The sequence below is a fragment of the Ranitomeya imitator genome, chromosome 6 (genome assembly GCF_032444005.1).
Source record: "Ranitomeya imitator isolate aRanImi1 chromosome 6, aRanImi1.pri, whole genome shotgun sequence".
NCBI classification, from domain to species: Eukaryota; Metazoa; Chordata; class Amphibia; order Anura; family Dendrobatidae; genus Ranitomeya; species Ranitomeya imitator.
The window spans coordinates 446287477-446431655 of NC_091287.1; the positions used below are offsets into that span (position 1 = coordinate 446287477).

The 144179-nt window shown below is 44.8% G+C and overlaps 1 protein-coding gene across 3 annotated transcripts; it reads left to right on the forward strand.

The window, feature by feature from the left end:
- The first annotated feature begins 2921 nt into the window (after nt 1–2921).
- On the forward strand, nt 2922–115069 carry LOC138642859 (protein kinase C delta type-like). Of its 3 annotated transcripts, XR_011314107.1 has the most exons (10): nt 2922–3183; nt 39038–39210; nt 99440–99714; nt 100681–100772; nt 101276–101338; nt 101929–102067; nt 103681–103824; nt 104161–104286; nt 107788–108298; nt 114519–115069. XR_011314107.1 is itself a non-coding variant. In XM_069731411.1 (9 exons), the coding sequence occupies exons 3-9, from the start codon at nt 99547–99549 to the stop codon at nt 107851–107853; spliced, it is 798 nt and encodes a 265-aa protein (XP_069587512.1). In that variant the 5' UTR covers nt 2922–3183; nt 39038–39210; nt 99440–99546; the 3' UTR covers nt 107854–108455. The 3 variants fall into 3 exon arrangements, 2 of the variants coding, with proteins under 2 accessions (XP_069587512.1, XP_069587514.1); XM_069731411.1 differs by lacking the exon at nt 114519–115069 and having other exon boundaries at nt 107788–108455; XM_069731413.1 differs by lacking the exons at nt 39038–39210; nt 114519–115069 and having other exon boundaries at nt 107788–108455.
- The last annotated feature ends 29110 nt before the right edge of the window (nt 115070–144179 follow it).

The following is a 144179-nucleotide window of genomic DNA, read 5'->3' on the forward strand; positions in this document are numbered from 1 at the left end:
GTATGTCTTCCATTTTCTAATTATTGCTCCCACTGTTGATTTCTTCACTCCAAGCTGGTTGGCTATTGCAGATTCAGTCTTCCCAGCCTGGTGCAGAGCTACAATTTTGTTTCTGGTGTCCTTTGACAGCTCTTTGGTCTTCACCATAGTGGAGTTTGGAGTCAGACTGTTTGAGGGTGTGCACAGGTGTCTTTTTATACTGATAACAAGTTTAAACAGGTGCCATTACTACAGGTAATGAGTGGAGGAAAGAGGAGACTCTTAAAGAAGAAGTTACAGGTCTGTGAGAGCCAGAAATCTTGATTGTTTGTTTCTGACCAAATACTTATTTTCCACCATAATATGCAAAAAAAATGATAAAAAAAACAGACAATGTGATTTTCTGGATTTTTTTTTCTCAGTTTGTCTCCCATAGTTGAGGTCTACCTATTGTTACGCCCACAGGGTGTGACAAGGTAAAGTGGACTCACTAGACCACTGATGGTGCAGTGGCGGCTGTATACCCGATACTCAAAAGACAGGAGAGTAGATCTCAAACCAAAAGATATTTATTAACAAAAAGGAAACAGGTGTCAGAGGGAGAGAACCTCTGGATCACAGCACTGTACCACGTAGTGGAACACCGGGCAAGGTGTACCCCTATACAGGGATTCCCCCGTCACAACACCAGGTGGCCTGAATGCTACGAATCCAGGACCAGAGGACGACCCATACTGACAAACTAGCAACACAGTAGAATACTTGAGCCAGCTGGTGGGGACAATCCCAGAAGCTCCATGAAATCCAGCAAGGTAGTTTCCACTGGTAGCAGGATCTGGAGGATTCCGTGAGGAGAGGCAAGACAACCTGGAGTGAGAACCGGAGAGACCAGAGAAGTCCAGAATGGGATTCACCAGAAGAGGACTCTGTGAAAATAGAGATATAAGTAAAGTGCAGAGCATGGCCTGAAGCTGCGGCAACAATCCAAAGAATGAACACATAGCCCAGGCACCTCCCTAAAGGGGAGGGTGCTTTTTATGCACAGAGCATCATAACACAGACCGCCCTAATAGCGAACAGGTGTCCTGCTGTTTCAAGTATGTGCAGGAAGCGGGGCGCGGCTCCTAAGAGCATTTCCAGGAGACCTGCCAAGAGGATGCAGGTTCTTAGCAGAGAAAGAAGCCGCAGATCGTCTGGAGCCACGGACAGGGTGAGTAAGGCTGTGTGATAGGTGCCGGTCTCCCTGCACAGTGGAGACCGAACCTGCGGCTGAGGGCATGACACCTATGATGTAAATTACAGACGCCTCTCATCTTTTTAAGTGGTGGAACTTGCACTATTGCTGACTGACTAAATACTTTTTTGTCCCACTGTATTTACGTCATATGTGGTGTCCCTGACTTTGATGCTGAGCTAGCATCTTTCCCAGCACATGACGGCTGATTTATTCTGCTGTCATGTGCTTTTAACAGCTGAGGTTGGATAGGAGCTCCACCCATGGTTGTTAACCAGATTTTTATATCTTTAAGGCCGGGGTCACACACAATGTATAAAAAATCTGTCCGATTTTGTCTGCTGGGAATCGCACAAATGTTCTCCATATGGTGATCCGTATCTCATCCGTATGCAATGCCAGGATGCGTTTTTTTCTCAAAAAAGTATCCATGTGTCATCCGTATGGTGAGATTTTCTTACACACTTGCAAAATGAGCAAATAATGGCTGAACCAATATCCTGTCACCTGCCAATGCCCGAGAATTTCTCGCAAGTCACACTGATGGTCCGTGTGCTGTGCAATTTTTTTTCACACCCACAGACTTGCATTGGCGTTTCTCAGCTGAGATACGCGGACAATCGCAGCATGCTGCGATTTCACTCGCAAGTGTAATACGGATGAGAAAAAAGTGGAAGATGTGAGCTGTCCCATAGAGAAATACTGGTCAGGGTGCTATGCGATTTTTTTATCGCATAGCACTCGTCCGTATTACAGACTAGTGTGACCCCGGCCTAATAGGAAGAGTTGCCAGTTTATTTTGCGAGTTTTGCTCCCAACTAGGCAGGTGTGCTGTGTTTCTGTAGATAGATAGATAGATAGATAGATAGATAGATAGATAGATAGATAGATAGATAGATAGATAGATAGATATTTTAACAGTTTCTTCTCTCTGGTAGCCGATTGAATACACACAGGCACAGGGTGTATATATCAAAACAGAGTAAAGTGTATTGTCCTTTACAAATTAAAAACAACCTTTTTTCAGCACAAATGAATAACAAATGGTCCTTTCTTCAGCACAAATGAGTAGCAAAATATTATTTTTTCTGGGTAAGGCATGGTAAATCAAAATAGTCTCACCATCTTGGTGTTAGAGGCACTTCTCAGTCTCTATCATAGACTGTCCACCACGAGCGGTCTTTCTCCATCTCCAACACAACACCCTCTGCTCAGTTTACCCAGCAGCCAGTTATTATGGCTGAAAGCACCAGAGCTGGGGTATGGGAGCAATATTTCTCACTAAGCTCTTTTGGTTGTTCCCAAGTCCCCGACCCAAACTGTAGTCAAATAAAAACCTTCTTAGTAACCTAGTGCTACTGGTACAGACTTTATATTTCAAATACCAGCCGCCTTGATGACACCTACCTACCATCCAGGACCTTAGTATAAAGATGTGAATAGAAAAAAAAGACTACACATTTTCAAAGTAATAGTATTTTATTAGACAAAATCACCTTCCATTTCTATGCTTTTAATACATCTATCAAAAAAATAATTCCAATCCTTTCTTATCCTTTTCTGCAAACTACGACTTAACAGCTTCGATTACCATCTCATTTATCATCATTTTTTGTTCTTTCACTGATTCACCTCATGGGCTGATGCCCTCAGATCTAGGGTGACACGGCTGAGGGAACACCCAAGCGCAGATAGTCTGAACAGGGAGGACGCTGAGGAACCGTATGATATGGTCCGTCCCAGGCATGTGCTGTGTGACAAGGAGGAGAGTACAGGGAAAGAGGAAGAAATGTGTAATATGGAATCTGTTGTTGACACTGCGATAAAAATGGATGTGCTGTGAGAAAATGAAAGGAAAGTTTTGCTTTTGACGTTTGAAAGGGACTCTGTGTCTTTAAATGGAACAGCAGCAGCAGTGAAACTTCATCCAGCCCGAGGGAGCCCCGATGGTACAGAAGGTGAAGTGCAAGGTAGGCTGCAGTGGGGGACACTATCTTCATGTGAAGGGAGACCAGGGCGCTTTTGATTGTGAATAATGCCTCTCCACCGGGGAGAATTTGGTGCACCTACTTTTGAGCTTTTGTAGCTTGGTAATCTTAATATAGGATACAGGTGTATTGTTACTAATGAATCCATAACAATAGGTCTCTTGTATAACTTGCTCTACCAGTTGTTAAACCTATGAGTAGACTTCCCTATCAGGTGTCAAAATAAACAAATATATCTATTTTACCATTTTTCCTCTGTCCAGTGTATATTTGAATGATATATAATTGTTATAGCATTGTGGGTCCATAGGGCAGAACCCACTTTTTGTGGATATTTTCTGGTTTAAAATGTTTTTAAAGAAATTTGGCTTTTTTGGACAGTTGAATAAAGCATTTAATTATTTACATTCTTGGTGATCTCCATTATAGCGTGTTCTTTTCTTTTTGTTCAATGGCTTCCCTCTTAACATTACGTCGTCACTGTGCAGTTCCGGGCATTGAGCACTTCGGTACTATCTGGGTACTCAGGCCCTCCTGAGCTGTTCAGCTCCCAAGGTCTCACTCAACTACAAGCAGGAAGCTCTTTGTCTTATCCCACAGTGGCCCCTCCTATATTAACTATTTACTATGTAGAACTCCCATGCCATAATATGTACACTAAATATTCCCCATCTTTCCCTAGTAATACTGCATAAATAACAGAGCAAACATATTAAAACAATTATACATTCAAGGCATAGATAAAAACATGAGAGAAAGGAGCGAAACCTCACCTGGTCCCGGTAAACCCCTTACATCATCACTGAAGTCAATACCGGACAATAGGAGCAGCACCAGAGACTCAAGTTAACCCGGGATGGTGCGCAAAAAGTCATTTGCTATTTTATACCAAACTGCAGCCAGGTATGACATTTTTCTGAAAAGAGAAACTTCTCTAGTGTATGCGCACACAGGATCTTTTTCAGGTGGATTCTGCTTGGAATATGCCTGAAACGCTATGGCAAAATTGTCCCATAAAATAAAAATAATGCATAACAATGTCAATGATTATTGCTGTGCCATGTTCCATCTTATGTCACTTCTTTTAGCTGCTTCGGGGTTTGGAAACCCTGAAGCAGTTGAAAGAAGTTATATGCTCAGTGTCCTGGAAGTCCCATCTCTACATACAAAGTGTAGAGCGAAAGCCACCACTGGCAAAGCTGCCACATGAACAACGGCAAAGTCGCCTCAGGAAAACGACCACCAGAGTTGTCCTGCAGCAGCTTCACCTGGGAAGACTCTACAACTGTGTCGGCTTATAAATGGCACCGCGTGGGCACATGCCCTTCTGTAAACCTTAATTGGGATAGACCAACATGTTTGAAGTGTTCCAGCTATCTTTCTTAAGTGTTCGGAAGTGATGACTTTCCGTCAATGAGAGCGTGAGCACTCCATGAAAAGACTGACTTCTGCAGTGACTGTAGCCTGATTGGCATGGAAACCAAGTCCAGTAGTTGACCGAGCAGTGGTCTCAGCTGTCACACTCCAGCTGTGCTATTGCCAGCCCATGTTTGGTTGTAATGGTCACTTGCACATGGTTCGAAAGTCATTATTTCTGGACAATGCAGAACCACCCATGGAACTACCAGAGAGGCAGCACTGCTTTGAGGAGTAAGTGAGTACTGTATTTTGCTGTATTATAAGACGCACCCCAAATTCTGAGAAGAAAAATAGGAAAAAAAGCTTTTTTTAATAAAATGGTGGTGCTTCTTATAATCCATGCATTTTATTGCTTACTGGGCGTGGTGGCTGCTGTGAAGTGGGGCCCCAGGGTCTCCCGCTGGATGAGGCTGGAGTGGAGCGTTGCTGCAGGCAGCAAGCTGGGATGAGGGGGTGTTCGGATGTGTGGTGCGGCACACAGCTGTGCATGTCTGGTCCTGCAGGTGTCTGGCGCTGCAGGTGTCTGGTGCTGGGGGTGTCCTGTGCTGCGAGGGCTCTGCCGACAACTTGTGAAAGCCCAGAGCCCTCGCAGTGACATGGTTTCCTATGCAGTGGACTGGACTCCAGTAAAACGGTTGCTGGCCAGGGGCGGTGCATGCACAGATGGAGATCTCAGCACCAAGATCTCAGGAGTTGAGATCTCAGCGCTGCCACAACCCGATCGACTCTGCTACATAGAGGCGATGTTCAGATCGCCTCTATACAGCAGAATTGCTCAACTGCTATGAGCAGGCTCGGACTGGCCCACCGGGAGATCGGAGAATCCTCCGGTGGGCCCGCCTCCCAGTGGGCCCTCCCCCTCACCAGCAGCAGGCTCCTGCCTCATTCAATTCATTATTAGTACCTGCATCCAGTGGTGAGTTCATTATTCCATACCCGGTGCCAGCCATCTGCACTGCTCAGTAACAAGTGATGTGAGAGCTTTCTCATCATTTGCTGCGGCTTCTGCTGATTTTCGTGGCACTCACCGCTCTATCAGCTGTGGTGTGCTGAATGAGATCAATAGAAGCGGCAGCAGCAGGTGATGAGAAAGCGCTCACCTCACATCACTTGTTGCTGAGCAGTTCAGACGGCCGGCACTGGGTGTGGAATAACAGACCACGCACAGCACAGAGCCACAGGCTGTGAGACTGCACTGTACAGCACACAGCCTCTAGAGCGGAGTTGAAGATTTTTTTTAGAACCTGAGGGCAATGGCATGATGTCACCGGAAGGGGCGGGGCCTCCATCAGACCAGTGACCAGGAAGCAGCGTTGTTCTGAGGCTCAGGCTGCTGGAGAGGAATGAAATGAGAGGCTGCACCATGGAGCCCCGTGAGGAGAGGACCAAGGGGCTGCGCAATGAACCCTTGAACAAATAGGAATGAAGACCCAGGATTTAGTGAGTGGTGAGAGGATGTTTTTTGGAAAGGGTTGATGTAACTAGAGTGGGGCTTGTATAGGGAAGATGATGAGAGGCTGTGTGGAGAAGTGGAGATGATAATGACGGGCTGCATGAAAAAAGGGTCATGATGAGGGGCTGTGTGAAAAGGGGGAGGAGGGATGATGAGGGTCTGTGTGGAAAAGGTGGGGTAATGAGGTGACTGTGTGGAGAAGGGGGGTGATGAGGAGCTGTGTGGAGAAGGAGCGATGATGAGGCTGTGTGGAGAAGGAGGGATGATGAGGCTGTGTGGAGAAGGAGGGATGATGAGGCTGTGTGGAGAAGGAGGGATGATGAGGGGCTGTGTGGAGAAGGAGGGATGATGAGGGGCTGTGTGGAGAAGGAGGGATGATGAGGGGCTGTGTGGAAAAGGGGGGGTGATGAGGGGACTGTGTGGAGAAGGGGGGTGATGAGGAGCTGTGTGGAGAAGGAGGGATGATGAGGGGCTGTGTGGAAAAGGGGGGGTGATGAGGGGACTGTGGAGAAGGAGGGATGACGAGGCTGTGTGGAGAAGGAGGGATGACGAGGCTGTGTGGAGAAGCAGGGATGACGAGGCTGTGTGGAGAAGGAGGGATGACGAGGCTGTGTGGAGAAGGAGGGATGACGAGGCTGTGTGGAGAAGGAGGGATGACGAGGCTGTGTGGAGAAGGAGGGATGACGAGGCTGTGTGGAGAAGCAGGGATGACGAGGCTGTGTGGAGAAGGAGGGATGACGAGGCTGTGTGGAGAAGGAGGGATGACGAGGCTGTGTGGAGGAGGGATGATGAGGGGCTGTATGGAGAAGGAGAGATGATGAGGGGCTGTGTGGTGAAGGGTGGATGATGAGGCTGTGTGGAGAAGGACGGGTGATGAGGGCCACTGCAGTTCAGGGGCCCAGCTGGGAACACAGCCTCAGTGACCTGCCATAACCTCGATGAGGTTAGCCGACACCAGTAACCGGAGGTAAACTATACCTCCGATAACAGCTGTAGGTTCAGATCATTTGACAGCGTGTGGACCTCAGCTGTCTGACTGGCGGGGATGATTTTACCGCCGATCAGAAGCAGTGTTTGCCACTCTGTCTTGCAACTCACAGAGTGGTAAACACTGGTAGTTCGGGCCCCCCATTCAAGTGAATGGGGTCCGGGTACTGTTCTGTGCCCAAACCTGGACTTTTTTTGTAACTGTTCGGCTGGACCTGAACATCCAAGGGTCTGCTCATCTTTAATCCTGTGTCTAGTGTGTGACTGGTGTTTGTATGCTGTGTAAGTGTGTCATGTGTCTAGCGTGTGACTGGTGTGTGTCACGTGTTAGTATCCTGTGTCTAGTGTGTGACTGGTGTGTGTCATGTGTATGTACCCTGTGTTTAGTGTGTGACTGGTGTGTGTCACGTGTATGTATCCTGTGTTTAGTGTGTGACTGGTGTGTGTCACGTGTATGTATCCTGTGTTTAGTGTGTGACTGGTGTGTGTCACGTGTATGTATCCTATGTTTAGTGTGTGACTGGTGTGTGTCACGTGTATGTATCCTGTGTTTAGTGTGTGACTGGTGTGTATCACGTGTATGTATCCTGTGTCTAGTGTGTGACTGGTGTGTGTCACGTGTATGTATCCTATGTTTAGTGTGTGACTGGTGTGTGTCACGTGCATGTATCCTGTGTTTAGTGTGTGACTGGTGTGTATCACGTGTATGTATCCTGTGTCTAGCGTGTGACTCGTGTGTATCACGTGTATGTATCCTGTGTCTAGGATGTGACTTGTGCGTATGTGTCATGTCTAGTGTGTGTATGTGGCACATGTCTAAATAATAAAATCTTTGTTCTTATAGAATATCATTGTGTTCGGCAGCACTTGTCTTGTTTACCCATAATTATCTGCTGCAGATAAGGGTGCTTGACTAGATGGAAGCTAAGGGAAGACTCTGCAGCTAGTACCCCTTAAGGTACCGTCACACATAACGATATCGTTAACGATATCGTTGCTTTTTGTGACGTAGCAACGATATCGTTAACAAAATCGTTATGTGTGACAGCGACCAACGATCAGGCCCCTGTTGGGAGATCGTTGGTCGCTGGGGAAAGTCCAGCACTTTATTTTGTCGCTGGATCTCCCGCTGACATCGCTGAATCGGCGTGTGTGACACCGATTCAGCGATGTCTTCACTGGTAACCAGGGTAAATATCGGGTTACTATGCGCAGGGCCGCGCTTAGTAACCCGATGTTTACCCTGGTTACCGTTGTGAATGTAAAAAAAAAAACACTACATACTTACATTCCCGGTGTCTAGTCATGTCCCTCGCCTTCAGCTTCCCGCACTGACTGGTGAGCGCCGGCCGGCCGTAAAGTACAGCACAGCGGTGACGTCACCGCTGTACTTTACGGCCGGTGCTCAGTCAGTGCGGGAAGCTGACGGCGAGGGACATGACCAGACACCGGGAATGTAAGTATGTAGTGTTTGTTTTTTTACATTTACAACGGTAACCAGGGTAAACATCGGGTTACTAAGCGCGATATTTACCCTGGTTACCCGGGGACTTCGGGATCATTGGTCGCTGGAGAACTGTCTGTGTGACAGCTCTCCAGCCACCACACAGCGACGCTGCAGCGATCGACATGGTTGTCGGTATCGCTGCAGCGTCGCTTAGTGTGACCGTACCTTTAAGCATGGTGGGCCCTTAGAATGATGTTCTCTGGTGGGCCCAAGCTACTCCAGTCTGACGCTGGCTATGAGCGCCGACCACTGGGTGGCACTCACAGCAGGCAGGTACTGACAACCATAGATGTCTCCAGGAGACCTCGGGTTGTCATGCCAACACACCTGTGACCCGCAATCACATACCAGTGTGTGCATTTTCAGCCCGATGGCCGGAAGCGCAATTTAAATGCTGTTGTCAGAGTTTGACATTAACTGGTTAATAGCAGCTGGTGGATAGCGATTCCACCTGCGGCTATTGCGGGCACATGTCAACTGTTCAAAACAGCTAACATGTCCCCGGAAAGATGTGGGCTCACCGACGGAGCCCACATCAAAGGGAGGGACCCCGACATCGGTGTAAATGTAAACACCAACATGTGAATGAGGCCTAATACTGTACCAGATGGTATTTATAAGGAAAGTATTTTAATTTGGATTACTATTAAAAATCTATTAGGTTAATTTAAAACTGCGTACATTCCAGCAGTACATGCAATGGTTATTCTGGCAAATGCATGTTTTTACGTCCAATGTATAATAATAATATTACGCAGACTGCCAATCCTATCTCACTGTCACTACTGGTACGTATAATAAAATCGGTAGTAAAAATCCGCATGCCCAACCTCTGTTTCAGCTGAGTCTTCTTATGTGTAATTGGTCTTTAATGGGAAGTGACTGGACTATTAGTTGTATTTGGATTTTCCCATAACCAGTGCCACTGACAGGACTGTCACGCACCATGGTTTCCAATGTATCACCATAATTGCAGTGCTCTGATTGTAGCCACTATCAGGACACTAAAGAAGCAGGTGACATACTGGTTAAGAAATTCACTTTAAATCATTTCACAATACCCGGTGGATTTCAGTTTCTTTGGCAGGCAGTGGTGAATTATATGAAGGATGTGAGTGGCACAAAAAAAAGAAAACCAACATCTGACTGTAAATCATGTTGTATACACTAGTTAGAGGATAGTTCCACTGCCTTACAGAGAGGTAGCATTAAAGAATATGATAACACACCTAGACAGTGGACATTTAAGTTTCCTAATAAAATAATATATTTTAAAATATTTTATTATCCTTTAAAACTGGGAACGGGACTTCAAGTAATACAGGGCTCTGACTCCCAGAAGGATGTAAGTTGCATTCCCAAGATAGAGTGCTATGCTGGGGGCCTGTCTAATGTTTATAGGCCCTGATTACACAAATGATCGGTTATTCTTAAAAAAAATCTCCAGAATCTGACCTTTTCTCACCTCTTATTCATTCTCATCTGGACTACTGCAACTCTCTTCTGATCGGTCTCCCTCTTTCCAAACTTTCTCCTCTCCAATCCATCTTGAATGCGGCAACCAGGGTCATATTTCTGTCCAGCCGCTTCACCGATGCCTCATCTTGTGCCAGTCATTACACTGGCTACTCATTCACTACAGGGTCCAGTATAAACTCATCTCTCTCACCCACAAAGCTCTCCACAGTTCTGCACCGCCTTATGTCTCCTCTCTCATCTCCGTCTATCCCTACAGGTGCCCTCCGTTCTACAAACGACCTAAGACTAACATCCCCCATAATCCGAACCTCGCACTTCCGTCTTCAAGACTTCTCTCGTGCTGCGCCAGCTCTCTGGAATGCACTTCTCCAGACTATCAGACTGATACCTAGCCCCGACCTATTCAAGCGTGCTTTAAAAACCCATCTTTTCAAACAAGCCTACCACATCAACTACTCAGTAAACTAACTTTGTCCTGTTCCCTCCTTCCAAATATTATCTGCATGTGAATCTGCACCCTACTATTCATCTGTCTCCACACCCTCCATGCACATGATAACTGCACTTGATACTTGACTATTGCACTTAAACACACGGGCTGATGACGGGATCATGCAGCTTTATATGAAAATCCCTATTTATTATAATTGACAGACCTGAAATAACAAGCACTTTTCACCTATTGTGTCCCCCAATTGCCTTGTAGATTGTAAGCTTGCGAGCAGGGACCTCACTTCTAATGTCACTGTTTAAATTGTCTTAACTTATACTGAATTTATTGTCTGTACATGTCCCCGCTTAACTGTAAAGTGCTGCGGAATATGTTGGTGCTATACAAATAAAAATTATTATTATAATTATTATTCCTTTTCACCAATGACATTTCCAACATGTTATACAGGTGCTTCTCACAAAATTAGAATATCATCAAAAAGTTAATTTATTTTAGTTCTTCAATACAAAAAGTGAACCTCATATATTATAGTCATTACAAACAGAGTGATCCATTTCAAGTGTTTATTTCTGTTTATGTTGATGATTATGGCTTACAGCCAATGAAACCCCAAATGTCATTATCTCAGCAAATTAGAATACTTTATAACACCAGCTTGAAAAAATATTTAAAAATCTGAAATGTTGGCCTACTGAAATGTATGTTCAGTAAATGCACTCAATACTTGGTCGGGGCTCCTTTTGCATCAATTACTGCATCAATGTGGCGTGGCATGGAGGAGATCAGACTCTGCACTGCTGAGGTGTTTTGGAAGCCCATAGATTCTCTTTTAGGTTAAGGTCAAGCGAGTTTGCTGGCCAATCAAGCACAGTGATACTATTGTTTTTAAACCAGGTATTGGAACTTTTGACAGTGTGGACAGGTGCCAAGTCCTGCTGGAGAATGAAATTTTCATCTGCAAAAAGCTTGTCGGCAGAGGGAAGCATGAAGTGCTCTAAAATTTCATGGCAGACGGCTGAGCTGACTTTGGTCTTGATAAAACACAGTGGACCTACACCAGAGGACGACGTGGCTCCCCAAACCATCACTGATTGAGTAAACTTCACACTAGACCTCAAGCAGCTTGGATTGTGGCCTCTCCACTCTTTGTCCAGACTGTGGGACCTTGATCTCCAAATGAAATGCAAAATTTACTATCCTTGTGGAGTGTGTCAATGACTGACTTCTGGACATCTAACATAGTTATTAATATAGTTATTAACATAGTTATTAAGGTTGAAGACTAGTGTTGAGCACTCCGATACTGCAAGTATCAGGTATCGGCCGATATTTGCTGTATCGGAATTCTGATACCGAGTTCCGATATTTTTGTCATATCGGAAATCGGTATCGGAGTGTGCGGTGCGTATGGTTCCAAGGGTCTGGAGGACAGGAAACTCTCCTTCAGGCCCTGGGATCCATATTAATGTAAAAAATAAAGAATAAAAATAAAAAATATGGCTATACTCACCCCTCCGAAGGACCCTGGCTGTCACCGCTGCTAGCGTCCACCTCCGTTCCTGAGAATGTAGTGAGTGAAGGACCTTCGATGACGTCGCGGTCAGGTGAGCGGTCACGTAAGCGGTCAAGAAAGGCATCCAGTTCCCTCTTAAATGTAAGTAATGAATCACTCATTACAACATCATACGGCAGAGAGTTCCATAGTCTCACTGCTCTTACAGTAAAGAACCCGAGTCTGTTGTTATGCTTAAACCTTCTTTCCTCCAGATGTAGAAGATGCCCCCTTGTCACTGTCTCAGGTCTATGATTAAAAAGATCATCAGCAAGGTTTTTGTACTGTCCCCTCATATATTTATACATTAACATAAGATCACCCCTTAGCCTTCGTTTTTCCAAACTAAATAGCCCCAAGTGTAATAACCTATCTTGGTATTGCAGACCCCCCAGTCCTCTAATAACCTTGGTCGCTCTTCTCTGTACCCGCTCTAGTTCAGCTATGTCTTTCTTATACACCGGAGACCAGAACTGTGCACAGTATTCTAAGTGTGGTCGAACTAGTGACTTGTATAGAGGTAAAATTATGTTCTCCTCAGGAGCATCTATGCCTCTTTTAATGCATCTCATTATTTTATTTGCCTTTGTAGTAGCTGCCTGACACTGGCCACTAAATGTGAGTGTGTCATCCACCCATACACCCAGGTCTTTTTCATTGACGGTTTTGCCCAGAGTTTTAGAATTAAGCACATAGTTATACATCTTATTACTTCTACCCAAGTGCATGACCTTACATTTATCCCCATTAAAGCTCATTTGCCATTTGTCAGCCCAAGCTTCTAGTTTGCATAAATCATCCTGTAATATAAAATTGTCCTCCTCTGTATTGATTACCCTGCAGAGTTTAGTGTCATCTGCAAATATTGAAATTCTGCTCTGTATGCCCCCTACAAGGTCATTAAATAATGTTAAAAAGAAGAGGGCCCAATACTGACCCCTGTGGTACCCCACTGCTAACCGCGACCCAGTCTGAGTGTGTTCCATTAATAACCACCCTTTGTTTCCTATCCCTGAGCCAGCTCTTAACCCACTTACACATATTTTCCCCTATTCCCATTATTCTCATTTTATGTATCAACCTTTTGTGTGGTACCGTATCAAAAGCTTTTGAAAGTCCCTCCTATATAATCTTTTCCAGGAGAGCCAGACCCCAACACATGACTTCCCAACGTTTTTCTCAAGATGGGAGAGTGACTTGGGGATTTCATTGTCCCAGGAGGAAAGAGATAAGATTTTTCTGTTCACCTTTAGGACTTCGCTGTCGGCTGTGTCACAGGAGAGGAGTTACAAGGTTCTGTCGAGGTGGTATAGATGCCCCTGCCAGGTTCATGCTATGTTCCCGGTGATCCCGGATATTTGTTGGAGATGCACATCAGAAAAAGGGACTTATGTCCATATCTGGTGGGAATGTCCACCCATAAAGAAATTCTGGATGTTAGTTTTTGATCTCCATAACAAATTATCCTTTCGCAAAATACAACCCACAGTGGAACTAGCCCTCTTGTCTCTGTGTGACATGTCGATATCTGGTTTTAAGAGGAGTCTTCTCAGACATTTTCTCACGGCTGCCAGGAATTTGATTCCTAGATACTGGAAGCAAGATCGTTACCCCTCAGGCTCCGATTTTGTTGCGGAGCTTAACAACATTTACAGAATGGAACAATTGATAAGTGAATCCATGGGGGATTCGACGAAATTTTTTAACACTTGGGCTTCATGGATTGTATTCAGGGAGACCCCAGAGTTGGACGTATGGTTGTCCAGGTCCTAATTCATATCTGGAGCCGATATGGGATCGTTCGCGTAATGGTTGTAGCCCCTGTCCTCTGGCCTGCCGTCGTGGCTTAAAGCCAATATTGGTGACTCAATGATCTTCTCTCCACTACATGAGGCCTGGGGTCAGCCCGGAAGGAGTGCCGCATTCCTCATACATAGTGTACCCTCTTACCTTCGCCCGCTTTCCTTTCCCCTCCCTCCCTCCCCCTCCTTTCCTCCACCCCCCCCCCCCCCTTTTTTTTCTCTTTCTCTTTCTTTCTTTTTCTTTTCTTTCTTTCCTTCTCTTTCCGTTTCTTTAATTCTTTCTACTTCTGCTTACTTCTTATATCTAACGACATTCTATACTAATATAAATGATTAAATATAGCTAGTAATGCTTGATTGCCTTTGATGCTGTTTATATGTTTCAACTATGAAAAATATCATTGTTAACTTGAAAGTGTTATCGTTGGCAGTGGCCAACTACATTTAATATTTGCTGAGACTTTCTCTTTTTGTATGATCTACGGGTTGTACCCCGTTGAGTTTAACAATTGTCTCAGCACTGTACCATTGTTTGTATTGTTTATTTGCTTCAATAAACCTGATTTATACAAAAAAAGCTTTTGAAAGTCCATACAGTATACACTACGTCCACTGCATTCCCTTGGTCCAGTCCGAAACTTACCTCTTCATAGAAATTGATCAGATTAGTCTGACATGAACGGTCCCTAATAAAACCCGTGCTGATACTGGGTCATGAGGTTATTCCTCAGTATAGAATCCTTTAGAATGCCCTCCAGGATTTTACCCACAGTAGAGGTTAAGCTTACTGGCCTATAAATTCCAAGTTCAGCTTTTGTCCCGTTTTTGAATATTGGCACCACATTTGCTATACGCCAGTCCTGTGGCACAGACCCTCTTATTATGGAGTCTTTAAAGATTAAAAATAATGGTCTATCAATGACTGTACTTAATTCCTGCAGTACTCGAGGGTGTATCCCATCCGGGCCCGGAGATTTGTCAATTTTAGTGATTTTTAGATGCCCCCGTACTTCCTGCTGGGTTAAGAAGGTGACATTTAATGGAGAATTTTTGTTATCACTGATCATATTGTCTGCCATGGAATTTTCTTGTGTAAATACTGATGAAAAAAGTCATTTAGCATATTGGCTTTTTCCCCATCCTCATCCACCATTTCACCCAGACTATTTTTAAGGGGGCCAACACTATCATTTTTTAGTTTTTTACTATTTACGTAGTTAAAGAATATTTTGGGATTATTTTTACTCTCTCTGGCAATGAGTCTCTCTGTCTCAATTTTTGCTGCCTTGATTTGCTTTTTACAGAATTTATTTAATTTTCTGTATTTATTTAATGCCTCATCACTACCTACTTCCTTTAATTCTCTAAATGCTTTCTTTTTGTCCCTTATTGCGCCCCTTACAGCTCTATTTAGCCATATTGGTTTCCTCCTAATTCTAGTATGTTTATTCCCATATATACTGTGCACAGGTCCTATCCAGGATGCTAATAAACGTCTCCCATTTTCTTTGTGTATTTTTATGTCTCAGGATATCGTCCCAGTTAATTGCACCAAGATCCTCTCTCATCCGTTGGAAATTTGCCCTCCTGAAGTTTAGTGTAACCCCTCTACTACACACCTTATTGAAGGATACATGAAAACTTATTATTTTGTGATGATCACTATTCCCCAAGTGACCCCCAACCCTTATATTTCATATGCGGTGTGGCCTGTTGGTTAATATTAGGTCTAGCAGTGCCCCCTTTTTGTTGGATCCTGAACCAGTTGTGAAAGGTAATTGTCTCTCATAGTTGTCAAAAACCGATTACCTTTGCTGGAACTGCAGGTTTCTGTTCCCCAATCTATTTCAGGGTAGTTGAAGTCCCCCACAATAATGACTTCTCCTTGAGTCGCAGCTTCATCTATTTGCTTTATGAGGATATTCTCCGTTGCTTCCATTATTTTTGGAGACTTATAACAAACCCCTATCAGTAATTTATTATTTTTCCCCCTCCCTTTATCTCCACCCACAGGGACTCTACATTTTCATTAGATTTACCTATATTATCACGCCGGTTGGTTTTAAGGACGATTTTACATATAGACACACACCTCACCCTCGCTTATCCATTCGGTCATTTCTGAACAGACTATAGCCCTGCAAGTTACCAGCCCAGTCATGGCTCTCATCCAGCCATGTTTCAGATATCCCCACCATGTCATAATTATGCTCCAACAACATTAATTCTAATTTGTCCATTTTGTTGGCGAGGCTTCTGGCATTAGTATACATGCACATTATGTATCTCTCTGTACCTCTATTCTTTAAATTATTAATTGTTCGAACCCCTCCCCCCATGCCACCGCCACCCCCAACTTCCTTATTTGTGCCCAGGTCTCTACCTGCATCTCCATCTTCCCCGCCTATAATATGAATACCCTCCCCCCATTCCCTAGTTTAAACACTCCTCCAACCTTCTAGCCATTTTCTCCCCCAGCACAGCTGCACCTTCCCTAGCGTAGAACCTGTAGCCAACTGAGAAGTAGGCCCAGTTCTGTAGGAACCCAAACCCCTCTTTCCTACACCAATTCTTGAGCCACTTATTAACCTCCCTAATATCCCGTTGCCTCTCTGGTGTGGCACGTGGTACAGGCAGTATTTCAGAAAATACCATGTTGGAGGTCCTTGCTTTCAGCTTGCAGCCTAATTCCCTGAAATCGTTTTTAAGGACCTTCCACCTACCTCTATCTTTATCATTTGTGCCAATGTGCAGCATGACCGCTGGGTCCTCACCTGCCCTCCCAGTAATCTGTCAACCCAGTCAGCAATTTGTCGGACTCGAGCGCCAGGTAGGCAGCACACCATTCGACGATCCCTGTCTTTGTGACAGATTGCCCTATCTGTTCCCCTAATAATTGAGTCCCCCACTACCAACACCTGTCTGGCCTGCCCTGCTCTCCTATTTCCCTCCTTACTGTAGCAGTCACTCCTCTGGCTTTCAGAGGACATGCCTGGCTGCAGCAGTGCTACCCTTGTACTGGCACCCCCCTCATCTGCCAACTTAGTAAACTTATTGGGGTGTGCCAGATCAGGACTAGCCTTCCTGGCACTCTTCCCTCTTCCCGTCCTTCTGTCACCCAGCTTGCTGCTCCACTGTCCTGCAGCTCCATCCTACCATGCCCCCCCTCATCTATCCGATTGAGCGTCAAGTCAGCAGTCTTCCCCATGATTGTGAAGCCTACTGAAGCAGACTAAGTGACCCTTTTCAATGCTAAGGAAGCCTTTGCAGGTGTTTCTTTTAATTTTTCTAATTCAATGAGATAATAACTTTTTGGTTTTCATTGGCTGTAAGCCATAGTCATCAACATAAACAGAAAAAAACGCTTGAAATAGATCACTTTGTAATGACTCTATATAATATACAGTGGGGAAAAAAGTATTTAGTCAGCCACCAATTGTCCAAGTTCTCCCACTTAAAAAGAAGAGAGAAGCCTGTAATTGACATCATGGGTAGACCACAACCATGAGAGTCAAAATGAGAAAACAAATCCAGAAAATCAACTTGTCTGATTTGGCAAGATATGTTTTGCAAATTATGGTGGAAAATAAGTATTAGGTTACCTAAAAACATTCAAGATTTCTGGCTCTCACAGACCTTTAAGAGGCTCCTCTGTCCTCCACTCATTACCTGTAGTAACGGCACTTGTTTGAACTTGTTATCAGTATAAAGGACACCTGTCCACAACCTCAAACACTCACACTCCAAACTCCACTATGGCGAAAACTGTATGAGTTTCACTTTTTGTATTGAAGAAACTGAAATAAATTAACTTTTGGATGATATTCCAATTTTGTGAGAAGCACCTGTATTTTTAAAGACCTTTCACCAATTGTTTCATACTGAATTGAACACATAGTTTTTTTCACCTAGAATATGGATACCTTTTAATGATTGGCAGAGCTGGCAGCACTATGAGAGGAGAACAACAAGAAGTGTTTGTAATGAGACTCAACTCTACAGCACTGCACATCCCCCCACACTGACTGCCAGAGACAAGAGCTGAAAGCTGTTAGATAATCACACTGAGGTCATCACTCTGCAATGAGAAGATCAAATTTTTTCATTACTAGTCTCACACTGAACATGTCCTAATCTATTGTGGGATTGTGTTCATCTTTCCTCAGTGTGTTACTTTCTGTTTATGATTGGTCAGAATCAGAAAACAGAAGAAATACACGCCCGCAGTGAAAACTCTCTGGTAACACCCACTTGGATTTAAAAAAAAAAACTGCAAAAATGCCCAAATACTTTGATTGTTAATATCTTTGCAACATAAAGGGGAAATAAAATATATATATATATATATATATATATATATATATATATATATATATATATATATCTGCAGTACCTATTACATTTTGTATCCAGCTCAAGATGAAAAATGTAGTAAAAGGTCCTCTTTAAATTGTTATCCCTTACAACCTGTGTAACATTACCTTTTAAAGACATCCAGGTGGTAATATTCCACCCATGTGTTTAGTATTATTAGGATGCGTTCTTGCTGAGATTTAGAGTTTAGAGACTCTCTCTTAGCAAAAAAAACTCAGTGTGAACATACTCTTAAGATATGAGCACACTCTGTCCTATAGACAACGGCATACCAGCTGAATTTTTGCTTACGGCCACGTCCACATGTTCAGTATTTTATATCAGTATTTATAATAGCAGGAAGCTGAAAAGAGGGAGAGAAAACAAGAGAGCGCTACCTAAGTGCAGTAAAAAAACTTTAAAATGACAAGGATGCTACGTTTGTATATGCTCACCTGTAAGGGTTATGCAGACTAGGCACAACTCTATGAATGACTTTGTTAAACATTGGATTCCAACTTCGTGGCTTGCTGCCATCCGAATAGGGTGGAGAAGTGTTAGTCCTGTTCCATTCACTGCTCTACTAACAGCATAAAAAAGTTTTTTTTTCAAACTTTTAAAAAACATGAGTTTTTCAAACACGTTTTTTATGTTGGTAGTGCATGAGCACGTAAAAATATATTTTTAGAATAAATTGAATTTTAAACACGCAAGTGTAATACTGTTATTCTGGAATACCACTTGGAGGTTGTTCCAGAATCAAGGTCTTTTTGGGACTCCAGCTACAAGAGGGAAGCACCTCCAAAATATTTTTTTCCCACTATATTTACATCAGTATTTGTAAGCCAAAACCAGGAGTGGGTGAAAAATGCAAAAGTGGTACATACGATTTTATTATAGTTAATCTCTGATTGTTCCACTCTTAATTTTAGCTTAGAAATACTGATGTCAAATCCTGACCAAATACTGAATATGCCAATGTGGCCTAAAGAAGACACTTCAGGAAACACCAGTGATGTTTTTATTGACTTCTTTGTTGTCAAATTTTTTGTTGTATTGAGAGCTTTTCAGGGGATAAAAATGCCATGGGCACATACCCTTAGAGCAATTGTCTCAAACACAAGGTCCACGGGCCACAGGCAGCCCCTGTGACTCCGTTGTGCAGCCCCCCGGCCCTTTAGACAATTGAGTTCGGCGAGCCAGGGGTCCACCGATGTCATCACTTCTCTTCAATTGAATGTTCGTCCATTATTACAGGACAGGGGACATTGTTACCGGATTGGAGACATTATTAAAGGATGGGGCCAGAATTACTATATGGGACTAATTGTAAAACTTCATTACTGTATGGGGCTGATTGAGGGGGGGATTTCTAAAAAATATATATATAAAATAAAGAATGAAAAAATAATGGGATAATATATGGCCACTAAAAAACAGTTTTTAAAAACTGAATAAAAAAGAGAAGACACGTACCATAACACCTATGTTACTTAAACACCATTAAAAAGAATAAAAAAGAATTAAAAACATGCCAAAAAAGATGATGGTCAAAAGTCATAAAGAAAAATAATGGTATCCCTGAAAGCGTAATCTTCTCCCGCAAAGAACGTGTCCCTTCATATTCAGATTTTTTTTCTATGTTTGTTTCATTTATCTGGCTGAGTTTGGGACCCCAGCCTTAGAAGATCTTCTTATTCCTCTATGAGAATTCTGTGGAAGATTCTCTTTGAAGGGAGCATTCAACTTTTCTACAAAAAAAAAAAAAATTAAAAACATTGTTTTCAAACAGTTTGATATTTCAAAAACGTGTTAAAAGTTTGAACACCCCTTTAAAAGCCACATTGGTAATTTGTGGCTAATTTCCGTGAAGCAAGTGAATAGAGACTTTTAGCTTGTGCATTGTACGATAATAACATTACCAGATTGTGTTTTGCATGACGTTTTTTTTTTAGAAAGTTAATTTTTCCTGCAGTTAAAAGTTTGTCATGAAGTTTGCACTGTACCAATTCCCACTTCTCGCAGCTGCCTGTCGAGAGTTTTGTGTGTATCAATATTGTACGCTGCTGCCAATTTATAGAGTGACCGATTGATCTTGTAAAACCATTACAAATTAAACATATCTTCCATCTGTTTTAGAGCAGTTACAAGCATGAACAGCAGGAGGGAATCTTGTCTCTAAATCTCCTGATAATTAATTATTGGATCAAACACATAGGAACGTTTATGAGCAGTGCGCTTATTTGCTCTGCTTGTATTATGTGACCTTTTTTGGAAAAAAACATATTGTACACTAAATGGAGATATTCCATAAATTAGAGTTGTTTAAGTGCCAATACATTACAGATAATGATAACCCGTAATGCATTGTGTAATAAGAGCAAGATAAACCTGAACCAGTGTAAGGCCTGAAGACCTGAGTGCATGGAGTCTACATGGCAATGCACAGAGGCTATACATTGCCCTACTATAGTGCCATATGGCATCCGTGCGCTGCCATAAGGCCTCCGACGCACGTTCAGCATCCAAAGGAGCATACCACCATATGCCTTCATATAAAACTGGAGGCATATGGAGGCAAAGCAAAGGTCCTGTGCACTAAAAGGAATGCTTTATTATGGCTGCGTAACAAATAGAGCTGTCATATGGGCCTGCGAATGGGACTTTGTTCATTAAATAATCAGACCGGATCAGAAATGTGTGGTTGAATACAGCATAATATAATTTAAGATAAACTCTCATGGATATGTGTGACTGTGTGACCCCATAACAAAGTACTGCATAATAGCACCGTTTTCATTACAGAATAAGTATTGCATCATTTGGGGAAGCTTACTATTGGTTCCAAAAGAATGTTTATTAAAATGAGAGGCATTTTCTTGCAGCAAATAAATGACCAGACTTGACTAGATGTTCAAATTTATTGTCCTTTTCACATATGCAGAGTAGAGTCCCACTATGCTGCAGTCACGGGCAAGAGTCAAGCTCACATGCAATGGAGGGCACCACTTTATGGTAACATGGAGATATTATCAGCAAACTTAGGCTACTTTCACACATCAGGTTTTCAGTGTCAGGCTAAATCCGGCGAATGTTGGAAAAACTGGATCCGGCGCAGATTGTGAAAAACTGATGCAACGGATCCGTTTTTTTTTTTACAGATCCGGCTAGCCTATCTATATTATTGGATTAAAAACCAATTTGGCTCATGCTCAGCTTAAAAAACCGGATCAGCCGCCGGCTCCCATAGGCTTCCATTCTAGCAAAAAGCCTGAAGCGCCGGATCCGACCCTTCAGGCTTTTTCGCTGGAGACAAAAAACGTTGCAGTGGACGTTTTTTCAAGATGCCAGAAGCGGCAGATTTGCCGGATCCGGCGAAAACCAGACGAAACGCAATGTCATCCGGTGCAATCCGGCACTAATAAAAGTCTATGGGGAAAAAACCTGATCCGGCGGCAACATTCGTCTGATTCGTTTTTTTTTTTAAATTTAGCCGGATTTAGCCTGACGGGGAAAACCTGATGTGTGAAAGTAGCCTTATACTCTCTCTTGCCAGCAGACTACACAGTGCATCAGTGACAAGCTGGCTGTCAGACAGTGCCAGGTTGTGGTTACAGCTGCTGCTCTCTTTTCCCTGCAGTAAAGCAGCTACCTCTTGTGCAATCCCTTCAGCACGGCTCTTCTTTATTTCCTAGCGGGCACTTGAGACTCTCCATTGTGCTATGACTCTGAATGACTTTTGGTGTTAGTGGGAGTTCCAGCGTTCAGACCCCCCATGATCAAGTTATCCCCTGTCCTATTTATAGGAGATAAACTATTAACTTAATGCAACCCCTTTAAGTATACTACAAAGAGCATGTATGTAGTTGCCTAACTACTAATTTAGGTACAATTAACTAGAACTTTCTTTTTCTGGACAACCCCTTTAAATGATAACTTTTACAATACAAGTCTTTATCTACACTGACCATGTGGCAGCCAGTTTCCTAGATGACCTCTGTGAGAATGTTACATTCTTTATATAGAAACTAATACATTGTGATGTTAAACTAGATCCAGCGTCCAAAATAACTAATTAAAACTGATGCGCTTATTTAGTTTCCAATTCATCACAGGTGGGCTCCTGTTAATGTGGAAATGAGAGCTAATTTCCACATTTTGGCAGACTCACTACATGCCATTCACTTTATTACCTGCTGGTTTCACGCTGTATTGTATAGCCAATTCACACACTAAGTCAAAACTTACATCTCCCTGAAAATTATTAATATTGTATTTGTACACTATACATTTCTTTTGTGTTTGCATTGTCTGTTTTCACCTTGTTTTTAGCTGAAATGTCACATATAACACAAGGGAATCATTGGCATCATTGGCCAAATCTTGACTTTCTGCAGAATGCTCATTTTATTTCATAATTAGTGACATATTTTCAGATCAAGGGAGAGTGATTCCCTGGGTTTAGCTGTCAGTTAATTCAATGCAACAAGGACAGAACATGCCATGGTGAAAATATGCTTGTCAATATCATAGCAAGTTAAGTTTTGTGAGATAGTGAAAAAACAAAAGAAAATGTGTGAAAAAAAACAAGAAAAAAACAACTATTGTGGTTTAGAACTCAATATTTTAGATTTTAATAAATACAGTATATAAGTTTGAGTACCATGTAAAAGTTTTAGAGAAATGTGAAAAAATGTTGTAAAGTAGGAATGCTTTCAAAAATAGAAGAGTTCATAATTTATTTTTATCAATCAAAAAATAAAAGGTGAATGGACAAATGAGAAATTGAAATCAATATTTGGTGTGACGGCCCTTTGCTTTCAGAACAGCATCAATTCTGGGTATACCTACACAGTGTTTGAAGTAACTTGGCAGGGAGGTCGGTCCAAACATGTAGGAGAACTAACCACAGATCTTCCATAGATGTAGGCTTGCAAAAATCCTATTGTTTCTTCATGTACTCCCACACAGACTTGATGATGAGAGATCGGGGCTCTGTAGTGACTATATAAATCAGTTCCAGAACTCCTTGTTCTTCTTTACCATGAAGATAGTTATTAGTGACATTGGCTGAATGTTTTAGGTCATTGTGCGAATGCAGAATAGATTTGAAACCAATTAGATATCTCCCTGTTGGTATTACATGGTGAGTAAGTATTTTCCTGTTTTTCACAGCATTGATGACACTAAAAGGCTATGTGCACACGCTGCGGATTTTGCTGCGGATCTGCAGCAGTTTTCCATGAGTTTACAGTACCATGTAAACCTATGGAATAAAAAATCCACAATGCACATGCTGCGGAAAAAAAACGCGCAGAAATGCAACGGTTTATATTACGCAGCATGTCAATTCTTTGTGCGGATTCCACAGCGGTTTACACCTGCTCCTTTATAGGAATCGGCAGGTGTAAAACCGCAGGTGGAATCTGCACAAAAACCATGGGAAAACCGCGGTAAATCCGTGGTAATTCCACGGTAAATCCACAGTGCGGTTTACCTGCGGATTTACCAAAATAAGTGCGGAAAAATCCACACACCATTCCACAGCGTGTGCACATACTCTCAGTCCTACCAAATTCACAACTCAAATTGATCAATTTCAACCCTTAACTTGCAAGGAACTGCCACTATGCTTCACTGCTGCCTACAGACATGTGTTATTGTACCACTCTCCAAGAGTGTATATCGGGGGGGCAAGGTGGTAGTCATGTCCAAGCATCGCTTCTTTGACACCCCGGCCCACTACAGGAAATTGTGTACTGTGGGGTTTCATGTGTCACAATGCTTTGAGATCGGAGATCTCCACAATCCCCATTAACGCACTCTGTGCAGAACCGTCCCATTAACCCTCTCAGTCAAGAAGCCAAACCAGCTTTTATAAACAGTGTTCTTTTTATGCACAGTCAAACAGGTGAACAGGGAGTAACAGATTATGCATTCTTCATCACTTCCCACACAGTACACCGACTCCATTCTCAGAGTTACAGTTTGCAATTTGTTTCTGGCAACAGGTATGGCACAATAATGAGGAGAGATCTTTAATGCCTGCATTTTTCTTAGGGGTAGGGTCAAACGGGTCCACGTGTGTTGCAATCCCTTGATACCATGTGACCGTGCTTATATCAGTCCCAGGGGACGCTCGTACAAACATGCTCCCTGTTTCAGTACCCACAGCAGGGCGATACCTTGCCACAAGATCCCTTTCTCACTGGACAGTACCTTCAGTACCCTCAGCAGGGCACTTCCTGATCCTAAGGCCCTCCTCTCACTGGACAGTAGACTTCCTGGACTTCAAAGTCTCTCTCTTGCAGGGTTCCTCACTTGCCTGTGTCATACTGCTGCCTCTGTAACTAGATCCTTTTTCTCATGAGCCTTGTAGTTCCACACTACCAAAAACCTGTCTTGTCTCTTTGTCTTACTCTTCTTGACTGACTAAAATGGAGTCCCCTCTCCTATGAATCCACAGAATTCCCTCCCACTATGGGCCGTACTTCAAGTTAACCCTCACACTGTCTTTGTGCATGTTGTCTGTGTTACAGATTTCACCTTTTACCTACATTCTATACAAAAGTGAAAAAGAAGACTGAAATCTTGTGGCCGTTGGTTAGTACTGCAGCCAACAGATAAATTAACAGTTGTTATCTCAAGAAAACCTATCAGGAACAAAACATTATTCACAATCTATACCACAGTAGCATTGATGTCTTCAGGGGGGAAATTTGTCCTCACAAGCGGACATTGACAGAAGAGGGATCCTGTGCAAGGGTCCTTTGCTCATCCAAGTGCACAATTCCACCTGCTTTGGAGTCGGAATTTGGCTACCTCCTGTGCCTCTGGCAAGTTCTTCTATTAAGAAGTGGTTGCTGCAAGTTCTGAGCTGATCACACCGGTTCACATCTTCTGATTTTCAAGGGAAGTATGCATTAAGTGCCTTTTGCCTGCTTCACTAAGTTTCCTTGGCTGATCATGGTGTCTTTAGTTCTCATTGTTGCCTGTATCATGATGCTTGTACAAAAGAGCTTGAACAGCACATCTTGAAGCCTCATGCTGCCATGAAATTTTTGCCATAGAGATACTTTGGTGATACAATGTAAGTACCATGTGTGACCATGGTGACCATGGTGCAGGACCTGTGACCAGGGATGAGCGGACCCGTAGATGTTTGCCTTCGCAAGGTTCAACCAAACTTTAGTTCAAAGTTCAGTTTCAGACATCAAAACTTGACCTGAACTTGACACCAAACCCAAACCCAATAGAACTCAATGGTGATCAAAAATTTTGATGCTTTAACCCCTTCATAACCCAGCCTATTTTGACCTTAATGACCTGGCCGTTTTTTGCAATTCTGACCAGTGTCCCTTTATGAGGTAATAACTCAGGAACGCTTCAACGGATCCTAGCGGTTCTGAGACTGTTTTTTCGTGACATATTGGGCTTCATGTTAGTGGTAAATTTAGGTCAATAAATTCTGCATTTATTTGTGATAAAAATGTAAATTTGGCGAAAATTTTGAAAATTTCACAATTTTCACATTTTGAATTTTTATTCTGTTAAACCAGAAAGTTATGTGACACAAAATAGTTAATAAATAACATTTCCCACATGTATACTTTACATCAGCACAATTTTGGAAACAAAATTTTTTTTGCTAGGAAGTTATAAGGGTTAAAATTTGACCAGCGATTTCTCATTTTTACAACGAAATTTACAAAACCATTTTTTTGAGGGACCACCTCACATTTGAAGTCAGTTTGAGGGGTCTATATGGCTGAAAATACCCAAAAGTGACACCATTCTAAAAAATGCACCCCTCAAGGTGCTCAAAACCACATTCAAGAAGTTTATTAACCCTTCAGGTGCTTCACAGCAGCAGAAGCAACATGGAAGGAAAAAATGAACATTTAACTTTTTAGTCACAAAAATTATCTTTTAGCAACAATTTTTTTATTTTGCCAATGGTAAAAGGAGAAACTGAACCACGAAAGTTGTTGTCCAATTTGTCCTGAGTACGCTGATACCTCATATGTGGGGGTAAACCACTGTTTGGGCGCATGGCATTGCTTGGAAGGGAAGGAGCGCCATTTGACTTTTTGAATGAAAAATTGGCTCCACTCTTTAGCGGACACCATGTCACGTTTGGAGAGCCCCCGTGTGCCTAAAAATTGGAGCTCCCCCACAAGTGACCCCATTTTGGAAACTAGACGCCCCAAGGAACTTATTTAGATGCATAGTGAGCACTTTGAACCCCCAGATGCTTCACAAATTGATCCGTAAAAATGAAAAAGTACTTTTTTTTCACAAAAAATTTTTTTAGCCTCAATTTTTTCATTTTCACATGGGCAACAGGATAAAATGGATCCTAAAATTTGTTGGGCAATTTCTCGTGAGTACACCGATACCTCACATGTTGGGGTAAACCACTGTTTGGGCACATGGTAAGGCTCGGAAGGGAAGGAGCGCCATTTGACTTTTTGAATGAAAAATCATCTCCATCGTTAGCGGACACCATGTCGCGTTTGGAGAGCCCCTGTGTGCCTAAACATTGGAGCTCCCCCACAAGTGACCCCATTTTGGAAACTAGACCCCCCAAGAAACTTATCTAGATGCATATTGAGCACTTTAAACCCCCAGGTGCTTCACAGAAGTTTATAACGCAGAGCCATGAAAATAAAAAATAATTTTTCTTTCCTCAAAAATGATTTTTTAGCCTGGAATTTCCTATTTTGCCAAGGGTAGTAGGAGAAATTGGACCCCAAATGTTGTTGTCCAGTTTGTCCTGAGTACGCTGATACCCCATATGTGGGGGTAAACCACTGTTTGGGCGCACGGCAGGGCTTGGAAGGGAAGGCACGCCATTTGGCTTTTTAAATGGAAAATTAGCTCCAATCATTAGCGGACACCATGTCACGTTTGGAGAGCCCCTGTGTGCCTAAACATTGGAGATCCCCCACAAATGACCCCATTTTGGAAACTAGACCCCCAAAGGAACTAATCTAGATGTGTGGTGAGGACTTTGAACCCCCAAGTGCTTCACAGAAGTTTATAACGCAGAGCCATGAAAATAAAAAAATAAAAATTATTTTCTCAAAAATGATCTTTTAGCCTGCAATTTTTTATTTTCCCAAAGGTAACAGGAGAAATTTGACCCCAAAAGTTGTTGTCCAGTTAACATAGAAGAGGATTCTTTACTGTTAGGGCAGTGAGAATCTGGAATTGCTTGCCTGAGGAGGTGGTGATGGCGAACTCAGTCGAGGGGTTCAAGAGAGGCCTGGATGTCTTCCTGGAGCAGAACAATATTGTATCATACAATTAGGTTCTGTAGAAGGACGTAGATCTGGGGATTTATTATGATGGAATATAGGCTGAACTGGATGGACAAATGTCTTTTTTCGGCCTTACTAACTATGTTACTATGTTACTATGTTACTATTTAGCCCAGAATTTTTTATTTTCCCAAGAGTTACAGGAGAAATTGGACACCAAAAGTTGTTGTCCAGTTTCTCCTGAGTACGCTGATACCCCATGTGTGGGGGTAAACCACTGTTTGGGCACACGTCGGGGCTCAGAAGGGAAGTAGTGACTTTTGAAATGCACTTTGATGGAATGGTCTGCGGGCGTCACGTTGCGTTTACAGAGCCCCTGGTGTGCCTAAACAGTAGAAACCCTCACAAGTGACCCCATTTTAGAAACTAGACCCCCCAAGGAACTTATCTAGATATGTGGTGAGCACTTTGAACCCCCAAGTGCTTCACAGACATTTACAACGCAGAGCCGTGAAAATAAAAAATCATTTTTCTTTCCTCAAAAATGATGTTTTAGCAAGCAATTTTTTATTTTCACAAGGGTAACAGGAGAAATTGGACCCCAATAATTGTTGCGCAGTTTGTCCTGAGTATGCTGGTACCCCATATGTGGGGGTAAACCACTGTTCGGGCGCACGTTGGGGCTCGGAAGTGAGGGAGCACCATTTGACTTTTTGAATACAAGATTGGCTGGAATCAATGGTGGCGCCATGTTGCGTTTGGAGACCCCTGATGTGCCTAAACAGTGGAAACCCCTCAATTCTACCTCCAACACTAACCCCAACACACCCCCAACCCTTATCCCAACTGTAGCCATAACCCTAATCACAACCCTAACCCCAACACACCCCTAACCACAACCCTAACCCCAACACACCCCTAACCCTAACCACAACCCTAATTCCAACCCTAACCCTAAGGCTATGTGCCCACGTTGCGGATTCGTGTGAGATTTTTCAGCACCATTTTTGAAAAATCCGCGGGTAAAAGGCACTGCGTTTTACCTGCGGATTTACCGCAGATTGCCAGTGTTTTTTGTGCGGATTTCACCTGCAGATTCCTATTGAGGAACAGGTGTAAAACGCTGTGGAATCCGCACAAAGAATTGACATGCTGCGGAAAATACAACGCAGCGTTTCCGCGCTGTATTTTCCGCACCATGGGCACAGCGGATTTGGTTTTACATAGGTTTACTTGGTACTGTAAACCTGATGGAACACTGCTGCGAATCCTCAGCGGCCAATCCGCTGCGGATCCGCAGCCAAATCCGCACCATGTGCACATAGCCTAATTCTAAAGGTATGTGCACACGCTGCGGAAAATGTTGCGGATCCGCAGCAGTTTCCCATGAGTTTACAGTTCAATGTAAACCTATGGGAAACAAAAATCGCTGTACACATGCTGCAGAAAAACTGCACGGAAACGCAGCGGTTTACATTCCGCAGAATGTCACTTCTTTCTGCAAATTCCGCAGCGGTTTTACAACTGCTCCAATAGGAAATCGCAGTTGTAAAACTGCAGTGAAATGTGCAGAAAAACTGCGGTAAATCCGCCATAAATCCGCAGCGGTTTAGCACTGCGGATTTATGAAATCCGCAGTGGAAAAATCCGCAGAGGACCAGAATACGTGTGCACATACCGTACCCTAACCCTAACCCTATTCTAACCTTAGTGGAAAAAAAAAAAAATCTTTATTATTTTATTGTCCCTACCTATGGGGGTGACAAATGGGGGGGGGGTCATTTACTATTTTTTTTATTTTGATCACTGTGATAGATGATATCTCAGTGATCAAAATGCACTTTGGAACGAATCTGCCGGCAGGCAGATTCGGCGGGCGCACTGCGCATGCGCCCGCCATTTTGGAAGATGGCGGCGCCCAGGGAGAAGACGGACGGACCCCGGGAGGATCGGTAAGTATGATGGGGTGGGGTAGAGCACGGGGGGGGGGGATCGGAGCACAGGGGGGGTGGATCGGAGCGCGGGGGGTGGATCGGAGCGCAGGGGGGTGGATCGCAGCAGGGGGGGTGGATCGGAGCACGGGGGGTGGATTGGAGCGCGGGGGGTTGGATCAGAGCACGGGGGGGTGATTGGAGCATGGGGGAGCGGACAAGACCATGGGGGGAGCGTAGCACAGGACGGAGGGGAGCCGAAGCAGTGTACCGGACAGATCGGTGGCTTGGGGGGGCGATCGGTTGGGTGGGGTGGGGGCACATTAGTGTTTCAAGCCATGGCCGATGATATTGCAGCCATGGCTGGATTGTAATATTCACCAGTTTTAATAGGTGAAATATTACATATCGCTCTGGTTGGCAGTTTCAGTTTCAACAGCCAATCAGAGCGATCGTAGCCACGGGGGGGGGGTGAAGCCACCCCCCCTGGGCTAAACTACCACTCCCCCTGTCCCTGCAGATCGGGTGAAATTGGAGTTAACCCTTTCACCGGATCTGCAGGGACGCGATCTTACCATGACGCCACATAGGCGTCATGGGTCGGATTGGCACCGACTTTCATGACGCCTGCGTGGCGTCAAAGGCCGGGAAGGGGTTAAAAATGACTTTAGAATGGTCATAGTAAGGACTAAGGGGCTGCAAAAGAAAGCAAAATAGGGTTAAGAGCAGGAGAATTGCCCTGCAAACAAATGTGGATAGGAAAATGACTTAAAATAACAGAATAAAAAAATAAAAATGTTAATCATGAACCAGGAGGTGGAGGTCCATGTGGAATAGGAGGTGGAGGGGGACGTGGTGGTGTAGGTGGAAGAGGAGGAGGAGGAAGTAACAAACACAGTTTTTGTGTTTGTCTTTTTTTATTTATTTTTTTGGAGGGACTCTGAAAACAGGCTCTGTGGGGGGACTCTGCATACAGGCAGTGTAATAATCTGCTGGCCACTCTCTCTGTAATCAGGCAGTATAATAGTCTGCACTTTTTAGGGTGCAAAGAATGAGAAGAGTTTTAAATTGGGTATGTGCCCTGTTATGACCTGGTGATTAGGAGCACCCGACTTGATAGTTAAACTCATACAGGACGAGCTCTGGGATGTGGGAGCTCTGCTGACCGCAAGCCCTAATCCTATCACACACACTAGAAATAGCCGTGGAGCGCTCCTGATGCTCACTAGGCGCCTCGTCACAGCCTCAGAGCTAGCTAGCCCTAGAGATAAAAAATAAAGCCTACCTTGCCTCAGAGAAATTCCACAAAGGAATAGGCAGCCCCCCACATATAATGACTGTGAGTAAAGATGAAAGTCACAAACGCAGAAATGAAATAGGTTACAGCAAAGGGAGGCCAGACTTACTAAATAGACAGAGGATAGGAAAGGAATCTTTGCGGTCAGCACAAAAACCTACAAAAGACCACGCAGAGTGTGCAAAAGGGTCCTCCGCACCGACTCACGGTGCGGGGGGTGCCACTCTGCATCCCAGACCTTCCAGCTAGCAAGACAAAATCAGGATAACCAGCTGGACAAAGAAACAATGAGCAAAAATAACAATAAGGAACTTAGCTTCTGCAGGAGAAGACAGGTCACCAGGCAGATCCAGGAGCGAACTGAACCAATGCTAAAACATTGACAGCTGGCATGGAGTAACGATCTGAGTGGAGTTAAATAGAGAAGCCAACCAAAGGATAAACCACGTCACCTGTGTAAGGAACCTCAGAAGCAGCAGCTTCACTCATAGCCACCAGAGGAAGCCCATAGACAGAACTCACCGAAGTACCATTCACGACCACAGGAGGGAGTTCGACAACAGAATTCACAACAGTGCCCGTGTTGCTGCTGGTGGTGTAGTTGCTGCAAGGAGAAAGAGGACGTGGTCAATCTGTGCCTGCTATGCACCCAAATGAAACACCTTGCTCTGGTGCACATAGGCCAGGAGGAAGAAACATGGAGGATGAGAAGGAGGAACCATGTTCACATCAGAGTGGCACTCAAAGCAGCTCACAGGTGTCACAGGAACGTGGTAGGGGTCATACAGAGGACACAAACAATACACCTCTCACCGAGGACAGCTTGCCGTTGCCTTTGGCAGCCTAACACACATGAGCCAATAAATGCTGCTGTGCTTGCACAATGACCGCTGAGTTGCCCAGATAGTAATCAGCACTTGTACAGAGTGGCCCCCCTGCTGAATCCACCCTACAAGCGCACCATGCCTTCCTTACTTCTGTCACTAGAGCGTGATCAGAAAATGTGGAATTACAAGCGCACGCTGGTAGAGGCACCACTGACGGCATCCTGGTTCCTGACCTGAAAGCGGGGGCTTATTGGAAGCACAAGGCAGAGGAGGAGTACGAAGTCACCAACACAACTGGGACACTGGTACTACCTCGGAAGGGAGGGTTAGCATGGCCAAAATGGGGAAAACCTTACTCAACACGTCACAACATCCAGCACCACCGTCTGGTACTGTCTGTATTAGCAGGAGGCAGCATTTCTGTTATTCCTGTGTTGCAACTCACTCAGGATTTCTAGATAAAATATTAAAAAAAAACAATTGACTCTCCCAGGTCTAGGAACGTACTAGATATCCTGACACCGCAGTCTCTATTGATGTCTGCGGGTAGAGATAGCCCTAACCACAGAACTAGGAGATGGCAACTCTGATTTAAGTTGCCTAAATGGCCGTGGAGTTGCTTCACGTTCCTTCTAAAGAACTGGAGGGGAGAGCAAAATGGGAATTAACTACAAGAGGAGAAATGTGCTGAACAAAGGAAAGAATTCAGAGTGAGTAAAGAAAATAATGAAATGCCAAACAGAATAAAGCAAGTACTGTAAACAAATATACTGCCTCCTTACTAAAGATAAACAGCGTGTCAGAAAATCCAAATGAATCTATTACCTGCAGGAAACGCCAGCTGTAGGGCAGAAAATAAAGCTGCACCCTAAAGGTGATAGATGGACAAATGAAAACACCTGTGTTAAAGGGACTTATGTCACACAACATGGTTAATAAGTAACATTTTCCACATGCCTACTTTACATCAGCACAATTTTTGAAACAATTTTTTTTGTTATGAAGTTATAAGGGTTAAAAGTTGACCAGTGAGTGACTTCTCATTTTTCCAACAAAACTTACAAAACCATTTTTTAGGGACCACATCACATTTGAAGTGACTTTGACGGGCCTATATAACAGAAAACACCTTTCTAAAACTGCACCCTCAAGGTGCTCAAAACCACATTCAAGAAGTTTATTAACCCTTCAGTTGCTTCACAGGAATTTTTGCAATGTGAAAGGAAAAAATAGACGTTTTACTTTTTTTCACAAAGATTTAAATTTAGACCCACATTTCTTTATTTTCAGAATGGACTCCAAAATTTGTTGTGCAATTTCTCCTGAGCATGACAATATCATACTCCATATGTGGGGGGGAAATTATTGTTTGAGTGCACAGCAGGACTCGGGAGGGGAGGAGCACCGTTTGGGTTTTAAACTAAAATTTAGCTGTAATCTAGAGCGGATGCCATACTGCATTTGGAGAGCCCTTGATGTGCCTAAACAGTGGAAACCCCCAACAAGTGACCCCATTTTGGAAACTAGACTCCTTATGGAATGTATCTAGATGTGTGATGAGCACCAGAAACCCCAAGGTGCTTCACAGAAGTTTATAACATTGAGTTGTGAAAATAAATATCACATTTTTCTAACAAAATTATTACCTAGGCCAACATTTTTTTATTTTCACAAAGATAGCATTAGAAAATGGACCCCAAAATTTGTTGTGCAATTTCTCCTGAGTACACTGATACCCCTTATAAGGTCAAAAACTACTTTTGAGGCACAGTAAAATACTCAGAAAAGAAGAAGCGCCATATTGGAGTTCAGATTTTGCTGGAATGGTTTGAGGGTACCATGTCACATTGGCAAAGCCTCTGAGGTGCCAGAAAAGCAGAAGATCCCCAAATGAGACCTTATTTTACAAACTACAGCCCCAATGAATTCATCTACAGTGTCAGGGATCATATTGACACCACATGTGCCTCACAGAAATTTATACCATTGAGACGTGAAAAAAGAATATTTGAATTTTTACCACTAAAATGTTGTTTTAGCTCCAAGCTTTTAATTTTTCTAAGGTCTAATAGGAAAAAAAAACACTCAGTTTGTTGTAAAAATTTCTCCTGAGTGCGCCAATACCATCGGTGTAATAAAAAAAATGCTTTTCAGGCACTGTGTAAAACTCAGAAGGAAAAGAGCGCCATATTATAGTGCAGATTTTACTGTTATGGTTTGTGGGTGCCATGACCCACTAGGGAGCCCCTCAGGTTACAGAACAGCAGAACTCCCCATAAGTGACCCCATTTTAAAAACTACACCTCTCAATGAATTCATCTAGAGGTGCAGAGATCATATTGAAACCACAGGTATGTCACATAATTTTATACCATTGGGCAGTGAAGAAAAAATAGTTACATTTTTACCACAAAAATGTAGTTTTAGCCCCAGATTTTACATTTTCACACTGTGAAGTGGGCAAATATGGCACCAAGATTTGTCCCACAATTTCTGCTGAACATGGAAATACCCCACAGTGCTGCTTAGCCATACAGTGAGACTCAGGAGGGACGGAGTGTTATTTGCCTACTGTAGAGCAGATTTTCCTATAATAGTTTGCTGACTCCATATACAGAGCCCCTAAGTGCTAGAAGAGTCAAATCAGGTGACCCCATTTTGAAGATTATACTCCTTTGGGAATTTATTTACAGGTGTAGTGACGATTTTGACTCTATGGGTGTTTTCCAGAAACAAGCAGCAGTGGATGCTGCTGAGTGAAACTTTCAATCTGCTGTACCAGTACATTGCAGTCCCCAGTACATTGTAGTGACCACCAGTATGTTGTAGTGACCAGTATGTTGTAGTGACCAGTACGTTGTAGTGACCAGTATGTTGTAGTGACCAGTATGTTGTAGTGACCAGCTCATGCTTCTGGAGACATGCACCCATAAACTAAACGACACTTTTTCAGAAACTAGTTTTTGCATCACCATATTTTGATATCTATAATTTTTCATGTTTCTACCGACAGAGTCATGTGAGGGCTTGTTTTTTGAGGGAAGAGTTGATGTTTTTATTGGTATCATTTTTGGGTACATATCATTTTTTGGTCATTTTGTATTCCAATTTTTAGGAGGCAGAATAAACAAAAACGAGCAATTCGAGAATTAGTTATTGTGGGGAGTTTTGATGCCGTTACGCATGTGATAACGTTATTCCTCAGGTCTGTACAATTGCCATATCACATTTATATTTACACAATAAAAACTACTTTATCGAAAAACAATATTTTGCAATGCTTTGTTCTGAGAGCTATAACTTTTGTATTTTTTTGCTGATGGAGCGCTATGGCAGCTTGTTTTTTGGGGTTTTTTTGCGGGACAAAATGATGTTTACAGCCATAGCACTTTTATTTGCATTCATATTTTTGATCATGTTTTATTCCACTTTTTGTATGGTGGTATGATGATAAAGCATCGTTTTTTGCCTCGTTTTTTATTTTTTTTTATGGTGTTCACTAAAGGGGTTAACTAGTGTGACACTTTTATAGGACAGGTTTTCCTAGACGTGGCGATACCAAAAATCTGTATTTTTTTGTTCTTTTTTTTACTAAAAATATATTTTTTTTTTGTTGTTTTGTGTTTTTTTTTAAATATTTGTACAACTTTTTTTTTTTTTACTTTTTTGACTTTCAGTACTCTGATCACAGTTATAAAGCATAGCAATGCATGAGCATCACTATGCTTTTCAACTGTCCATGCAGAACTGCATGTGATCTTACTAAATTACTAGAGCCTGGTGTGCCGATTGGAGGGCAAAGAGGGTTCCCTCCCTCTGCCTGCCTTCTAAATACTGCAATTAACATCAATTGAAGCATTTAGGGGGTTAATCTGCTGGCGGCAGTGCAGGCATCACTCCTGGCATTGAGTGCTGGGTGTCAGATGTCAGAATCACTGAACACCCAACGGCGATCGTCGTGCAAGTGAATTTTTCACCAGGTTTTTGCTACCTCATTTGAGAGCAATGAATACCACTAAGAGAACCAATGAGAGCATATAATCTTGTTTTTCACTACTGGTTAATTAACACATACATTTACCTATACATACCCACCTTTCTGCTCCTTTTCTAACACGGCTCCTGAAGAAGTAAGGGTGAAACGTATGTTGGGACACCAGGACCACATTTTACACCAGTCTCTTGGATATGCAAGTCATCTTTCTGTTATTTCCTTGCATTTAAAGCGCACCATACCATCTGCTAAGACATGCCAGAATCTTGCACTATGCAGTATATATATTTTGCCATTAAGGCTTTGATTTTGGTGTCTTCAAATGCAGTAGTTCTAATACAATAGGAGTTTTTAGATACAGCATGTAGCAGAGCCGATAAAGCTTACCCCGCCCATACCACCAGCTGTCCATGTACATTGTATATTGACAGTAAGCTGCTTATCAGAGGAGGGGGAGTGGTCAGAAAGCTATTCACATGAGCACCAGGCCTGCCTGTGAAAATGCCCTAGTGCTATAACCTTCATTGTAAGTAAACAACAGCACACAGCCTAAGGCCTTTTTCATACGTCAGTGTCTCCGGTATGTGTACTGACAGTTTTCTCACTTACCGGAGACACTGACACACGTAGACCCATTCAAATGAATAAATATATATTTAAATATATACATCTGAATATTTTTATATATTGTAAGATAGTGCTCCCTGAGTGCATTGGGGGATACTCGCTTAGCAACGGGAATAAAGCACACAGGAACGTTTTCTCACAAAAACAGCGTATTCCGATTTATTTAAACAAAATAAACCGCACCGTAGGCCATGATGCATATCACAGACCTAACACATAGTCCATAGCACTTCATATTATACAGCTTTAACGCAGATACTTCATTTCATGTCATTAAGTTGCAGTCTCTAAATATGCTGGACCTTACTCTGTCCAGTTACCATGGGTGACCGCACAGTTCATTAACTGACCTTCATCAGTGCACACAGTTCCCCAACTCTGGGTTACCTTCCTGGAGCTCCTGCTCCACACGCTGTCTCCTTGTCAGTCCTCTCTCCTGGGAAAACTGCCTTACTGAGACCAGGGCACTCACGACAGTCCAGACCCGCAGAAGGAATGGTAGCTTCCCCAATACAGTGCCGTCACAGACTATGAACATACGGCCTCTCCATGTGCTCTTCAGGAAGTCCACTTCTAGGGCCTTCCAACACACGGGCCTGTCTCGCAGGACCTTAGAACACAGACCATTCAGGTCCATACACTCTCCATGTGCTCTTCAGGAATCCAGTCCTACTCCCAGGACATTCCAACACACAGGCCATCCAGGACCTTGCACACCGACCATGTGACCAGAACCCTGGTCACATTATATCACAGTAGCCACTCTCACAGGTGGAAGGTGTGTGGTTAGCCAGACCTGCCCAGCTCTCCGACTAACCCTGTAAGCCTCCCTTTAAACTTCACAAACACTTGTGGGACTACAGGTCCCAGAACAACATTACTGGCTTACAGCGCAGAGCATCTTCTCTGCGACACATTCCGGCCATTCACAATGACGCCGGTCACTATCTCACTATCACAGTTACTCCTGCGACTGCCATTCACTCTCATGCACTCCCATGGCCTCCATGCGTATTCTGAGGAAAACATACAGTGCTCCCTAGCTGTAACAGGGGTCACTGCATCACAATACGTAATGTTACAATCATAGAATCATGTTTTCAATGATTAACCTTTAGAATTACCATATATCGATCAAACTCAAAGCCTGAAGATACTGTTATCTCACATATCTACCTCCCTCATATTGTACTCATTGGATTTCAGGAATCTGAGATAGAGGGAGTTGTCTGTCAGGGGTTTCTCTGCACAACTGTACATCAGTGGTTGTCTTTCTATGACCAATAAAATGAAAAATATTTGGCCAATGGTTCACTGAAGCCCACTCGCATTTTACGTACTGTCAAGACCATAATAAAAAGGACACCAGTGACTTTTCACCAGGACCCTCATGACCTTTTGATGCACCCTGCCTGATGAAGGGTCTCTTGGCCTAAAACATTGCATGTAATGCATAAAAATGGCAAAATGGGTGTTTTTATTGGGTCTGGAATTTTGTATTAAATCTGTGGTTGAGGCAAACCTGCAATAATAAGAAATCTGAAGAGAAGTACGGCAACACTCACCGGTCCAGTGTGGTGCAACAATCTTTATTCAAGCCTTTAAAACGCCATCACATAGACGGCCCGGGACAGTGGAACAAGGGAGGAGGTGAGCAGGATGTGACGACGGCCGTTTCGCGCATATGTCAGCGCTTCAACGGGTCTCTGAGACCCGTTGAAGCGCTGACATAGGTGCGAAACGGCCGTCGTCACATCCTGCTCGCCTCCTCCCTTGTTCCACTGTCCCGGGCCGTCTATGTGATGGCGTTTTAAAGGCTTGAATAAAGATTGTTGCACCACACTGGACCGGTGAGTGTTGCCTTACTTCTCTTCAGATTTCTTGTTGGATCATACCTGCTTTCCGTACGAGCACCTCTACTGGGATGTCAGGCTCATGCCTGGAGGCATTGTTGTCAGCACACTGATCTCACAGCAGCTGTGCGGTCAAACTTTCTTCTTTGTTTGTTTTGGAAACCTGCAATAATATACTGTTCTACTTTTCCCTACTGGATACTTGGATGATGCGTGGCCAGCTTACATACATTATTAATGAGTTGTGCTGCCTGAATTTGTTCTATGTACTTGCAAGATATTGTGATTGTTTTTTTTAATTATTTAAAAGTGAATGGGGTCCGGGTTCGAGTTCGCAACCAGGTACTGTTCTGGTACCCAAACGAGAACTTATTTTTAGCTGTTCAGCCGAACTCGCCAGACCCAAACATCAAGGATCCATCCATCTCTAATAGTCAGCTATCAACTACCTCTCCAGACTTCGCCATACAAACAAGCGCACTGTTGGCCAAGAAATGTTTGTGTTTTCAAAGGAGAGAATGGAAAAAGCTGCAGCCAAACAGTTATGTTCGTAGCTTCTCTCCTTAGTAACTAAAGAATTGGTGTTACAATTCAAACTAACGGAAAGGATGTCGAGCGAGAGTTGGGAGTGCCCCTAAATATGAGACTGTTCGGTGATCCCTCTGATATCAGTGGGTCTGGCCAACTTTAGTCTAATGTATTTGGGGGCCTTATTCCTTATTACTGATGACGCCTTGTTCTATACTACACGTGATTAAGAAATAGGAAATCATTTCCCATTTTCTATTTAATGCTCCTTTTAATACATTCCCTGTTACAGATAAACAGATAAAACAAATTATCCAAATCTAGATTTTTGAGCATGAAAGACTGACTTGGGGAGTTCACAGACAATTTCCCTTAGTATATTTGAATAATATAGATATACCTATCTATAACTGTGAAATAGTTGTGCAAAATAGTTTTGGTTTAGAAAAACATCGGAAATTTATTAAAAGACTGTAACCTGTTTCAAAATCGATCTGATTTCTTTCTCAGGCTATCATACAAAGAAGTATATAAAGCATCTGATAATGGAAGCCGTGATTCAAAGAAATTACATGGCTGACCTACTGATGAGTATCAAAACCCGGACACACAATAGAACAACAGATGTGCTACTTCACTACTCCTCTCATCAGAGTTGGGTCTGACCTGCACAACTCCACCAGGTGAGCAGATTCCATCTAGTCTATGCTGTTTCTTATCACCAAGCATGACTTCACCATGGAGGGCTCCTATTTTGTCCTTTAGTTCAGGAATAGGACATTACTCCTCTTACCTAAATAAACCCATTAAAATAAGTTTAGCAAATTTAAAGTGAACCTGGCAGCATATTGCCCTATCCGCGAGCAACATGTATCAGACACTGGCTGTAATGATTTCAGGAATACAGTATATGGCTGAAGCCTAACAGCCAGTGCCTGATGCATGCTGCCCGTGGATTGGACAGGATGTATTAGCTGTCATGTTCCCTTAACCACTTTCTGACATCCAACATACTATCCCGTCCATGTGGACTGGGCCCGTATGACCATGGATGGGATAGTACGTCGAAGCCGATCGGCCATGCACACGGGTGGTGTAGGCCGATCGAGGCCGGGTGTCAGCTGATTCTCACAACATCAGTCATGGACTGCTCCCGGTACTTTAACCCCTGCAACACTGCGATCATAGAGAAGCATTGCGCAGGGAGGGGGCTCCCTGCGTGCTTCCCTCAGAACAACACGATGTGATACTTTCTATCTCCCAAAAATCGTAATAAAAAGTGATCAAAAAATGTTATGTGCCCGAAAATGGTACGAATAAAAACGTCAACTCATCCCACAAAAAACAAGACCTCACTTGACTCTGTGGGCCAAAATATGGAAAAATTATAGCTCTCAAAATGTGGTGATGCAAAAACTATTTTTTGCAATAAAAAGCGTCTTTTAGCGTGACAGCTGCCAAACATAAAAACCCGCTATAAATAGTAAATCAAACCCCCCTTTATAACTCCCTTAGTTAGGAAAAAATAATAAAATTAAAAAAAATGTATTTATTTCCATTTTCCCATTAGGGTTAGGGCTAAAGTTAGGGTTATGGTTGGGGCTAAAGTTAGGGTTAGGACTAAAATTAGGGTCAACTGGGGCTAAAGTTTGGGTTAAGGTTGGGGCTAAAGTTAGGGTTTGGATTAGGGTTAGGGTTGGGATTATGGTTAGGGTTGGGATTAGGGTTAGGTGGTGTCAGGGTTAGGGGTGTGATTAGGCTTATGGTAAGGGTTGGGATTAGGGTTACGGGTGTATTGGTGTTAGGGGTGTGTTGGGCTTAGGGTTGTGATTAGGGTTAGGGGTGTGTTCGGGTTAGGGATGTGGTTAGGGTTATGATTAAGGTTGGGATTAGGGTTAGGGGTGTGTTGGAGTTAGGGTTGGAGTTAGAATTGGGCACATCAGGGGCTCTCCAAATGTGACATGGCATCCGATCTCAATTCCAGCCAATTCTGCGTTGAAAAAGTCAAACGGTGCTTCTTCCCTTCCAAGCTCTGCCGTGCACCCAAACAGTGGTTCACCCCCACATATAGGGCATTAGCGTACTCAGGACAAATTGGACAACAACTTTTAGGGTCCAATTTCTCCTGCTACCCTTGGGAAAATAAAAATTTGGGGGCTAAAAAATCATTTTTGTGGAAAAAATATGATTTCTTATTTTCATGGCTCTGCGTTATAAACTTTAGTGAAACACTTGGAGGTTTCAGGTTTTCACAACACAACTAGATGAGTTCTTTGGGGGGTCTAGTTTCCAAAATGATGTACATTGTGGGGGGTTTCTACTGTTTAGGCACATCAGTGGCTCTGCAAACGCAACATGATGCCCGCAGACCATTCCATCAAAGTCTGCATTCCAAACCATTACTACTTCTCTTCCGACCTCTGTCATGCGCCCAAACGATGGTTCCCCCTAAATATGTGGTATCAGCGTACTCAGAACAAATTGCACAACAACTTTTGGGTTCCAATTTCTCCGGATACCCTTGGGAAAATAAAAAATTGCGGGCTAAAAGATAATTTTTGTGGGAAAAAAATTATTTTTTTTTATTTTCATGGCTCTACATTATATACTTCTGTGAAAAAATTGGGGTTCAAAGTGCACACCATACATATAGATAAGTTCCTTAGGGGGTTTACTTTCCAAAATGGTGTCACTTGTGGGAGTTTCCACTGTTTAGGCATATCAGGAGCTCTCCAAACACGACATGGTGTCTGATATCAATTCCAGCCAATTTTGCATTAAAAAGTCAAACGGCACTCCTTCTCTTCCAAGTGGTTTACCCCCACATATGGGGTATCAGTGTACTCAAGACAAATTGCACAACAACTTTTGGGGTTCAATTTCTCCTATTACCTTTGGTAAAATAAAACAACTTGGATCTGAAGTAAATTTTGTGTTAAAAAGTTAAATGTTCATTTTTTTAAAACATTCCAAATATTGCTGCTAAGCACCTGAAGGGTTAATAAACTTCTTGAATGTGGTTTTGAGCACCTTGAAAGGTGCAATTTTTATAATGGTGTCACTTTTGGGTATTTTCTATCATATAGATCCCTCAAAGTGACTTCAAATGAGATGTGGTCCCTAAAAACAATGGTGTTGTAAAAATCAGAAATCGCTGGTCAACTTTAAAAAAAAAAATTGTGCTGATGTAAAGTAGATATGTAGGAAATGTTACTTATTAAGTATTTTGTGGGACATATCTGTGTGATTTAAGGGCATGAAAATTCAAATTTGAAAAATTGCGAAATTTTCTAAATTTTTGCCAAATTTCCATTTTTTTTTAGAATAAACGCAAGTCATATCAAAGACATTTTGCCACGATCATGAAGTTCAATATGTCACGAGAAAACATAATCAGAATCACCGGGATCCGTTAAAGCATTCCAGAGTTATAACCTCACTAGCTATTGAACCCGTTCTACGCCCGGGTGGCGAGCATTTAAATTGGTATATGGTCTCCATCATGTGCTGCTGCCATCCTGCGCCCGTTCTGTCATGTGCTGCTGCCATCCTGCGCCCGTTCTGTCATGTGCTGCTGCCATCCTGCGCCCGTTCTGTCATGTGCTGCTGCCATCCTGCGCCCGTTCTGTCATGCGCTGCTGCCATCCTGCGCCCGTTCTGTCATGTGCTGCTCCCATCCTGCGCCCGTTCTGTCATGTGCTGCTCCCATCCTGCGCCCCCGTTCTGTCATGCGGTGCTGACATCCTGCGCCCGTTCTGTCATGTGCTGCTCCCATCCTGCTGCCATCCTGCGCCCGTTATGTCATGCGCTGCTGCCATCCTGCGCCCGTTCTGTCATGTGCTGCTGCCATCCTGCGCCTGTTCTGTCATGCCCTGCTGCCATCCTGCGCCCGTTCTGTCATGTGCTGCTGCCATCCTTCGCCCGTTCTGTCATGCGCTGCTGCCATCCTGCGCCCGTTCTGTCATGTGCTGCTCCCATCCTGCACCCGTTCTGTCATGTGCTGCTCCCATCCTGCGCCCCCGCTCTGTCATGCGCTGCTGCCATCCTGCGCCCGTTCTGTCATGTGCTGCTCCCATCCTGCTGCCATCCTGCGCCCGTTATGTCATGCGCTGCTGCCATCCTGCGCCCGTTCTGTCATGTGCTGCTGCCATCCTGCGCCCGCTCTGTCATGTGCTGCTGCCATCCTGCGCCCGTTCTGTCATGTGCTGCTGCCATCCTGCGCCCGTTCTGTCATGTGCTGCTGCCATCCTGCGCCCGTTCTGTCATGGGCTGCTGCCATCCTGCGCCCGTTCTGTCATGTGCTGCTGCCATCCTGCGCCCGTTCTGTCATGCGCTGCTGCCATCCTGCGCCCGTTCTGCCATGTGCTGCTGCCATCCTGCGCCCGTTCTGTCATGCTCTGCTGCCATCCTGCGCCCGTTCTGTCATGTGCTGCTGCCATACTGCGCCCGTTCTGTCATGTGCTGCTCCCATCCTGCGCCACTATTGTATTATATGCCCCCGTATGCTGCTGCCATATAAAAAAAAAAAAATACCATACTCACCTATCGTCCGGCTCCACTGCAGGTGTGTCTTCAAGAAAATGGCGCCGGAAAGCGCGGACTGGCGCTCTCCGGCGCCATTTTCTTGAAGACACACCTGCAGTGGAGCCGGAGTGTGTCTTCAAGAAAATGGCACCGGAAAGCGCGGACTGCGCAGGCGCCGATTCCGGCAGCAGGAATCGGCGCCTGCGCAGTCCGCGCTTTCCGGCGCCATTTTCTTGAACACACACTGCGGCTCCTCTTCCTGTGACTGGACTCTGTCACAGCAGAGGAGCCGGAGCCGCACGCAGCGCTGGAACGGAGGACAGGTGAATATACTTACCCTCCCTCCTGGCGCGTCCACGGTCCCTGACTCTCCGGTGGAGATCGCGGTATGCGTTCAGGGCTTACGCATACCGCGATCTCCTGGGAGCGTCACTCTGTGGGGGCCAGACTGCGCCGGCGCTTGCGCCAGCGCAGTCTATAAAGGCTTCGGACAGAGTGACGCTCCCAGCGTTATATTATAGATAAAGGGACAATGGTCAGAATTGTAAAAATTGGCCCGGTCATTAACGTGCAAACCACCCTTGAGGGTAAAGGGGTTAAAGTACCCTTTTTCATGGAGTCAATTTTAAATAAAGAACTGTTCTAGTTTCAGCAAATAAGTGTTATTTTTTTTCTTGTGTGTAATGAATATTGTAGTGTGTTATACAATTTTCTAATATACTTTCCATTTTTTTCAATTCTTCACATGATGATCTGTGCTTGCAGTTATTCAGTAGAAACATTCGTTCTTTGCTCCCACAGGATAACGTTTATTCATGCTCATGAGAGACAACTCGTTTTGTTACATCACACGTCAAGTACAAAAACCAATAAAGGTTTTTATGGAAAGACAGAAAGCGGAGATCTTAAAACAATGAGAAATTAATACAGAAAGCTACAGTATTTAAATAACATAAAAGAAATGGTAAAATTCATCAAACCATTCTTCACTATAACAATACTGTCTATATTACAATATTATAAAGAAAAAGATTTTTTCCTAAAACTAGAATATCCATTTAGTTTTATGTGGAGAAATAGACTAAATGTACTGGGTTTCTTTTTTTTATGACAAATCAAAAATTGGAATTGGTTTTGCCCATTCTGTATTTCTTACAAGACGTTTTCAAAGTTTTGGTTGCGATGGATCATTACTTCCTTAACGTGCTCATTGTCGGAGTGAATTCTGAACACTTTTTAGGCTGCATACTGTTTTCTTCCACATAATTTGTTGGATTAAAATTAGCAGTGTGAAAAGCTGTAGAGAAATCTAAATGCCTGCCAAATCAAAGAAATAATCAAATTTTTATGAATATTTAATATCATAGTCATGGCAAATAAGGCAAGTAATTAGTACTTACCATAAATTTGCAAAGTATTATTTTATGTAAATTCTACTAGTTTGAAATGAATAATTCATTGAATTACCAGAAGCTGACACAAACCAGTAAACATTTTTTATCTACATGTCATTTGTTTCTCTAGACTTAATGACAAGATCTATGAATGCAGATAGTCACAAAACTGATAGTCCGGGGAGGAGGTCTCCATTCTAGACTTCCCCCTACTTGTTCTGCTTAAATTCTTTACAGACTTGGCCAGCAATCTCCAGGGCATAGGGAGAGGAGTGGCAAACCTAAAATACGCTATTTGCTAGAAGAGGGGAACTCAGAGGTTTGGGGGGAGTATTTTTGACTCCTCATTGTGGTTGTGTGAAGCAAATAGGCAACCTGCAGTCGAAAGGTTGGCCAAATCTAAGGAACCTTTCCATATTTCTTTTACGTCCTTGATTATATAAATTACATATAAAATGTATAAGGATAGTTTACCAGATAGATAAAAAATTTAAGTTTTTGTATTCTGACATTTTTTTTGTGTGATTTAAGGCAAAAACTATTGTCTGAAAATCAATAGAAAAATATTAAAGTCAATAAAATAAGGTTTTGGTAGATTTTGGATCAGTGTTTTTTTTTTTCAAATGCAGCATGCTGTAGGGTTTTTAACGTAAATGTCCCAGAGCAAATAAATGGGAAGGACAGAAACTCATGAACTAGAAATAACAAGAAAAGGGATACGAAACCACCATGAAGTATAATCTTTAAAATGCTGAGCCTGGATGCTGGGACACAAGCTGATCAGATAAAGTGCATAATGTACAGCAATGAAAAGCATCACAGTAAATGTTTGGTGGCCAGGGTTTTTAGAGTTTGACTGTGGGGGAATATCCCTTGCAGCTCAAATGCTGATGGCCAATATACAAGTAAGAATACTTCAGAGTGTTAAATTGGATCCTGCTAATCCAGACCAAGCATAAAAGCAGAGTGGATGATACACATGCGAGTGTGATGCGAGAAACTTGTGCGACTCTCTTGCATCAATACCCGGCACTGCTGCTGACACTCAGACCAGAGCGTGCCGCTGCATGTATTTCTATGCAGCCGCGCGTTCCGGTCCCGAGTGTCGGCGGCAGTGCCGGGTATTGATGCGAGAGACTCACACAAGTTTCTGGCATCACACTCGCAAGTGTGACCTCGGCCTATGAAATAGATCTGGATACAAGTCCAGTCAAAACAATGAGCAGTGGGTGAATAACTCTAATCACAATGCAGATGTATACCAGACATGAGAGAAGTACTTACTGAGGTGAGAAAGTAATGTGTAATGTCTCCACCGCCCCAACGCATGTTTGTTCAGACACGTCTCCTGAAGAAGTCTGAACAAAAGTGGAAAAAAAAAATAATTTAAAAACTCAATTAACTAAATACAATATAAAAAACAACAACTGACCATTATCAGCTAGGAATGCCTTTGTAACGCCCAATAATAATCCTTCTCCAAATGTCCAATCTTAAGTGTAACTTTGCTAAATTTCATAGTTTTAGTTTGCAGGACTGTCCTTGCACAATTGGTACTGTTGGGAAGTATCTATTGTGAATATTATCTATCTACTGTATATTGAAGAAATAGAAGCAGCACTCCAAATAATGGTGAAAATTATTAGACTTTATTAGCCCATGTGGAAACGTTTTGGTTCACGGTGTGTTAGGGGCCTCTGCACGGGGGGAATCTTGAGCCATCGCCACTGCGGTCTCCCATTCTTCTCCTGCCGCAGTTGAGCCTGCTCAGCAGAGGCGTCAGTCCCAGCATCTTGCTCAGTCTGACACTGTGCAAATGGTTACTGCTGCCTCGCCAGCTTCTGCCATTGTAGCCAGCACTGGTCAGCGGCAAGCAGACGTCTTTGGGACTAAGTCCTACTTTTCCCTTTCTGAGCATGCCCAGGGTAAGATCTCTCATTGGAGATCAAGGGTCACATGCTCAGGTACTACAGCAACTCCCATTGGTCCTCTAGGAAGGTCCTGAAGTTGCTCAAGTTCTGTGGCAGCCTCCCATTGGTCCTTCTGGGAAGGTCCTGTAGTTGCTGCAGCTATAAAAAGGTTCGCATGACTGCACGGCCATGCGCTAGTATCAATCTATGTTATGTGCTTTGCGCCAGTGTGGTCTTGTGTGTATGTATTCAGGGTCCCGGCTGAAATAAGCCCTAGAATACCGGAATCTCCGGTGAGGAGTTCATGTGTGTGAAAGACCACTGACTGCTATCAGCTCAGCAGTTAGCTGTGTACTCCTGTGAGTCTAACAGGGCACAGTGCTTTCTTTTGTCGTAGACTCTGTGAAGTAACAGAGTTTGCTTATACTGTCATATAGTGCCATTTGCTAGCAGCAGATTCCTCCTGCATGGTGGACCCCGGGCTGCGAAAGCACCAATATCTTCATCTATTTACTCGGTGCGTTCCGCTAGCCCTAATAGAATACTAGCACCAGGGTCTGGCTAGTAAATGTCAGATGATCAGCGTCTACAGCGGTACATCCAGCAGCTGGAGGGTAGGTTGACAGCTCTAGAACGCACAACCTCAGCTGTGGATGTTACCACAGTCGCTGTTCAGGCTGCTAGTGTGGCTGCAGCCAGTTTTTCTTCTGCCACCCCTGCTCCAACTTTATCCCGTCTACCGCTTCCAGACAAGTTTGCTGGTGACCGTAACCAATGTTGGGGATTCGTGAGTCAGTGCTCCATACACCTAGAGTTTCTGGCTGCATGCTTTCCTATGGAACGGGCAAAAGTGGGTTTTATCTTATCCGTTTTGTCGGGCAGGGCATTGGAGTGGGCAACGCAGCTGTGGGAGCGCAACGATCGTGTGGTGCAGAGTGCTCCTCTCTTCCTGGACTCTCTGAAACAGGTCTTTCTAGGACCTCGTGTCACCCACGATACGGCGCTCCAACTGTTGGCAATAACACATGGTCCATGGTCAGCCAGTTCGCCATTCATTTCCGGACTCTGGTCTCAGAGCTGGAGTGACCGGATAAAGTCCTTATTCCGGTGTTCTGTAAAGGACTGGCAGACCATGTGAAGGACGCCTTGTCCACCAGGGAAATTCCCGCCACACTGGAGGAGCTCATCACAACATCTACCTGCATCGACCTCCGTTTTAACGTGCGGACCCAGTGTAGGCAGAGGTTCCGGCTTGCTCCCACCTTCACCAGACCTCTAGAATCTTCCATTCAGGCATCCGACTCCCATGAGGCCATGGAGGTTTCTCGAGTGGGACCTAAGTCCCGGGCCGCTTGAGTACCGGTGGTTTGTAATATTTGCCAACAGTTAGGACATTATGCTAATAAATAAGGCCAAAAAAAAGTGCACTTACCCGTGTTCAGAAGTCACAATTTTATTCGGACATTTTTACCAAAAATATGCAGGGAGGGATGTGAATAAATCGGACTTTTGTCCGATTTATTCACATCCCTCCCTGCATATTTTTGGTAAAAATGTCCGAATAAAATTGTGACTTCTGAACACGGGTAAGTGCACTTTTTTTTGGCCTTATTTCTTGGACTTCTATGTTGTACTTTTAAAGTTGCACCCCGTTGAATATAAAGGAATTCTTTCGGTTCTCTCCTGAACAAAAGGGTTGTTTAGATAATAGGGTCTAACAATTACAGCAGTGCGGGGTACTATTGTTCTGTTTTGTTGCCTCAGAAGATTATGCTAATAAATGTCCACAGCGGTCGGGAATACGATCGCGTCTAGTAACCATTGGAGGAGGTTCACTAGACACAGCGGCATTTTCCTCCAAGCTGTCCTTTAAAGGGACAATCACATTAGGCTCATCCACTCAAACAGTTGAGCTTTGTGTGGACTCAGGAGCAGAGGGGAATTTCATGTCCTCTGCCTTTGCTCACCGCCACACAATACTTCTGTTGATGCTCGCCAAACCAGTGACTGTTCGAGTAGTGAATGGGTCAACACTGCCATCACAAATCAAACATCAGACTATCCCTTTCACATTATCCATGTCCTCTTCCCATCAGGAGATTATTTCCCTCTTGTCTTTCCCGAGGGAATAGACGAGATTCTGCTGGGAATACCCTGGCTCCATTTCCACTCCCCACATATTGACTGGACCTCTGGGAGGATATTGGGTTGGGGTGAATCATGTAAGGGCAGATATGTGAGGGAGTGCATTCAGGTTACCAATACAGAGATACCCGCAGATCTTACTTCCCTTCCATGGGCAGACATACCGCCGGTTCAACCACTGTGGCTGCACCGGGGCCCAGAGGCTCTGGGGGGCCCCTGCAGGGCCACTAATAATGAGGGCAATCTGGCCAGTTTATCCGGCCCCGAGGCTCCAGGGGGTCCCTAGCCAGATTGCCCTCATGTGTGGCGGGCAGAGAGCAATCCCTGCAGCTCCACTGCCTGCAACAGAAAATGGAAGCAGAGCTGCAGGGAATGGATCCATCTCGCTCTCACTTCCTGCCTTTTCTTGCTGGGTTGCTGCAGTGCGAGTGCTGACTGAACGATCCTCCCACAACCCTCCGCGCATTGTGGAGGGCGGGGCCCCAGATCCCAGGAAATTCAGAGGCCCATTAGCGTGGCTGCTCCCGACACCATGGCATCCACAAGCACAACCGGGGCCCCCAGGGGCCAGCCAAGCAGTCTGCTGCAGGTGAGAAGCGGGCGTCCGTCCCCGAGGTGGGGGGTGTACGGATATGAAGCAACGAGGACGAGACGACTGCTGTATAACTGGGGGGACAGAGCAGAAGCTGGCGCCATATACCTAAGGGAGCAGAAGGCCCAGCATGCCCGCCAGCCTGGATCTGGAGTTATGACTCACAGCAGCGACTGAATGATATCATCAGTGCCGCAACTGTGTGAGACAGGAAGCTGCCAGCGGTGGTGGCCTTCAGGATGCCGTGTGCAGAGGTGAGGTGTGTGTGTGTGTGTGCAGAGAGGTGAATGGTGGTGTGTGTGTGTGTGTGTGTGTGTGTGAATGTGTGTGTATGCAAAGAGGTGAACGGTGCTGTGTGTGTATGTATGTGTGTGTGTATGCAGAGAGGTGAATGGTGCTGTGTGTGTGTATGCAAAGAGGTGAATGGTGCTGTGTGTGTGTGTATGTGTCTATGCAGAGGTGAATGGTGGTGTGTGTGTGTGTGTGTGTGTGTGTGTGTGTGTGAGAATGTGTGTGTATGCAAAGAGGTGAATGGTGCTGTGTGTATGTATGTGTGTATGCAGAGAGGTGAATGGTGCTGTGTGTGTGTGTGTGTGTGTGTATGTGTGTGTATGCAGAGAGGTGAATGGTGCTGTGTGTGTCTGTGTGTATAGGTGGAGGAGAGGGCAATGATGGGGGTGATGGGACATAAGGCAATGATTGGGTTGACAGAGGGCAATGATGGGGTGATGGGGCGGAAGGCAACTATTGGATTGATGGAGAGGGCAAAATATAGTGGTGGTGGGGGAGGAGGAAATGATGGAGGTGGTGAATGGGCAATAATGGGGGTGGTGGGGAAGAGGAAATGATGGAGGTGGTGAATGGGCAATAATGGGGGTAGTGGGGTAGGAGGAAATGATGGAGGTGGTGAATGGGCAATGATGGGGGTGGTGGGGGGAGGAGGAAATGATGGAGGTGGTGGAATGAGTAGTGATGGGGTGGTGGGGAGAAAGCAATAATGGAAGTGGTGAAGAGGGCAATCATGGGGGTGGGGGAGAGGGCAATATTGGGATGCGGGGGCGAAGAGGACAATGAGGGGTGTGGGGGATTGGGATGGGAGGAAGGGGGATATACAATGGTGGAAGGTGGAGGAAGACATTATTGCCGATTATTATGTCTAACACAGTCCCTTAGTATAAAGTGTACTCACTCACACAGTGTGTGTGTGTGTGTGTGTGTGTGTGTGTGTGTGTATATATATATATATATATATATATATACATTATATATATATATATATATATATATATATATATATATATACACACACACACACACACACATCTTTGTCGCCTTAAAAGGAGGGGGGCACATTTCCTGCACAGGGGCCCCAAGCTGTCTGTGTCTGCCCCTGGCTCATGCTGTATATAGGGAGGCTGTGTGGGGCTCATGCTGTATATAGGGAGGCTGTGTGGGGCTCATGCAGTATATAGGGAGGCTGTGTGGGGCTCATGCAGTATATAGGGAGGCTGTGTGGGGCTCATGGAATATATGGGGAGGTTGTATGGGGCTCATGCTGTATATAGGGAGGCTATTTGGGGCTCTTGTTGGACATAGGAAGACTGTGTGGGGCTCATGCTGCATATGAAGAGGCTGTGTGGGGCTCACGCAGTATATAGGGAGGCTGTGGGTCTCATACAGTATATGAGGAGGCTACATGGGGCTCACGCAGTATATAGTGAGGCTGTGAAGGGCTCATACTGTATATAGGGAGGCTGTGTGGGGCTCATGCAACATATAGGGAGGTTGTGGGGGGCTCATGCAGTATATAGGAAGGCTGTGTGGGGCTAATGCTGGATATGGGAGGCTGTGTGGGGCTCATGCAGTATATATAGAGAGGCTGTGCTGGGGCTCATGCTGTACAGTGGGAGGCTGTGTGGGGCTCATGCAGTATATGGGGATGCTGTGTGGGGCTAATGCTCTATATAGGGAGGCTGTGTGGGGCTCATACAGTATATAGGGAGGCTGTGTGGGGCTCATGCAGTATATGGGGAGGCTGTGTGGGGCTCATGCTGTATATAGGGAGGCTGTTTGTGGCTCTTGCTGGACATGGGGAGGCTCTGTGGGGCTCATGCAATATATAGGGAGGCTGCGTGGGGCTCATGCAGTATATAGGGAGGCTGCGTGGGGCTCATGCAGTATATAGGGAGGCTGTGTGGGGCTCTTACAGTTTATAGGGAGGCTGTGGGTCTCATACAGTATATGAGGAGGCTACATGGGGCTCATGCTGTATATAGGGAGTCTGTGTGGGGCTCATACAGTATATAGAGAGGCTGTGTGGGGCTCATGCAGTATACGGGGAGGCTGTGTCAGGCTCATGCAGTATATAGGGAGGCTGTGTGGGGCTCAAGCAGTATATGGGGATTCTATGTGGGGCTCATCCAGTTCATGGTTGTGTGGGGCTCATGCTGTATATAGGGAGGCTATGTGGGGCTCATGCTGTATATAGGGAGGCTGTGTGGTGCTCATGCTGTATATAGGGAAGCTGTTTGGGGCTCTTGCAGTATATGGGGAGGCTGTGTGGGGCTAATGTAGTATATAGGGAGGCTGTGAGGGGCTCATGCAACATAGGGAGGTTGTGGGGGGCTCATGCAGTATATAGGAAGGCTGTGTGGGGCTCATGCTGGATATGGGAGGCTGTGTGGGGCTCATACTGTATCTAGCGAGACTGTGTGGGGCTCATGCAGTATATAGAGAGGCTGTGCTGGGGCTCATGCTGTATATAGGGAGGCTGTGTGGGTCTGATGCAGTATATGGGGAGGCTGTGTGGGGCTCATGCAGTATATGGGGAGGCTGTGTGGGGCTCATGCAGTATATGGGGAGGCTGTGTGGGGCTCATGCAGTATATAGGGAGGCTGTGTGGGGCTCATGCAGTATATAGGGAGGCTGTGTGGCTCTTGCTGGACATGGGGAGGCTGTTTGTGGCTCTTGCTGGACATGGGGAGGCTATGTGGGGCTTATTCTGTATATAGAGAAGCTGTGTGGGTCTCATGCAGTATATAGGGAGGCTGTGGGGCTCATGCTGTATATAGGGAGGCTATGTGGGACTCATGCTGTATATAGGGAGGCTGTGTGGGGCTCATACAGTATATAGAGAGGCTGTGTGGGGCTCATACAGTTTATAGCAGGGGTGGGCAATTAATTTTGCCATGGGGCCGCATGAGAAATTGGGATGGTTTTAGAGGGCCAGACTAATATAATTAACTCTGCTGTACAGGCATCGGCAGGGTCAGTTGCAGTTTCTAGTGTTTTACCTATTTACCCCTGTGAGTTGTTACACAATCAGAATACCGGTGTGACGGAGACACTGAAGACATGTGGCCAATACAGACCTGGTCCTGGCAGCAGAGTGAGACCTGAAGGGCCACACTGAGGCCATGTCATAGGGAGGAAGGTACAGGAGCCTTGAGGGGCCACACTGAGGCCATGCCATAAAGAGGAAGGAACAGGAGACTGGAGGGGCCACACTGAGGCCATGCCATAAAGAGGAAGGAACAGGAGACTGGAGGGGCCACACTGAGGCCATGCCATAAAGAGGAAGGAACAGGAGACTGGAGGGGCCACACTGAGGCCATGCCATAAAGAGGAAGGAACAGGAGACTGGAGGGGCCACACTGAGGCCATGCCATAAAGAGGAAGGAACAGGAGACTGGAGGGGCCACACTGAGGCCATGCCATAAAGAGGAAGGAACAGGAGACTGGAGGGGCCACACTGAGGCCATGTCATAAAGAGGAAGGAACAGGAGACTGGAGGGGCCACACTGAGGCCATGCCATAAAGAGGAAGGAACAGGAGACTGGAGGGGCCACACTGAGGCCATGCCATAAAGAGGAAGGAACAGGAGACTGGAGGGGCCACACTGAGGCCATGTCATAAAGAGGAAGGAACAGGAGACTGGAGGGGCCACACTGAGGCCATGTCATACAAAACAAATCATCTGTACTAATAGGAGAAGACAACATGTGCAGAGTCTGTCTGTTGTCCCCGTGTTTCCTCTCACATTCCAGAGACTGATAGGGAATTAGATTGTGATAATGTCTGTACAGCGCTGAGGACTATGGTGGCGCCATATAAGAGAGTGACAGAAACACACACATACCTCCTCCTGCAGAGCGGCCCGCCGTGTGCAGACAGGACCTGTGTGACGTCACAGTCATGTGATCTGTCACATGGGGAGGGGTCACATGATCAGGGGTGGAGCTCCAGATTTCCAGGACTCTGATATGCTAGAATCCGGTCACAAGAATGATTGACAGTCGGGAGCCAATGGCTCCTGATGCTGTGTCAATCACATCCTGACCCTGGAACTGTATGCGCTGCAAGCGCATACAGTTCCGACAGCGTGTGGATGAGCTCTGGGCCTTCACTCCAGCCGCCAGCGGTCCTCCTCAGAAGCGTCTAACGGCTGACTGAGCGGTGCCGGCTGTCAGAAGTGACAGCTAGCTGGCGGGCCATTTAAAATCATCAGGCGGGCCGGATCTTGCCCAGGTCTGTCTTAGATCATCTATCTGTATCTGAATGGTGCCCAATGGGTCACTCACCTCTTTGGCACTTGCCCACCTACACCCCAAATCCAGCTGCCCGCTTGCCTTGATTTTCCTCCCATTCATCCTCAACATTGTGTGATTGTCTTCACTTACCCACAGGGATATCCAGGGCAGTTAGGGTCAGCCACCAAGGAGTGGGGGCGCCATTTTCACACAGATAAAATTTAGGGTGCCAACCTCCGCTGAAATGAAGGTGTTAAGGGCCCTTATTGTACGGTTAACGGAGAGTGAACTTTTTAATTGTATGGCGTTTGTGCTGTTCTAACATTTTGTTTGCATTAAAATTTATATCGATTATGGGGTCTCATATAAGCCACTCGGTAATTTGAACCCCTAACCCATCATTTTTCCAATTTTCACTCTGTATTTGCACTGATTTGCCATAACTGCCCATGGTGAGGATAACTATGAAAAGCTTACATATGATCATCCGATAGTCTATAGTTTGTATGATGCCATATTAACGGGACAGTCTTGTGAATCCAAGTCTTCTAACCAGGGGCGGACATACTGCCGGTTCAACTGCATCTGGGCCCTGAAGGAGGGGGGCCCAAAACAACTACTGATGATGCTTGATCCATCATAGAGACGGCGGCAGCAGGAACACTGTGAGGAGAGGCAGAGGCTGTCATTGGCAGAAGGAGGGGGCACTCTCTGCTTCATTCTGCAATACCAGCATCAAGGGCCCCTGCATCGCCTGTTACTCTTGGCACCAATGCTGACAGGAGCTGTGCAGCGGACGAGCAGTGGTCACTGAGCAGCGCAGCACATCATGTGGAATGGAGCGCCCACCAGGGCCGTGGGGTACTCGGTACTGGGCTGGTAATTAAAGGGATATGTCACGGTGGCAGTGACCCGGTCCGTGGCCTTGGGCGTCCAAATTAAAGGGTATTTGAAATGGGAAATAAAGTTTGTTCATGACGCCACCTGTGGTATTTGGTCAGGGATGACCGACGCTGCTTAAAGGGGTCCTCTGGGGTGATGTTGTGGCAGCAGGGGTGGTATGGCTTCCCACAGGTGGAGTTGGGTCCCCAGAGCTACGGGTGTATAGATAACGATGGTAGAGGGTGTAGCAAGAACAGAGGACACAGGATTGCAGTCGCTTTAATGTAGATTTCAGGCAGCCACAGTCCAGGGTACTGTTATGCTAGGCAATTCAGAAACACAATGTACATAGCGATCAGAGCACATACAGTGATCTGACAATAACCCAAAATAATAAAACGAGCTCTGAGACGTGGAAACTCTGTAGACCGCAATTCCTGATCCTCTCCAAACACAACTAGAGGCAGCTGTGGATTGCGCCTAACGCTCCCTATGCAACTCGGCACAGCCTGAGGAACTAACTAGCCTGAAGATAGAAAAATAAGCCTACCTTGCCTCAGAGAAATACCCCAAAGGAAAAGGCAGCCCCCCACATATAATGACTGTGAGTAAGATGAAAAGACAAACGTAGGGATGAAATAGATTCAGCAAAGTGAGGCCCGATATTCTAGACAGAACGAGGATAGGAAAGATAACTTTGCGGTCTACACAAAACCCTAAAGAAAACCACGCAAAGGGGGCAAAAAGACCCTCCGTACCGAACTAACGGCACAGAGGTACACCCTTTGCGTCCCAGAGCTTCCAGCAAAACAAATAGACAAGCTGGACAGAAAAAATAGCAACAAATAGCAAAGAAGCACTTAGCTATGCAGAGCAGCAGGCCAAAGGAATGATCCAGAGAAACACAAGTCCAACACTGGAACATTGACAGGAAGCATGGATCAAAGCATCAGGTGGAGTTAAGTAGAGAAGCAGCTAACGACCTCACCAGATCACCTGAGGGAGGAAACTCAGAAGCTGCAGTACCACTTTCCTCCACAAACGGAAGCTCCCAGAGAGAATCAGCCGAAGTACCACTTGTGACCACAGGAGTGAACTCTGCCACAGAATTCACAACAGTACCCCCCCCTTGAGGAGGGGTCACCGAACCCTCACCAGAGCCCCCAGGCCGACCAGGATGAGCCACATGAAAGGCACGAACAAGATCGGGAGCATGGACATCAGAGGCAAAAACCCAGGAATTATCTTCCTGAGCATAACCCTTCCATTTAACCAGATACTGGAGTTTCCGTCTTGAAAGACGAGAATCCAAAATCTTCTCCACAATATACTCCAATTCCCCCTCCACCAAAACCGGGGCAGGAGGCTCAACAGATGGGATCATAGGTGCCACGTATCTCCGCAACAATGACCTATGGAATACGTTATGTATGGAAAAAGAATCTGGAAGGGTCAGACGAAAAGACACAGGATTAAGAACCTCAGAAATCCTATACGGACCAATAAAACTAGGTTTAAACTTAGGAGAGGAAACCTTCATAGGAATATGACGAGAAGATAACCAAACCAGATCCCCAACACGAAGTCGGGGACCCACACGGCGTCTGCGATTAGCGAAAAGTTGAGCCTTCTCCTGGGACAAGGTCAAATTGTCCACTACCTGAGTCCAAATCTGCTGCAACCTGTCCACCACAGTATCCACACCAGGACAGTCCGAAGACTCAACCTGTCCTGAAGAGAAACGAGGATGGAACCCAGAATTGCAGAAAAACGGCGAAACCAAGGTAGCCGAGCTGGCCCGATTATTAAGGGCGAACTCAGCCAAAGGCAAAAAGGACACCCAGTCATCCTGATCAGCAGAAACAAAGCATCTCAGATATGTTTCCAAGGTCTGATTGGTTCGTTCGGTCTGGCCATTAGTCTGAGGAGGGAAAGCCGAGGAAAAAGACAAGTCAATGCCCATCCTACCACAAAAGGCTCGCCAAAACCTTGAAACAAACTGGGAACCTCTGTCAGAAACAATATTCTCTGGAATGCCATGCAAACGAACCACATGCTGGAAGAACAAAGGCACCAAATCAGAAGAGGAAGGCAATTTAGACAAGGGTACCAGATGGACCATCTTAGAAAAGCGATCACAGACCACCCAAATGACTGACATCTTTTGAGAAACGGGAAGGTCAGAAATAAAATCCATAGAGATATGTGTCCAAGGCCTCTTCGGGACCGGCAAGGGCAAAAGCAACCCACTGGCACGAGAACAGCAGGGCTTAGCCCGAGCACAAATCCCACAGGACTGCACAAAAGTACGCACATCCCGCGACAGAGAGGGCCACCAAAAGGATCTAGCCACTAACTCTCTGGTACCAAAGATTCCAGGATGACCAGCCAACACCGAACAATGAAGTTCAGAGATAACTCTATTCGTCCACCTATCAGGGACAAACAGTTTCTCCGCTGGGCAACGATCAGGTTTATTAGCCTGAAATTTTTGCAGCACCCGCCGCAAATCAGGGGAGATGGCAGACACAATTACTCCTTCCTTGAGGATACCCGCCGGCTCAGATAAACCCGGAGAGTCGGGCACAAAACTCCTAGACAGAGCATCCGCCTTCACATTTTTAGAGCCCGGAAGGTACGAAATCACAAAGTCAAAACGGGCAAAAAACAACGACCAACGAGCTTGTCTAGGATTCAAGCGCTTGGCAGACTCGAGATAAGTCAAGTTCTTATGATCAGTCAATACCACCACGCGATGCTTAGCTCCTTCAAGCCAATGACGCCACTCCTCGAATGCCCACTTCATGGCCAGCAACTCTCGGTTGCCCACATCATAATTTCGCTCAGCAGGCGAAAACTTCCTGGAAAAGAAAGCGCATGGTTTCATCACTGAGCAACCAGAACCTCTCTGTGACAAAACAGCCCCTGCTCCAATCTCAGAAGCATCAACCTCGACCTGGAACGGAAGAGAAACATCTGGTTGACACAACACAGGGGCAGAAGAAAAACGACGCTTCAACTCTTGAAAAGCTTCCACAGCAGCAGAAGACCAATTGACCAAATCAGCACCCTTCTTGGTCAAATCGGTCAATGGTTTGGCAACACTAGAAAAATTGCAGATGAAGCGACGATAAAAATTAGCAAAGCCCAGGAACTTTTGCAGACTTTTCAGAGATGTCGGCTGAGTCCAATCATGGATGGCTTGGACCTTAACCGGATCCATCTCGATAGTAGAAGGGGAAAAGATGAACCCCAAAAATGAAACCTTCTGCACACCAAAGAGACACTTTGATCCCTTCACAAACAAAGAATTAGCACGCAGGACCTGAAAAACCGTTCTGACCTGCTTCACATGAGACTCCCAATCATCCGAGAAGATCAAAATGTCATCCAAGTACACAATCAGGAATTTATCCAGGTACTCACGGAAGATGTCATGCATAAAGGATTGAAACACTGATGGAGCATTGGCAAGTCCGAACGGCATCACTAGATACTCAAAATGACCCTCGGGCGTATTAAATGCAGTTTTCCATTCATCGCCTTGCCTGATTCTCACCAGATTATACGCACCACGAAGATCTATCTTAGTGAACCAACTAGCCCCCTTAATCCGAGCAAACAAATCAGATAACAATGGCAAGGGGTACTGAAATTTAACAGTGATCTTATTAAGAAGGTGGTAATCTATACACGGTCTCAGCGAACCATCCTTCTTGGCCACAAAAAAGAACCCTGCTCCCAATGGCGACGACGACGGGCGAATATGCCCCTTCTCCAGGGATTCCTTCACATAACTGCGCATAGCGGTGTGCTCAGGCACGGATAAATTAAACAGTCGACCTTTTGGGAATTTACTACCAGGAATCAAATTGATAGCACAATCACAATCCCTATGCGGAGGCAGGGCATCGGACTTGGGCTCATCAAATACATCCCGGTAATCAGACAAGAACTCTGGAACCTCAGAAGGGGTGGATGACGAAATTGACAGAAATGGAACATCACCATGTACCCCCTGACAACCCCAGCTGGACACCAACATGGAATTCCAATCCAATACTGGATTATGGGCTTGTAGCCATGGCAACCCCAACACGACCACATCATGCAGATTATGCAACACCAGAAAGCGAATATCCTCCTGATGTGCAGGAGCCATGCACATGGTCAGCTGGGTCCAGTACTGAGGCTTATTCTTGGCCAAAGGTGTAGCATCAATTCCTCTCAATGGAATAGGACACTGCAAGGGCTCCAATAAAAACCCACAACGTTTAGCATAATCCAAGTCCATCAAATTCAGGGCAGCGCCTGAATCCACAAACACCATGACCGAATACGACGACAAGGAGCATATCAAGGTAACGGACAGAAGAAATTTTGACTGTACAGTACCAATGGCGGCAGACCTAGCGAACCGCTTAGTGCGCTTAGGACAATCAGAGATAGCATGAGTGGAATCACCACAGTAGAAACACAGCCCATTCAGACGTCTGTGTTCTTGCCGTTCAACTCTGGTCATAGTCCTATCGCACTGCATAGGCTCAGGTTTAATCTCAGGTAATACCGCCAAATGGTACACAGATTTACGCTCACGCAAGCGTCGACCGATCTGAATGGCCAAAGACATAGACTCATTCAAACCAGCGGGCATAGGAAATCCCACCATGACATCCTTAATGGCTTCAGAGAGACCCTTTCTGAAAATGGCTGCAAGCGCAGATTCATTCCATTGAGTGAGCACGGACCATTTTCTAAATTTCTGGCAATATAGCTCTATCTCATCCTGAGCCTGACAAAGAGCCAGCTAATTTTTTTCTGCCTGATCTACTGAATTAGGCTCATCGTACAGCAATCCAAGCGCCAGGAAAAACACATTGATATCACTCAATGCAGGATCTCCTGACGCAAGAGAAAATGCCCAGTCCTGAGGGTCGCCACGCAAAAAAGAAATGACGATCCTAACCTGTTGCGCTGGGTCACCTGAGGAACGAGGTTTCAAAGCCAGAAACAGTTTACAATTATTCTTGAAACTCAGAAATTTAGTTCTATCTCCAAAAAACAAATCTGGAATAGGAATTCTCGGTTCTAACAAAGAATTCTGAACCACAAAATTTTGAATATCTTGAACTCTTGCCGTGAGCTGATCTACACATGAAGACAGACCTTTAATGTCCATTGTAACACCTGTGTCCTGAACCACCCAAATGTCTAGGGGAAAAAAAAGACAAATCACAGTGCAAAGGAAAAAAAATGGTCTCAGAACTTCTTTTTTCCCTCTATTGAGAATCATTAGTACTTTTGGCTTCCTGTACTGTTATGCTAGGCAATTCAGAAACACAATGTACATAGCGATCAGAGCACATACAGTGATCTGACAATAACCCAAAATAATAAAACGAGCTCTGAGACGTGGAAACTCTGTAGACCGCAATTCCTGATCCTCTCCAAACACAACTAGAGGCAGCTGTGGATTGCGCCTAACGCTCCCTATGCAACTCGGCACAGCCTGAGGAACTAACTAGCCTGAAGTTAGAAAAATAAGCCTACCTTGCCTCAGAGAAATACCCCAAAGGAAAAGGCAGCCCCCCACATATAATGACTGTGAGTAAGATGAAAAGACAAACGTAGGGATGAAATAGATTCAGCAAAGTGAGGCCCGATATTCTAGACAGAACGAGGATAGGAAAGATAACTTTGCGGTCTACACAAAACCCTAAAGAAAACCACGCAAAGGGGGCAAAAAGACCCTCCGTACCGAACTAACGGCACAGAGGTACACCCTTTGCGTCCCAGAGCTTCCAGCAAAACAAATAGACAAGCTGGACAGAAAAATAGCAACAAATAGCAAAGAAGCACTTAGCTATGCAGAGCAGCAGGCCAAAGGAATGATCCAGAGAAACACAAGTCCAACACTGGAACATTGACAGGAAGCATGGATCAAAGCATCAGGTGGAGTTAAGTAGAGAAGCAGCTAACGACCTCACCAGATCACATGAGGGAGGAAACTCAGAAGCTGCAGTACCACTTTCCTCCACAAACGGAAGCTCCCAGAGAGAATCAGCCGAAGTACCACTTGTGACCACAGGAGTGAACTCTGCCACAGAATTCACAACAGGGTACCAGATCATGGGCGCTGGTGTGGTCCGGCCAGTTTGGAAGATACTCAGGTATCCCCTTAACTAGGTGGGGTTGGAAGCCTTCCACTAAGCTTTGCTGTAGTCCCTTGCTGCCTCAGACCTCACACAAGGTCCTCACGTTTTCTCTCTGTCCCCCTGGTTGGTAGGACACTACCCGTATGACCCGTAACTCGAGCCTTTTTACAGGGTCTCGCAGATGACGCCAGGCTCTCTGTGCTACTATGTCTTCGGATCTTAATGGTGGACAGGTGACTTGAAATCTAGCTGTCCGCCGGTTTCTGCTGTGGGGCATGAAGTTACCCCCACAGCCTCGGTCTTCCGGCTCGGTCTTCCGGCTACCGGTAACTTCGCTTCACCTTGGAGGGAGCACAATCGCGGCTCTCCTCCAGCTCCTTTCTCACCTTTGCTCCTTCACTGTCTCTACAACTGTTCAGTTCTTTCTCTCCTTCCTGGAGCTGCAGAACTCGGTCTGCACGGCCCCTCCTTTCCTCTCTCCTCTGTCCCTCTGATAGACTACTCCAGACTGCTGTCTGGCACCAACTAACTAACTCCAAGCCAGAATATATATCTACTAGCTATTGAACCCGTTCTACGCCCGGGTTGCGAGCATCTATATTGGTATACGGTCTCCATCCTGGTATGTGCTGCTCCATCCTGCGTCCCCATCCTGTCATGTGCTGCACCCATCCTGCACCCCCATTCTGACATGTGCTGCTCCAATCCTGCACCCCCATTCTGACATGTGCTGCTCCATCCTGCGTCCCCATTCTGACATGTGCCGCTCCAATCCTGCACCCCCATTCTGACATGTGCTGCTCCATCCTGCGTCCCCATTCTGTCATGTGCTGCACCCATCCTGCGCCCCCATCCTGCCATGTGTTGCACCCATCCTGCGCCCCCATTCTGACATGTGCTGCACCCATCCTGCGCCTCCATTCTGACATGTTCTGCACCCATCCTGCGCCTCCATTCTGTCATTTGCTGCTCCCATCCTGCGCCCCCATCCTGTCATGTGCTGCTCCCATCCTGTGCCCCCGTTCTGTCAAGTGCTGCTCCCATCCTGTGCCAGTGTTCTGTCATGTGCTGCTCCCATCCTGCGCCCGTTCTGTCATGTGCTGCTTCCATCCTGCACCCCCGTTCTGTCATGTGCTGCTTCCATCCTGCACCCCCATTCTGTCATGTGCTGCCCTATTCTGTCATGTGCTGCTCCCATCCTGTGCCCCTGTTCTGTCATGTGCTGCTCCCAACCTGCGCCCGTTCTGTCATGTGCTGCTCCCATCCTGCGCCCCCGTTCTGTCATGTGCTGCCCTATTCTGTCATGTGCTGCTCCCATCCTGCGCCCCCGTTCTGTCATGTGCTGCTCCCATCCTGCGCCACCATTCTTTAATTTGCTTCTCCCATCCATATGCCCCATAAGCTGCTCCATTATGGTTGATGGCCCCCATAAGATGCTCCATAGTACAGTATATGCCCCGTACACTGCTCCATTATGGTTTATGGCCCCCATAAGATGCTCCATAGTGTATGCCCCCCGTACACTGCTCCATAAGGGTTTATGGCCCCCATAAGATGCTCCATAGTGTATGCCCCCCGTAAACTGCTCCATAAAGGTTGATGGCCCCCATAAGATGCTCCATAGTGTATGCCTCTGTACACTGCTCCATAAAGGTTTATGGCCCCCATAAGACGCTCCAGTGTGCATGCGCCCGTACACTGCTCCATAAAGGTTTATGGCCCCCATAAGACGCTCAAGTGTGTATGCCCCTGTACACTGCTCCATAAAGGTTTATGGCCCCCATAAGACGCTCCAGTGTGTATGCCCCCGTACACTACTCCATAAAGGTGTATGGCCCCCATAAGATGCTCCATAATATATGCCCCTGTACACTGCTCCATTATGGTTGATGGCCCCATAAGATGCTCCATTGTATTATATGCCCCCCATAAGATGCTCCATTGTATTATATGCCCCCCCATAAGATGCTCCATTGTATTATATGCCCCCCATAAGATGCTCCATAGTGTTATATGCCCCCCATAAGATGCTCCATAGTGTATGCCCCATATGCTGCTGCCATATATATAAAAAAAAAAAATACCATACTCATCTATGGTCGCTGGGCGCCGAGTGCTGGGGGGCCTGAGCAGGCGGGGACACCGGCGCGCTGTGGGGGTCAGGTGCCGGTATCACCGCTAGCTCAGGCCCCCAGCACTTGCTATACTCACCTGTCTGTCTGTCCCGTTCCACCGCTGCGCGCCGCCATCTTCCGGCTCCTCTGGCTTTGACTGTTCAGTCAGAGGGCGGCGCCGGCGCGCATTAAGCGCGTCATCGCGCCCTCTGAACTGTGAACGTCACAGCAGAGGACCCGGGAGATGGAGCCGCACGCAGCGCTGGAACGGGGGACAGGTGAATATACTCACCCTCCTGGCGGTCCCTGCTATCCGGTGGAGATCGCGGTGTACGTTCAGTGTTTACGCATACCGCGATCTCCTGGGAGCGTCACTCTGTGGGGGCCAGACTGCGCCGGCGCTTGCGCCGACGCAGTCTATAAAGGCTTCGGACAGAGTGACGCTCCCAGCGTTATATTATAGATATTTAGGGAAGCTCGCTTGAAACCGGGTTCAGTGCTCCCCCTTCTGGCTTGGAGTCAGAACATGTTGCATGTATGTGAATACCTGCTAAAGGGATCCTTCCTCGCTTCCAAGCATGGTATCACTCTTCCCGTGAGGAATGCAATGCCACTGCAACAACCAGGAACCTGGGGTGTTACAGAAGCCCCTCTGCTCCTCCTGCTGGGGTCTCTATGGAGTCAGGGTTGCCCTGCACTCTGAGCATCAGCCTACATACATACTGCAGGTGAGGGGGGGGGGACTTTTTGAACTCCTATCATGATCATCTGTAAAGTAAGTGACTGGCCAATGGGGGGATAATTGTGCTTAGTGAAGACATTAGCCACTATAAGGCTGTGTGCCCACGTTGCGTTTTTTATGTGTTTCCGCCGCGTTTTTTGCCGCAGCCAAAATGCTTAAAAAACGCATTCCTATGCAATCCTGTGGGATTCCGCAGTTCCTGTGCCCATGCTGCGGATTTTTCCGATGAAGAATCGCATAGCGGTAAAATTCGCAGCATGCTCATTATTTCTACGGAATCGCGGTGATTCCGCCGCAAGAGGATTGCATTGAAACGCTCACTTTACGCATGTGGCTATGCCCACCATGCATAAAGTGAGCGCTTCATGTGCGGATGGTACCCAGGGTTTGGAGGAGAGGAGACCCACCTTCAGGCCCTGGGTACCATATTCCTGTAAAAAAAAGAGAACTAAAATAAAAAACAGGGATATACTTACCCTCTGATGGCCCCCGGAGTTCTCCTGCCTCTCAGCGGTGCATGCGGCGGCTTCCGTTCCCATGGATGCATTGCGCAAATCACCTGAGAGGACGTCGTTGTCATGCGACCGTGACGTCACAAATGTCCTTCGCGCAAAGCATCCCTGGGAACGGAACATACCGGGAGCGCCGTTGAGGAGATCGGGGGCCATCGGAAGGTGAGAATAACCATTTTTTTTTTTTAATTATTTTTAACATTCTTTTACTATTGATGCTGCCTATACAGCATCAATAGTAATAGTAAAAAGTTGGTCACATTTGTCAATCACTTTTCCAAGCGATGCTTCAAATCGCATTTGAAGAGCAAGCATTCTGCAAGCTAAAAACGCTTGTGTTTAGCAGGAAAACGCATGTGAATTCCGCTTGCGTTTTACCCGCGGCAGGGAGTTGCGGAAATGCTGTGGACGTTTCCACAACGTGGGCACATAGCTTAAAGGGGGAGACTGGAGAGGGGCCCCTAATACTGCACTGCAGTACACTTGTGCCTCACCTCGTCAACCAATCACAGACTCCGCTTTATGTGCACTCCTGTGATTGGCTGACACTTGATGATGGACAGGTGTCTGCCTTGCCATGTATTCACACCAGGCCCTAGTGGACAGGTTCATGGCGGACGCTCAGTAATTACCTCATGTCTTCTCTGAGAGAAAACATCATTATGTCCAGCAGGCGGCGCCATCACAGATTGCAGCTGCTTGTGAGACTCTGCAGCAGTATGGGGCGCAGGAAGGTGCCAGCTCCCGGGAACACAGGCTCCCCCACCTCCATGACAGCAGTGCCCCTGCCCCACAGTTGCTGTGTATAAGCCTGTCCCGTCCTCTCCGGCCATCACTAGACAGGCAGTCGGGACGGAGGGAGAGGGAGGAGGAAATGGCAGCTGTGTGCAGAGGAGGTGACAGCAAGCTGCTCCGCTCTCACCCTGCTCTGTTGTGTCCCCAATATCCTGCTGACCGCTCATGACTGCTGTACTAGGGGCGGGCAGGTGTGTGAAGACCCCCGACTGCTTCTGAAGACCGACCACAGCGGAGGTAAGTGTCTGTATACAGTGTATAGCGTATGTAACTGTATATAGAGTTTATAATAGTATGAATATAGTATATAGTGTACATGAAGGGACGTACTAAAGAATGAAGAAAAGGAATGAACATAATAACTTATAGGTCAAAAGACATGAAGAGGTATTATAGATTTCTTGTGCATCTTGGATATGAAATGAACATGATTTATATGTAGACAATTAGGAAATCAACACAGATCCCATATACACGAGTGTATATTATATTCCCTGTGCTTTATAGGTGGGGAATGAACATGAAATATATGTAGATAATAGAGAAATGAACACATTCCCCATATATACAGGTGTATATTACATTCCATGAGCTTTATAGGTGGGGCACCACCGTGGCTCAGTGGATAGCAGCGCTGGGGTCCTGGGTTCTAATCCCACCGTGGACAACATCTGCAAGGAGTTTGTATGTTCTCCCCATGTTTGTGTGGGTTTCCTCCGGGCTCTCCGGTTTCCTCCCACATTCCAAAGACATACTAATAGGGAATCTAGATTGTGAGCCCCATCGGGGACAGCGATGATAATGTGTGCAAACTGTAAAGCGCTGCGGAATATGTTAGTGCTATATAAAATAAAGATTATTATTAATATTGGGGAATGTGTTCATTCTCCTAGTATCTACATATATTTTATGTTCACCCCCCACCTATCAGGCTCAGGGAATATAATATACACCTGTTGATATGGGGAATATGTTCATTTTCCTATTATCTACATATATTTCATGTTCATTCCCCACCTATAAGGCACAGGGAATATAATATACACCTGTTTATATGGGATCTGTGTTGATTTCCTAGTTGTCTACATATAAATCATGTTCATTTCATACTGTATCTAAGATGCATAAGAAATCTATAATACCTCTTCATCTCTTTGGACCTATAAGTTATTATGTTCATTCTTTTTCTTTATTCCTTTTCTTAATTCTTTTTAGTACGTCCCGAGGGAAGAGTGATGTGATGGCCGATGTTCACATGGGTCAGATACCTGCCAGAAATTAGAAGGAAAGAGGAGAAGTGTCAGGCTAAGTTCACACTTTGCGGATTCCACTGCGGATTTTTCCGCAGCGGAATTCCAAAATCCTCAGTGAAAACCCGTTGCGGTTTTTACTGCGGATTTATCGCGGTTTTTACTGCGGTTTCTTATGCGGATTTTCATCTGCAGTTTCCTATTGGAGCAGGTGAAAATCCGCAGAAAAGAAGTGACATGCTGCGGAATGTAATCCTCAGCTTTTCCGCGCGTTTTTTTCCTCAGCATGTGCACAGCGTTTTTTGTTTCCCATAAGTTTACATTGTACTGTAAACTCATGGGAAACTGCTGCGGATCCACAGCGGTCAAATCCGCTGCGGATCCACAGCAAAATCCGCAAAGTGTGAACATAGCCTCAGATTCACTGACCTCTGGGAGGCTGCAAAAGGAGTGGTGACGGCTGGAGATCTGGCCAGTAAGTGCTGAAGGAGGACTGAAGATGGGAGAATGCACCTGCCAGAGCAACATCTTCGTATATACTCGAGTATAAGCCGATATTTTCAGCCCACTTTTTTGGGCTGAAAGTCCCCCTCTCGGCTTATACTCGAGTCATACCCAGGGGTCGGCAGGGGAGGGGGAGCGGGGGCTGTCTAATTATACTCACCTGCTCCTGGCGCGGTGCCTGCAGGTCCCTGGCTCCCCAGCTTGTTCCTGTAGTGAGCGGTCACATGGTACAGCTCATTACAGTAATGAATATGCGACTCCACCTCCCATAGGGGTGGAGCCGCATATTCATTACTGTAATGAGCGGTAACGGTGACCGCTCACTACAGGAAGAAAATGCGGCGCCGGGGAACAGATGTGCAGCGACGGCGTCAGGAGCAGGTAAGTATGACGGGGGCAGTGCACGATATTCACCTGCTCCTCGTTCCACCGTCGGCGCCGCTGTGTCTTCCGCAGTGACGCTCAGGTCAGAGGGCGCGGTGACGCGATTAGTGCGCGCTCCCCTCTTCCTGAACGTCGGTGCAGAGGATGGGGAAGACACAGCGGCGGTCAGCGATGGAACGGGAAAGGTGAGTATAGCAAGTGCCGGGGGCCTGAGAGGTGAGTATGTAATTTTATTTTTTTAATCGCAGCAACAGCATATGGGGCAAATATCTGTATGGAGCATCTTATGTGGCCATGTGCAGCATGATATGGGGCAAATATCTGTATGGGGCATCTTATGTGGCCATGTGCAGCATGATATGGGGCAAATATCTGTATGGGGCATCTTATGTGGCCATGTGCAGCATGATATGGGGGCAAATATCCGTATGGAGCATCTTATGGGGCCATAATCCACATTTGTGGAGCATTATACGAGGCAAATATCTGTATGGAGCATCTTATGTGGCCATGTGCAGCATTATATGGGGGCAAGTATCTGTATGGAGCATCTTATGGGGTCATAATCAACATTTGTGCAGCATTATATGGGACATATTTTAATATGGAGCATCTCATGGGCATCATCATGAACTGTATGGAGCTTTATATGGGGCTCCTGATTCAATGTGGATATTCAAAAATACCTAACCTACTGATGTCTCAATTAATTTTACTTTTATTGGTATCTATTTTTATTTTGGAAATTTACCAGTAGCTGCTGCATTTTCCACCCTAGGCTTATACTCGAGTCATTAAGTTTTCCCAGTTTTTTGTGGCAAAATTAGGGGGGGTCAGCTTATACTCGGGTCGGCTTATACTCGAGTATATACGGTAATAAAATGTGTACAGACTTATAATAATAATTAGATTGAGAAGGGGTTGTCCTAGTAGTGGCAAACCCCTTTAAACAACAGCGCAATAGGAAGCCAGGAGAGCAGGGTCCTTCAGAGGACAAGATGAGACAACCTCTTTAAGAGCACAGAAACATCTACTATGTAATTTTCTAAGGGTCACTTCCGTCTGTCCTTCTGTCTGTCACGGTTATTCATTCGCCGATTGGTCTCGCCAGCTGCCTGTCATGGCTGCCGCGACCAATCAGCGACGGCCACAGTCCGGAAGAAAATGGCCGCTCCTTATTCCCCGCAGTCAGTGCCTGGCGCCCGCATACTCCCCTCCGGTCACTGCTAACACAGGGTTAATGCCGGCGGTAACGGACCGCGTTATGCCGCGGGTAACGCACTCCGTTACCGCCGCTATTAACTTTGTGTGTCCCCAACATTTTTACTATTGACTCTGCCTATGCGGCATCAATAGTAAAAAATGTAATGTTAAAAATAATAATAAAAAAAAAACCTGCTATACTCACCCTCCGTTGCCGCTCGCGCCGGCCGCCATCCTCCGTTGCAGGTTGCGGTGGCAGAAGGACCTGCCATGATGTCACGGTCATGTGACAGCGACGTCATCACAGGCCCTGCGCTACAAAGACCTGCCATGACGTCACGGTCATGTGACCACGACGTCATCACAGGTCCTGCGCTCATACCAACCCTGGGACCGGAAGCTGCCGTGGACTACAAGGGCTCCCTCGGAAAGGTGAGTATATGTTTATTTTTTAACCTGTGACAAATCTGGCTGGGCAATATGCTACGTAGCTGGGCAATATACTACGTGACTGGCCAATATACTACGTAGTTGGGCAATATACTACGTAACTGGCCAATATACTACGTGGCTCTGTGCTGTATACTACTTCGCTGTGCAATATACTATGTGGCTCTGTGCTGTATACTACGTCACTGGACAATATACTACGTCACTGGGCAATATACTACGTAACTGGCCAATATACTACGTGGCTCTGTGCTGTATACTACGTCGCTGTGCAATATACTACGTAACTGGGCAATATACTACGTGGCTCTGTGCTGTATATTACGTCACTGGGCAATATACTACGTAACTTGGCAATATAATACGTGACTCTGTGCTGTATACTACGTCACTTTGCAATATACTACATGGCTGCGCAATATACTATGTGGCTGGGCAATATACTACGTCACTGGGCAATATACTACGTAACTGGCCAATATACTACGTGGCTCTGTGCTGTATACTACGTCGCTGTGCAATATACTACGTAACTGGGCAATATACTACGTGGCTCTGTGCTGTATATTACGTCACTGGGCAATATCCTACGTAACTTGGCAATATAATACGTGACTCTGTGCTGTATACTACGTCACTTTGCAATATACTACATGGCTGCGCAATATACTATGTGGCTGGGCAATATACTACGTCGCTGTGCAATATACTACGTAACTGGGCAATATACTACGTGGCTCTGTGCTGTATACTACGTCACTGTGCAATATACTACGTAACGGGGCAATATATTACGTGGCTGTGTGCTGTATACTACGTCACTGGGTAATATACTACGTGGCTGCGCAATATACTACGTGGCTGGGCAATATACTACGTCATTGTGCAATATAGTACGTCACTGGGCAATATACTACGTGGCTCTGTGCTGTATACTACGTCACTGGGCAATATACTACGTTACTATTCAATATACTACGTAACTGGGCAATATACTACGTAACTGGGCAATATACTACGTAACTGGGCAATATACTACGTCGCTGGGCAATATACTACATCACTGGGCAATATACTATGTGTCTGGGCAATATACTACGTGGCTGGGCAATATACTACGTGGCTCTGTGTTGTATACTACGTCGCTGTGCAATATGCTACGTAACTGGGCAATATACTACGTGGCTCTGTGCTGTATACTACGTCGCTGTGCAATATCCTACGTAACGGGGCAATATATTACGTGGCTATGTGCTGTATACTACGTCACTGGGCAATATACTACGTGGCTGCGCAATATACTACGTGGCTGGGCAATATACTACGTCATTGTGCAATATAGTAAGTCACTGGGCAATATACTACGTGGCTCTGTGCTGTATACTACGTCACTGGGCAATATACTACGTTACTAGGCAATATACTACGTAACTGGGCAATATACTACGTCGCTGGGCAATATACTACATCACTGGGCAATATACTACGTGTCTGGGCAATATACTACGTGGCTGGGCAATATACTACGTCACTGGGCAATATACTACGTGTCTGGGCAATATACTATGTCACTGGGCAATATACTACGTGTCTGGGCAATATACTACGTGTCTGGGCAATATACTACGTGTCTGGGCAATATACTACGTGTCTGGGCAATATACTACGTGTCTGGGCAATATACTACGTGTCTGGGCAATATACTACGTGTCTGGGCAATATACTACGTGTCTGGGCAATATACTACGTGGCTGGGCAATACACTACGTGGCTGGGCAATATACTACGTGGACAAGCATATTCTAGAATACCCGATGCGTTAGAATCGGGCCACCATCTAGTCTTTTATAAAGACCAACAGTAGATTATTTTCACCCATAGTTTTTGTGCTTGTAAGAAACTCTGTTTTCATTCATATTGTTACCAGCTTTTCCCAGATGATATTTTATTTATTTCAGATATGTTTATGTCTTTTTATACCTTTTCTAATCCTACAACGAAACATTTGGGAAAACACATGAACGCAACGTCACATTTAGGGCTTTTTGTAAAAAAAACTCACCTAAAGTGAGCATCACACAATAATAAGCCTGATGTTTGTAGTACATTTAATATTTGTTGTCTTTTAGGCGACAGATGAAAAAATGCAGAAAAAGTTAAATAGGAAAACTTGCTGGTTGCTGTACACTATGCTGATAGCACACTGGTACAGCGTGGGTTACAGGCACCCAGGACAATACAAGTATGTGCCCCCTAACCCATGAAGCATAACTAATAAATGAAGACAGTATTGAGCGACAAAGCGAATGCCCACCTAACTCTACTTATGCAGAGCGCACAAGGTGGGATGATTTTGCCAGTGGCTGCTGCTCTCTACATAATCAAAGACCAAAATTACAAATCTCAGTATAATGAAGTGAGCTTTATCATAGAAGATGCTGCCTAAGCAGAGTACAGCAGCCTATGGCAAACTCATCTGGCGTGGTCTACTCTACATAGCCAGGAACAAAGACAACCGAAAATAAATAGCTAATGAATGAACACTGGTTATATGCACTGCACATGATTAGAGCCGTCTCCAATAATTAGCTGCTCATCTTCTGTCACCATAGTCACTACTTATACATAGCACTGAAGTCGAAATCAGTTTGTCACAGACTTCTGTGCTCTGCATAGGCAGGAATCCAAACAAACATTATTATCCTTAGCTTTGTCATTTCAGCCACTGCTTATACTGACTACAGCAGTAGATGAGAAGCTAATATTGCTTGCTTTGTTCACATCCACTCGATGCAAATAATGTCGAGCTCTCAGCTGATTCTCAATATGTACAATGGTCAGGTATACAGTTTATTGATTGTTGTGTGGACAAATAATACAGAACATTGTTAAAATGGGCCCAACAATCCTAACATTATCTGTGAGATAATACTCAAGTGATGGAAAATTGCAAAGATAAAGATTAGATCAACTAACTAAAACAGTAAAACAGATTTAATTTTATTACAACCCGTATATCAAATTGATACATTCCTATAGCATATACCCTGGCATCCTATTGGTCAGTTACTGATCACATGACCAGTGCCATCCAGGTGCCCGTGCGCTCAGTTGACAGTTGAGGAAAGTGACAGTTGGAGTTGATGGTGAAGGTGAAGAATCAGTCTGTGGATTATAAGCAAAGCGCTGATATGGAGAAAGAAGAGTTTGTAGGGAGGAAGAGAGGGAGGAAAAGGAGACACTTGGATTCATCGGCTGATGACAAGTCTTCAATCAAAAAACCAAGGATGGGAAGCAAGATTAAAAAAGCAGACTCAGGACGGAAGACGTCTCCCACCCCAGAAATGGAGCGAATGGATGTGGACGTCATTGCCCAGAGTGAAGGAGTGAAGAACAGAAGACACTTTGGTGGCTCATCGACTGATGAGAAGTCTTCAATCAAAGAGCCCAAAAGGAAGGGCAAAAAGAGGAAGAATCCAGACGCAGGACAGAAGATGTCTCCCACCCCAGAGATGGACCGAGTGGATGAAGACGTCATTGTCCAGAGTAAAGGACCAAAGAACAGAAGAATCAGCCTGCACTGTTCAGAGGAAGGAAAGACACCAATTATTAAGACCAACATTCAGGAAAAAAAAGACCTGCAGAAGTACCCAGGAGGCTCAGGTAAGTAGAGAAAAAGAACTATCAATTACAGAGAAAGTTATTGTACAGGTTTTATATCTCCACATGTAATCCAGGGATAGAAAGTCAGCGAAATGATTCTACATCAAATGAACCTTTATAATGAAAAATTACCAAAACCAGTTTTATATTAGTGCAGAAGATTATAGGTGTTATAGGCAGTTTACCAATATAACATGGTCAGAGTTATCTGTTCCCAAATCATGGTGACATGTTCTTATCATTGTGTAATGTCCAGGTTCAGCTCTGATGAGATTTACCACAAGATATGGAAGGACACCTTTTTAAAGGGAATCTGTCAGCAGTTTTTTGTTACTGTATATTAGAGCAGCATGATATAGGGGCAGAGATAATACCAATGATATACTACTTATTGGACTACATGGTGTAATTTTGATAAAATGACAGTCTTATCAGCTTCAGATTTACCAGCTCTCTCAATGCTGAGCTCTCTCCTTAAATGACTTTCTCTGCAGTAAACGGTCCTAGAAGTTGCCACATTTTTTGCCAATGTTATAATGTTCCAATTTCCTCCTCTACTCCCCTTTTATTTAGTCTTTCCACATTCACATACAAGGTTTCTCCAGTGTATCCCCCCTACTCTAGAACTCTCTACTCCAACATATCAGACTCTCACCTACTGAGGAAACCTTCATAAGGAACCTGAAGGCCTACGTCTTCCGACAAGCCTACAACCTGCAGTAACCCTCGCTCCACCACACTGCTGCACGACCAGCGCTGCCCTCCCTTCTGTATCCTCACCCACCCCCTGTAGACTGTGAGCCCTCGGGGGCAGGGTCCTCTCTCCTCCTGTACCAGTCGCTGACTCGTATTGGTCAGGATTATTGCACCTGTTATTACTATGTATTCTCCTTATCACATGTAAAGCGCTATGGAGTAAATGGCGCTATAATAATAAATAATAATAATCCTAGTGATATTTGTATAAGGATTTTCCGTCTCTTAAGAGGTTATTTCATGAGCATTGCGGTAGTTTATCAGCACCATACGCCGTATATTTAGAAATCCTTGTGTATGCCTTGTGTCAAATGTCTGCAGTATCTGCCATATTGAGTTCTGCTCTTATATGCAGTGGTGTACCACCAATGGCGGCGGGCCACACCACTACAATGTGGCCCGTGAGCCAGGGAAGCCCGGGGTCAGTGCCCGCACTGGGCCCCCCTCTGCCCCTCAGCAGCCGCACTGCCCCCGCACAGAATGATAGGGGCGGAAGCGTCTGCTGACACTCCGTCTTCCATCATCATTGCTCGTGACCACTGATGCTGGAGGAGGGAGTGCGGCAGACGCTTCCACACCCATCATTCTGCCTCGGCATCTGACGTGTCAGAATAGCGGGCGCAATGACGTCATTACAGCACGCCAACTGTTCTGACATGTTCGCCGCTTTACACCACATGCTCAGCAGACCGGAGCATCGGGTGGAGTGGGGAGACGTGAACATTGTATTTATTTTTTTAAATCAGTGACTGGAGGTTATAATAGCGTATGGAGGACCATGGGGGGGAAAAATTATTCTGTATGGAGGACCATGGGGTGGAGGGCTACATTTTATTGTCTGGGGGACCATGGGTGAGATATAATGTTCCATGGAGGACCATATGGGGTGCATTCTATTCTATGGAGGACCATGGGTGGTGCATTATATTTCATGAAGGACCATAGGGGTGCATTATATTCTATGGAAGACCATGGGGGGTGCAAAATATTCTATGAAGGACCATGGGGGGTGCATTATATTGTTTGGAGGACCATGGGAGGACTATGTGGAGTGCATTATATTCTATGAAGGACCATGGGGAGTGCATTATCTTGTTTGGAGGACCATAGGAGGTGCATTATATTCAATGGAGTACCATGAGGAGTGCATTTTATTCTATGGAGGACCATGAGGAGTTCATTGTATCCTATGGAGGACCATTGGGAGTGCATTGTATTGTATGGAGTACCATGGGCAGTGCATTAAATTCTATGGAGGACCATGGGAGGTGCATTAAACTGTATGGAGGACTATAGAATGTTCATTATATTGTATGGAGGACCATGGAGGGTACATTATATTGTAAGGAGGACCATGGGGGCTGCATTATTCTGTATAGAGGACCAAAAGTGGAGTGCATTATATTGTATGGAGTAAAATGGGACATGCATTATATTATACAGATAACTGGGGAGTGCATTATATCGTATGGGAAACCATGGGGGTGCATTATTCTATATAGAGGACCATGGGGGGTGTATTATACTGAATGCAAGACAATTGGACTTTCATTATATTGTATCGAGGACCATAGGGGGAATGCATTATATTGTATAGAGGGCCATGAAGGTGAATTGTACTCTACAGAGGACCATGAGGCGTGCATTATATTCTATGGAGGACCATGGAGGGTACATTATATTGTATGGGGGACCATGAGGGCTGCATTATACTGTATGGAGGACTATGAGGTTCATTATATTGTATGGAGGACCATGGGGAGTGCATTATATTGTATTGAGGACCATTGGGGGTGCATTATATTCTAAGGAGGACCACGGGGAGTGCATTAAATTATCTGGAGGACCATGGGGTGTGCATTAAATTGTTTGGTGGATCATGGGGAGTGCATTATATTCTATGGAGCACTATGGGGGTGGATTATAGCCTATGGAGGACCATGGCAGTGTATTATATTGTATGGAGGACCATGAAGAGGGCATTATGTTGTATGAAGGACCATAGGTCACTCATTGCATTCTATGGATGACCATGGGGAGAACATTATATTCTATTGAGGACCATGGGGGGTGCATAAGCTTGTATGGAGGACCATTGGGAGTGCATTTTATGGAGGACCACAAAGAGCGCATTACATTCTATGGAGGACCATGGGGTGCACATTATATTCTATGGAGGACCATGGAGGGTACATTATATTGTAAGGAGGACCATGGGGGCTGCATTATTGTTTGTAGAGGACCAAAAGTGGAGTGCATTATATTGTACTAAATGGTGGCCCGATTCTAACGCATCGGGTATTCTAGAATATGCATGTCCACGTAGTATATTGCACAGCCCACGTAGTATATTGCCCAGCTATGTAGTATATTACCCAGCCACGTAGTATATTGCCCAGTCACTTAGTATATTGCCCAGCCACGTAGTATATTGCCCAGCCACGTAGTATATTGCCCAGTCACGTAGTATATTGCCCAGCTACGTAGTATATTGCACAGCAACATAGTATACAGCACGGAGCCACGTAGTATACAGCACAGACACGTAGTATATTGCCTAGCTACATAGTATATTGCCCAGTCACGTAGTATGTTGCCCGGTCACGTAGTATATTGCCCAGCGACGTAAAATACATCACAGAGCCACGTAGTATACAGCACAGAGCCAAGTAGTATATTGTCCAGTCACGTATATTGTCCAGTCACGTAGTATATTGCCCAATCATGAAGTATATAACACTGCCCACGCAGTATATAACAGTGGCCACGTAATATATAGCACAGCCCACGCAGTATATAGCACAGCCCACGGAGTATATCACACAGCCCCCGCAGTATATCACACAGCCCATGTAGTATATGGCAGCCACGCGGTATCTAACACAGCCCACGTAGTATACAGCAGTGTGGGCACCATATCCCTGTTAAAAAAAAATAATTAAAATAAAAAATAGTTAAATACTCACCCCCTAGGATCCACCGAAGCTCCGGCGATACGCGCGCGGCTACCGCCATCTTCCGTTCCCAGGATGCATTGCGAAATTACCCAGATGACTTAGCGGTCTCACTGGGAATGGAAGATGGCGGCAGGCGTGAGCGGCTCGGCGGACAACGGAGGGTGAGAACAGCAGGTTTTTTGGTTTTTTATTATTTTTAACATTACATTTTTTGTACTATTTTTCAATTATCAATTATCTATTATCAATAGAAAAAAGTTGGGGAGATACAGGGTTAATAGCGGCGGTAACGGAGTGCGTTACCCGCGGTATAATGCGGTCCGTTACCGCTGGCATTAACCCTGTGTGAGCGGTGACCGGAGGGGAATATGCGGGTGCTGGGCACTGACTGCGGGGAGTAAGGACCGGCCATTTTCTTCCGGACTGTGCCCGACGCTGATTGGTCTTGGCTGTTTTGCCGTGACCAATCAGCGACTTGGATTTCCATGACAGACAGAGGCCGCGACCAATGAATATCCGTGACAGACAAGGACAGAAAGACGGAAGTGACCCTTAGACAATTATATAGTAGATGGAGTACCATGGGACATGCATTATTTTATATAGATCAGCGTAGCAGAAGAAAAAGCATAAATGCGGCACTCACCCTAGTCGTAGCTGTGTAATCGTGCTCTTTATTGAACAAAAATTAATACATCCATATGGACATCAGGACTTCAGGAGGGTGCGGGGATGGAGTGTGGACGACGGCCGTTTCACACGACTTGTGCTTCAACGGGTCCAGTGGAGCTTGTTCTGCTCTAGTGCCATCCTCTACTCTCATTTTTGTTGGATATTATATAGATAACTGGGGAGTGCATTATATCGTATGGGAAACCATGGGGGTGCATTATTCTATATAGAGGACCATGGGGGTTGTATTATACTGAATGCAAGACAATTGGACGTTCATTATATTGTATCGAGGACCATAGGGGGAATGCATTATATTGTATAGAGGGCCATGAAGGTGCATTGTACTCTACAGAGGACCATGAGGGGTGCATTATATTCTATGGAGGACCATGGAGGGCACATTATATTGTATGGGGGACCATGAGGGCTGCATTATACTGTATGGAGGACTATGAGGTTCATTATATTGTATGGAGGACCATGGGGTGCATTATATTGTATTGAGGACCATTGGGGGTGCATTATATTCTAAGGAGGACCACGGGGAGTGCATTAAATTCTCTGGAGGACCATGGGGTGTGCATTAAATTGTTTGGTGGATCATGGGGAGTGCATTATATTCTATGGAGCACTATGGGGGTGGATTATAGCCTGTGGAGGACCATGGCAGTGTATTATATTGTATGGAGGACCATGAAGAGGGCATTATGTTGTATGAAGGACCATAGGTCACTCATTGTATTCTATGGATGACCATGGGGAGAACATTATATTCTATTGAGGACCATGGGGGGTGCATAAGCTTGTATGGAGGACCATTGGGAGTGCATTTTATGGAGGACCACAAAGAGCGCATTACATTCTATGGAGTACCATGGGGTGCGCATTATATTCTATGGAGAACCATGGGGAGTCAACTATATTCTCGGGAGGAAAATGGGGTGTGCATTATTTTTTTAAGAGGACTATGGGGCTCATGCAGTATATAGGGAGGCTGTGTGGGGCTCATGCAGTATAAGGGGATGCTGTGTGGGGCTTATGCAGTATATAAAGAGGCTGTGTCAGGCTCATGTAGTATATAGAGAGGCTGTGTGGGGCTCATGCTGTATATAGGGAGGCAGTGTGGGGCTCTTGGATTATATAGGGAGGTTGTGTGGGGCTCATGCTGTATATAGGGAGGCTGTGTTGGGCTCATGCAGTATATGGGGAGGCCGTTTAGGGCTCATGGAATATATAGGGAGGTTGTGTGGAGCTCATGCTGTATATAGGGAGGCTGTGTGGGGCTCATGCTGTATATAGGGAGGATGTGCAGGGCTCATACTGTATATAGGGAGGTTGTCAGGGGCTCATGTAGTATATAGGAAGGCTGTGTGGGGCTCATAATGTATATAGGGAGGCTATTTGGGGCTCTTGCTGGACATGGGGAGGCTCTGTGGGGCTCATGCAGTATATAGGGAGGCCATGTGGGGCTCATGCTGTATATAGGGAGGCTGTGTGGGGCTCATGCTGTATATAGGGAGGCTATGTGGGTCTCATGCAGTATATAGGGAGGCTGTGTTGGGCTCATGCTATATAGGGAGGCTGTGTGGGGCTCTATTCTGGACGTGGGGACACTCTGTGGGGCTCATGCTGTATATAGGGAGGCTATGTGGGGCTCATACAGTATATAGGGAGGCTGTGTGGGGCGCATGCAGTATAAGGGGAGTGCATTATATTCTATGGAGGACTATGGGGGGTGCATTATATTCTATGAAGGACCAAAGGGAGTCTACTATATTCTCGGAAGGAAAATGGGGTGTGCATTATATTGTTAAGAGGACTATTGGGAGTGCATTATATTCTAGGGAGGACTATGGGGGTGCATTATATTCTATGGAGGACCATGAGGACTGCATTGTATTGTATGGAGGACCATGGTCAGGCCCCTGGAAGAAGCAACCTTGGGATATGGTGCACGTCGGGCAAGGGGATCTCTAGCAGCAGCTGGCCCTTCCGCACAGTCTCACAGTTCCAGTCTTCTAGCAGGTATCTAACTATATGAGCATTCTTAACTTCCTGGTCATTTAATACACCTGCTTTTTACTGAGATCCGTCAGCACATGTGATGTGAAGGAACTAGCTTCTATGGCATATAAATCCATAAGCACCTCACCTTGTCTTCACTCCTCCTGGGCTATGTTTCTTTCCTTTCCTTCTTGCAGGCAGCTATTTAATATTGCATCTGCAAAACTTAGCATATAAAGCAACTTTGTAGTGCTTGCTAAGCCTCTCCTTCCTGCCCCTTTGTGAATTTAAGGAATATACATTCGCCTGCTTCTTTTATGCATGGTGCTCGCATTATATTCTTTAACTGTGCGCTTTATCATTACTTGCTGTTGCTTCCTTTCCCCATCATTTGGAGGCCCTTTTTTCTTGCCCTGTCTTTTTAAATTTGTTTTTATACTATTGTTATTTAATAAAGATATTCTTTTATTTGCATGTTGTTTCATATCACTTCTCATCTATATGGAACCTTAGTCATATATTAGAGTAGATGATGTTAGTCATATATTGATGAAGTGTCCTTAGCCTCTTTATTATTGTATCGCATTATATTGTATGGAGCACCATAGGGGTACATTGCATTCTATGGAGGACCATGTGGAGCGCATTATATTCTATGGAGGAAAATGGGGTGTGCATTACATTGTATGGAAGACCATGGGGAAGGCATTATATTGTATGGAGGTCAATGGGTAGCTCATTACATTCTATGGATGACCATAGGGAGCACATTACACTCTATGGAGGACCATAGGGAGCCCATTATATTCTATTTAGGACCATGGGAAGTGTATTATATTGTATGGAGAGCCATGTGGAGTGGATTATATTGTATAGATCAGCTTGGTGGGTGCATTCTATTCTTTGGAGGACCATGGGGAGGCCATTATGTTGTATAGAGGACAATTGCAGGTTCATTATATTGTATGAAGGAACACGGGGAGCTCATTACATTCTCCGTGGGGAGCGCATTATATCTTATGGAGCACCATGGGGAGTGCATTCAATTCTATGGAGGGCCACGTTGCTTGTATTATATTGTATAGAGGACTATGGGAGGAGCATTATACTGCATGGAGGACCATGGTTGTGCAGTATATTATATAGAGTTCTGTGGGGAGTGCATTACATTGTATGGAGGACCATAGGGGTGCATTATATTGTGTGGAGGACAATGTCTAAGGGTTCTAAGGGTTCAATGTCTATTGTCTAAGGGTTTTTCCGTCTGTCTGTCTTTCTGTCTGTCTGTCCTGGAAATCTTGCATCTCTGATTGGTCGAGGCCGCCAGGCCTCGACCAATCAGAGACCGGCACAGCATCGACGTAGAAATCCCGCGTCTCTGATTGGTCGAGGCCGCCAGGCCTCGACCAATCAGCAACGGGCACAGCGACGATGATGTCATAAAGGACGTAGACATCCCGCGTCTCTGATTGGTCGAGGCCGCCAGGCCTCGACCAATCAGCAACGGGCACAGCGACGATGATGTCATAAAGGACGTAGACATCCCGCGTCTCTGATTGGTCGAGGCCGCCAGGCCTCGACCAATCAGCAACGGGCACAGCGACGATGATGTCATAAAGGACGTAGACATCTCACGTTTCTGAATCAGCGACGGGCACAGTATCGACGTAGATGTCATAATGGTTGCCATGGCGACGATGATGTCATAAAGGTTGCCTCGACCAATCAGCGACGGGCACAGTCTGCCGCGAATTCTGGAATCATCATTGTCCATATACTACAGGGACATGCATATTCTAGAATACCCGATGCGTTAGAATCGGGCCACAATCTAGTATTGTATAAATGTCCATGGGGGTGCTCTATATTTTATGAAGGACCACGGGGGGGGGGGGGGGGGGTGTTATATTGTGTGGAGGACCATAGGGGTGCATTTTATTGTATAGAGTACCATGGGGAGTGCATTATACTATATGGAGGATTATGATGGGCTGCATTTTATTGTATGGAGGACTATAGGGAGTGCATTAAATTGTAAAGATGACCATGAGGGGTGCATTATGTTGAATGGATAACCATGGAGAGTGCATTATATGGCGTGGAGGGCCATTATATTCTATAAAGAACCATGGGGGATTGTATTATATTGTATAGAGGACTATAGGTGGTTCATTATATTGTATGGAGGACCATAGAGGGGCATTATATTGTATGGAGGACCATGGAAAGTGCATTATATTGTATAGAGGGCCATGGGGGGTTTATTATACTGAATAGAGGACCATAGGGGGTGCAATATATGGTATAGAGGACCATGGGATGTGCATTATACTATAAAGGACAATGGGGAGGTGCATTATATTCTATGGAGGACCAAGGAGAGCACATTATATTTTCTGGAGGACCATTGGGAGTGCAATATATTGCATACATGACCATGGGAATGCATTGTATTCTATGGAGGACCATGGGGAGTGCATTATATTGTATAGATGACCTTGGGGGTGCTTTATATTGTATGGAGGACCACGGGGGTGCATTATATTGTGTGGACGACCATGGAGGGTGCATTTTTTTGTACAGAGTATCATGGGGAGTGCATTATACTATATGGAGGATTATGGAGGGGTGCATTATATTGCATGGAGGACTATGAGGAGGGTGATTTATATTCTATGGAGAACCATGGAAAGTGCATTACATTGTATGGAGGACCATGGGAGGTGCATTATATTCTATAGAGGACCATGGGGAATGCATTATATTGTATAATGGACCATGGGGAGTGCATTATTGTCTATGAAAAATTGTGGGGAGGGCATTATGTTGTATGGAGGACCATAGGGAGTATATTATATTGCATGGAGGTCCATGGGGAGTGCATCATATTATATAGAGGACTATAGGGAGTGCATTATATTGTATAGGTGATTTGTGGGTGCATTATATTGTATAGAGGACAATAGGAGGTTCATTATATTGTAAAAAGGACAATAGGAGGTTCATTATATTGTATATAGCACCATGGGGAGAGCATTATATTTATAGAAACTTAATTCCAGCTCACCCAGTTGCTCTATGCTCATCCACCTGTGGCTCAGACACTGGGTCATGTCGACCATGTAAATTTTTCTTATGTATGCACCATATTTCTTTTGAAAAGTAAAAAGAAAAGGAAAATCCAGTCCTGTTGAGCCGGATTCCAATTTTTTCTATTTTCCTTGATGTGAGAGCAATATATTGTATGGAGGACCATGGGGAGCTCATTACATTCTATGGAGGACCATGGAGAGTACATTATATTCTCTGTATAACCATGTGGAGCGCATTATATTCCATGGAGCACTATGTGGAGTGTGTTATATTGTATGGAGGACCATGGGGGATTGAATTATATTGTATAGAGGACAATAGGAGGTTCATTATATTGTATGGAGGATCATGGCAAGTGCATTGCATTATATGAAGGACCATGATGAGTGCTTTATATTGTTTGGACGACCATAGGGAGTGCATTATATTGTGTAGATGACCTTGGTGGGTGACTTATATTGTATGTAGGACCATGGCAACGTCATTATATTGTATAGAGGACAAAAGGAAATGGTTCATCATATTGTAATATTGTACGGATGACCATGGGGGGTGCATTATATTTTATAGAAGACCTTGGGTTGTGTATTATATTGAATAGAGGACCATGGGAATGCATTATGTTGTATATAGAACAATGGGAGGTGCATAATATTGTAGGAAGGACCATGGAGAGTGCATTAAACTATATAAAGGACCAAGGGGGGGGGTGCATTATATTGTATGGGGGACCATGGAGAGTACATTGTATTGTATGGAGGACAATTGGAGATTCATTATATTGTATAGATGACCATGGGGCGTGCCTTATTATATGCATAATAATGTATGGAAGACCATGGGGGCATTATATTGTGCGGAGGACCATGGTGGCTGCATTCTATTGTAAGGAAGACTATGGGCTGTGCATTATATTCTATTAAGGTTAACAGGGATTGCAATATACTGTATGGAGAACCATGGGCGGTGCATTATACTGTATAGAGGCCATGAGGAGTGCATTATCTTACATGGAGGAGTATGGGGGTGCATTCTATCTTATGGAGGACAATGGTGGGTACGTTATTTATTATATGGAGGACCATGGCGAATGCATACTGTATGGAGTACCATGGGGAGTGCATTATATTGTATGGAGGACCATGAGGTCTGCATTATATTGTATGGAGGACAAGAGGGGCTAAATTCTATTGTAAGGAGGAGCATAGGCGGTGCATTATATTCTATGGAGGACCTTGGGGAGAGCAATGTATTGTATGTCCATGCTGGACATAAGAAGGCTATTGGATTCTCATTGAGTATATCAGGAGGCTATGTGAGGCTCATGCAGTATATAGGAGGCTGTGTAGGGTTCATGGTATATATAGGGATGCTGTGTGGGGCTCATGCTGTATATGGTGAGGCTGTGGACGCTCATGCAGTATATAGGGAGGCTGTGGGGGGCTCATGCAGTATATAGGGGGGTTTTGTGGGGCTCATGCTGGACATAGGAAGAATGTGTGGGGCTCATGCTGTATATGAAGAGGCTGTGTGGGGATCATGCTGTATATGGGGAGGCTGTGTAGGGCTCATGCTGTATATAGGGAGGCTGTGTTGGGCTCATGCAGTATATGGGGAGGCTGTGTGGGGCTCATGGAATATATAGGGAGGCTGTGTGGGGCTCATGCTGTATATAGGGAGGATGTGCAGGGCTCATACTGTATATAGGGAGGTTGTCAGGGGCTCATGCAGTATATAGGAAGGCTGTGTGGGGCTCATAATGTATATAGGGAGGCTATTTGGGGCTCTTGCTGGACATGGGGAGGCTCTGTGGGGCTCATGCAGTATATAGGGAGGCTGTGTGGGGCTCATGCTGTATATAGGGAGGCTGTGTGGGTCTCATGCAGTATATAGGGAGGCTGTGTGGGGCTCATGTAGTATATAGAGAGGCTGTGTGGGGCTCATGCAGTATATAGGGAGGCAGTGTGGGGCTCTTGGATTATATAGGGAGGTTGTGTGGGGCTCATGCATTATATAGGAAGGCTGTATTGGGCCCATGCTGGATATGGGAGGCTGTGTCGGAATCATGCTGTATATGGAGAGGCTGTGTAGGGCTCATAATGTATATATGGAGGCTATTTGGGGCTCTTGCTGGACATGGGGACGCTCTGTGGGGCTCATGCAGTATATGGGGAGGTTGTGTGGGGCTCATGCTGTATATAGAGGGGCTATGTGGGGCTCATGCTGTATATAGGGAGAATGTGTGGGGCTCATGCAGTATATGGGGAGGCTGTGTGGGGGTCATGCAGTATATAGGGAGGCTGTGTGGGGCTCATGCTGTGTATAGGGAGGCTGTGTGGGGCTCATGCTGTATATAGGGAGGCTCTGTGGGGCTCATGCAGTATATATGAGGCTGTGTGGGGCTCATGCAGTATATAGGAGGCTGTGTGGGGCTCTTGCTGGACATGGAGAGGCTGTGTGGGGGTCATGCAGTATATAGGGAGGCTATGTGGGGCTCATGCTGTATATAGGGAGGCTGTGTGGGGCTCTTGCTGGACATGGAGAGGCTGTGTGGGGGTCATGCAGTATATAGGGAGGCTGTGTGGGGCTCATGCTGTATATAGGGAGGCTGTGTGGGGCTCATGCAGTATATAGGGAGGCTGTGTGGGGCTCATGCAGTATATAGGGAGGCTGTGTGGGGCTCTTGCTGGACATGGAGAGGCTGTGTGGGGGTCATGCAGTATATAGGGAGGCTATGTGGGGCTCATGCTGTATATAGGGAGGCTGTGTGGGGCTCATGCTGTATATAGGGAGGCTGTGTGGGGCTCATGCAGTATATAGGGAGGCTGTGTGGGGCTCATGCAGTATATAGGGAGGCTGTGTGGGGCTCATGCAATATATAGAGAGGCTGTGTGGGGCTCATGCAGTATATAGGGAGGCTGTGTGGGGCTCATGGAATATATATAGGGAGGTTGTGTGGGGCTCATGCAGTATATCGGGAGGCTGTGTGGGGCCCTTGCTGGACATGGAGAGGCTGTGTGGGGCTCATGCAGTATATGGGGAGGCTATGTGGGGCTCATGCTGTATATAGGGAGGCTGTGTGGGGCTCATGCTGTATATAGGGAGGCTCTGTGGGGCTCATGCAGTATATAGGGAGGCTGTGTGGGGCTCATGCTGTATATAGGGAGGCTCTGTGGGGCTCATGCAGTATATAGGGAGGCTGTGTGGGGCTCATGCTGTATATAGGGAGGCTGTGTGGGGCTCATGCTGTATATAGAGAGGCTATGTGGGGCTCATGCTGTATATAGAGAGGCTATGTGGGGCTCATGCTGTATATAGGGAGGTTGTGTGGGGCTCATGCAGTATATATGGAGGCTGTTTGGGGCTCTTTGCTGGACATGGGGAGGCTGAGTGGGTCTAAGACTGCAGCAGGCGGAAAATTACTTTGTAAAGGCTGGAAAGTTGGGAGATACGCTTTTCTGTGACCCCCAGCAATTTTTTAAAAATTTTTTTGAGAGGGGAACAATTGGAACTTCTGCTACAGTGCCCCATGATTTCTATGTACGCCCCTGCTTATATGGCTCCTGTAATGCAGAGTATATTCCCCATATTGCTGGGTTCTCCTCAGTTGTCCTTGCTCCATCTCCTGCCAGCAGTGGAAGATCAGTGACATGGAGCTGCTGTCCCCTAATGTATAATGCAGGGTCTCATCCTCATTTATCAAAACTGTTCATTAAATTGTCTTTGTTGCCCATAGCAACCAACCAGATTTCAGCTTTCTCAAAATGCTTAGGTAAAATGACCGCTGATCACTGATTGGTTGTTATGGTCAAAGTAGATAGTCCTGCTTTACGACTGTGTGCACACGTTGTGTTTTTGCTGCGTTTATTCAGTGCAGATTTGTCATAAAACGTGAAGTGTTTCTTGATGCCAGAAAAGTGAATGAGAATCCTAAAGTCTCATGCACACCTTGCTTATCTGTGACTTGCAGATTTGGTGCAGATTTAAATCCGTAGCATGTCAATTCTTTCAGCGTTTTTCCTGCAGATTTCACTCATTCTGAGTGGGGAAAAATCTGCCCCAAACTCACAAGTAAACAATGCAGCAAAAATGCGCGTTTTGCCACAGTGTTTTACCTGACATGACTCCTTTTAGACAAGTCTTCAACCATCTCTATAGCTGCATGGGAGACATACAGAGTGACAAAGAGGTTGAAGCTGGGGTTCCGGGGAAGAGTCTGAGCTGTCAGGAGGGATTCATAGCTGGAGCGGTCATCTTACAGGTCATATGACGTCATCTTACAGGTCACATGATGTCAGAGACTGACTTCCTGTTGGAGCGCCCCAAGGTCTAGGGGTACTCGGCCCTGGGTCCTTCGGTTCTCAAGGGGGATGTCATGGTGGCTGACCCGGTCCGTGGCCCTTGTGAGGTCCGTTGTAAAAGGGGAAAGGTCTTTAAAGGGATATGTTTGTGACGCCACCTGTACTATTCGGTCAGGTGACCGACGCTACTTAGTGGTCCGCTGGGGTGATGTTATGGCAGCTAGATGGTAGATGGTATACCTTCCCACAGGTGAAGTGTGTCCCCAGGGCTTCCCAGTGTGTAGATGGTGGATGGTGTGAGACGCAGTGAAGAACGAGGACACAAGGTTGCAGTCTCTTTACCTTTACTGAAGGCTTCAGCATCCACAGTCCAGAGCACCAGATCACAGGGCAGGCAGAGTCCGGCTGGTTTAGAGGCAAATGCAGAGTCCCCTTATCCAGGTGGAAATCAGTAGCCTTCCTCTAGCGCCTGGGTGTTGTAGTACCTTATTGCTGAGCCTCTCATAAAGTCCTCACAACTGTTGTAGATGTTCTAGATGTTGTGCCACTCTCTGTTCCCCAGATGGATAGGACAAACCCGTATGACCGGTGGTGTGAGGCTTTTTACAGGGACTCTATCATGCCCCAGCCTCTCATGGGTGCCACCTTGCCTCCTGGGTATAGGGCGGGCAGGTAACATGGAATTAGCTGTCCTGACGGTCTCTGGAGCAAGGCATAGAGAACTGTTACTCCCTCGGTGTTCCGGCTACCGGGATCCTGCGCCTCAGAAGGAGGCAGCCTGTGTAAGGCAGAACTCCTTCTGGTTTCCTCTCCTTTTGCTATGACTTCTCCTCATTCTCTACAATACAGTTTTCTGTTCGTGCCTCTTTCTGGAACCTGCCGCACGTGGGGCAGGCGCAGCTCCGTGTCCTTCTGTCTAGGCCTCTGACAGGATCCCACCCCTGTCAGGGAACAACTACCTGAGCAGAACTCAGATAGCAACTGCCTGAGCGGAGCTCAGCCAGCTTCTGTCTTACTTCCTATCCAGACCACCAGTTTTACCTAATTGTGAAGAGTGCCCTAATAAATAGGAGCATAGCTCCCCCTGGTGGACTGGAGTGTGAAATGTGTTGTGTGTTGGTGTTACCTGGTAGTGAGATCTCCTTTATCGCCTTCAAACGTAACATCACTCCCCCCTAGAGGAGAATGATATTACTGGAACGACCAGGACCCTGGGGCGCTGCACTGCCAACACATTAGTGCATGTACTGGAATAGTTGCCAGACCGGAGATCACATGACCCAACTCCCTATAATGAAGGGGGATGTGTCAATGTAACTGATGTGGGATGAAATATAGCACTTCTGGACCAACCTTACATTTTACATTTCTAGGCAGTCCACTCATTACTCTGCACTGACGTTCTAAAACATCAATGGAGTGTAAGCAGCTTGCACAAGATGGTGAAGCTGTGGGGTGGGGAGCAAACTGTCACACACAGCCAGACTTCCCAGACAGGAGGTAAAACCTGGCTTGTTACCATGCTCACCATCTACACTGTGCTAAACCAGCGCTTCTGTATACAGATTAAGAAGAGATTAGGAAACATGGACTGTGCTTCCTTCTCCAGATCCAGAGAACATGTGAGGCTAGATGTAGGGAGGGACCAGGAGCTGCTTGGTTGTAGGAGGTCAGGTCAGCTCTGCCATGCAGGCCGGAGGCTGAAATTCTCCTGTAACTTGGGATAATATACCAGCGTAAGTTACATGGTAAATTAGCAATAATAAGAATGTTAACCCCTTTATGACCGTGGAAATGTTGGTACGTCCAAGGTCGCCTCCCCCTGATTTTATCAGCTGACATGTGACCCTAACAGCTGCGGTTGGAATCGATATCCACCCGCGGCTGTTAACATTTTTAATGCTGCTGTCAATCTCTGACAGCGGAATGTAACATGATCGTGCCGGAAGTGCATCACAAACCCTGCCCATCGACACCCACGTTACATGACCGCGGGCTGTTAATGAGTTGGCATGACAACCCGGAGTCTGCGGAGACCACTGTCATTGTCATCACCCAAACTGCTGTGAGTATTTTAGCTACAGAAACGCCCTGCCATGTGTAGCACAGGTAATCGGATGATCGCAGCTTCTAGTCTCCCATGGACTATTGTACCCAGTAAAAAGTAAAAACACATTCCCCCCAATATGAACAAGAAAAGGGAATCTAAAAATGCCATAAAAAATAAGCCCCATGTATGGCAAAAAAAGGCAAAACTTTTGAATATCCAAGTGAGAACATTCTTTTTAGAGCACTTATAAGCGCATGTATGAGAAAACCCGAAAAAGTGTATGGTCAGGAAGGGGGGGGGAAGCAGCCTGGTCGCAAGCTGGTTAAACAGCTAGAATACTGAAGGCGAGTAATCTTTATATATGGAAAAAAAATACTGGAGCGATTGTCTAAAAAGGAGACTGTCAGCAGGTTTGTCTGCAAATTTATATTTTTAGCTGCATCATAACTGAGAAAATGTAGCTTTAATCTGAGTTACGTTGCTCCCGAGTTTTGGGAATTCTGTAACTATGAAATGCCCTTGGCATTCTGCAGTAAGTACTTTACCGCACCTCTGCTCTGGAGTGACAGTTGTAGCATTCGTCCAGATGCCCGTTTACATGCCCCTCCAGATGCAAGTCAATTTGAAAATGGCGCCCGCCTAGCCTGCGCCGTAGCAGCTATCAGTATGTATAGATTCCATAGCTGCTATTGCGCAGGCGCTGGCGTCGCTATCTTGGAGGAGGAAATCTTTTCTTTCTTCTCCAGCTAGATGGCGCAGCCGGGGCCTGCACAATAGCAGCTATCGGATCTCTATATACACCAGTAGCTGCTACTGCACAGTTGCGGCGAGCGCCATTTTGAAATTTTTTTTTTCTCCAAGCTGAATAACATGAATAAATGTATTCGTGTCACAGTAAACATGCGATTATGCTGCAGTGCAGGTGGCACGGCCTGCACCTTCTTGCACAAGCACTTTTTTATGTATATACATATATTCAATATGCAAACTAGTGGGCAGGTCAGTGAGGGATCAGTGACCTGTCAGCAGTCTGCATTATGAATATATTATCAGACACCATATACACCAAACCCGCCTTAGGGCATGAGAATCTCATTAACACAAAACTGAAAATAAAGATTAAAGAACAACCACATCACCCAAGGTATCATTGTAGGGCCGGGGTCACACTTGCAAGTGCAATGTGATAACCTCACCTCAATTCCTGGCACTGCTGCCGGCACTTGGGACCGGAGTGTTCAGCTGTATAGAAATCCATGCAGCCGCACACTCCAGTCCCAAGTGCCGGAGGCAGTGCTGGGTGTTGAGGCGAGAAACTCGCGCAAGTTTCTCACATTGCACTCGCAAGAGTGACCTCGGCCTAATCAGTATAACGGCGCCGACCCTACACTGTGTGTAGGTTACTGTGCACAATCCTGCTGACAGGATCCCTTTAAACACCTTTTCAGATCTCCCATCTAGAGCTGCCAGCACAATACTGTAGCACTTTGCTGTTTCTATCAGTCCCATAAATTTTGAGTTGAAAATAGCAATATGCATGTTTCACCACTATCATATACAAAAACCCTCCTCAATGGATGACTGCAGGGGTCCTTTTCTAGTGATCATGAGAGTCCCAGAGTAAGATAGGTGATAAGTAGAGTCGGGAAAATGTATTCAAGTGAAGCTCAATTTTACAAACATCACTATTCTTTTCCATATTTTTTGTAGTTTCAGTAAAATAGTTTCCACAATTTTTGTTGAACTGTACAGAGTCGGCCGAAGGTTAAAAAACTAATGTCTCTGCTGCTCGTTGTCCCCCTTACGGTCCTCAACACCTCTACTTACCATCACTATGCGCTGAAACCTCAGGCATCTTCACGCTAGGCTCCTACCAGCCGTATTTTACTGATCTGTATTATACGGTGTTCTACGGCCATAGAAAATCGCAGCATTCTGCGTTTGTCATCGTATTGCGCAAAAAATACGCCAATGAAAGTCTATGGGGGCCAGAAAATTACGGATTACACACGGACCAGCAGTGTGACTTGCGAGAAATACGCAGCGGTGTTCTATAGAAAAGCCGGCAATTCAGTGCGGTGTGCAGTAAAATCACACTGACAGGTTAGAATAGAATAGCTAAGATAAATGTCTACACATAGTATAGGGGTATATATATTGTAGCATTTCACCCACTACGTGTCTTGGGGGACACTCGCTTGGCAGCAGAATAATCATAGACAGGCACGGTTTTTTCAGATAAACAGTCCATGTGGTTTATTATACTTTCAGCATAAACCACTGTAGGCCAGGTTCATCATATACGGCTTTACAAAACCTTCAGTGGTCACACTGGTATCTCTCCAGTCAGGTGACCTCTGAGCTCAGAGACGTCCTTCTCCAGCTCATCCAACCTGTTCTCCGCCATTTGTCTCAGGGCCTTTTCTTGTTCCAGATGCCCTTTTAGTGTTTTTAATTCGGCCTGTAAATCTGCCACCATTTCCTTCTCACAAGATAATCCTTTAGCAATTTCCTGGAACCGCTGTGCTTCCTTTGCTACAAGCCGGGCCTTGACTGCTGAGAGCTCGGACTCCAGGTGACGCACCTGATACAGCTGCGCAGAGTTGGCGACTTCCATGCTTGCCACCTTCAAACTTTCCTTTGCCAGCTGTTGACAGACCTTTTCACGCTCTTTTTCCAAGCTTTGTACGTGCGCTTCTACCTGGCGAAAGCTGTCGGCTTGCTCTTTCCATGTGCACATTTCCTTGGTCTTTATCCTCTAGTTGTCGGGTGATAGCGGTCGAATTAGACAGCTTCTCCTGCAGGCTCTCTATTTTACTTTGGAGTTGTTCTCCAACTGCGATACCAGCTGTTGGAGCCCTACCACCACCCTGGGACAGTTTTACATTTCCCACTTCCTTGGCTACTTCAATGCTGAGTTTTGTCAAGGACAAAGTGTCTTTTATCTCAAGGACATTATCGTTGTTGGCACCTGTCCCTGTCTCCTCTTTATCACTCTTCACCGAGGGTGCAATTTGTTCAGCCCGTTTTCCTCTTTTACATCTCCGGCGACTGGAGGAGGTTCTGCTATTTATACCAGAGTCAGTCTTACTGCCCTCTTTTCCACATTTGTCACCGTCTGAATGAGAGTCACCACCTAAACAGGTCACATTTTCTGGTATGGCTGCCCCGCCATCCTGACATCACCTTGTGGAGCACTGTCATTCGTCACTGTCAGTGTTTCTGTCAGCACACCATTGTACTCAGTCCTAGCGGTTGCTACTGACAAGGACACATCACAGTCACCCCCGGAGTCTGTGTCACACCCCACAGTATGGTGAACCCTCAAGTTCCTTTCTAACAGGGTGTCAACTTCAAAGGTTTTATTTACCACATCACTGTCAGTCCTCTTGGGGTACACGTCAGGGAACATCATGTCGGTAAGTTGGGCAGACGAACCCTTCACACTGGTTACCCCAATGTCTGAGCCGTCAATTCTAGGACGTATTACTGACTTAACGTATGCCGCTGCAACAACAGAGAGACTTCCATCCTCCTGCTGTAGAGGAACGCCTTCCTCCCACAAATCCGAGAATAACTTACAGTCCTGGCCTACTATCACCGGACAAGGTAAGTTTGGAACTATGGCGGCCTCCAGACTTGAATGGCCCCTGACCGTCTCGAGTTGCACCAAGGCCACTGAATAAATCTTAGTGTCCCCATGGATGCATGTGACCTCAATCTTCCTTTGAGATATTACAAATTTATGCTCTACAGCACTTACTAGGGTCACCGAGCTCCCCGAATCGACCAGACCAAATACCTCTTCTACGTCTGCGCTCAATTCTTTTCAAAAACTTGACCTGCACATCCAAACATGGACTAAGTGTGAACAGGTGCTGAACCCAGAGTCGCCAACTCGTATATAGTTAAGTAAATAAGGCAGCACACTGCAACGCTAAAACATGCAAACTTGAAAACACGAAATTTGAACTGCATTACTGCACTAGAAATATGAAAAATGAGAGCTTTTAGCGCATAAAAATGGCCAATTTTATGTGTACCTGGTAGCCTCTTTACGGCATCTCTCTTATACCAGGTCCTACGCTTGCCCTACCTCGCTGAGAATAAACGTCTCCATCTGAATGGGTGCATGTGAAACCCCTTCTTAAGACTAAAATTCTCTCTCTCTGTGGAGGGGTATTGGACCTGCTGTAATTAAAACACCTGATGCTAGGAGGCGGAGTGCACGATCAGAAGGCTAGAGAATACATTTCAAAAACCTGACCTGCATATCCAAACATGGACTAAGTGTGAACAGGTGCTGAACCCAGAGTCGCCAACTCGCATATAGTTAAGTAAATAAGGCAGCACACTGCAGCGCTAAAACATGCAAACTTGAAAACATGAAATTTGAACTGCATTACTGCACTAGAAATATGAAAAATGAGAGCTTTTAGCGCATAAAAATGGCCAATTTTATGTGTACCAGGTAGCCTCTTTACGGCATCTCTCTTATACCAGGTCCTACGCTTGCCCTACCTCGCTGAGAATAAACGTCTCCATCTGAATGGGTGCATGTGAAACCTCTTCTTAGACTAAAATTCTCTCTCTCTGTGGAGGGGTCAGGTCAGGTTTTTGAAATGTATTCTTTAGCCTTCTGATCATGCACGCCCGCCTCCTAGCTTCAGGTGTTTTAATTACAGCAGGTCCAATACCACTCCACAGAGAGAGAGAATTTTAGTCTAAGAAGAGGTTTCACATGCACCTATTCTGCCCGTGTCCAGCTTTCTGCCTGTGTCCAGCTTTCTGCCCGTGTCCAGCTTTCTGCCCCTGTGTCCAGCTTTCTGCCCCTGTGTCCAGCTTTCTGCCCCCCCTGTGTCCAGCTTTCTGCCCGTGTCCAGCTTTCTGCCCCTGTGCCCAGCTTTCTGCCCCCCCCGTGTCCAGCTTTCTGCCCCCCCTGTGTCCAGCTTTCTGCTTCTGCCCCCCCGTGTCCAGCTTTCTGCCTGTGTCCAGCTTTCTGCCCCCGTGTCCAGCTTTCTGCCCGTGTCCAGCTTTCTGCCCGTGTCCAGCTTTCTGCCCGTGTCCAGCTTTCTGCCTCTGTGCGCAGCTTTCTGCCCCCCCTGTGTCCAGCTTTCTGCCCCCCCGTGTCCAGCTTTCTGCCCCCCCCCGTGTCCAGCTTTCTGCCCGTGTCCAGCTTTCTGCCCGTGTCCTGCGTTCTGCCCCTGTGCGCAGCTTTCTGCCCTCCTGTGTCCAGCTGTCTGCCCCCCCTGTGTCCAGCTTTCTGCCTGTGTCCAGCCTTCTGCCCCTGTGCGCAGCTTTCTGCCCCCCCCATGTCCAGCTTTCTGCCTGTGTCCAGCGTTCTGCCCCTGTGCGCAGCTTTCTGCCCCCCTGTGTCCAGCTTTCTGCCCCCGTGTCCAGCTTTCTGCCCCCCCCCCCGTGTCCAGCTCTCTGCCCCCCCCTGTGTCCAGCTTTCTGCCCCCCCCTGTGTCCACCTTTCTGCCCCCCCTGTGTCCACCTTTCTGCCCCCCCCGTGTCCAGCTTTCTGCCCCCCCAACCCCCCCCCCCCCCCCGTGTCCAGCTTTCTGCCCCCCCCTTTCCCCCGTGTCCAGCTTTCTGCCCTCCCTGTGTCCAGCTTTCTGCCCTCCCTGTGTCCAGCTTTACTGCCCTGGGCCCCCCACCCCCACCCCCGGAGCGCCGCTCTCAATAAAAAAAAAAAAAACAAGTTCTGCTTACCTGCCGCGCTCCTGCTCACTCCACGCAGCTGAAGCGTGCACTTGCCGGCGACTGACAATGACGTCAGATGCCGGCGACCTGCACGCTGCGGCTGGCGGCTGTTAACTATTGACGTGCGGGCGCGTTAAACAGCTGCAGCGCCGGCCGCCGCTAAGGGCCCGGATCAGCCTGCGGCTGCCGGTAGGGGCCCAGTGAGCAGATAAGAGGGGGCCCACATCGGGCCTCACCGGGCCCCATACGCCAGTCACGGCTGTAATGCCCTGATGGCGGCCCTGGTGTGGGTGTGTGGCTAGTCTGACCCTCCCATCTCTCATGACTAGCCCTGCCAATCTCCCATTAGAACTTACACATTAACATGTGGGACTACAGGTCCCAGACCACAACATAACTTTAGACTGACAGTGCAGAGTATCCTCCTCTGCGACACACATACCGGCCATCTACAATTCTGCCGGACTTTGTCTCATCACAACTATGCCTCCAAGTGCATCTTGAAGTGCACACGCAGCGCCCCCTGGCTGTAACATTGGTCACTGCACCACAATATATATATATAGAGTGGGGCAAAAAAGTATTTAGTCAGTCAGCAAGAGTGCAAGTTCCACCACTTAAAAAGATGAGAGGCGTCTGTAATTTACATCATAGGTAGACCTCAACTATGGGAGACAAACTGAGAAAAAAAAATCCAGAAAATCACATTGTCTGTTTTTTTAACATTTTATTTGCATATTATGGTGGAAAATAAGTATTTGGTCAGAAACAAAATTTCATTTCAATACTTTGTAATATATCCTTTGTTGGCAATGACAGAGGTCAAACGTTTTCTGTAAGTCTTCACAAGGTTGCCACACACTGTTGTTGGTATGTTGGCCCATTCCTCCATGCAGATCTCCTCTAGAGCAGTGATGTTTTTGGCTTTTCGCTTGGCAACACGGACTTTCAACTCCCTCCAAAGGTTTTATATAGGGTTGAGATCTGGAGACTGGCTAGGCCACTCCAGGACCTTGAAATGCTTCTTACGAAGCCACTCCTTCGTTGCCCTGGCGGTGTGCTTTGGATCATTGTCATGTTGAAAGACCCAGCCACGTTTCATCTTCAATGCCCTTGCTGATGGAAGGAGGTTTGCACTCAAAATCTCACGATACATGGCCCCATTCATTCTTTCATGTAACCGGATCAGTCGTCCTGGCCCCTTTGCAGAGAAACAGCCCCAAAGCATGATGTTTCCACCACCATGCTTTACAGTAGGTATGGTGTTTGATTGATGCAACTCAGTATTCTTTTTCCTCCAAACACGACAAGTTGTGTTTCTACCAAACAGTTCCAGTTTGGTTTCATCAGACCATAGGACATTCTCCCAAAACTCCTCTGGATCATCCAAATGCTTTCTAGCAAACTTCAGACGGGCCCGGACATGTACTGGCTTAAGCAGTGGGACACGTCTGGCACTGCAGGATCTGAGTCCATGGTGGCGTAGTGTGTTACTTATGGTAGGCCTTGGTACATTGGTCCCAGCTCTCTGCAGTTCATTCACTAGGTCCCCCCGCGTGGTTCTAGGATTTTTGCTCACCGTTCTTGTGATCATTCTGACCCCACGGGGTGGGATTTTGCGTGGAGCCCCAGATCGAGGGAGATTATCAGTGGTCTTGTATGTCTTCCATTTTCTAATTAAAGCTCCCACTGTTGATTTCTTCACTCCAAGCTGGTTGGCTATTGCAGATTCAGTCTTCCCAGCCTGGTGCAGGGCTACAATTTTGTTTCTGGTGTCCTTTGACAGCTCTTTGGTCTTCACCATAGTGGAGTTTGGAGTCAGACTGTTTGAGGGTGTGCACAGGTGTCTTTTTATACTGATAACAAGTTTAAACAGGTGCCATTACTACAGGTAATGAGTGGAGGAAAGAGGAGACTCTTAAAGAAGAAGTTACAGGTCTGTGAGAGCCAGAAATCTTGATTGTTTGTTTCTGACCAAATACTTATTTTCCACCATAATATGCAAAAAAAAATGTTAAAAAAACAGACAATGTGATTTTCTGGATTTTTTTTTCTCAGTTTGTCTCCCATAGTTGAGGTCTACCTATGATGTAAATTACAGACGCCTCTCATCTTTTTAAGTGGTGGAACTTGCACTATTGCTGACTGACTAAATACTTTTTTGCCCCACTGTATATATATCAGTGAGACACATATGTATTTATATTAATATTTCATACAGCGCTAGATGGCTTAAAAGCCGGCCCTTTTTTTTTGCATATTCCACACTACTAATGTTAGTAGTGTGTATGTGCAAAGTTTGGGCTCTCTAGCTATTAATTTAAAGGGTTAAATCGCGGAAAGAATTGGCGTGGGCTCCCGCGCAATTTTCTCCACCAGAATGGTAAAGCCAGTGACTGAGGGCAGATATTAATAGCCTGGAGAGGGTCCAGGGTTATTGCCCCCCCCCCAGAAGATGCGTCTATTCTGGCACTTGGCCACTCTCTTCCCATTCCCGTGTAGCAGTGGGATATGGGGCTATTGTAAGGTGACGTTAAACCAGATTAATAATGGAGAGGTGTCAATTATGACACCTATCCATTATTAATCCAATTGTATGAAATGGTTAAAACACACACACACATTATTACAAAGTCTTTTAATGAAATAAATACACAGTTTGTTGGAATAGTTTATTATACTGGTAATCCACCTGAAGACCCTCGCTCTGAAGGGGTTAACTAATTTTACAAGCAAGAGCTCCTGCTTGTAAAATTAGTTAATCCCTTCAGATGGATTTACAGCGTAGGATGAGACTGATCAACGGAAGGTATGGGATATTGTTGTTTTTTTATTTTACCTTTTTTACAGAGCGAGGGTCTTCAGGTGGATTACCAGTATAATAAAGTATAATAAGTTGCTTATTAATAAAATCCATTAAAGGGAACCTGTCACCAAGTTTGGCCTGTGTGAGATACGGCCATCACCTTTTAGGGATGATATACAGTATTCTATAGTGCGGTATATCTGCCCTCATCCCGACCTGTAAGAGAAAAAAAGACCTTTTATTATACTCACCTGCAGGGCGGTCCGGTCCAAAGGCTGACAATGTTCTTAATCCGACGCCTCCCATCTTCTTATGATCGCTGTCCTCCTTGCTTTGTGTGGATAACACGTCCGTGCATCATCCGCACAGTTTCCTCGGCATCGCGCTCCTGTGCAGTCATGCTTCTCAGCCCTTTTGAGGGGAGAGCGAAGTACTGCAGTGCGCATACGTCAAGGCTCTTTGTCTTTTCTCGGCACCTGCACACTGAAATACATTATTCTGCGCTCAATATGGCAGAGAAGTATGACTGCACAGGAGCGCGATGCCGAGGAGACTGTGTGGATGACGCAGGGACTCGTCATCCATGTGAAGCAAGAAGGAGGACAAGGATCGTAGGAAGATGGGAGGTGCCGGACGAAAAACATCGACACCCCTCGGACTGGACCGCCCCGCAGGTGGGACTAATAAAAGGTCTTTTTCTTGTCTCACAGGTCAGGTTGAGGCAGATATATCGCATTATAAAATGCTGTATATCAGCCCTGAATGGTGGTGTCGTATCTCATATTGGCCAAACCTGGTGACCGCTTCGCTTTAACACAATTTATGAAATGAACAACAAGCTTTACTTAGAACAGATTTCCTCAGTGTGAATAATGTCCTGTAATGTTAGATGGGTCATTCCATGTCAAGTGGACCAGTTGCTCACGACATGACACAGTTGCAGTCCACACTTTCTTAACAGTAATTGTGGAGTATCTCAAGACTCATCTATGGGATTCGTCATATCCACTACTTCAGCGATGGATCTGCAGCCCAGTACAAAAATTTCAAAAATTTTCTCAACTTGTGCCACCACAATGCTGATTTCAATATCAGTGCTGAATGGAATTTTTTTTGGTACCAGTCATGGAAAGTCGCCCTGTGATGGGATTGGAGGGACAGCAAAGAGGTTGGCAGCTCGTGCCAGTCTTCAACGCCCAACTGAAAACCAAATACTGACCCCGGTGGATTTATTCAACTTTTGCAACGAGCAACTGCATGGAATCAAGGTTTTTTTTGTTCCAAAAGAAAAAATTGACGAAATAAGGGTAGTTCAAGAGGAAAGGTTCAAAGATGGACATACAATTGCTGGAACAAGAGAAAATCACCAGTTTGTGCCAATTGATGACAAAAAGATTCGCATTTCAAGGGTGTCAAATGACCCATCATCTTTCATTGCCCATGTAGATAGATCTGTCAGATCAGAAATGCCTTTTGTGCCAATTGCAAACCTCCAGCCAGAGCAATACATTGCCTGCATTTACGATAGGAACTGGTGGATTGGAAATATTTCTGAAATTCCAGTTGATGAGCATGATGCATTAATAAATTTTATGCATCCTCATGGACCAGCTAGCTTCTTTCACTGGCCTGTGAGAAATGATACATGATGGATTCCCGAGCAGTCAATCATTGCAATAATTCCAGCACCAGCTGCAACAGCAATGGGCCGACAATGCAGCTTCTCTGAACCGATTATGTTGCAAATTCAGCAACAATTCCAGACCACTTAGACTGAACATTATGGCTTGGGAACCAACAAAAGATACCCAATATTAGGCTTGGGATCCTAGGCAAAGACACCCACCCTCAGGCTTCGGAACCTGCGATAAAGAGACCGCCCGAGGCTCGCCTTGCACGGCTATCGGCCATGGCTCCTAGGCGATGGGGCTGCCAATTCTCGAAAGACAGCATTATTACAATTCTTAATAGGATTATAATACCAATTCTTAGGGAATTGGTTGTGGTATAACCACCATGGACCAACGCAAGGGTTTGAATAGTGCAGTTACCATTCATTGCGTATTAATAAATAACACCATGTTTGGTGGCATTTTTCATTTCTTAAACTGAGAGACTCCAAAAAAAAAATCAATGATCCTTGTAGAGAAAAATGTGCTCTTTCTAATGATATCAGAATTAATATATTTTAGGGGTACCCTTTTTGAGAAATTTGACCTAAAAATAGGTAAAATTTGTTTTTTTTTAAGTTTTTCATCATATGTGGGTGTGAATATTTCCACAAATACATATGCTTTGACCGTGATATTGCAGCAATGCAAAGTCATGTATGTTTGGTGTACAGGGCAAAGCACCAGTTACTGTTGGTTTTTGGTCTTGAGTTATATATGGGCAAAGTTTGGCATAAATTTTATGCAACGCGTTTTCAAGCTACTTTGACACAAAATTGCGGCCGAAATATTGTTTTGTCATAGCCGGTAATAATTTTATCATGTTTAGCAGCAAAAGTTGAGCTAGTATGCCAAATTTCAGCCTCACAGCCAGTATAGAACTCTAATGGCTATGTGCCAAAGTTTGCAAAATCCTCTTAGCTGAAGCCGCAGGCTTGGTGGAACCTCCAGTGAAAGGTCAACAGTGCCCAATGTATTTGAGATCTGGCCCTAAAAATTTACAGAACCTCTTTATAAACATACATGTACATCCTTATAAATTTTCAGCAAAATCGGAGAAGGTCGAGTGGGGACGATTTTTAAAACTGGTCCACTTGATGTGGAATGACCCAGATTTATTCTGACATTTCCCATTCATCCCCATAGGAGGCAGCGGTGTTCGGCCATCCAGCTCCAGCATAATCTCTCATTCCATCAAGGAGAGATTATTATTCCACCATGTGCTCGGAGTTGGAAGCTTTGGAGAGGTCCTGATGGCGGAAGATACTTTAACCCGCAAAGAATTTGCAGTGAAGGTCATCGGCAAAAGAGCCCTGCTGGCCGGAGGGGATAGGCTGGATGTGATGGTGGAGAGGCGAGTTCTACAGATGGCATCTGGAAGCCCCTTCCTCGTCCACTCAGCCTTCGCATTTCAGACCAAGGTATCATTGTGACTACTTAGCGCTATAAGATTTGGCCACTTCTCTGATGTTGGTGACCTGTTCATCTGAATGGGAGCTGTCCTGCAGGAGCCAGGAGTGACCACTAAACCTTGTGTGCTCCGTACACTGCTCACATCCGGCTTTTAGAGGAGACGGTAACAGCTGATAGGACCCCACAAATCTGATATTAACGGGAACCTGTCACCCCCCAGAGCCTATTAAGGTAAAATAGCCACCTTCAGCAGCACTAAGGCTGCATTCTGTGAAGGTGGCTCTTATGTTTAGTATGCCTTGGAATGCTGAAATAATCACTTTTATAAATTTCGAGCCATACCTCTATTGAGTCAGGGAGGTATGATTTCTCCCTGACTCAAGCGCCCCGCAGTCGTCCATCATCCCACCGGGCACCGCCTCCTCTCTGTCTTGTGCCGTCACCCGCGCCTGCATTCTGCAATTATTTCACAGCATGTGCCGTGCGCGCTGCCCTGGAACTTACATCAAGTGAGGTAAGTAGATCGCGCCTGCGCACAGCGGAGGCCCCAGATCCTGCCCCACAATGTGTTATGATGCATTCACACTGCGGGGCTGGGAATCTGGTCTTTTTCTTGAACTGTGCGCGTCGTTATGAAGATTCTGGCACCAAAACCAGCAACAAATACACAACACCAAAACGAAAGTGATTAAAAAAAGCTAATTATGCTCCCGGGCCCATGTCTACAATTAAAATAAAAATAATGATTACCAAACATTGGCTGGAACATTAATTTCTAAATTTAGTAATATATTCTACATAATTGTTTAGAATTTTAAGGGTCCCAGCAGTTAAAACACCTTTTTCATTGAATGAGTGACTACATATCACAGCAATATGCTTTAATTTAACTTTCTTGGATAGAAAACCCCTTTAGGTAGTAAAATCTGTATTTGTCTTTAGTGTAAAATAAATGCAAATGTTCCATGTTACAGATGAATATTTTCTTTGGAATGGAGTACATGAGATGCGGGGACTTTCACCAACTTCTGGAAAGGAATGGGCCACTAGACATCGCCAGTGCCAGGTAATGTGTTAAAGGAGTTGTCCGATCTCAGAAGAAAAGTCATCAGTCACTATACATGACTGCAGACTGCCAGATTGTGACAGGGGGCAATGCGCACACGGTCACGACTTCCCTGTGTTCCCCAATCAGGTGGGCGATCCTGTGTACAATTTGCACATTTGTGGTCACGTGCTGACTAGTCTCACCCGGCTTCTCTCAGTAGTAAAGAATTGAGTGACAGGCAGGGTACAGTCAGAACATAATCGCGAATATGTAATTTTCATACACATTCATTCATTCCTACCTTCTCGAGACTGCAGTACTGACAGTGTGCACTTCTTACACCGTCACGATTCGGCGGTCATATACAGTGACTGCAGACTTTTCTTCTGAGACCGGACAACCCCTTTATAAAACCCTAAGAGGTTAAGAGGAATAATATAGAATAATGCTTCTAATGACTGATATGATTCCCAAGTTTCCTCTCTATGGGATCTGATACTTATTCATTTTCTCTTTGTCAGATTCTATACCGCCGAACTGGTGTGTGGGATCCAGTTCCTCCATTCGAGAGGCGTCATCCACAGGTAATCTAGTCAGTGTTAGGCCGGGTCACACCAGCGTATTTTCTCTCATCTAAAAGAATCCGGACGATTATCCAAATCGCACGTTGATTAAACTCTGAACAGAATTTGATCAGAGTGATCACAGTGTGATCTCATTTTTTCGCATGAGGAGACGATGGGAAAAAAATGTCTCCCTCTTCTGCAATCAGACTGCACTCAGATGTCATCCGAGTGTAGTGTGATGTTTTCCATGGACTCATTGATTTGCATATTGAAGCATGATCCGATAATCTGATCCAACTCAGGCATGTTGCGATCGGAAACAATCAGACATGTTCACGGCCCCATAGAATAACATTGGTCCCAGTGCAATCTGATGTTTTGTTACCCACTGACAGAATGATGCGCTGTACCTGGGGTCTAGTCGTCCTGTCACATGTCATGCAGTGAACCCTACAGTGCGCAGGTAGGGTACATAGTAATGGAGTCATCTCAGATGAGCAAAGTACAGCAGGAAGAGAAAATAGGTTTATTCCCATCTGTCATCATGTGACCACAGATATAAGATGAACAGTTACTTTATACTCAGGTAATTTTTCTTTTTCTTACAGAGACCTAAAGCCCGAGAACATCCTGGTGGCTGAGACGGGCCATATTAAGATCACAGATTACGGTCTTGCACTTGACAACATGCACGGAGACCAAACAGCCACCGGTTTCGCTGGGACAATAGGTTACATGGCTCCTGAGGTGAGAATAGAATGTTTTTATTTTTTGTATATAAAAGGTTTTTCAGGTAATTTCACATTGATTAGCTTTATTTATGCGAGTTCATCAATATAAAATCATTGGGGGTCCGATCCCACTGATTAGCTGTTCTTACAGAGGCAACCAGAGCAGAACATCGCACCTCTGTACTGTTTAGTGGTCAGTACTGAGGACTGCAGATCAGACCGTGTTCATTTCAGTAGGGACTAATCTGTAGTACCAGCAATCGCCACTAACCAGTGAGGGGAGCTGTTTATTGGTTATATCCAACCACCGGGGGAGGTGATAACAGCTAATCAGTGGGACTGCCGGGTGTTGGCTCCCACCATTCTTATATTGATGATCTGTTCTGCTCATCAATATAAAGTATTGGAAACCCCCTATAAATGATTTTCATTATAAATATCACCCATCCCCAGAAAAGGTGAGAAATGTGTGACCTCTGGGGGCTTCACTGCTGTGTACCCCACAATCATCAAATGGGAGGACCAGAGCCTCCTACTCTTCCCAGCCTACATATCTACATGGATAGTGAACTATGGCCGACCAGGTGTAATGCTGAGTTATCCTGACCATAGATGTCCTAAAGGGTTAATAAAATGTGTAATGATGATACAGGAAAATGTGTTCTTTTATGTGCATTTATTATATAACACTAATCGGATGTATCAAGTACATCGGACTACGCTGCTCTGTGCATATTAGACAAGGCCAGCCGCCACCCCAATACTATCAGCCATAATGCCACAGATAGCTCCTTAACCCCTTCATGGCATATGGCAGACATGCCGGATATATGTTGTGTCTCTGCTTTCATGCGGGCTCACCCGCAGAGCCTTCATCTTTTCCGGCAGATGATGGGTGATTTAATGAGCCATCATGTTCCTTTTTCAGCTGCGGGTGTGACACTGCTCTTTCTACGTCTGTTAACCTGTTAAATCCTGCTGTCAATCTCAGACAATGGCATTTAACATGCGCAGGTGGGGTGTGCGTTTTTCCATACTCCCATCAATAGGCCCATTACATGAACATGATCTCAGAAAATGGCAACACAAGTAAAGGTTTTTTTTTTACAAATCTAAGATTTTCTTTTTCACCACTTAAATAAAAAAATATATAAATTTTTGGTATGAGCAATTTCACTGACCTGGATAATCATATTTTCAGTTTTATCACATAATGAACATGGTAAATAAAATGTAAGTGCATCACATGATAAAACGAATGATGTCAAGTACAACTCGTCCTTCAAAAGACAAGCCCTCATATAGTTATGTGGACGGAAAAATAAAAAAGTTATGGCTCTTGAAAGAAGGAAAATGCTAAAATAAAAAAAGCTGAAAATCTCTTGGTATGAAGGGGTTACAGTGTGAGCCGAGCGTTGTGTGCGCCGTCACACCCATATATATTACATTCACTCTGATTGTTAATATATTTTATTAATTTCATTTGTGGAGCATAATTATGGAAGATCCTTTGTGCCTCCTGACTGAGTAGTAAGACTTACTGCCATTACTATAGGATCACATAACAATATGAGTGACATAAGTGCGGTGACAGGAGGTGGCACTACTAATAATGCCACTCTATGGCAGATCCTGGACATGCAGGAGTATAACGCCGGGGTAGACTGGTTCTCGCTTGGAGTCATCATAAACGAGATGCTGACCAGTTCTTCTACCTACGATCCCGCAGTGTTTTATGAGTCTTCCTCCAGCGCCAAGGACATCATTGAACAGGTCAGTATGTTCCCGGTATAAGGGTCTAGTATTGGGGTCATACAATGTTAGTAGTTCCTGACCCGGAGGCTGTAATTGTACTGAACACAGCCTTACACAGACATCTCCCAATCCTCAACCTCATAAACAACATTTACAATGTCCAATTATGGATAAGAGAAGTAGAAATCCATTGCTTGCACCCCCTCATCACTAAATATCGCTATCATATACCATCACAGCAGACAACGCGTCATGGAGAGCAACAATCAGAAAGAAGTGATCACTGTGTATAATCTTTACTGGTCAGATCACAGGGTTCACTTACTAAATCCTAAATACATTTCTCCTTTTCAGCTCCTCCAGGAAGATCCTGTTCAGCGACTAGGAGTCCATGGTGACATCCGAGAACACCTCTTCTTCCAGGGAATCGATTGGGTCTCTGTGGAAGCCCTTAGGATGGCCCCACCGTACATCCCTGTAGTAAGTAATGGGCAGAATTCTCCCAATAACATTCTCTCCCACAATCGTCTACGCTTTTGGTTCTGTGATACATTATGTTTAGTGTCAGGGTTGGAAAATAATTTGGCTTGCGTTATTGGACAATGTAATCTCTTAGCAGTGTATGTCTAGTCTATAGGATTGTTCTTCTTTCAGGCCCTTTTGAGGGTTACATGCAAATAATTAACTAGTTATAAGTTCTGTTAGGTACAAGCCATTTAAAGGGAATCTGTCACCCCAAAAATCGTATATGAGCTAAGGCCACCGGCATCAGGGGCTTATCTACAGCATTCTGTAATGCTGTAGATAAGCCCCCGATGTAACCTGAAAGGTAAGAAAAACAGGTTATATTATACTCACCCAGGGGCGGTCCCTTTTCGTTTCAGGTCCGATAGGTGTCGCGGTCCGGGTCCAGGGCCTCCTATCTTCATTCGATGACATCCTCTTTTTGTCTTCCTGCCGCGGCTCCTGTTGAGGGCAGAGCAAAGTACTGCTGGGCCTCTCTGACCTTTCCTGGACAGCACACTGCAGTACTTTGCTCTGCCCTCAACAGGGCACACAAAGTATACCTGTGCCGAAGCCGCGGCAGGAAGACAAGAAGAGGACGTCATCGTATGAAGATAGGAGGCGCCGCACCCATCAGACCCGAAATTAACCAGAACTGCCCCTGGGTGAGTATAATATAACCTGTTTCTCTTACCTTTCAGGTTACATCGGGGGCTTATCTACAGCATTACAGAATGCTGTAGATAAGCCCCTGATGGCGGTGGCCTTAGCTCATATACGATTTTTGGGGGTGACAGATTCCCTTTAATCAGACAAAACATTGCATAGCCGTCTGTAGCTGGAGCTAGAGAAAACCGCCCTTGGTAAAAAAAATTTACATGAGCCCTCCATAGGAGCAGTTCATAAGATTTTTATATTTTTCCTGCAGACCTGGAAGTGATTCTAAAGAAGATTAATTTACATTTTTAAATAACATTTCTCCATTTCATAATCTCCACTGCTAATTTAGACCAGATGAAAAATAAAACAAAAAATAGGAACACATTTTTGTCAAAAAACAGAACTGATGGACCTAGGCCAATTCAGAAAGACCTATAGGTGCAAGAGAACGAGAGACACCAGGAAGAACAAAATATATTAGAGTAAAAACATACCAGTGTATACTGGTGTGGACAAAGAATGGAAAAACCACTCGGAAAACAAGGAAGACCAAAAGGAGGAGGCACCGAGACGCAGGTCACTTATTGCAGGAAATAAGTATCAGGACAAAGAGGTATCTTTCCTATATACCAACTGCTGCTGTGTTTCCATGATGTTTGATTATTACTTTTTATATAATATTTTCCTTATTCATGTTTGTGAGCACCTTCTGTGACACCACTTACCGTACTAGATAATAAAGGTGTTTTTACTTTATAGAGACCTCTTTGTCCTGACATTTCTTTCCTGCAATAAGTAACCTGCGGCTCGGTGACTCGGAAAGAGTCTGTAAACAGGTGAAAGTGTTCAGAGCTGAAGTGATAAGTACAGACTGTACTGATATAAAACACTTCTCGTTCTCACCATACTTGGGTTATTGCCTGTTACTTGCATATAATTCTGCATCCTATGTATGATGAGACAGAAATCTGACCGGCCATAGAGATGATTAGTGGCGCTGCAGCACATTGAAGTGACCAGAGGTCAGCTGCAATGCTCGTGGTGCTGGTTTTGTCTCTTAAGATTCTATATTCACATTTGAAAATGTTCCTTTAACCCCTTAATGACCGCCAATACATCTTTTAACTGACCTGAGATATAAGAGAATAGCCTCCCCATACAGATGACAATCCAGCATCTGTTGGTTGTACACTAAAGCTGACAACTTGCTGTATCAGCCACGATCAGTATTTGCACCTTCTAAATCTGTTTAACCCCTTAGATGCTGCTGTCAATAGTGACTACATCATTATAAATGGTTAACAGAGTGTGGGGGCTTCTTCTTTATCCCAATTGGTGCCCTCAGATCATGATTTTGTTGTCCTGATGTTTGTGATGGCAATTCATGACCAAATAGCGGCCTTAGAGTCTGACGGCTGTAGTAACCTGCTCAGAAGTTAGAGGCGTTTAGGTGGTAAAAATACACATTTTCATTTCTGTCATGCCACTTTGCATTAATTCCTGTAAAGCACCTGAAGGGTTAATAAACTACCTGACAGCAGTTTTCAATATGTCAGGGGGTGCTGTTTTTAAAATGGTATCACGTTTGGGGGTTTCCCAATATATGGGACCCCTAAAGTCACTTCAAACATGGATAAGTCCCTAAAAAAATAAATGTGGTAAATTTCTTTGAAAAAATGAAAAATTGCTGCTACATTTTTAAACCTCCTAAAATGCTAACAAAATAAAATAACATTTTACAAATGGTGCTGATGTAAAGCAGACATGTGGGAAATGTTATTTATTAATGGTTTGCTGTTGTATGACTATCTGGATTAAAGGGATAATCATTCAAATTTAGAAAATTGCTAATTTTTTAACATTTTTCTCAAATTTTTTATATTTTTTATAAATAAACACAAAAAATGTTGAACTAAATTTACCATTATCATAAAGTATAATGTGTCACGAAAAAACAATCTCAAAATCACTGGGATTTGTTGAAGCGTTGCAGAGTTATTACCACATAAAGTGACACTGGTCAGATTTCAAAAATTTGGCTTGGTCACTAAGGGGTTAAAGGGAACCTGTCACCAGGTTTGTCCCATACGAGACCTGTCAGCCCTGATATACATCATTCTAATGTGCTGTATATCTGCCCCCATTCCAACATGCAAAACAAGAAAAAGACCTTTTACATACTCACCAACAGGGTGTTCAGGTTCAATGGGCATCGCTGGTGTAGGTCCGGTGCCTTCCTTCTTCTAGCGATGCCGTTCCCCTTCTTGCTTCATGTGGATGACATGTCCTACATCATCCACACAATGTCCCCGGAATTGCGCTCCTTAGCAAACGTACTTATGACCAGGGGGCAGAGTAAAGTCCTGCAGTGCGCATGCGGCAGAGCTCTTTGAACTTTCCTAGTGCATGCGCACTGCAGGACATTGATCCTGAGGGCTGAGAGAAGTACGCCTGCGCAGGAGTGTGATACCGGGGACACTGTGTGGATGACGAAGGACGCATCATCCACACGAAGCAAGAAAGACGACGGCATTGCAAGAAGAAGGGAGCCATCGGACCAAGACAGCGATGCCCATCGGACCTGACCTCCCGTAGGTGAATATTATAAAACGTCTTGCAGGTTGGGTTGGGGGCATATATACAGCATATTAGAATGCTGTATATCAGGGCTGAAAGGTACTGGCCTTACCTCATATGGTACTAACCTGGTGACAGGTTCCTTTTAATATTGAAACTATTATTTTCAATACTTAAAGTCAAAACTGTTTGATTACTCACTAAGTTCACCATGCCTTTTTTCTGCATTTTTTTCTATAGGCAACTAAGCCTAAGCCCACGTTGTGTGCTTTTAAGCTGTTCGGAGGGTTTCCATTTTTCAACTGAAAACCCTCAACAAGACACCAGCTCAATAATATCAGAGCAAGCTGCGTACCTGAGCTTCCAGAAGACCAGGCCGAGAAGACCAGAACATCGGATGTCCAACACCATCAGGGACCTCCAAATAGATAACTATAAGTGATAAGTATAGGTAATTATAGGTAAGTAAGGATAGGTATATTTAATGTTCAATAAAAAAGAGAAAAAGATAAGGATAAGTATAGGTAAAAAGAATAATTCTAGGTAAGTATTGCTAAGAATGTATAAGTATAGGTAAATGTAGGTAAGAAAGGATAGGTATGTTTAATCTTCAATTAAAAAAAAAAAAAAAGATAAGTATAGATAAGTAAGGATAAGTATAGATAAATATAGGTAAGAAAGGATAGGTATATTTAAAAAAAAAAAAAAAAGATAAGTATAGATAAGTAAGGATAAGTATAGATAAATATAGGTAAGAAAGAATAGGTATATTTGAAAAAAAAAAAAGATAAGTATAGATAAGTAAGGATACGTATAGATAAATATAGGTAAGAAAGGATAGGTATATTTGAAAAAAAAGGTAAGTATAGATAAATATAGGTAAGAAATGATAGTTGCTGTATATTTAACCCCTTCATGACCCAGCCTATTTTGACCTTAAAGACCTTGCCGTTTTTTGCAATTCTGACCAGTGTCCCTTTATGAGGTAATAACTCAGGAACGCTTCAACGTATCCTAGCGGTTCTGAGATTGTTTTTTCGTGACATATTGGGCTTCATGTTAGTGGTAAATTTAGGTCAATAAATTCTGCGTTTATTTGTGATAAAAACGGAAATTTGGCGAAAATTTTGAAAATTTCGCAATTTTCACATTTTGAATTTTTATTCTGTTAAACCAGAGAGATATGTGACACAAAATAGTTAATAAATAACATTTCCCACATGTTTACTTTACATCAGCACAATTTTGGAAACAAAATTTTTTTTTGTTAGGAAGTTATAAGGGTTAAAATTTGACCAGCGATTTGTCATTTTTACAACGAAATTTACAAAACCATTTTTTTTAGGGACCACCTCACATTTGAAGTCAGTTTGAGGGGTCTATATGGCTGAAAATACCCAAAAGTGACACCATTCTAAAAACTGCACCCCTCAAGGTACTCAAAACCACATTCAAGAAGTTTATTAACCCTTCAGGTGCTTCACAGCAGCAGAAGCAACATGGAAGGAAAAAATGAACATTTACCTTTTTAGTCACAAAAATTATCTTTTAGCAACAATTTTTTTATTTTCCCAATGGTAAAAGGAGAAACTGAACCACGAAAGTTGTTGTCCAATTTGTCCTGAGTACGCTGATACCTCATATGTGGGGGTAAACCACTGTTTGGGCGCACGGCAGGGCTTGGAAGGGAAGGAGCGCCATTTGACTTTTTGAATCAAAAATTGGCTCCACTCTTTAGCGGACACCATGTCACGTTTGGAGAGCCCCCGTGTGCCTAAAAATTGGAGCTCCCCCACAAGTGACCGCATTTTGGAAACTAGACGCCCCAAGGAACTTATCTAGATGCATAGTGAGCACTTTGAACCCCCAGGTGCTTCACAAATTGATCCGTAAAAATGAAAAAGTACTTTTTTTTCACAAAAAAATTCTTTTAGCCTCAATTTTTTCATTTTCACATGGGCAACAGGATAAAATGGATCCTAAAATGTGTTGGGCAATTTCTCCCGAGTACACCAATACCTCACATGTGGGGGTAAACCACTGTTTGGGCACATGGTAAGGCTCGGAAGGGAAGGAGCGCCATTTGACTTTTTGAATGAAAAATTATTTCCATCGTTAGCGGACACCATGTCGCGTTTGGATAGCTCCTGTGTGCCTAAACATTGGCGCTCCCCCACAAGTGACCCCATTTTGGAAACTAGACCCCCCAAGGAACTTATTTAGATGCCTAGTGAGCACTTTAAACCCTCAGGTGCTTCACAAATTGATCTGTAAAAATGAAAAAGTACTTTTTTTTCACAAAAAAATTCTTTTCGCCTCAATTTTTTCATTTTCACATGGGCAGTAGGATAAAATGGATCATAAAATTTGTTTGGCAATTTCTCCCGAGTACGCCGATACCTCATATGTGGGGGTAAACCACTGTTTGGGCACACGGCAGGGCTCGGAAGGGAAGGCGCGCCATTTGACTTTTTGAATGGAAAATTAGCTCCAATTGTTAGCGGACACCATGTCGCGTTTGGAGAGCCCCTGTGTGCCTAAACATTGGAGCTCCCCCACAAGTGACCCCATTTTGGAAACTAGACCCCCCAAGGAACTTATCTAGATGCATATTGAGCACTTTAAACCCCCAGGTGCTTCACAGAAGTTTATAACGCAGAGCCATGAAAATAAAAAATAATTTTTCTTTCCTCAAAAATGATTTTTTAGCCTGGAATTTCCTATTTTGCCAAGGATAATGGGAGAAATTGGACCCCAAATATTGTTGTCCAGTTTGTCCTGAGTACGCTGATACCCCATATGTGGGGGTAAACCACTGTTTGGGTGCACGGCAGGGCTCGGAAGGGATGGCACGCCATTTGGCTTTTTAAATGGAAAATTAGCTCCAATCATTAGCGGACACCATGTCACGTTTGGAGAGCCCCTGTGTGCTTAAACATTGGAGATCCCCCAGAAATGACACCATTTTGGAAACTAGACCCCCAAAGGAACTAATCTAGATGTGTGGTGAGGACTTTGAACCCCCAAGTGCTTCACAGAAGTTTATAACGCAGAGCCATGAAAAAAAAAAAAAAAAATTATTTTCTCAAAAATGATCTTTTAGCCTGCAATTTTTTATTTTCCCAAGGGTAACAGGAGAAATTTGACCCCAAAAGTTGTTGTCCAGTTTCTCCTGAGTACGCTGATACCCCATATGTGGGGGTAAATCACTGTTTGGGCACATGCCGGGGCTCGGAAGTGAAGTAGTGACGTTTTGAAATGCAGACTTTGATGGAATGCTCTGTGGGCGTCACGTTGCGTTTGCAGAGCCCCTGATGTGGCTTAACAGTAGAAACCCCCCACAAGTGACCCCATTTTGGAAACTAGACCCCCAAAGGAACTTATCTAGATGTGTGGTGAGCACTTTGAACCCCCAAGTGCTTCATAGAAGTTTATAATGCAGAGCCGTGAAAATAATAAATAAGTTTTCTTTCCTCAAAAATAATGATTTAGCCCAGAATTTTTTATTTTCCCAAGGGTTACAGAAGAAATTGGACCCCAAAAGTTGTTGTCCAGTTTCTCCTGAGTACGCTGATACCCCATATGTGGGGGTAAACCACTGTTTGGGCACATGCCGAGGCTCGGAAGTGAAGTAGTGACGTTTTGAAATGCAGACTTTGATGGAATGCTCTGTGGTGTTTCACGTTGCGTTTGCAGAGCCCCTGATGTGGCTTAACAGTAGAAACCCCCCACAAGTGACCCCATTTTGGAAACTAGACCCCGAAAGGAACTTATCTAGATGTGTGGTGAGCACTTTGAACCCCCAAGCGCTTCATAGAAGTTTATAATGCAGAGCCGTGAAAATAATAAATACGTTTTCTTTCCTCAAAAATAATTATTTAGCCCAGAATTTTTTATTTTCCCAAGGGTAACAGGAGAAATTTTACCCCAATATTTGTTGTCCAGTTTCTCCTGAGTACGGTGATACCCCATATGTGGGGGTAAACTACTGTTTGGGCACATGCCGGGGCTTGGAATTGAAGTAGTGACGTTTTGAAATGCAGACTTTGATGGAATGCTCTGCGGGCGTCACGTTGCGTTTGCAGAGCCCCTGATGTGCCTAAACAGTAGAAACCCCCCACAAGTGACCCCATTTTGGAAACTAGACCCCGAAAGGAACTTATCTAGATGTGTGGTGAGCACTTTGAACCCCCAAGTGCTTCATAGAAGTTTATAATGCAGAGCCGTGAAAATAATAAATACGTTTTCTTTCCTCAAAAATAATTATTTAGCCCAGAATTTTTTATTTTCCTAAGGGTTACAGGAGAAATTGGACCCCAAAAGTTGTTGTCCAGTTTCTCCTGAGTACGCTGATACCCCATGAGTGGGGGTAAACCACTGTTTGGGCACACGTCGGGGCTCAGAAGGGAAGTAGTGACTTTTGAAATGCAGACTTTGATGGAATGGTCTGCGGGTGTCACGTTGCGTTTGCAGAGCCCCTGGTGTGCCTGAACAGTAGAAACCCCCACAAGTGACCCCATTTTAGAAACTAGACCCCCCAAGGAACTTATCTAGATATGTGGTGAGCACTTTGAACCCCCAAGTGCTTCACAGACGTTTACAACGCAGAGCCGTGAAAATAAAAAATCATTTTTCTTTCCTCAAAAATTATGTTTTAGCAAGCATTTTTTTAGATTCACAAGGGTAACAGGAGAAATTGGACCCCAGTAATTGTTGCGCAGTTTGTCCTGAGTATGCTGGTACCCCATATGTGGGGGTAAACCACTGTTTGGGCACACGTCAGGGCTCGGAAGTGAGGGAGCACCATTTGACTTTTTGAATACGAGATTGGCTGGAATCAATGGTGGCGCCATGTTGCGTTTGGAGACCCCTGATGTGCCTAAACAGTGGTAACCCCTCAATTCTACCTCCAACACTAACCCCAACACACCCCTAACTCTAATCCCAACTGTAGCCATAACCCTAATCACAACCCTAACCGCAACACACCCCTAACCACAACCCTAACCCCAACACACCCCTAACCCTAACCACAACCCTAATTCCAACCCTAACCCTAAGGCTATGTGCCCACGTTGCGGATTCGTGTGAGATATTTCCGCACCATTTTTGAAAAATCCACGGGTAAAAGGCACTGCGTTTTACCTGCGGATTTTCCACGGATTTCCAGTGTTTTTTGTGCGGATTTCACCTGCGGATTCCTATTGAGGAACAGGTGTAAAACGCTGCGGAATCCGCACAAAGAATTGACATGCTGCGGAAAATACAACGCAGCGTTTCCGCGCGGTATTTTCCGCACCATGGGCACAGCGGATTTGGTTTTTCATATGTTTACATGGTACTGTAAACCTGATGGAACACTGCTGCGGATCCGCAGCCAAATCCGCACCGTGTGCACATGGCCTAATTCTAAAGGTATGTGCACACGCTGCGGAAAACGCTGCGGATCCGCAGCAGTTTCCCATGAGTTTACAGTTCAATGTAAACCTACGGGAAACAAAAATCGCTGTACACATGCTGCGGAAAAACTGCACGGAAACGCAGCGGTTTACATTCCGCAGCATGTCACTTCTTTGTGCGGATTCCGCAGCGGTTTTACAACTGCTCCAATAGAAAATCGCAGTTGTAAAACCGCAGTGAAATGCGCAGAAAAAAACGCGGTAAATCCGCCATAAATCCGCAGCGGTTTAGCACTGCGGATTTATCAAATCCGCAGCGGAAAAATCCGCAGAGGAACAGAATACGTGTGCACATACCGAAACCCTAACCCTAACCCTACCCCTAACCCTACCCCTAACCCTAACCCTACCCCTAACCCTATTCTAACATTAGTGGAAAAAAAAAAATGTCTTTATTTTTTTATTGTCCCTACCTATGGGGGTGACAAAGGGGGGGGGGTCATTTATTATTTTTTTTATTTTGATCACTGAGATATAATCTATCTCAGTGATCAAAATGCACTTTGGAACGAATCTGCCGGCCGGCAGATTCGGCGGGCGCACTGCGCATGCGCCCGCCATTTTGGAAGATGGCGGCGCCCAGGGAGAAGACGGACGGGACCCCGGCTGGATCGGTAAGTATGATGGGGTGGGGGGGACCACGGGGGGGGGGGATCGGAGCACGGGGGGGGGGGGGGAATCGGAGCGCGGGAGGGGTGGAACAGAGAACGGGGGGCGTGGAACGGAGCACGGGGGGGCTGGAACGGAGCACCGGGGGGTGGAACGGAGCACTGGGGGGGGTGGATCGGAGTGCAGGGGGGGTGATCGGAGCACGGGGGGGTGATTGGAGCACGGGGGGAGCGGACAAGAGCACGGGGGGGAGCGGAGCACTGGACGGAGGGGAGCCGGAGCAGTGTACCGGCCAGATCGGGGGGCTGGGGGGGCGATCGGTGGGGTGGGGTGGGGGCACATTAGTATTTCCAGCCATGGCCGATGATATTTCAGCATCGGCCATGGCTGGATTGTAATATTTCACCCGTTATAATAGGTGAAATATTACAAATCGCTCTGATTGGCAGTTTCACTTTCAACAGCCAATCAGAGCGATCGTAGCCACGAGGGGGTGAAGCCACCCCCCCTGGGCTAAACTACCACTCCCCCTGTCCCTGCAGATCGGGTGAAATGGGAGTTAACCCTTTCACCCGGCCTGCAGGGACGCGATCTTTCCATGACGCCACATAGGCGTCATGGGTCGGAATGGCACCGACTTTCATGACGCCTACGTGGCGTCAAAGGTCGGGAAGGGGTTAAAATAAAAAAAAAATAAAAAAGATAAGTATAGATAAGTAAGGATAAGTATAGATAAATATAGGTAAGAAAGGATAGGTATATTAAAAAAAAAAAGAAAAAAAGATAAGTATAGATAAGTAAGGATAAGTATAAATAAATATAGGTAATAAATGATAGTTACCATATATTTAAAATTAAAAAAAAAAGAAAAAGATAAGTAAGGATAAGTATAGATAAATATAGGTAAGAAAGAATAGGTATATTTGAAAAAAAAGAAAAAGATAAGTATAGATAAGTAAGGATAAGTATAGATAAATATAGGTAAGAAAGAATAGGTATATTTGAAAAAAAAAAAGATAAGTATAGATAAGTAAGGATACGTATAGATAAATATAGGTAAGAAAGGATAGGTATATTTGAAAAAAAAGGTAAGTATAGATAAGTAAGGATAAGTATAGATAAATATAGGTAAGAAATTATAGTTGCCGTATATTTAAAATAAAAATAAAAAAAAAGTATAGATAAGTAAGGATAAGTATAGATAAATATAGGTAAGAAATGATAGTTGCCGTATATTTAAAATAAAAAAAAATAAAAAAAGATAAGTATAGATAAGTAAGGATAAGTATAGATAAATATAGGTAAGAAAGGATAGGTATATTTGAAAAAAAAAGGTAAGTATAGATAAGTAAGGATAAGTATAGATAAATATAGGTAAGAAATGATAGTTGCCGTATATTTAAAATTAAAAAAAAAAAAAAAAGATAAGTATAGATAAGTGAGGATAAGTATAGATAAATCACCAAAACATGAGGAGATGAATGAAAGCAGCACTCACCCGTGATCTTCAATGATAATATAGTCCTTTATTGACCGTGGCTCAACATTCCCAGCTAGGAACAAGGCAGGTTACAACATGAGGAGGGAGCGGTGAGGGAGGGTGCAGAGACGAGACAGACGACGGCCGTTTCGCGAACAATCGCTTCAACGGGTCCAGTGAGTTGTGTTAGTGACGTCATATCCTTTTATAGGAGTTGACGCCCTACTTACCACATATGCGTGCAATTAACAAATACTAAAAACAACATAACTCATTCTACTATCTCCACATTTTAACGGATCTAAAGGAAAACCGCCATGTCTAATTTATCGTTAAGACCCCAAGCACCTTGTGCGTCAGTTTTTAGAATCCAGTGTGCTTCGCGCTGTAATAATAATTTATTATGGTTTCCTCCTTGCTGAGGGAATTTAACTACCTCTAAGCCGGCAAAACTAAGGGAACTAGGGTCGCCACCATGCGCATCATGTATATGTTTTACCAGGCGCACACGCCCCTTCCCTGTAAGTACAGAGTTAAAGTGCTCGCGAAACCTAACAAATAGGGGTCTTATGGTTTTTCCGATATAAAAACGATGACAAGGGCAGAAAATAACGTATACCACAAATTTACATTTACATGTTATGAAGTCTTTTACGAAATGAAAAAAAAAAGTGCCTATTTTGAGGGGATTAGTAATATTATGGAGGTGACACATACTGCAACCACCGCACCTGAAATTACCTTGCGGGAGCGATTTTTTGATCCAGCTGCTGGTGTCAGCAGACAGCCGGTGCTTTACTACCAAGTCGCCCAAATTTACTGTTCGTTTATAGGCAAAACGCGGGATACAGGTGGTTAAATCGCGAAAAGCGGTATCATTTTTAATCACGTGCCAATTTTTTCGGATGGCTGCATGGATGTTATCATCAAGTGGACTATGTTTAAATAAAAAAGTAAAAGTCCCGTTTTCTTTACGATTAGTCAACGTAGTATTATTTCCTCTACTCTTATTTCTCCCTTTCCTTAAAAGATCAGCTTGGGTTAAATTGGCGGCCCTTTGTTCTGCCTTATGCAGTATGTGATTGGGATAACCTCTATTTCTAAAGCGCAATTTGAGATCCTCCAGTTGTTTTATGTAATTTTCCTCACAATTATTAATTTTTCTTAATCTTACCATCTGACTATATGGGATACCACACTTAGTGTGAGCTGGATGAGCGCTCTGAAAATGCAACACATTATTAGTCGCCGTTGTTTTTCTGTGGACACTAGTTTTGATACTGCCTTCCTCTATCTCAATTTTTACATCCAGAAATTCTAGTTGCTTATCTCCAAATACGGACGTAAATTTCATATTTTGATCGTTATTATTATTTAAGAAGCTGACAAAATCGTTAAACTTGGGTTCACCTCCATCCCACACAATGAAAACGTCATCCGCGAAACGCAGATAAAGGCGTATATGTTTTAGGTATGGATTTAGGGCTCCGGTGATGTGCTTCTCCTCAAACGCTGCAAGAAACAGGTTCGCGAAAACGCACGCCACCGGGGTACCCATCGCGGTACCGACCCTTTGACTGTACCATTTATCCAAGAATTTAAAAGTGTTATTGCACAGCACAAATTCAAGTCCTTCCAGCACAAACGAAACAAAGTCATGATCTTTGTCTGTATTAAGAAGAATACGTTGGATAGCTTCCAAGCCTCTTTGTTGTGGTATTCTCGTATACAGATTAACAATGTCTATCGAAGTTAGGGCGAAGGTGGGTTGCCAAACAAAGTTCTTAAGCGCCAATAAGAAGTCACCTGAATCTTTGACGAACGAAGGTATTTTCAACAATAGGGGTTTCAACAACCAATCTAAAAACTGGGATAACGGCTCAGTCACTGAATTCTTCCCTGAAACTATTGGGCGTCCAGGGGGACGCTCTGCATTCTTATGAATCTTTGGGATACTGTACCAGGTAGGGAAATGTGGGAATTCAGGTATTAATTTTTCTGCTCGCTTTTTAGAAATGGTCCCCTTTTCTACATATTTTCGTAACAGTGTTCTTAGTTTTTGTTTAATTGTTGAATTCCCACATTTCCCTACCTGGTACAGTATCCCAAAGATTCATAAGAATGCAGAGCGTCCCCCTGGACGCCCAATAGTTTCAGGGAAGAATTCAGTGACTGAGCCGTTATCCCAGTTTTTAGATTGGTTGTTGAAACCCCTATTGTTGAAAATACCTTCGTTCGTCAAAGATTCAGGTGACTTCTTATTGGCGCTTAAGAACTTTGTTTGGCAACCCACCTTCGCCCTAACTTCGATAGACATTGTTAATCTGTATACGAGAATACCACAACAAAGAGGCTTGGAAGCTATCCAACGTATTCTTCTTAATACAGACAAAGATCATGACTTTGTTTCGTTTGTGCTGGAAGGACTTGAATTTGTGCTGTGCAATAACACTTTTAAATTCTTGGATAAATGGTACAGTCAAAGGGTCGGTACCGCGATGGGTACCCCGGTGGCGTGCGTTTTCGCGAACCTGTTTCTTGCAGCGTTTGAGGAGAAGCACATCACCGGAGCCCTAAATCCATACCTAAAACATATACGCCTTTATCTGCGTTTCGCGGATGACGTTTTCATTGTGTGGGATGGAGGTGAACCCAAGTTTAACGATTTTGTCAGCTTCTTAAATAATAATAACGATCAAAATATGAAATTTACGTCCGTATTTGGAGATAAGCAACTAGAATTTCTGGATGTAAAAATTGAGATAGAGGAAGGCAGTATCAAAACTAGTGTCCACAGAAAAACAACGGCGACTAATAATGTGTTGCATTTTCAGAGCGCTCATCCAGCTCACACTAAGTGTGGTATCCCATATAGTCAGATGGTAAGATTAAGAAAAATTAATAATTGTGAGGAAAATTACATAAAACAACTGGAGGATCTCAAATTGCGCTTTAGAAATAGAGGTTATCCCAATCACATACTGCATAAGGCAGAACAAAGGGCCGCCAATTTAACCCAAGCTGATCTTTTAAGGAAAGGGAGAAATAAGAGTAGAGGAAATAATACTACGTTGACTAATCGTAAAGAAAACGGGACTTTTACTTTTTTATTTAAACATAGTCCACTTGATGATAACATCCATGCAGCCATCCGAAAAAATTGGCACGTGATTAAAAATGATACCGCTTTTCGCGATTTAACCACCTGTATCCCGCGTTTTGCCTATAAACGAACAGTAAATTTGGGCGACTTGGTAGTAAAGCACCGGCTGTCTGCTGACACCAGCAGCTGGATCAAAAAATCGCTCCCGCAAGGTAATTTCAGGTGCGGTGGTTGCAGTATGTGTCACCTCCATAATATTACTAATCCCCTCAAAATAGGCACTTTTTTTCATTTCGTAAAAGACTTCATAACATGTAAATGTAAATTTGTGGTATACGTTATTTTCTGCCCTTGTCATCGTTTTTATATCGGAAAAACCATAAGACCCCTATTTGTTAGGTTTCGCGAGCACTTTAACTCTGTACTTACAGGGAAGGGGCGTGTGCGCCTGGTAAAACATATACATGATGCGCATGGTGGCGACCCTAGTTCCCTTAGTTTTGCCGGCTTAGAGGTAGTTAAATTCCCTCAGCAAGGAGGAAACCATAATAAATTATTATTACAGCGCGAAGCACACTGGATTCTAAAAACTGACGCACAAGGTGCTTGGGGTCTTAACGATAAATTAGACATGGCGGTTTTCCTTTAGATCCGTTAAAATGTGGAGATAGTAGAATGAGTTATGTTGTTTTTAGTATTTGTTAATTGCACGCATATGTGGTAAGTAGGGCGTCAACTCCTATAAAAGGATATGACGTCACTAACACAACTCACTGGACCCGTTGAAGCGATTGTTCGCGAAACGGCCGTCGTCTGTCTCGTCTCTGCACCCTCCCTCACCGCTCCCTCCTCATGTTGTAACCTGCCTTGTTCCTAGCTGGGAATGTTGAGCCACGGTCAATAAAGGACTATATTATCATTGAAGATCACGGGTGAGTGCTGCTTTCATTCATCTCCTCATGTTTTGGTGATTCAGCTGCGTCTTGTGCATGCACCGCCCCGTCTTCAGAAGAAGCTTACCTCGTCTGGTCTCTAAGGAGAATTTGTGGAGGTCTGAATGTGAGAAAGCTCGTTCAGTGCCGATCGACTGACCTCTTGTGAATAAGTATAGATAAATATAGGTAATAAATGATAGTTACCATATATTTAAAATTAAAAAAAAAAGAAAGATAAGTATAGATAAGTAAGGATAAGTATAGATAAATATAGGTAAGAAAGAATAGGTATATTTGAAAAAAAAGAAAAAGATAAGTATAGATAAGTAAGGATAAGTATAAATAAATATAGGTAATAAATGATAGTTACCATATATTTAAAATTAAAAAAAAAAGAAAAAGATAAGTATAGATAAGTAAGGATAAGTATAGATAAATATAGGTAAGAAAGAATAGGTATATTTGAAAAAAAAGAAAAATAAGTATAGATAAGTAAGGATAAGTATAGATAAATATAGGTAAGAAAGAATAGGTATATTTGAAAAAAAAGAAAAAGAGAAGTATAGATAAGTAAGGATAAGTATAGATAAATATAGGTAAGAAAGAATAGGTATATTTGAAAAAAAAAAAGAGAAGTATAGATAAGTAAGGATACGTATAGATAAATATAGCTAAGAAAGAATAGGTATATTTGAAAAAAAAAAGATAAGTATAGATAAGTAAGGATACGTATAGATAAATATAGGTAAGAAAAGATAGGTATATTTGAAAAAAAAAGGTAAGTATAGATAAGTAAGGATAAGTATAGATAAATATAGGTAAGAAATTATAGTTGCCGTATATTTAAAATAAAAAATAAAAAATAAGTATAGATAAGTAAGGATAAGTATAGATAAATATAGGTAAGAAATGATAGTTGCCGTATATTTAAAATTAAAAAAAAAAAAAAAAAGATAAGTAAGGATAAGTATAGATAAATATAGGTAAGAAAGGATAGGTATATTTAAAAAAAAAAAAGATAAGTATAGATAATCGCCCAGTGTAAGTGCCCCCTTAGTTATGAAAAGAAAAAACAATGTGTTTCAGCTCACCCGCATGGCGGAATTTTCCATAGTCCAAATGTAATCCGAGCACGGAAAGCGTCTCTGTCCAACGCTGAGGTTAATGAGCAAAAAGGAAAAAAATCCAGCTCCAGGAGTAAAATTAAACAAATTTTTTTTATTAAATATCTTTAAAAATTGGAAAGCTGCTTACCAAAAATATAAATCACAAAATAAGGATGAAGACAAACATCAATTCGCTGGATGCGTTTCGAGCGCTGGAAGCGCTCTTAACCCCTTCCCGACCAGTGACACAGCGTATGCGTCATGAAAGTCGGTGCCAATCCGACCTGTGACGCATATGCTGTGTCACAGAATGATCGCGTCCCTGCAGATCGGGTGAAAGGGTTAACTCCCATTTCACCAGATCTGCAGGGACAGGGGGAGTGGTAGTTTAGCCCAGGGGGGGTGGCTTCACCCCCTCGTGGCTACGATCGCTCTGATTGGCTGTTAAAAGTGAAACTGCCAATCAGAGCGATTTGTAATATTTCACCTAAAAAACTGGTGAAATATTACAATCCAGCCATGGCCGATGCTGCAATATCATCGGCCATGGCTGGAAACACTAATGTGCCCCCACCCCACCGATCGCCCCCCCAGCCCCCCGATCTGTGGTCCGCTCCCCTCCGTCCTGTGCTCCGCTCCCCCGTCCTCCTGTCCGCTCCCCCCGTGCTCCAATCACACCCCCGTGCTCCAATCAAACCCCCCGCACTCCGATCACCCCCCCCGCACAGCGATCCCCCCCCCGTGCTCCGATCCACCCCCCTGCACAGCGATCCCCCACCCCGTGCTCAAATCCACCCCCCGTGTTCCGATCCACCCCCCCGTGCTCCGATCCACCTCCCCCCGTGCTCCGACGCCCCCCCCGTGCCCTGATCTCCCCCCCCCCCTTATACTTACCCGGCCTCCCGGGATCCGTCCGTCTTCTTTCCTGGGCGCCGCCATCTTCCAAAATGGCGGGCGCATGTGCAGTGCGCCCGCCGAATCTGCTGGCCAGCAGATTCGTTCCAGAGTGAGATTTGATCACTGAGATATAACCTATCTCAGTGATCAAAATAAAAAAAAATAGTAAATGCCCCCCCCCCCCTTTGTCACCCCCATAGGTAGGGACAATAATAATAAAAAATATATATATATATTTTTTCCACTAAGGTTGGGGTAAGAACTAGGGTTAGGGTTAGGGGTAGGGTTAGGGGTAGGGGTAGGGTTAGGGATAGGGTTAGGGGTAGGGGTAGGGTTAGGGTTTCGGTATGTGCACACGCATTCTGTTCCTCTGCGGATTTTTCCGCTGCGGATTTGATAAATCCGCAGTGCTAAACCGCTGTGGATTTATCGCGGATTTACCACGGTTTTTCTGCGCATTTCACTGCGGTTTTACAACTGCGATTTTCTATTGGAGCAGTTGTAAAACCGCTGTGGAATCCGCAGAAAGAAGTGACATGCTGCGGAATGTAAACCGCTGCGTTTCCGTGCAGTTTTTCCGCAGCATGTGTACAGCGATTTTTGTTTCCCATAGGTTTACATTGAACTGTAAACTCATGGGAAACTGCTGCGGATCCGCAGCGTTTTCCGCAGCGTGTGCACATACCTTTAGAATTAGGCTATGTGCACACGGTGCGGATTTGGCTGCGGATCCGCAGCGGATTGGCCGCTGAGGATTCGCAGCAGTGTTCCATCAGGTTTACAGTTCCATGTAAACCTATGGAAAACCAAATCCGCTGTGCCCATGGTGCGGAAAATACCACGCGGAAACGCTGCGTTGTATTTTCCGCAGCATGTCAATTCTTTGTGCGGATTCCGCAGCGTTTTACACCTGTTCCTCAATAGGAATCCGCAGGTGAAATCCCCACAAAAAACACTGGAAATCCGCGGTAAATCCACAGGTAAAACACAGTGCCCTTTACCAGCGGATTTTTCAAAAATGATGCTGAAAAATCTCACACGAATCCGCAACGTGGGCACATAGCCTTAGGGTTAGGGTTGGAATTAGGGTTGTGGTTAGGGTTAGGGGTGTGTTGGGGTTAGGGTTGTGGTTAGGGGTGTGTTGGGGTTAGGGTTGTGATTAGGGTTATGGCTACAGTTGGGATTAGGGTTAGGGGTGTGTTGGGATTAGTGTTGGAGGTAGAATTGAGGGGTTTCCACTGTTTAGGCACATCAGGGGTCTCCAAACGCAACATGGCGCCACCATTGATTCCAGCCAATCTTGTATTCATAAAGTCAAATGGTGCTCCCTCACTTCCGAGCCCTGACGTGCGCCCAAACAGTGGTTTACCCCCACATATGGGGTACCAGCATACTCAGGACAAACTGCGCAACAATTACTGGGGTCCAGTTTCTCCTGTTACCCTTGTGAAAATAAAAAATTGCTTGCTAAAACATCATTTTTGAGGAAAGAAAAATTATTTTTTATTTTCACGGCTCTGCGTTGTAAACGTCTGTGAAGCACTTGGGGGTTCAAAGTGCTCACCACATATCTAGATAAGTTCCTTGGGGGGTCTAGTTTCCAAAATGGGGTCACTTGTGGGGGGTTTCTACTGTTTAGGCACACCAGGGGCTCTGTAAACGCAACGTGACGTCCGCAGACCATTCCATCAAAGTCTGCATTTCAAAAGTCACTACTTCCCTTCTGAGCCCCGACGTGTGCCCAAACAGTGGTTTACCCCCACACATGGGGTATCAGCGTACTCAGGAGAAACTGGACAACAACTTTTGGGGTCCAATTTCTCCTGTAACCCTTAAGAAAATAAAAAATTCTGGGCTAAAACATTATTTTTCAGGAAAGAAAACGTATTTATTATTTTCACGGCTCTGTGTTATAAACTTCTGTAAAGCACTTGGGGGTTGAAAGTGCTCACCACATATCTAGATAAGTTCCTTTGGGGGTCTAGTTTCCAAAATGGGGTCACTTGTGGGGGGTTTCTACTGTTTAGGCACACCAGGGGCTCTGCAAACGCAACGTGACGTCCGCAGACCATTCCATCAAAGTCTGCATTTCAAAAGTCACTACTTCCCTTCTGAGCCCCAACGTGTGCCCAAACAGTGGTTTACCCCCACACATGGGGTATCAGCGTACTCAGGAGAAACTGGACAACAACTTTTGGGGTCCAATTTCTCCTGTAACCCATAAGAAAATAAAAAATTCTGGGCTAAAAAATTATTTTTGAGGAAAGAAAACGTATTTATTATTTTCACGGCTCTGTGTTATAAACGTCTGTAAAGCACTTGGGGGTTGAAAGTGCTCACCACATATCTAGATAAGTTCCTTTGGGGGTCTAGTTTCCAAAATGGGGTCACTTGTGGGGGGTTTCTACTGTTTAGGCACACCAGGGGCTCTGTAAACGCAACGTGACGTCCGCAGACCATTCCATCAAAGTCTGCATTTCAAAAGTCACTACTTCCCTTCTGAGCCCCGACGTGTGCCCAAACAGTGGTTTACCCCCACACATGGGGTATCAGCATACTCAAGAGAAACTGGACAACAACTTTTGGGGTCCAATTTCTCCTGTTACCCTTGGGAAAATAAAAAATAGCGGGCTAAAAAATCATTTTTGAGAAAATAATTTTTTTTTTTAATTTTCATGGCTCTGCGTTATAAACTTCTGTGAAGCACTTGAGGGTTCAAAGTGCTCACCACACATCTAGATTAGTTCCTTTGGGGGTCTAGTTTCCAAAATGGGGTCATTTGTGGGGGATCTCCAATGTTTAGGCACACAGGGGCTCTCCAAACGCGACATGGTGTCCGCTAATGATTGGAGCTAATTTTCCATTTAAAAAGCCAAATGGCGTGCCTTCCCTTCTGAGCCCTGCCGTGCGCCCAAACAGTGGTTTACCCCCACATATGGGGTATCTGCGTACTCAGGACAAACTGGACAACAACATTTGTGGTCCAATTTCTCCTATTACCCTTGGCAAAATAGGAAATTCCAGGCTAAAAAATCATTTTTGAGAAAAGAAAAATTATTTTTTATTTTCATGGCTCTGCATTATAAACTTCTGTGAAGCACCTGGGGGTTTAAAGTGCTCAGTATGCATCTAGATAAGTTCCTTGGGGGGTCTAGTTTCCAAAATGGGGTCACTTGTGGGGGAGCTCCAATGCATAGGCACACAGGGGCTCTCCAAACGCGACATGGTGTCCGCTAACAATTGGAGCTAATTTTCCATTCAAAAAGTCAAAAGGCGCGCCTTCCCTTCCGAGCCCTGCCGTGTGCCCAAACAGTGGTTTACCCCCACATATGAGGTATCGGCGTACTCGGGAGAAATTGCTCAACAAATTTTAGGATCCATTTTATTCTATTGCCCATGTGAAAATGAAAAAATTGAGGCGAAAAGAATTTTTTTGTGAAAAAAAAGTACTTTTTCATTTTTACGGATCAATTTGTGAAGCACCTGGGGGTTAAAAAGTGCTCACTAGGCATCTAGATAAGTTCCTTGGGGGGTCCAGTTTCCAAAATGGGGTCACTTGTGGGGGAGCTCCAATGTTTAGGCACACAGGGTCTCTCCAAACGCGACATGGTGTCCGCTAACGATGGAGATAATTTTTCATTCAAAAAGTCAAATGGCGCTCCTTCCCTTCCGAGCCTTACCATGTGCCCAAACAGTGGTTTACCTCCACATGTGAGGTATCGGTGTACTCAGGAGAAATTTCCCAACAAATTTTAGGATCCATTTTATCCTGTTGTCCATGTGAAAATGAAAAAATTGAGGCTAAAAGAATTTTTTTGTGAAAAAAAAGTACTTTTTCATTTTTACGGATCAATTTGTGAAGCACCTGGGGGTTTAAAGGGCTTACTATGCATGTAGATAAGTTCTTTGGGGCGTCTAGTTTCCACAATGGGGTCACTTGTGGGGGAGCTCCAATTTTTAGGCACACGGGGGCTCTCCAAACGTGACATGGTGTCCGCTAAAGAGTGCAGCCAATTTTTCATTCAAAAAGTCAAATGGCGCTCCTTCTCTTCCAAGCCCTGCCGTGCGCCCAAACAGTAGTTTACCCCTACATATGAGATATCGGCGTACTCAGGACAAATTGGACAACAACGTTCGTGGTTCAGTTTCTCCTTTTACCATTGGGAAAATAAAAAAATTGTTGCTGAAAAATCATTTTTGTGACTAAAAAGTTAAATGTTCATTTTTTCCTTCCATGTTGCTTCTGCTGCTGTGAAGCACCTGAAGGGTTAATAAACTTCTTGAATGTGGTTTTGAGTACCTTGAGGGGTGCAGTTTTTAGAATGGTGTCACTTTTGGGTATTTTCAGCCATATAGACCCCTCAACCTGACTTCAAATGTGAGGTGGTCCCTAAAAAAAATGGTTTTGTAAATTTCGTTGTAAAAATGAGAAATCGCTGGTCAAATTTTAACCCTTATAACTTCCTAGCAAAAAAAAATTTTGTTTCCAAAATTGTGCTGATGTAAAGTATACATGTGGGAAATGTTATTTATTAACTATTTTGTGTCACATAACTCTCTGGTTTAACAGAATAAAAATTCAAAATGTGAAAATTGCGAAATTTTCAAAATTTTCGCCAAATTTCCGTTTTTATCACAAATAAACACAGAATTTATTGACCTAAATTTACCACTAACATGAAGCCCAATATGTCACGAAAAAACAATCTCAGAACCGCTAGGATCCATTGAAGCGTTCCTGAGTTATTACCTCATAAAGGGACACTGGTCAGAATTGCAAAAAACGGCAAGGTCTTTAAGGTCAAAATAGGCTGGGTCATGAAGGGGTTAAACTTCAGCATAAGCGCTCGAAACGCATCCAGCGAATTGATGTTTGTCCTTATTTTGTGATTTATATTTTTGGTAAGCAGCTTTCCAATTTTTAAAGATATTTAATAAAAAAATTTTGTTTAATTTTACTCCTGGAGCTGGATTTTTTTCCTTTTTCCCCCTTAGTTATACATAAGCTTTATATAGTGTAGAGATAAAGATAAGGTAGAAATATAAGTATTAGATAAGTATATAATACCCCATGTACAGGGGTGACAGGGCCCATCCAGCGCTGACACTGCAGTGACCCAGGGATTAGCCGATCGCCAGGACATGGGGTCAGGAAGGAATTTTTCCCCACACATGGGGTTGTTTCGCCTTCCTCTGGGTCACATACTCTTTATGCAGTAAATCCTATAAATGGCGCTGGATGATTACATTAAATTAAATAATATAATAGATTACAATAAAAATTAATAAACCCCATTCATTGTATCTGCGTCTTCTTTATATTCTTTTATTATAATGCTGGATGGCTATAGTGATTGTGACAAATGGTGGGGAATTAAGAGTTAATCCGATACTTTGTGTGGAGTTGGGTCACGTCATCTCGCTGCCGATTCTTTCCCCTCATGACAGTGATGTTATGGCATCTGTCATATGGCTTTCCCAGACTGATGTCACTGCCCCAATATGCCCCACATCATCCATCACATGTAGTACATGGGATAGGGCCGACGCCATCAGCGACTGTAACCCAAGTGTAGTCTCCTCCACTAATGTCCCTGCAGGTCACAGATCATGTAGACGACTCCATATTCCAATAGTCACTGTACGTACCCCACAGGAGCTCCACACTGAGCACCATCTCAGGAGTCTCCAGCCCATCACATATGGAAAGGTGACCTGGAGGGATAGAATATATTAGTGCAGCAAGAGATGTATTCGGAGGATAGAGATGGAAAAGGAGGTGTCGTGGGCCGTACAGAACAAGGAGGTACAGTGGCAGGATAAAGATGGTGGGAACAGGACGCCACAAGGTAAAGTTATAATAGTAGTAAGCTGAACTGGCAACATGGCCACAAGCCTGAGAGCCAAGGAGTGGCATGTGTCCCCGATAAAGGGGCCAGAAAGAACATCAAAGCAAGAGAAAATGCACTGACATAATGTTCAACACAAAAGCTTTTCAGGTTAAGAATTTTTCGACTCATAAAAAACCCCTTTACTCATTAAACAGCCCAATAAAAGGGTATTTCCACCATAAATAGTTATTGCCCATCCACAGGATAAGTCATCACTGTCTGATAGGTGCACCCAATTCCAATGTATAGAGAGATGGCCGTGAATATTCGTGGTCCTCTTCATTGATTTCCATGGGAGTTATGGAAAAAGATGTAAAAGCAGAATAGGGAACAGCCATTCTGAAGAAAGGTGTGGAGTATAAATGTGAGAACATTCGTCAGACAGTTATGGCTTATTCTATGGACACAAATGTCTGAGATGGGAATATGCAAATTGCCTCTTCTGAGAAAAAGAGGACTTAAATCCTATAGCGCCACCTGTTGGAAGTAGTGATCCTACAAGTCACAATCAACTCTTTAACGAGTCGTGCAATATGACTTAGGATAAAAGCCAAATAAGTATCTCAATTCGCAGACACGGTGTTTCGGGCTGTTGGCCCTCGTCAGTGCGAAGCATGAGAACTAATTTGGCTAGGTGAGAGGCTCAGGACTGGGGCTCTTTCTCCCTTTTCTATAGGTAATTTTCTCTGCCCCCCAGGACTGCATACATGCTTTCTCCCCTTTCTAAAGGTCTGTGTAAAACATCCTTTCTTTCCCTCCTGTTATTTCTAACAGTGAGAGAAATTAGAAGGGTGAGCAGAGAGCCATGAAGACTAGGAGCACTGATGGATTTGGTTCTGGTTTCCAATGTATGGCACTGTATGGGCGCACAGTAATCTATGGTATAAAAGAAACGTACACAGCAGTATATAACTTCTATTTTGCAGGATACTGCTACATAGAAAACCAGAGGGTACAGGGTCTGCCCGAGTCCCAAGGTGGGCACCATTTTCAATGGTAACTGTATCCTCTAGGTGGTAATATTATTGTGGGTAGAGGAACAAAGAGGGCACTATTATTGTGAGGAGGCACAGAAGGGGGATATAACTAATATATACAGTAGAGTCACAAATGGTGAGGGGAATAGCTATCATACACAGGAATAAAGGAGAAGACATTACTAGTAAATGGGGGTATTATTATTGCGTAAAGGCACATGGAGGGAATTATTACATGTGGATGCAGAAAGGGGGCATAACTATATTATAGACAGCGTTCATGTGTTTTCAATAGGGACAGGGAAGACCCTTCTGTTAGTGGCTTTTCTTCCATGAAAACAAAAAGATCTAGAGAAATAGAAATTTCTACTGCCTGATTTTTGTATCTGCGTTATCATCCTTACGATATGAATGACCACATTGTTTTATTTTATGCTCACCGCTCCCCTGAGTATGCCGTTTTTTACATTTTTTAAATCCGCCATATGGTTCCAGAGATATCGATGCTTTTACTTTATGCTACTTTTTATGGATTTTAGTAGGGGCGTGGCTCATGACGTATTTATGCAGAGCAGCCTAAAGACACGCCCCAGAGGATCATGTAAGCCACGCCTCCTTCATAAAAACATAAAAATTAGTACTAAATAAAAAGGCCCATGTCTCTGGAACCTTATGGCGGATTAAAAAAAAATAAAAGTGTTATAATCAGGGGAGCAGGGAGAATAAAATAGACGATAACACAGGCCACTTTTGATCTAGTGACAGTTCCTCTTTGAAGTTCAAATTTTGACTTGAAGTTGATTAATACTGTACTTAAATGTGCTCCAAGGGATGAGCATACATAGCCACCACTCCTACAGGGGCAGTCCACTCATGGTGCTGTTTGTGAACACTTTTGTAAATGCTTGGGTGATGGAACAAGCTGAAGAAGAATAACAACAAAAAGTAGCTCCATAAAATATATTTTTGCCTTCCAGAAAACCCCATCTAACATATGTACAGTATGTCCAGATAGCAGAACATTTTATACCCCCAAAAAAGACTACAGATCCATAATAAGAACATATGCATAAGGCCTTAAAGGGATTATCCATCCACACTTCTAAGCACATAAGCTTCCACTAGCAGTGCCCGAATGTTATCTTCTAAATCTAAGTCTATCAGGACTATTAAGAAATTAATCAGTACATTCCTAAAAACTTAGTGGTGTACAAAATTGGATATTCAAGGACACTGCACTATTGTGAAACCATTATTGTATAAAACCACAACCAAATTCACCCGATTGTTCTCACTGTCGTACCTGTGTGAGTAATAGAAAAGGATTTCTTCAACTAGCACAAAACTGGAGAGCTCCACTAAAACCCAGTGAAATGTGGGCAGCTCTGTACCACAAGGGTTGCCCCGCCACTTCATAAATGGGTACATGAGGAGGACCATGGGTAAGGAGAGTAAAATCTGGTTAAAGAAGACAACCTTGACTGAATGCTTGAGCTTTGTTGGGTCCACATGGAAACATCAAACAGAAAATAGTCATATCAGAGGAATTAGATCTAAGACTTTATACATTTAAATGGAATCTGTCAGCAGATTTTTTTTGCTATGTAATCTGAGAGCAACATTTTTGTTGGGACTGAGCCCGATTCCTGTGATGTGTCACTTACTAGTTAAACATTAGTGTTTTATCAGCAGGAGATTATCACAAGAGGACTAGGTGTCTCATGCCTCCTAGTCCAATTACACCCTCACCACTGATTGGCAGCTTTCTGTCAATATTATGCAGTGTACAAAGAAAGCAGCCAATCAGCGGTGTGGGTGGGGTTATACGCAGCTCAACATTCCGAGTTCTGCAGGGATTGTATAAAAATGACAGCATGCAGACCAGCAAGTGACACATTGCTGGAATCAGGATCTCAGCCCCTACATCATTCTGCCCTTAGATGACATATCCAAAAGCCTGTTGACAGATTCCGGTAAAGAGAATGTGTCCCCGGAAAATGACCTATTGTTTAAATCAAGTTTCTTGTGTTAATAGAAGTATTTTTTTTTTCCAAAATTTTTGACAGTGTTTCTTTTCCCAATTTTTGATTTGTATTAAAAATAAACATTAGAAAGTTTAGAATTTTCACACTTGTCACTGGGGTTGTTTGAGATTGTAACTTCCCGTTATTTCAGGAAATGCACATGTACATTTGCCACAAAGAACAGACCCTGACCTCATCTTTTGTACTGAAATGAGTGTAGGGGGTATGATATATTACAGTTATACCTTTGCCCTTCTCTCTCGTCCCGGTGCCTTATATTATCAGTGTTGGTCTATTTGTTAACGTATGTTGGTACTGCTACACGATTTAGTGCATTACCACTCTTATACAGGGGTAGATTAAGGGTAGCCAGGGCCCCGGGCTGTTCACACACTGTGGGCCCCCCGGTCATGTGACGGGGTCATCATATACTTGAACCAGATTATTCCAGAAAAATAGTTGCTGTGTGAAACTATAACCTGTCAAACATCCATTGATCTAGTCAATTTACCCTTCAGTTCAGTATATAGTATACAGTGTATAGTGTCAGTGTATAGGTAACACTGACTCACCAGTGACGTCTCTAGGTGAAGTCATATGTTCTCCCATCCTGCCCCGTCAGTCTCCATCGTATCCATCCTGCCCCATGATCCTGCATGATCTGTCTCCAATCCTGCCCCATGTTTTTCATTCTGCCCCGTGTCTCCAATCATGCCCCGTATCTACATTCTGCCCATGTCTCCAGTCCTGCCCCCAGTGTGTCCAGCATCTCTGCCCCCAGAGTCCAGCATGTCTGCCTCCAATATCCAGCATCTCTGCCCCCAATGTGTCCAGCATCCTGCCCCCAGTGTACCCAGCATCTCTGCCCCCAGTGTGCCCAGCATCTCTGCCCCCAATGTGTCCACCATATTGCCCCCAGTGTCTCCAGCATATTGCCCCCAGTGTGTCCAGCAATCTGCCCCAGTGTCTCCAGCATATTGCCCCCAGTGTGTCCAGCATTTCTGCCTCCAGTGTGTCCAGCATCCTGCCCCGTGTGTCCAGCAAATTGCCCTCAGTGTGTCCAGCATATTGCCCCAGTGCATAAAGCATATTGCCCCCAGTGTGCGCAGCATCTCTGCCCCCAGTGTCCAGCATTCTGGGCCGGGCCCCCTGGATTGCCGTTCGCAATAAAAAAAAAAAAAACATGAGTTCTCCTCACCTGTCCGCGCTCCAGCGGCGAAGCTCCCTCCAGCAGCGCGCACTCGCCGGGCCCATACGCCAGTCAGGGCAGTAATGCCCTGAAGGCGGCTGAAGTCAATCTGAGCGGTTGCTCAGGGCCCCCCACAACACTGGGCCCTGGGCTACCACCCAGATTGACCTCATTATAATCCGCCACTGCTTTTATACAATAGTACTGCGGCACTGTTAGGTGTATTCCCGTGTCTTGAAGCGCCCAAAGTGTCCACATGGGCTCTAGGCCCAGGACACCGCAGCAGCCATGTAACGTTTCAAGTGAAGAACACAGCCATTCAGAGTCCTATAGGGACAGAAGGACAGTGTGCAGCAGCAGAGCTACAGCAGCTTGGAGTGGAGGAAAGGTAGTGGTCCAGGAAAGTACAGGGCGCAGATGGTTCAATATGTGGCAGATCATTACATGGGCAGATGCTCTTATATCCGGGGTGAAACGGATGAGCAAAACCCCAGAAATAGTGAGTCTGGACAAGGAGAACACTGCTGTACCGCCTTAGGCGTTATTACCCCGTAATGTACTGAAGTACGTGGGACGGAGTACAGGGAAGATGCAGGATGTGTACTGTATGGAGCCTGATGTTTATGCTGATTCTGACAAGAATGTGCTGAAACCGGTTTTACGTACCGGTAATAGGATTTTACAGAGTCCACGACAGCACCCACAACGAGAGAGGGGATCCGCCCACCTTCCGGACAGGAACCTACAGGTTAAAAAGGGGCGGTCCCCCTCGCCCTCCAGTTTGTGTTCCAGAGTACAAGGGTTACCGCCAATGAATCAGTACATGACAATATTATATTAAACAATACTAAATACCACCACCTCTATAGAGTGATCTCTAAGGCACACCTTCCAACAGAGTGCAGGAATAAGAAACTAAATACGGGGGGGAATGTATGGGTGCTGTCGTGGACTCTGTAAAACCCTATTACCGGTACGTAAAAACCGGTTTTCCTATCGCCACGACAGCACCCACAACGAGAGACTTTCAAAGACTATTTAACTGGGAGGGACCACAGCACTAAGTACTGAACGGCCAAACTGTAAGCTGGAATTAGCAGATAGATCAAGGCGATAGTGCTTATAAAAGGTGGAAGGTGAAGTTGCCGCCTTACATATCATTTCAATGGGGACATCCGCCTTCTCCGCCCAGGATGATGCCATGGCCCGAGTGGAGTGCGCCCTGATGCCTTCTGGTGGTGTTACTCCCCTGGCAGAATAGGCAAGACATATCGCTTCTCTAATCCATCTAGCGATAGAGTTCTTCGTGACACCAGAACCCTTTTTCCGATTCTGGAAAGAAACAAACAGAGCCCTACTCTGTCTCCAGCTTTGTGTCCTATCCAGGTATTCTAATATCGCCCTCTTTACATCTAGAGTATGATATTTTTTCTCCTCTTCTGAACCTGGATTTTCATAGAAAGATGGTAAATAAATCTCCTGACTTCTATGAAATTTAGTTACTACTTTTGGTAAATATGCAGGATCGGGTTTTAGGACAATCTTATCCTGGAGAATTATTAGATAGGGAGGATCTACTGATAACGCATGTATATCACTGACCCTCCTGGCAGATGTTAATGCTAAGAGTAGAGCTGTTTTTAAGGTTAAATTTTTTATTGAAATAGAGTCTAATGGCTCGAACGGAGGTTCAGTCAACGCCTCAAGCACCAAATTTAAATCCCAAGGGGGTATTCTTACAATATGGATTGGGTTAGACCGCTGACATGCCTTAATAAATCTAGCAACCCATCTATTACCAGCTATATCACTGTTATATAGAGCTCCCAAGGCTGAAACATGAACTCTTAGAGTGTTGACTGCTAAACCCAATTCCCAGCCTTTCTGAAGGAATTCTAAAATAGCTGAAATCGGAGCTTTATCTCCTAATGGTTGCTGATAAAACAAAAGGAATTTTTTCCAAATTTTTGTGTAGATCTTTGTAGTGACCTCCTTTCTACTTTTCAATAAGGTATCTATTAAAGCATTAGAGAACCCCCTCTCCTTCAGAAGCTCCCTCTCAAGTTCCAAGCCGTTAAGTGAAGAGTCTCCAAATTTGGATGACGAAATGGCCCTTGAGAGAGGAGTTCCGGAACCACTGGCAACACCCAGGGATCGGTTACAGACATTGTCCTGAGGAGAGAGAACCAAGGCCTCCTGGGCCAGAAAGGGGCAATTAAGATCACTCTGGCTCTTTCCTCCCGGATTTTCCTGAGAACTATCGGAATCAGACACATTGGGGGAAAGGCATATGCCAGCTGGAAGTCCCGACGGACCCGAAGGGAATCCACTATAAATGGTTGGTCTGCTATCTGTAAAGATGCGAACCTTCTGACCTTCCTGTTCTTTCTCGTAGCAAACAGATCTATTGTCGGCAACCCCCACAGATTGACTATCTGATCGAATATCTGATGGTTCAGGGACCACTCTCCCTGACGAAGGGAATGGCGACTGAGGTAGTCCGCCTCTATATTGAGTTCCCCTTTTATATGAACTGCCGACAGGGATTGTAAGTGTTTCTCGGCCAGAGACAATATCTATGCTGTAGTGGTCATCAGGGATCGAGATCTTGTCCCCCCCTGATGATTGATGTAGGCTACCACAGTCATATTGTCTGTTTGTATCTGTACATGCATATTCCTCAGGGATGGTAGTAAGGAAAGAAGTGCCTGATTGACTGCCGTAAGCTCTCTTAGATTTGAGGAATTCTGGGACTCTTGAATCGACCATCGCCCTTGGGTTAGAATGTCTCCCATATGGGCTCCCCAACCGAACGGACTGGCATCTGTTGTAATTATGTTGTCCGGAGTGATGGTCCAGAGAACTCCTCTTGACAAATGTGCTAGATTGAGCCACCATCTCAGATCCTGAAGAGTGGCGGGTGATAATTTGAACCTTCTGCTCAGAGCACCGTGAAGATCTTTTTCTGCTTGAAGAACTTCGTACTGAAGCATTCGGGTATGAGCCTGAGCCCATCTTACCGCCGATATACACGCAGTCAAAGATCCTAGAAGCGACATTGCATCTCTTAGACTTAAGTTTGGAGCTTTCCTTACAGCCGTGATCCTTTGAACGATCTTCCGCTTCTTCTCTTCTGGTAGGAAGGATGACTGATCTTCTGAGTCTAGAAGAACTCCTAGGAACATTTGACGTCTTGTGGGTTCCAGTTTTGACTTTTCCCAGTTGATAATCCATCCGAGCTCCTGTAGGGATGATATTATGGCATTTACCCTAGACGTACACTGATCAATTGAATTTCCTACTATCAAAAAATCGTCTAGATAGGGCACCACAAGGGTCTCTCTCTCCCTGATATGTGCCATTACTTCTGAAACAACCTTAGTAAAAACTCTAGGTGCCATGGACAGGCCAAAGGGCATTGCCAAAAATTGAAAATGCTTAATTTGATGGTTTACCCATACTGCCATCCTGAGAAATTGCTGGTGATTTCTGTGAACTGGAAGATGGTAGTACGCATCTTTTAGATCCAAGACCGACATGTAGCACCTAGGAAACAAAAGCTTAGTTGTTGACTTAATGGATTCCATCTTAAAAGCGTGGTACTGAAGATATTTATTCAATTTACGTAAATTTATGATAGTCCTAAAGGACCCATCAGGTTTAGCGATTAAGAATAGCGGAGAATAAAAACCCGTCTTCTCCTGATGTTTTGGTACTTCTTCAATAACTCGCTTTGTAAGCAATTGTTGAATCTCTAATTCGAAGGCCTGTTGTTGGGCCGGAGTGTCCAGTGATGTTATCACAAACTGATCCGGGGGAGTTCTCAAAAATTCTAATTTTAATCCGGACTCAACCACCCCCATTATCCAGGCACTAGAAGTAATTTTTTTCCATCTATCTGAGAAGAACTTTAGTCTTCCGCCTACTGGTAGATCTGTCTTATCTGTAATTACGCCTACGTCTTGAGAAAGATGAAGGGTTCTTATAGTATCCACCTTTCTTCTTATGATCTGATGTTTCCCAGTCGCGATTATATCCCTGCTGGTCTGGCTGGAATCTCCTGAAGGGCATGCGTCTTCGGAAGGCGTTCCTAAAAGTGGGATTAAACGTTTTAGGAAATCCCTTCTTCCTATCTTCTGCCTTTGCAAGGATGTCATCCAGCACCGAGCCGAATAGGTACTCACCCCTACATGGAATGGAGCAAAGTTTGGCTTTAGCCTGGGCATCCCCCTTCCAGGTCTTTAGCCATAGAGCCCGTCTGGCTGCATTCGAAAGACCTGCCGATCTTGCGGCCAATTTCAGAGAATCAATTGAGGCGTCTGCTAGATAAGCTGCTCCTTCTCTGACCTGAGACAGGGAATTCAGCAACTTATCCCTGGGTACCTTCGCTTTAAGCTGCTCCTCCAGCTGAGTCACCCAGACCATGATTGATCTGGCCGTACAGGTGCCTGCGATAGCAGGCTTAAAGGCTCCAGATGATGACTCCCATAGTTTTTTAAGGAGCATGTCAGCCTTTCTGTCTGAAGGATCCTTGAGGAGCCCTACATCTTCTAACGGAAGTGAGGCTGTTTTTGAAGTAGAGGCTACTGCCGCATCTATTTTAGGAACCTTCATCCACTGTGATAAGGTGTCATCTTCAAAGGGGTACCTTCTTTTTACAGCTGAAGGTAAAAACCCTTTATCCAGCTTGTCCCACTCCCGTTTGACCAGATCTTTAACAGAATCCACCACTGGGAAAGCTTTTCGAGTTCTCTGGCTCAGCCCTGCGAACATGATCTCCTGGGTTGTTTTTGGTTCTTTACTCTCTGCAACCCCCATAGTTGCACAGACTGCCTTAATTAAGGTTTCCATACCATCCGTGGAAAAGCAAGGTCTTCCCTCCTCATCTGAAGAGGATGCCGAAGAACTTTCCGAACACTCGCCCTCTTGTACCGAAGGGCTGGAATCGGACACCAACTCCACACTGCTTTTTTCATGCCGTCTGGTTTTAAGGGATGATTTTATTTCTTCCCTAATTACCTCCCTCAGATCCGATACTCGGAGAGGGGCCTCTTCTTCTAACATACGACATATGCATAATTGGCATAACTTTTTAACATAGGTGTCAGGTAGAGGCTCTGTGCATACAGCACACTGCTTATGCTTGGATTTGGAGACCTTTTTCCCCTATAATAAAGCATAGTGTACAAAACGGCTGTATCAGGCAATGGTCTACATATTACACTCACCACTGCTGAAAAAATGTAGAGTACCGGTTTTTGAGGGGGTGAGGCGCGACGTGACGCTGGTTTGCCAGGATCCTGCTGCCCACGTTCGCCGCTATGAGACCTGTGCTCTCCTGCCTGTCGGTGTTCAGCGTCTCCTGCCGAAGACATATTGCCGCACACACATCTCACCTGAGCGCTGCTCCTTTTCAAAAGTCCCGCGCTCCTCCTCCCGGTCTCTTCCGGAAGTTGTTCGCTCTACTTCCGGGTCATAAGCGCCGACCTGCTCCTGCAGTGTCGCGCGCGAGTGGACGACCCAGGGCGGCGTGCCTTCCCCCGGGAACGCCACCGCTCCTTGCCAGACGAGGGGGGAAGCTGACACAAGACTTCCCCCGACGCTGCTTCCGGGCCCCCGACTCTGCCGTTCTCCCCGGACACCGCACAGAGGCTTGGCAGACCCGGGTAAGAGGAAACGACCTGTAGGCTCCCGCCGTCCGGACAGGAACCCAAACTGGAGGGCGAGGGGGACCGCCCCTTTTTAACCTGTAGGTTCCTGTCCGGAAGGTGGGCGGATCCCCTCTCTCGTTGTGGGTGCTGTCGTGGCGATAGGAAAAAGTGTATTAAGTAAAGTTTTTCGTTTTGCATTTGAAACGGACTGTGTCTCAATTATTGTGACGTCGATTGCAATAAGTCCCCAGCACCGTAGTCCCTGACGGTGTGGTGAGAGAAGACACAGGTATGCTGATAGAAGAATGTTATTGTTCTGTAAGAGGAGGCCAGGACACAAAGCCCAGGGCCCTCGGCCATGACTACGGTCCAGGCCGAACCTTACATGAACGTGAGCAAATATCATTCTCAAGTGAGTAGGGGGAGCTGTGAAATTCTGTGTTTTCAGCTGAGTGGGTTGTGTTATCTGGCATTGGGACTGCCTCTGATGATAAGGATCTTGCTGAAAACTCGTCATGAACAAACAGGAAGTATTGGTCTAAAAGAGCAGTAATCCTGCCTCTGCTGATAAGTAGCTTGCTGATGTACACCATAAGTCATTTTCTGATGTCCAATCCCTGTAGCATGTTAGCGCAGCTATGGACAAGCTGTTTTGATGGCACAATGATAGGTGGAGGTACCCGGTACTTGCTTTAGTTTTGTCCAAAATCTCTGGTCTCCCCAGATGAAGCATATCAATAGGAAACCATGAAATTATCACTAGTATGTCAGTAGTTAATAGGCTGTGAGCCAACTGGGACTGACTGGTTCTTTATACTTACTGGGTCATTCTTTCCAAGCTGGATTTTATACGAGCTATAAAGTTTGGTTTTCCAGTCAGGTCAACAAGCATTGAGACTGCACTGTACATCCAGAAGGAAAGAATGGGAATTACCATTGCCCCTGGAAAATGTAAAAAAAAATTGTAATGTCAATTTGAATAAATGATTTACAATGGAACTGCTGAAACGGAGGATCAAGACAAAGACAATCTTGGTAAAAACTTGATATTTGTCATCCGAGAATGAGTAGAGGATTAAGGGTATGTGCACACGTAGAAAGATCCTCTGCGGATTTTTCCGCAGCGGATTTGATAAATCCGCAGTGCAAAACCGCTGCGTTTTTTCCTGCGGATTTATCGCGGTTTCTATTGCGGATTCCGCTGCGGTTTTACATCTGCAGTTTTCCATTGGAGCAGGTGTAAAACCGCTGCGGATTCCGCACAAAGAATTGACATGCTGCGGAAAATAAAACGCTGCGTTTCCGCTCATTTTTTTCCGCAGCATGTGCACTGCGGATTTTGTTTCCCATAGGTTTACATTGTACTGTAAACTCATGGGAAACTGCTGCGGATCCGCAGCAAAATCCTCAACGTGTGCACATACCCTTAAAGATACGTTTTCATGGGCCGATTTCTTCCCATTCTGCTGGGGAAGAAAAAAATTAAGGTATGTGCACACGTTGCGGATTCTCTGCGGATCAGCAGCGTTTTTTGAGGTGCAGAAACGCTGCAGATCCGCAATTGATTTATAGTAGAATGTAAATCAATGAGAAAGAAAAAATGCTGTGCACACTGTGCGGAAAATCCGCTGTGGAAATGCTGCGGATTAATAGAAGTAGCATGTCACTTGTTTTTTGTCAATCTGCAGTGTTTTTGTACCCATTCCATTATAGGAAACTGCAGGGGTAAAACAGGGATTTTTGTGTTACTTGCCGTAAAATCCTTTTCTCCGAGTCGTTCATTGGGGGACACAGGACTGTGGGTGTATGCTACTGCCGCCAGGAGGCTGACACTAAGTAGACACAAAAAAGTTAGCTCCTCCTCCATAGTATACACCTTGACACTGGCCCTGACAGCTCCAGTTTGGTGCACAAGCAGTAGGAGATAGAGAAAACAAAACAGCATTAGAGCAAAGACAACATGTCTAGAATAATACTACTGTCTGAACAACCCCATAAACAAATAACAAGATGAATAGGGAGGGAGCTGTGTCCCCCAATGAACGACTCGGAGAAAAGGATTTTACGGTGAGTAACACAAAAATCCCTGTTTCTCCATCGTCTCATTGGGGGACACAGGACTGTGGGATGTCCCAAAGCAGTCCCAGGGTGGGAAGAAGACTCACCGGAATAAACCCCTAGGCACTTACCGCCTATAGGTGCGATACTGCAGCCTGCAGAATTCTCCTTCCCAAACTTGCATCAGCAGAGGCCTGAGTGTGGATATTATAATGTTTAGAGAAGGTGTGCAGGCTGGACCAAGTTGCCGCTTTGGAAACCTGCTCTGCTGAAGCTTGGTGCCGAAGCGCCCAGGAAGCCCCTACCGCCCGAGTAGAGTGTGCCCTGATCCCAGCCGGGATGGCTGCACCCTTGATACGGTAGGCCTCCTGAATAGTGGCTCATATCCATCTGGCTAAGGTCGACCTAGAAGCTGCGAGTCCCTTTCTATGACCCACAGGAAGGACGAACAAGGCATCCGTCTTTCGAAAAGAAGCGGTCCGAGAAACGTATCTTCTACCCGGTGCGTTGGCGCAGGACAAAAAGAAGGCAAGACAATGTCCTCATTGATGTGGAATGAGGAAACTACTTTTGGCAGAAAGGAAGGTGCTGGTCTCAGCACCACCTTATCCTGATGAAATTGTAGAAACGGCACCTGACAGGACAAGGCCGCTAATTCCGATACCCACCTAATGGAAGTTATAGCTACCAGAAACAAAACCTTCCAAGAAAGGTACATTAAAGAGACGTCTTGGAGGGGCTCAAATGGAGCTTCCTGAAGAGCACTCAAGACCAAGTTAAGGTCCCAAGCTTCTAGCGGGGCTTTGTAAGGAGGGACTATGTGAGAGACTCCCTGCAAAAAAGTTTTTACTTGCAGATTGGTAGCGATCCTGCGCTGGAAAAGAACCGATAAGGCTGATATTTGCCTCCTAAGGGTACTTGGTGCGAGACCTGAGTCTAGACCAGCTTGGAGAAAAGCTAGAACATTAGGAATGGAGAACCGTAGAGGAGGAAGACCCTTCTTCCTGCACCATGAGAGAAAGACTTTCCAGGTGTGGTGGTAAATGCGTGCTGAAACTGTCTTTCGAGCATTAATCATAGTGGAAGCTACCTTTTGAGAAAAACCGGCCTGGGTCAGAATCCAAGATTCAACGGCCAAGCCGTCAAATGCAGGACCTCTAAGTTCTGGTGGAATATCGGCCCCTGCGACAGAAGATCTGGCTGCATTGGTAGCTGCCAAGGAACCCCTGCGATCAGCTGAACTAGGTCTGCGTACCATGACCTCCGAGGCCAATCCGGGGCGACTAGAATTGCTGGAACTCCCTCTGACTTGATCTTCCTGACTACCTTTGGGAGCAGCGCCAGAGGGGGAAACAGATATGGAGGACGAAATTGGTTCCAAGATAGGACTAGTGCGTCTACGGCAATTGCTCTTGGATCTCGATACCGTGCGACAAACCTGGGCACTTTGGCATTCGACCCGGTGGCCATTAGATCCACGTCCGGGATTCCCCAGCATTGGCATATCTGCCGAAAAACGTCAGGGTGAAGGACCATTCCCCGGACGCAAGACCCTGTCGGCTCAGAAAGTCCGCTGCCCAGTTCTCCTTGCTTGGGATGTAAACTGCCGAGATCACGGAGTGATTGTTCTCAGCCCAGCGGAGAACTTGCCCTACCTCGCGCATGGCTGACCTGCTGCGAGTGCCCCCCTGATGATTTATGTAGGCCACAGCCGTGGCATTGTCCGATTGGATCCGAACCGGGCGACCCGCCAGAAGATGGTGAAAGTGCTGCAGAGCCAGCCAAATTGCTCTTATCTCCAACAGATTGATTGGAAGGGTTGATTCCCTTGGGGACCAACAACCCTGTGCCGTGTGTTGGTGAAACACTGCTCCCCAACCGAGAAGACTGGCGTCTGTAGTGACTACCAGCCAATGAACTGGAGGAAAGGCTTTCCCCTGCAGCAAAGAGGAACTCCTCATCCACCATATCAGGGATTGCCTGACCCCTGGAGACAGACGACACCTGAGATTTAGAGAAAAGGGACTCCTGTCCCAGGCTGACAGAAGTGCCTGTTGGAGTGGACGAAGATGAAATTGGGCGAATGGAACTGCTTCTATAGCCGCCACCATCCTTCCCAAGACCTTCATGCAAAACCGGATTGAGTGGAAACTCGGCTGCCGAAGGATTTTTACCTCCTGCCGGAAACAAAGTACCTTGTCCTGGAGTAGAATAGTTAGACCCCGAGAGGTGTCGAAGATCATCCCTAAAAAAGAAATCTTTCGAGATGGTACTAGAGATGACTTCTTTAAGTTGACCAGCCACCCTAGGCGAGCTAGAGTGTCCAAAGTGATGTTGACATTGTCCTTGCATGCCTGAAAAGTTGACCCTTTGACTAAAGGTACAGTCACACTGAACGATATCGCTAGCGATCCGTGACGTTGCAGCGTCCTGGCTAGCGATATCGTTCAGTTTGACACGCAGCAGCGATCAGGATCCTGCTGTGCCATCGTTGGTCGCTGCAGAAAGTCCAGCACTTTCTTTCGTCGCTGGACTCCCTGCAGACATGGCTGAATCGGCGTGTGTGACAGTATGTAACATGCACAAAATGCTCATACATCAGCTGGTTGAGGCATGTGTACTCAGGCCAATGATCATAATGTTTTTATGAAAGCTTCATGTTCTTTCCGCCGACAGCTATTACTTGCATTACACTGCATGCTCAGCTTAGCCAAATGTACGTCATATCAAAAAGGTATGGGCAACGACCAAAAGAAACAATAAGCACCAAAAGACAAACTACCAGCCTAAATAAATGATTTGCGGGTTAAGAATACCCTAATCCTAAAGTATGCAATCTCTTCTGCATAAAGCAGCCAGCCAGGGGTGAACCTAACCTCTCTGCTGCCTGAGGCGAACTGCAAAATGGTGCCCCCCCCTCCCCCCCGGTCGTAAAATCAGTACAAATAAATCTGCTTTACTCTTTACTAGCCTAACCTGATGCACATTTACATTACATACACTTTTAAATAGGAATATATTTAGGAAATAAGAAAGATTTTTTTAAGCCTCCGCCACGGCAAGGCAGACTCTTTTGGCCCAGCTCTACTCTACTCTATATTTTTATTTTTCAATTTTTAAAATGATCAATAATAGCACATATAGGGGACAAATACCATTGCACCATGATCAAACCATATATTATCACCGCATAGTGACCAATAATACCGCATACAAAGGAACATATGCCACCACACCATGTCCAGACACCATATTACCACCTCAGTGACAGAATAATACCACATACAAGGAACAAATGCCACAACACCATGACCAGACCACATATTACCACCACATACAAGGAACAAATAACGCCACCATAGCCGAACAACACATTACCACCACATAGTGACTGAATACTACAATACTGATCATTAACAAAAAAAAAACACAATACTAATATCACCTTAAGTGCTATTATACACAGGAGATCTGTACTTAGTATGCAGTGTCTGTGTACAGGTAATATAGTGATCACCGATGACATTATACACAGGAGCTCTGTCTATAGTGTCAGTGTACAGGTAATACAGTGATCACCAGTGACATTATACACAGGAGCTCTGTATATAGTGTATAGTGTACAGGTAATACAGTGATCACCAGTGACGTACACATGAGCTCTGTATATAATGTCAGTGTACAGGTAATATAGTGATCACCGGTGACATTATACACAGGAGCTCTGTATACAATGTCAGTTTGCAGGTAATACAGTGATCACCTGTGACATTATACACAGGAGCTCTGTATATAATGTCAGTTTGCAGGTAATACAGTGATCACCTGTGACATTATACACAGGAGCTCTGTATATAATGTATAGGTAATACAGTGTCACCGGTGACATTATACACATGAGCTCTGTCTATAGTGTCAGTGTGCAGGTAATACAGTGATCACCGGTGACATTATACACATGAGCTCTGTCTATAGTGTCAGTGTGCAGGTAATACAGTGATCACCAGTGACGTACACAGGAGCTCCGTATATAGTGTCAGTGTACAGGTAATATAGTGATCACCGGTGACATTATACACAGGAGCTCTGTATATAATGTATAGGTAATACAGTGATCACCGGTGACATTATACACTGTACCGCTGTATATAGTATGCAGTGTATAGTGTGCGTGTACATGTAATACACTAACTGACCAGTGACATCTCTAGGTGAAGTCCTTCATCTTCGCTTTTAATCTTCATCCAGCACAGACTACCATCACGTCTTCCAGACAGGGCTCATCTTTGAAGGAAATAACAAAGTTCTCTAGAGCACCACTTCCAGAACACATTACTTAATTTTATCCCAAAGTCTAAACTACACCAGATGAAGAAAAAAGTGACAGTGTTGCTCTGCACATTAACAGGACCGCCTCCCCTATTTAAAACAGTATCCTCAAAAAAAATAAATAAATACATCACTGCAGTAATAATATCCCTTAATTAGCATATAAAACAGGAATTGAACAATCCACAAAATAGATTATCTGTGTAGAAAGGTGCATATTAAAACTTATCCTTTATTAGGTATAATTGTAAAAAGCCAAATTAGTCAAACAAAAACAAAGGGGTACCACAGTGAACGAAGTGCCCTATAACCAACGAACAGAAAAAGGGAAGGGGGGGGGAGGGTTGTTAAAAAGGTACCACTGACCTCTCAGATCCTCAATATTAATCTGACCTGATAGCAAAATGACTACAGTTGTTATAGGGAAAGGAAGAACAGAGAGAAGGAGAGGAAGAACAGAGAGAAAGAAAGGAGAGTAAGAACAGAGAGAGAAAGAAAGAAAGAAAGAAAAGAGAGAAAGAAAGAAAGAGGGGGAAGAAAGAACAGAGACAGAAAGGAAGAACAGAGAGAGAAAGGAAGAACAGAGATAGAAAGAGGGGAAAGAAAAAGAATAGAGAGTGAAAGAAAGAACAGAAAGAGAGGAACGAAAGAACTGAGAGAGAAAGAAAGAGGGGAAAGAAAAGAAGAACAGTGAGAGAAAGAGAAAATAGAGAGCGAGAGAGGGGAAGAAACAGAACAAAAAGAGAGCAAAAAAAGAAAGGAGAGAAAGAATACAGAAAGAAAATAAGAACACAGATAGAAAGAAAGAAACAGAGAGAGAAAGAAAGATTCTATAAAGATACTACAGCAGCTTGGCTCTCATTGTAATGCCCACCTGAGCCTCCCGATGCAGGACATATCATGATCCGCTCACATGGCCGGCAT

Excerpts from the sequence above, each read along its gene's own strand:
- LOC138642859 (XM_069731411.1), top strand. The coding sequence starts at position 99,547 with ATGGCGGAAGATACTTTAACCCGCAAAGAATTTGCAGTGAAGGTCATC. Across the intron at positions 102,068-103,680 it reads TAGGTTACATGGCTCCTGAG|ATCCTGGACATGCAGGAGTA; the intron begins GTGAGAATAGAA and ends ACTCTATGGCAG. Across the intron at positions 104,287-107,787 it reads CCCCACCGTACATCCCTGTA|GCAACTAAGCCTAAGCCCAC; the intron begins GTAAGTAATGGG and ends TTTTTTCTATAG.